This window comes from Apus apus, chromosome 14, assembly GCF_020740795.1.
Source record: "Apus apus isolate bApuApu2 chromosome 14, bApuApu2.pri.cur, whole genome shotgun sequence".
NCBI lineage: Eukaryota > Metazoa > Chordata > Aves > Apodiformes > Apodidae > Apus > Apus apus.
Window position 1 is genome coordinate 6,149,449 of NC_067295.1, and position 129,650 is coordinate 6,279,098.

Sequence of the window (129,650 nt, forward strand, 5' to 3'; positions counted from 1 at the left end):
AAAAGATAGGGTCTTTATGCAGTGTACAGTAGATACTTACATTTTTAACCACGTTTCTTTCTTCATCCAGGCATGCTTGGTATAAAGTTCTAAGCAGCAGCTCCATGTGCTGTGTTATGTGATCCTCTGCATGGAGCAATAATGTGTACAGGAGCTGGGATGCTTTGATTCTTGTGCTTTCAAGCCAGTCTGTCATATCATGGCAGAGACCTGGAAGAATTTTGGAGAGGTTTCTTGACACAAGTTCCCGACAACCCAGTCCTGGTCGAGTCACTAGAAGAGAGCAAACAAACAAAGACCAAAAAAAAGAAAAAAAAATAAATCAAAGAAAAAGTCAATGCACATTAAGCCACAGAATAATTTGAAGGCTCTGAGATAAGAGCTATGGGTGTCTGCTCAGCAAGCAACAAAATACTCCCAATGCTGCTGAGGAATTTAACTGCACAAGCTGCATTTCTTCAATATAAATTGCAGAATTTATAAAGCTCCCAGAAATTTATGTACTTACTGCTGGATGGTGATGTAGATTACATGTTTTAAAATGTTTACAAAATGGGAAGAGAACTTAAATGAATCTGGGACATTACCCACTTCAGAAAACACAGCTTAGTAATTTCCTTTTAATTTTTAAAGCAGCACAAATACCATTAGAAAAATAAACTGAAACACACAGAGACAAACCAAAATAAACACTTGTGCATGCAAACATTGTGGTATCACTGAGTTATATGTAATTTGGAGGGGGAAAAAAGGTAGAAGTTACAAATAATGCAGGGGATATGAACTGCAGTAAAACAGACAATGTCAATTGTGCTATTTTAAGGATAAGATTAAGCGTATCTAGCAAATTAAAAGTAGAAAGGGTCCTATGACTTCAACAAGTGCTCTGTAACAGATCAAGCCAACAAAATTGATACTATTTTTAAAATCACAGCTATATGTAAGCTCTTCCCTAAGGTCTTTTCAGGAAATGGGGCTCACACTGTTATGCCTCTTGAACCTCTGCCTGATTGCTGTATTAAATAACATACTTCAAAATGAAGTGAAAGATTATATAGAATTGGGGGAATCTTCTCTCCAGATTAAATTTAATTTGTAAAGCTTTTGTGGAAAGTGGGTTTTTGTTGGTGTTATCTTTTGTTTTTATACAAAACCCAAAAGTGTTACAAATACATATTCCCTACCTCAACAGAGCATGCAGATTTCCAGAGAACTAATAAATTTAACTTCCCCAACAAATACTTACTGCCCTGTATGGTAATAATCAAATTAACATCTTGCCTCATTTATAAATCACTGAGACTCAGAGACTCAGATATTGACCAATATCACAAGCAACTATCAATCCTCCACTTCTTCACTTAACACAAAGCTAGGACAGTGCTTTCCAATAAACTTTTAAAGTGACTTTTTCTACAGGAGAATTTTTTTTTCCTTTACATTGTACCTGCTTATACAGAAAAAATCTTGAAAGTTCTTCTCTAAGAACCAGTTTACTATGGCCATTCACAATGTCCACATACTGTTTTGAGAAAGAAACATTATTCATTATGAGGTGTCAAAAATACTGAATGTGTGAGAACATTTTTTATTTCTGGTACAAAGTTCTCCTGTAAATGCTTAGAAAGGAAATGACTGAGTTGTCTCCGAATATTTTCCTGCACTGGTCCACATAACTACAAAAGCTGAAAGGAAAACAGACTGAAGCAAATGGCCTGAAGAATACAAAAGGCTTATAGAAAGAACCTATGAAATACCTAGAGTAGGAAAAAGTAAATTCAAGCATCAGGATGTGAATTGCTGCTTCAATGAAGTAGAACATTTTGGATTATGAAAACTGACAAAGCGAATAGCAAAAGGTCAAATAAAGAAATCAACTTGAGACAGCAAATACAGACTGGCATTCTATTTGACCTGAGGCAGAATTTGTTTAAAGAATTTAGACCATTCTTTATCAGTAGTTCCTTCATTTCAGATGTTCAAATGCAGGCATTTATCCCTGTAGCTACTGCTGTCAAAGACTTCCCTGCTATAAACTGTCTGCACCTGTGTCCTAAGGCAACGGCTGCTGCTGCTCCATGGAAAGCTATTCAGTTGGTTGGATGACACCAGGTATGAGGTCTGACTCTACTCTTCCTCTGACCTGCAATATCTGTCATCCTGAGATCAAAGCACAGGGGGCTCATTTGTCACTTTCATTAGCTTGACAGTTGGACTAAGATAGTTAAGTAAAATGTACTATAACTTCACAGTTATAAAAAGATATTCTAGGACGTTGAATAGGTCAAAAGCAAGAGCAATGAAGTGTTAAAATTAATAATTATAATATTATAAAAAATACAGATGTGGAAGGGAAAAATGGGAGGATGACAGGCATAATAACAACTCATCAATGTATACTCTGTGATAAGACAGCACAAATTATTACTTGGAACTAAGGTATCCTAGTGTCACTGACAAAGTTTTGTATCTGTAAGGTAAAGTAGATGGTCACCCTTTTTTCTCATTTTTCTTTTGTTCCATAAAGCCTTACTATTATTAGGGCAAACAATCTGAAAGTAAAGATGAGCAGGAGGAAATTGTATCTTAAAGTCATCATCAACTTGGGACTCAAGTGTGAACACATGTCACATTAAAGCCTTCACTGCACGCCCCGACCACGCAGGATGCATGAAAATGCAGTTAAATGCAGGGCTGAAGTGTTGCCCAAATTTGGGAGCATATTTATAATGCTAAGAAGATTATTTCAGAAAGTTCACATCATGTAATTTATGAAGTAATTGATAGATGTCCCCTTCTAAAAGAACAGTCCACATAGGCACAAACCCCAACACAAACCTAGAGAAAAGCGAGCACAGTAACGGTATCAGCAACACAAATGGTAACAACTGTTTCAAGCACTGGCCCATAAAAGCCTCTGATGACCTTCAGTTTATTATGGTTATTACAAAGTAACAGACTGAAGCTCAGACACTCAACTCGACAGTTTATATACATAAAAAAATCTCTGACTGACTGCCAAAAAAAAAAAAAAGAATGTTTCTGCCACCACTAGTGGAAGTAAAAGCATTCTTTGCCATTGACAAACCCCTGAGGTTATATTATACATAAAATTAGGAAAAATACCAAATGGAAAGGTTAACAGATCGACTTGACTGTCTTCAAAGCTAAACAGTTCTGTCAAAACCAGTCACCATTATGAAGTGCTTCCCCTTTCATTCAAGCATTATGGAGTAAAGCAATGTTAAAAGAAGAAGAAAAAAAAAAAAGTAGTCTAATTTCAAAGGAGAAAGGACTCCGGAACCCACTGTCATGGAAAGGATTTTGCTGCTGGGTAGTCTGTGATGTGATTGTCAGGCAGGCACAAGTCAAGCATGAACCTGTTTTTTAACACCAAAGGAGTTTTTGTTCTGTTAAATATGAGTATAGATATCAATAAATGACCCATTTAAACCCTCCCTCCCAAACGCATATTTTTAAACATTAACTTTATGAACCTGAGACAGGAAACAAGCTCCAAGCTACTGCAAACATGTAGTTTTAAAGCTGTCCACAAATCCCACAGTACTAAAATAATCTACCTGTGCTGCGTATCTTGGGCTTTCATATGTAACAAAGCAAATGATTGTTTCTGTTCCCCTGTTCCCCATGTGTGCTGACAGATTTTAGTCAGCATCTCAGTGTCTCACAAAGAAGTCTGAAATAATTTCACTGTAAATTTCTCTTCCACACTAATTCTGTGGCTCATCAGTGCTGTGTCTAGTTCTCATTACTGAAGGACTCAGCTCACAGGTTCTTTCATCCTGCCTTCCTTCCTGTCATCTTATGCCCACTCTTCACCTGGCTGCTGGTTATTGACTTTCTGCTGCTTCTGCCCCACTACTTTATTTCAGCACAGCCATTTTCATTTTCTCTTTCTCCAAAGTGCATTTTGGCATTAATGAAAAAACTAAATGTAGTTACTTAACATTAAAAAAATAAAATAATATCATAGAATCATAAAGTGGTTTGCATTGGAAGGGAGCTTATAGATCATGTAGATCCAACCTCCCTGCATGGGCAGGGACACCTCCCACCAGATCAGGTTGCTCAGAGCCCCATCCAACCTGGACTTGAGCACTTCCAGGGATGAGGCTTCAATATAAATCACTTTATATACATATATTCTATATATTATCTGTTTAAATACATATACTACCCATATATGTTAACCAATACTACATCTTGTAACGAATATTACACACCCTCCTCTGCTGTCATTACTGCACTGCAGCTCTCAGAGATTATCCAGGAAGTAAAAACCACTTTCAATTTAACCCTTACCTCCTTTGGGATAATGAGATGGTGAAACACTAAAATCCATCTTATCCTTCAGTTCTTCTTCATTCTCCTTCTCCCACTGCAAGCCTATTTTTTCCCAGTAAGTCCAAGCCAGTTTCCTAGACATAAAATAAGGGGTTTATATCATTATGCCCCCAAAAGAAAATAGTTTTAAAATAAGACTTCAGGAGACTCTGACTTCTTAAATTCAGCTGGAAGGATGGGAATAATTCCTGCCACTTAACCTAGGCAGGTTAAATTGACAGTTTATGCTTCCTTTGTAGCCTATGGACAGAGGTCACCATTTCCAAAGGGGAATTTTGTCTCTGCCTACCTCTCTGACTTTGTGTCTCTCAAACTTGCTTAAAAGTAGGATAAAAGGACACTGTAAGATAAGTTACTGAAGATAATGCTATTGTTTTGATTTGATAAAGAAAAACAAAGTGGTTTTCTTGTTTTCCTCTAAGTGGTACATCTGTCAACACAGAAACATTTCCATGTACAACTACTGAGGGGAAAAAAAACAAAACAAAACACAAAAAAAAGAGTTCTGCTTACATATTCTCAGGAATTTCATCAGTAAAGCTGCCAAGTAACAAAGGGATCAATTTGTGAAAATAGGAGTATCTGTCCCGTAGGTGCAACAACCATTCTCCAATGACAGTTGTTACACTGTGGCGAACCTGCAGGGACACAGACTATTTTAAATCTGTCAGGAAAATACCAGGATAGTTAAAAGAAAAACCATTTGCTTTGCTCTGTAAGACTTGGTAAAACACATCAACAGTCTCAGAAGAAATGACAAGAACTCAGGACTTCCCCACTTGCAGCCAGCATCTGAAGCAAGAGACAAGGTATCATGCTCCCTCTGGTGTTCTCCCCCTGGCTGAGCTGGTGTTCGATTATTTGCTGCACAAAAGCACATCTGATAGGCAAGACAAGACACAGACCTAACTCAGTAAAACCCAAATTCTCATGGTTAATGTCTCTCTGAACATGTAAGAAAAGTACATTTCTTTGGCATTTGAAGCTTCCCAAAGGAAGCATAAGTTACATAATGTTCATATATCCACTTCAAAGTGAAAATATTTTAATTAAGTTGCACATTTTAAAATTACTGCCCCAGTTGCATCTCATGAAGGGACCAATACCATAAGTGTTTATTAAGCATCTGTAAAGGCCAGACAATCAAGTCCCAGAGAGACCTCACAGAAGAATTTAAGACAGAATTGAAGGCACCCATTAAAATACAAAGGTGCCTACAAACTTCATCAGCCTGCAGAATCAGACAGCAGGTGGATAGGTCACCAGTATTGGTTTTGGGTAGGTTACAATTGACAAAGCCTGTACCTGGCATATTTACATATCTCAACTGAATGAATGAAAGCTGAAAATCTGTAGGGGAAGGTGTGTTGGAACACCAAAAAAAACCCCACCCTGAAACAGATTAAAAATAAACCCAGGAATTTAAAAAAAAAAAAACAACAAAAAATACACACAAAAAAAAAGAGAAGAAAAACACACCTTGGGAATCTCATCAAATAATCTCTGTGCCAGATGAGACAGAACATCATCCACAGACTTTCCATTTCCAAACTGTATCACTGCTCCAGTAGCCTGAATTACATCCACACGAACTCTGTAGTGCTGGTGTGAAATTGTTTGCATTAAGGGTTTTATCAGAGACTCTGACTGCATATGGAAGTGCTCTGTTAGGGCAGAGAGACAGAAACTTCAAACACACCTTTCTCTAAGTGAGTGACAGATCTTCATAGAATCACAGGCTGGTTTGGGTTGGAAAGATCCTTTAAGATCATCTAGTTCCAGCCCCCCTGCATGGGCAGGGACACCTCCCACTGGACCAGGTTGCTCCAAGCCCCATCCAACCTGCCCTTCAACACTGCCAGGGATGGGGCAGCCACAGCTTCCCTGGGCAGCCTGGGCCAGGGTCTCACCACCCTCACAGGGAAGAATTCCCTCCTCGTGTCTAATCTAAATCTCCCCTCTTCCATTTTTAATCCATTACCCCTTGTCCTCTTGCTATAGATAGACCCTTATAAAATGTCCCTCCCGAGCTCTCCTGTAGGCACGTCAGGTACTGGAAGGCTGCTATGAGGTCTCCACCACGAGATCCTCCAAGGCTTGCAACACGCACCTCTGAGGGTACACGCACCTTCTCATCTCTCTTCCTCTTGTAACCACCCAGGGGTCCCTGCCTCAGCCCTGCCCCCCAGGAGCCCGCAGGCTCACTCGGTCCCACCGCTGCCCTCCTCTGCCCGTCCCTAGGCCCCACCTGGCATGGCCCGGGCGCAGGCCACGGCGCACCTGCAACTTTCACGCCTGATCTCGGCATAAGGGTCGAGGAGGGTGGCCTGGAGGATGCGGATAACGTCGGACAAGTAAGGGGTGAGGGAGGCCCCGCACCGCTGCAGCAGGAGGCCCAGCAGCTGGACGAGGCCGAGGCGCAGCTCCTCGCTGGGCTCGCAGCCCTGCGGCGGGCAGAGGCGCCGGGCCAGGGCCGGCAGCAGGACGGGCAGCGCCTCGGCGGGCCGGTCGCCGTGGCTGAGCCCGTGGCAGAGGAGCTGGAGGGCGAGCTCCCGGCATCGCTCCGCCGAGTCCCCCGCCAGGCAGCGAGTCAGCGGCCGCACCAGCTGCGCCCCGAAAACCTCCTGCACCGCGGCGGCCGAGAGCGGCCGCTCCTGCAGCTCGGCTCGGATGGCCTCCAGCGCCCGCAGCCGCCCTGCCCGGCTGCACTCGGGCTCCTGCAGGCAGCCCAGGGGCCGGCCCAAGGCCTGCGCCAGCTCGGCCGCCCCGCCTGCCGCCATGCTGTCGCCAAGGAAGTGCGGCGGCGTTGCTAAGGACGCGCGAGGCTTTTACGACGGCGGGACGCGCTTTACGGGCAGGCGGAGCCGTGCGGGGCTCCACGGGCCCCACGTGCGGCGGGAGCCCCGCGGGGTCTGCGGCGCTCTGGGGGGTCCCGGCCCCGCTGCAAACCCCGAGGAGGCGGGGTAGGGTAGCTGCCAGCAGGAGAGGGGCCCGTTATTCCTGTCACGCGGGGAAGAAGGGATGCAAAGGTCAAAGGAAGCCGCGGGGGGCCGCGCTGGGCTGCACGGCGCGGGATGCGGGTGTTACTGCCTGGAGACTTTCTCCTGTTACACCTTGTTTGCATCACTTTTCCCTTCTGTGGTTTGTTTTTGTTGTTTTTGTTCGTTTGTTTTTCTCCGAAGGGATCAGTGCTGCGGCGGCAGTAAGTCCCGGGTTAGCTGCTAGTTGCTGCTCACCCGTGCTTGGTTCACGTGCGATAGGTTGGGTTTGCACGGGACCTCCGTGGGCATCGCATCACATTGTGTGTGCTGCTCTGCTGGCTGTGCAACCAACACACATCCAGCCAAAAGGGTTGTCAGGGTCTTCGTCTTGAGTAATGACAGAATCACAGAGTGGTTTGGGTTGGAAGGGACCCTAAAGACCATCTAGATCCAACCCCCCTGTCAATGGGTAGGGACAGCTCCCAACAGACCAGGTTGCTCCAAGCCCCATCCAGCCTGGTCTTGAACACTTCCAGGGATGGGGCCTTCACAACTTCCCCAGGCAACCTGGGCCAGGGTCTCGCCACCCTCATAGAGATGTCTGCAGGAAAGGAGAGGAGGGGAAAGGAGGAGGGAAAGGAAGGGCAAGGAGAGGAAAGGAAGGGAAAAGAGGGGCAAGGAATGATGTGCCCAGCAGCCCCTAGGGATGCTCATCTCTTTCTGCTTGCTGGGGAGGAATTTTAAGTGACTTAGGGAATTACGTGTTTAAATACCTTGGCAGGTAACTGAGCCAAAGCACCTGTCATGTGCCCCATCCAGTAACCCTGCCAGCCCAGCAGTGCAGAGGGTTTGTTGCTCACTCAGCTCTGGGTTCAAAGAGTTGCAAACTGTCAGTGCTGGTGTGGCTGAGTGAGGATGAATGGGGACACAAGGCAGAAGCTGGGGATGAAGCAGAAGGAATTGTGTTGTGACTGCATGTTTAGTGCTCTGGGGCTGAGAGCTGCCTGTTTCTCCTGCTGTCCCCCAGGGTCAGTGACTTTATCACCTCTGCTTGCTAACATCCTTCCAGCCTCTCCAGGTACCAGATACCGGGTTTGTTTGGGTTGTTTTTCCCCCCCTGTCATATTGTCCAACTGATTATCATAACGACTCTTGTACAACTTGTGTCTTTTATGCGTGTGAAAGGTGCAATAGGTGTTTCCAGGAGATGCCTTGGAAACAGCACCTGCAGGTGGAGCAGCCCAGAGTCTTGTTCTACACAAGAGAAGGGACCATGGCCGGGTCAGTCTTCCCCAGACAGCTGAACTGGCCTCAGGGCAGCAGCAGCTTCTCACAGTTGGAATCCTACAGTAAGCTCTGTGAGACCTGCTTGTCCTGTCTGTGCCACCTGCCTCCAAAGCACAGGAACAGCCTCCCTCGTTCTGGAATCTGGTGAGGATGTGAGTGACATCATGTTACTGGTCATGTCAGGGTAGGTAACAGGCTCAGAGTCAGCAACAAAATTTGGAAGTACTGGATGGTAATTTCTTTAGTGGCTTTACAAAGTTCTGCCTCCACCCACAACGCCTGCAGTTTATAACCAAGCACTTACTGAATAAACTATTAATAATTAAAGATATTTATCCTTAATTATTATTGCCAGACACATAAGATGCATTGCTGACAACGTTGCCAGTTTTTTGACTAGCCAGGCATTAAAACAGGATGGGGATTTACATTGGCCTTCATTAATAAACTGCAGAAGTAACTCGAATTATCCTTTTTTTAACAGCCTTGTATTTGCCAGCAAGGAGTTTATTCTCTTGTTAGGCTGATCCTGGCTTGACTGTCAACCTTTGGGCTTCTTATTCACCTTTTGTCCTGCGGCGGCTGCGAGCATGAATTCCCTGGGAACAAGGGAAGTACTGGCACGCCTTGGAGTCTTCCTGACAGCGTGGCTCAGCAAAGCTGCTGGTTGAGTCCCAGCTGTGGCCACACTCCTCACGGGCATTGAAGAGAGATGCTCCTGGGTGTGGTGGCTTTATTTTAACTACACAAGTGATGGAGCTGGTGAGCCATCCTTCCCAGCCCTTCCAGAGCTGTGTGGAGCAACAAACCTGGTGGCTCACAGACCGGAGAAAAGAGCTGGGGCTGCTGTGCTCCTGCCTCCACTCGGCAGCCCGTCCTGTGTGACCAGCACGTCCCTCATGGTCAGGCCATTGTCCTCCGTGGCTGGCCCGTCCTTCACAGCCAGTCCACGCTTCATGGCCACTGTCCTTGGTGACCAGCCCTCCCTGCATGGTCAGGCAACCACCCTTCAGGAACGAGCCACCTTTCCGGGTCAGGCTGGCCCATTCCTCACGGCTGGCCCGCTGTCCTCGGTGGCCGGGCCATGGTCCCCGCCGTGCGGAGCGGGCCGGGCCGTGCGGGGCGGCCGGGCGGTGCGGGGCGGGCGGTGCGGGCCGGGCCGGGGCTGAGCCGCCTCTCCCGCGGAGGCGGCGGGAAGGCCGCGCCCGCCGGTGACTGACGGCGGCGGCACTTCCTGCGGGAGAGCGGTGCGGGAGCGGCGGGGTGCGGGTCCCCGCGGCCCCCGGCAGGCGGTTGGGCAGGGAGGGGAGGAGGAGGCGGCGGCTGCAGCGCAGATACCGGCAGGGGAGCCGCTTCCCCCGCCTCCACGGCCGGGGAAGGATTGCGGAGCCGCCGCCGCTCAAGCCGACTCCAGCTACCCAGGTATTTACCGGCCCGGTGCGGCCCCGCGCTCCCTGCGGCCGAGCCCAGCCGGACGCGGAGCCCGTCGCGGGGGCGGGGGGCAGGGACCGGCCGATCCTTCAGCCCGGGCCCGCGGGATGCGCTGCCGGGCTGGGGACGCTCTCCCGCCTCCCGGGGTCTGTCCCGGAGCCCGTTCCTCGCCGCCCTCCTCCCGGGGTTCCAGCGCTCCGGGAGGCCGGTGCAAAAGCTGCCCCCCCGGTTTTCGGTTTGTAGCGGAGCCGTCATGTGCTCGCTGCGGGGAACGGAGAGGGGCTGGAGGGGGTTTAACCCCCGGTCACCAAACTTCCCTTGGGCAGCTCTGCCCCCTTCTCCCCGTCTCCCCTGGGAGATGCTGAAATTTACCAGCTCCGTCAGTTGCAGAAAACCGGGTTTCTGGGGAGGGAGTCCTCAAGGGAATAGAAAAGCAAGGCTTTGTGGTGTCATGTAATAGCTGTCATTGAAACGCGTGGCCCTGCATGGTTAATTGCATCACTATTGGCAAAGGTTGGCTGCTGCCTAGGAGTTAAAATGCTCTTTTTGTGCTTGCTGCTATGTTGATGGTACAAAGATGACACGGTTCAGCATTTCCTGATACAGCCCCAGGACATTAAAATGTTCAGAATCGTTAGCTCTTGAGTAGGCAACAGACAAGACTGAAATGTCTTTGCTCCTCCAGATCTTTCTGATAAAGGATTTGGGAGCTGTCTCTTATCTCTTTCTCGCACCATTTTCTTACCTAGGTCTGTTTTCTGTTTACAAGCCTGAAGATGGCTGCTGCTTCTTCCTGCAGTGTGGAAGAAGATGAAAGCCTGAAGGGATGTGAACTCTATGTTCAGAAGCACAACATCCAACAGATTTTAAAAGAGTGCATTGTAAACCTTTGCATAGCAAAGCCAGACCGACCCATGAAGTTCCTCAGAGAACACTTTGAAAAATTAGAAAAGGTCAGTGATTTTCAGGTGACTTATAATTTTTCATTTTAAACTGAAAAGGATGGTTTAAAAACTTTCAAATAGTTTGGTATATTTTTTCTTTTAAATTATCAGGCTACAGGTGAAAACCAGGCTATCACAAAATCATATTAAAAGAAAAAACTCAAACCCTTTGTTCACTGGTGTCTACTATAATAACAGCTATTGGATAGAATTTTTTTGGGTGTATAACACCAAGATTATAATCTCTCATCAGGCTGCACTCCTTAAAAGTGAGCCTAAGTGTCAGGAACATACATTGTGTTAAGATACATAGTGTCCTGAACCCTCCTCTGTGGGAAGAACCTGCCTGCCAGAGCAAGAGAGGTTACTCTTGTTTATTTCCTGTGCCTGGTGAAACAAACAAAGTCAGTTTGTTACCTTGAAACTGAACAAAATCAGGGAACCAGCAACTTCTGAAAACCATTGAACAGTCTGCTGTTTGATTTTACTGCTCTTGCCTCTCTGCATTGCTTATCCCAGGATGCCCCACCAAGAGAGGCACTCAGAGAGACTTCATATCCTGTGACTGTCTTCAGAGACAGAAACATTTAAAACATGATCAGAAAAATTCTTGCTAAAGCCTATGGGTGTCTTTTGCAGGAACAGCATGTTGTGTGAGCACAGCTTTTCCCTGGGGATGGTATTTCTCCAGAAATAAATGGAACCACAAGTTTGCAAGTCGTTGGTTACACAAGTCCTCCCTCCGCCAGAGACTTTAGTCATATACTTAGTTTAAGAAGAGGATTATTGCCTATTTTTGAAGGAAACATCTAAGGTTGGTAGGCATAAGATATGAGTTTTATGTACTTTTTTTCCTTCTAGAGATGGAATTTCGTAAGGACAGAGCAATAAATAGTAATAATAACTAGTGAATAATACATAGAGTTGATATACTAAGGGTGATATAAGGATTTAATACTTATCTTTGTCTGCTTTTTAGATAAATGCCTGTATAGGTGGGTATATGCCAAATTTATGTAGCTTGAAAGATGCAAACATTGCATTTTAGTGGGAGCCCAGTAAGAATGCCCAGAAAATGAGGAAGGGGTGGACGTTACAGGGAGGTTTTAAATTGTATTGCCTGTTACTAAAAACCACAAAATCTCTAAGTTCTGCATATTCCAATCTCTGAGAACAAAGACCAAATTGAAGAGATCAAAATCTGTTGCATTTCCTTTGTTGTGTTATGAATTGTTATCCATCTTAATGTGTGCAATTCTGGACTTTCTGTTTAGAAGAATAAACATCATTTTTGAAAAAAAAAGAAAAAGATGTTAATATACACTGTATTATTTTAGAACATTCTTTGTAGCTAGTGGGATTACTTGTGCTGTTGTACTGGGGGAGTTTGGCTTTATTGATCTAAACAGAGCACACAGAATTGAGCCAGGAAGGCAGTTCCTACCCTTGAGAAATGATATATTCTTTCATGTAATCTCCTGTCCAGCAGAGATCAGAATCTGGAGCAAGATGTTGAGCTGATGGATATTGCTTGTCACAAAACGAAAGGAGATGATTTAGAAAAAAACACTCTCAGGGTATCCCATTCAGTGAGTATCATGCTCAGTATGGGAGGCACCAATCTTGCCACTGACTCTGAGAGCAGCCTGGGAGCTAAGCCTGCTGAGTCTAAAGGCTTTAGGATGCTGCCAGAGGTTTCCAGCATTGCAATTCTTGTTCCTACAGCAGTTTAACTGCCTTGCCCAACCACCTCTTGAGGACTTTCTTGAAATGATCTGCACTGTGGAGGATTTCCTGCAGTAGGATAATATTTTGACTTGGTCAGTTGCATAATAACAGTTGAAAGAAGGCTTGTAAACATAGACACTTAATTTCAATACATTTTAGCTTGTTTTTAGAAGACACTTGTCATATACAGGTACTCTGAAGAATCTTAATTTAGTTGTGAATGTAGCAATTGCCTGTTACAGATTTTTGTATGTGAGTGAGCAATACACAGATCTGTCATGTTTGCTATTTGCTACTTTATTTTTGGTCCTGTGGAGGAAGAAGAGTGAAAATCTTTGGGTTTAAGCACGATTTTCTAAACAAAGTAATGCATTTTTCCACCAAAGTGGGGTATTTTGGGATTATTTTCCAAACTCATTAAAACAGACAACATGTTCCACTGAAGAGAGCAGTACAATAACAGTGTAGCTGTCAAACAAATCATGTGGGCAGTTTAAGAAATGAAGTGTGGGATATTTTTCAAGTGGTTAAAAAAGTACCTTATGGAAAACTTGTAGAGCTTGATCCACATCAGTGCACTGGAGATACCTCAGAAATACAAAAGTTTATTTCATTTTGCTAATTCTTAATTGTATCTCATAAAATCAACTCAGAAAAGCAAGATTTATTGTCATATGCAAGATCAGACCGGATCATAAATGCTTTTCACCTTGCTTCTGGTGACATCAGAGAAAGGTCCATTGCCTTCAGCCTACATCTGTAGTGCTGCATGAAACAGGGCCAGGGACTAAACCCTGATCCCACAACACTGACAGGTCCCACATATAATTCTTAGGTCTAGCACGTCTAGGAGCAGGTTTGTTTTGGCAGGAGTCAGTGCGAGCAGCTCAGAACAGAGCCAGGGAATGAGCTAATAATTGAGGGATGTGGACTGTCTTGGGCAGTTCAGGTCTATGTCTGGGCCATTTTTTGATTTCACAGTATAGACATGGCCAGAGAGGGCTATAAAGTGAGAACATGAATAAATACTTGTGGATAAAGTGCTAGAGACTGAGGGTTGAAGTTTCATGCTGCAGGCGTCGCTTTCAGCTGGAGAAGTGCCGAGGTTAGAGAGAAACACCTGATGCCTTTTTAAGTCTGCAGCTTATTTGTATCAAATACAGTATTAAAAAACATAACTTGGAAAATAATTGTAGGAGAACTTTAATATTTTTCTGTTCACTTAATAACACTAGGGTCTGCTTGTCTTGAGATGCCAGTAATTGCTGGGAACCAGCCAGGTTTCTGATTTCTGAAGTTTGCAAGTCAGTTTTCATGTGCTGTGACCTACAAAGTTCAAGATGACATCTACTCTGGTCTCATTAACAGTTACTTCATAAAAATCCCTAACATTCCGTTGAGCACAGAAAAGAGCTGAAAACAGTTTAGATACCTGAGATTTAAAAAATAAAATAAAATAAAATAATATATATAAATGTAATGCTTTCTTTTGAATAACTTGTTTTACATTTCCTTGTGACTGTATAGAAGTTCTTGCTGGTGGATGGGGTGAAAAAACCTTTCTCTTAGGGGTATTAATTGGCTTTTTTGGAGTGATGTAATAGATGTTAGCTAAGAAACCGTGGCATTATTTTAACAGCTGTAATTAAGTCCTGTTTACTTGAGGACATAGCAGAGAAAACAAGGAACCCATCTTTTATGTCCTGTTCTTACCCTATGTGAAAAAGTTAATTACTAAGATGTTGCAGGCAAAGCCCTGTATTTTCAGCTATACTGAGACTGGTAGAAACTTTCATTAGTGTCAGACTGTTTAGTGCTGTGATTATATGATCAAAGGTGGAGTTGTCTTGGCTAGGCTAAGCTAGACTGTTGTTCAGCAGAAAAAAATTATAATGAGGAATAGAACTAATGAAGCAAACGGCACAAAAGAAGGGGAAGCAGCAGGAACCTGCAAGATATGTTCAGACATAACCAAGTACTTTGCTGAAGCCATTTTGCATGCAGTGTATTTGAGAGCAGTGGCTTTGCTGGCTGAGCCAGGTGGCCTTTGCTGATAACCTTCTGGACCTGAGCTCTCTCCTGATTCTTCCTCTTGCCCTGTGCACACAGAAGAACTAGTCTTGCACATCATACTGAACTGACTGTCTTGGATTGCTGTGGATTTATGGGCTCAGGTGATGCTGCATAGCTTAAGGTACCATCCAAAAAGAGAGTTTAAAAAAACCTGGACTCTATTGTCAGTAATTAATTAAAGGAAAATGAGATTATCTGCGAAGCTCCACCTGGTGACACTGGGCAGTATTGCACACTGACCTGCTCAGGAGAATCAAGGCATTTGGGTGACAGGTTTGCTGTAAACCAGCACTGGAAAGCAAACGTCTACTAAACTACAAATTCATTCACTGTTGGTAAAATACAGTTTATTTATTTGTCATAAAGAGTTTCAGAACCAAAGGTATTTGAGCATCAAAATTCGAGCATCAGGTTTTTCTTCTGCAACAGTTGTCTTTTCCAGTATTTACATTTTGTCACAACCAGTAATTTTTGAATTAATAATTTCTACCAGAACTTGGCCAAACGAATGAAATTCATTCTTATAAGTACAGGTGATTATACTAAGTATAACTCATTCCTCTAGGATAAGCTATGGGGAGGTTTTGGCTTGGAAGGAAAATCCTATGGAGGAGAAACTATTGAAATGATGCATTAACTAAGCAATTTGATAAAGACTAATGTGACAAATATTTCTGTATCTTCCAAAGTTTGCGAAGCAGTTGGGCAATATCTGCTTGGTGGTCAGAAATGATGCTAAAGCATTTGGGAACATGCCTGAGCTACCTGAAATGCTGAGAGCAACACAAAGCTGGGAAAACTGGGTGCCCTTACTGTATGACTGCAGTTCTGAGTAAGCTTGGGCAGCCTCTGTTCCCCCCTCTCCCTGTTCCAGTACTGGAGAGAAATGAGTGAAAATCAGCTCAGCTTGGGCCTCTTTGATTGGTGTAGTCAGTCACAGGCAGTGTTATGAGAGGTGACAATTTTCTTGGAACAGGTGAAGAAAAAGCTCAGTGGATTTTTAAGACCCCTCAGACAAGCTTTCCTAAGCACAGGAGGTTTAGGGAAAGGAGGAACATAAAGGGGAAAAGAGAAGAAAGAGAAAAAAAGCTTTTTCCTAAGAAATGCAATGGGTTATAAGTGAAGCTGTGCTCTTATGAGCTTTGTGCAGCACATGTTAGAGCATTGCTGAGCTCCCTGTTTACTTTGTGTGTCTACAGCTGTGAGTAGCTTCCCCAGTCTCAAACTAAAAAGTAACAAAAATGGAGCACAGTGATGGAAGGAGAAGGGAAGTCTGGGTGTCATCTTTGTGTCACACCTCAAGCTACCATGTTTTACATTCATCAGGGTACTTAATCCATGTTAATCTTGAAGCATTTAAGTGGCTTTAAAGCAACAGGCTCATACTTAGCTCTAAGCACATGAGTGAAATACCTGCCAAATCTGTGTAAATTTAAAAATGGTGCTGGGTCAGGCACTGTCTGATGGAAGATTTCACTAGGTCACAACAGACTTTGGGAAAGCTCTTGGTACTAAAGGACCTTTATAGGTAGGAACAGGGACATACACCTCTGTGCAGCCTTTTGTAGGCTCCCAAACAGAGCCCCTCATGCCTCCGTTTGCCAAGCCATTTTTGAAAAAGCATTTGCCCAGGCTTAAATCCTGTCTGTGTTGGAGTCTGTGTCTGCAGAACTGGCTGAGTACCTACCCTTCTGCTCATCTGCAGCTCAACAAATCCTGCAGTAATCTTTTGAGAGGCTGGTCAGGTTACATAGCACCTTGCCTTAGACAAGGTAAAAACTCCAGATTGAGAGATGTGAGCATTTTGAGGCTGCAATTCCTCCTCATTTCTCTGTGTTTTGCAGTCATTAGAGCATCGGGCAAGGTGCTCTGACAGCTACCAACCCTTTCCATGACAGCCAATTGCTTAGCCAAGGCAAGGCAGTAGCTTTTCTGGAAGGCACTAAATTATTCAAAATTATTTCCTTTTATTCTCTTTCAGTTGTTAGAGGTGACTTGAGGAGCAGAGGTAGTTAAGCCTTTTCTGTCTTCCCTCAGCAATGATCTTAAATGGAGGAGCATGCTGAATAGGAATGATAGCAAGGAGAAAGCCCATGTAAAAAATTACACCAATCAAGTCAGATTTTTTATATGAGGATGAATTTTGGTTTTGCTCTTGTTTTTCAGTTTTTGACTAGTTCCTCATTAATATTCTCCTACCTGCAGAAAAAGATGGTTCCTTTTTAAATACCTTTTTAATCCTGCATGAATTAATTTTAATTAGGCATGTAGGAGAGGGGTTGAGACTCTCTGACTGGACATCAGTAAGACTGGGTGGAGAACTGCAGTTTATGTTGAAGATTTAAGATTATTTGAGGTAGGACTCTTTTCAAATAAGAAAAGGACCTCAGATTTTGAAATGCTCTAGGCTGGGAAATTAATTGCTTTCCAGTGTGCTCTGCTGAGGGCTGTGCCTCCGTGGTTGCCTGCTTGGCAGCCTGTGTTGGAGCTGTACAGCTGACAAGCTGGAGCTGACAGCTTGGTAAGCTCAAGCTGTTGAGGCTCTGCAGCTCCCAGGAGCTCAGCCTGCCAGCTCCATCATCCCTGGGCAAGACACTAGGGAACTGAGAAAGTAAGCCATGGGAAAATCAAAATAAAACATATTAATAATTATTTTAGCTTGGATTTACTAGCGAGTCAGGAAGAAAAAGATACTTAATGAGTTGTGAGCCATCCCACTGAAGGATTAAGGGGGACTAATGAATTCTTGCCTGAGCATGCAATTCCAGTTGCTATCTAGCTTGAAAAACCTTGTACCAATGAAGGCACTCATAGCACATGGAAGTTGTCTTGGGTTTCAATAATGAAATGCATGTGGAGGGGAGTAGGATGAAAGAGAGATAAAAAAAGCTGATTGCATTTGTAAGGTGGGCAGCCTAGCACACATATTTTCCTATTTGTATGAAGGTCAAGATAGATTCATAGAAGAGAAATGAAAGGAGGAGAATTTTATTGGGGAGTAGAAAATGCAGAAATGTTGTAGAGACAATGTCCACTTTAAAATGACTGAGGGAAAATAAGATTTTGAAAAACCCACTTTGCTGTCAACAGCACATTTGATCTAAGGGCACTGGTACAGTCCAAATGTTAACTGGACCTGCACAGCAGAGACATGTAAAGGAGCAAAATAGAATAGCAGCATTTATGTTTCCCTCTTTGTTGACAATCTGAATTATCAATTATCTCTTTCTATCCTCTCCTCTGATGGTCCATTCCTGCCTGCCTGAGAATGGTGGTGTTTCCCTTGGTTTAAGGGTATGATGTATTAGAAGGCTGGAATAAAAAATAAATAAGCAGTTTTGCCATTACATATCTAGTGATTAAAAACTTCAGAGTGACTTAGGTGTTCTGGTTGTTGCTGAAAAATATGGCATAATATTTAGCATTGTAGTTCAAATTATATTTATTTAGTAGAAGTAGAGCTTTTCTGTGGGCATGTTTCTTCTTGTGCAAGGTATGTGTGCATACATTGTTATTTGGTTGGGTTTTAAAAATCAGAAGTGTTTGCTATGGTTCTCTTTGATTATATAAGCTTTGAAGTATTAAAAATATGTTCTGTGTTTTGTAACATAACCTCCCTTACTGTACTCTGAGGCATGTGTAAGAAAGTAGGGAAGAGGTGGTGATAAGTTGAGATACTGCAAGACACTGGAGGGGAAGACAAGAAGTGTTAATGTGTTGCAGGAGGTAAAAGGACACCAGGAAAGGGACCCAAGAGGGCAAGTGATGCAGTCAGAATGGCTGAAGAGTAGGTGGATTTTTGGCTGGAGAATTTTGCTTAGATTGGAAACTGGGCTTGAACTGAGATGCAGAGAGGCCACCGAGGCTGTAATAGTAGTAATGAAAGCAGCGGGTAACTATGGAGTGGAAGAATGTGTTAGTAGGAGGTGTGGATATTGAAGATATTTCTTAGTGGTGCTGTAGATGAAAAGGTGGCATTTCACTTCAGGAAGGCGGTGGAACAATAGTTGGGACTGTGTGAAAAGCCTCTGATTACAAGGCTGAATGATAAATACAGATAGTAGGGCTGGCCATTGGGGCAAAGGCAAGACTGGAAAGGAAATTAAGAACTCCCAAATTTCTCCTGCTTTCAATGGCATCAGTCAGTCTGTATTTCAAACAAAGAGGAGGGCTTTGCCTTTGGCCTTTATTAGTTGTTATAAATCATCATGTCAGCTTCCAGGAGTGAAGGGGTGGTGTTAGAAACCTTCCTATATTGCGAGCACCTCCTCTGGGTCAATTCCAGTGCAAAGAGGGATTAGTTACATGCACATGAACTATCCTGCACATTTTCTGTGGATAAGTAGAAAGCAGATTCCAGGTCTGTCAGTCAGCAAAGTTTATGAGTGCACTTGAGGAAAAAAAAAATAGGAAAAAAAAGAAAAAAAATCTAATTTAGAGTGTACTTTGTGTTCTTGCTTTTGAATATATTGAATAAATTGTAGGAGGCAGAGCAGAGAGAGTGAGCAATGATACAGAATGGATGGCTGGCTTTTAAATGTCTCCTTGGGATGTTGTTGAAAAGCTGCACAGTGCTGTGGAGCTTCCTTGGGTGCTGTCCTTGCTTCAGCTGAAACGTTTGAGTTTCCAGGTGGTGACAAAGCCTGAAAGGAGAGACCAGGAGAGGAACTACTGGAAGCAGATTTATTTTGGAAATGCTCTGTTGAAGCATGCGTGCTCTTCAGCAGTGGTCTGAAAGGAAGAGCAAACATAGAAACTGTCTCAGCATTGTGGCTGCTTCACTTGCAGTGTTTAAACTCTTTAAAAACTCATGGAAACATTAACTGGGGAAAGTGATGACCCCAAATGCTGAGCACAGCTTGCTAAATTCCTGTGGTTTATACCTCAGCCTCTTGTAACACGTATGTCTTAGCTGAAGGTGGGCATTCAAAAGAAAGATGGGTCACTGCAGTTGTATTTATTGGTTCTTTCTTTTAATTTAAGGCAACAATGGTATATTTTCTTTGCTTTCCAGTTTATTATCATTGAAGTCAGTAATGGTGTTCCAGGTGCACCATCCTTCTCCCCCAGAAATCCCAGGCAAGACTTTTGTTTACAGCTTTAGTTAGGTCACCTGGAGCAGGGTTTGAACAGACGTAGGATTAGATGATGTATATATGAAATAGGGAGTTATTGTCACAGGCACTGTTGGTTTGTAGGTTTGGGGTGTGTTCATATCTCAATGTATTGGACTGTGGCAGGGATGCTGGAGCCTTCAGGCAGTGGCACACATGCTGTCCCCTACTGCCATTTAAGATTCCCTAAATTATGTATGATGTCCACTGAGATGTGACACAGGACAGCTTGAGACTCATGTCTTCCTCAGCTGGCAGCTGAAAGCTGAGCCAGGTCACCCAAAATGGCATTGGAATGTGGATAACTGGATCAGTCCCTACACATCCTACAAGTCAGGAGCATCTCCACTGAAGCCAGTGCAGATACTGGTTTGAAGGGAGGAACAAGATGCTCGCTGGGACTTGCTCAAAATAAATTGCACTGTTCTGCAGTTGTCTTCCATGTGTTTTCTCATTTTAAGGTGGACATAATTGGCCAATATGATTGTGAATTATCTGTGCCATCCAAATAGAGAGTGAGATTGCTTGTTGTCATGACAACAAAAGATGGTGAGCTGTTTACTTGAAAGTGAGTTCTGCACGAGCATTCACATCAAGCTGTCTGAAGATCAGTGTTTGAAGGACTATTCTTCAGAGAGTCCATTCCTCCTTTAAAATATTGGCTGTATTTGTGCAGTTTTACCCCAGGATATATGGAAGATGGCTTTTTGAAAGCTTAACCCAGGACAGAGCATACTCTTTGATTTTCAAAAGGCTCCCTTTAGTTCAGTGATGGAAATCCTACCTAGACTACAAATAGCGGCGTATGGAACAGCCAACCAGCCAACTCTCTGCTGTTCATATAAAAGGAGTTTGTAGCGAAGAGACTTCCTTTTAAAATGAATCATATGGTAACTCACTTTTATAATCTTTTAATATCTTTTTGGCTTTGAAAGGTATTTGGGTTTAAGAGCATGCTTTGTGATATTCTTGTTATCTCACCGAGCTTTCTTTCGTGTGTACATCTGTGCTGAGGCAGAGGAGATATTATTTATTGGTTCCTTGGAAGTGCATTTTATGCAATGTGTACTGAAAGAGAAGTGTGCATTTGATATTCAAATGGGGCAAACTACTACTCATCTCCGTGAGTAAATCTCCTGTGTAGAAAAAGAACTGTATAAGTGCTGCATGCCATTCAGTAGTTACCTAACTGCCTTCTTGTAGTTACCTTTAAGTAAACCTCCAGCTGCTTACTGTCCAGAAAGGTCATTATCTTTCAGTCAAGCTTATGAAAAAGGTACATTTGTTTTGTGTTCATTTAATTTAAGCAGAGAACATCAACACTAGCAAAGAGATAGATAAGCTGCAATAGACAGTAATATTACTTCAAATTCTTCAGTCATAGGTTTGCTTTAGATGACTAGATATTAAATACAATGATAATATGTAGAACACATATTTGTATTTTAAATATCTGTGTTTCTACAAGTGCATAACTGTAGTTAAGGAAGCCAGAGGCAGTCAGAGAGGAGCAGGCAAAAAGTTGATGGGAATGCTTAAATAGGACTTGCAGTTCTTACACAGTAGTTTAATCTGAGTCATATTTTACATATCTAGTGCTGCTAGTTGAAATCTGAATTGGAAAAAAAGTTTCAACAAGGTTTTAATACATCTGAGGAAGTGTTTTTGTTTGGGCTTTTTGTTTGTTTGTTTGGGGTTTTGTGTGTGTTTTTTGTTTGTTTGTTTGGTTTTTTTTGTTACAGCACCTATCTCAGCTGTCTTATGGCCCAGGAGTTGCAGTGTTGTAAAGCCCTATTTAAAAAAAATACTGATCTCAGAAAGAACTTGGTGCTTTCTGAGACAGGCCAGGACCTTGAAAAGTTGCAATTTTTGCCAGCCCTCTGCATTTTAACTCTGTGCTTTTCTCTGAAATATTTCAGTAGTCTCTTAATCAAACCAAGAATGTGTGACTTGTTACTTTGAATAACGCAGCATGGGAAATAGTATTTAGTTACTTATTTCAAGTAGAAATAATATATCAAAGATTGATGTCAAATGCTCCTTCGGTTAATGAGAGGGCCAATGTTAGTGATGGTGAGGAAAGAAACTGGAATAAGACCAGAAAAGACAAGTGGCATGACTGGATTTGTCAGACTTTTGTAAACATCAATGGCAAAACATATATTCATCATCTGTTTTTCTTGCAAGCTTAAAAATTATGAAATTGTGCCAGTTTTCTGTTCCACTCTTTTCTGGTGTCATACCTGATGAGTTAACTATAACTCATTTCCTCTGTCAATGAGACCAACTGGCTGTGTTGGTAATCTGCCACATGTCTAGCTCTGGTGCTCCCAGATCCTCCCTCCTCCACCCACTCCATGTATTAGCTCTGAGTGGAAAGTCTCATTGGAAATTAACTGTGGAGGACAGAGCCCAGGTTCTGGCATGTCTGTCAGAGAAACACACACTGTTTTTTTGGGGTACACAGGGACCTCAGCATTACTGCATTTTCTTCTGGGTAGCTGCAACACCATTAATTTGAATCATCTCAAAAGTACTGGAGTTGTTCAGAGAGTTGTCTGATGGCAACTGGCTACTTGTAGGCTAACCTACTTGAAGCCAACCCTGAGATAGCCAGGGTGTGGGTTATGCCTGTGGCAACAGAGTAGAAGACAGCTAGTAAAATTACTGGACCACTGCTGCACAAGAAGACTTGCTTCGTCACTGTGGTCATATCTGCTCTTTGGTTTCCTGTATCAGACAAGCTCAGGACAAGACATGAGCTCCATCCCTTCTCCAGGTCCCCCTTGCCTCAGGCAGAGCCAGCAAAGACTAGAAGGAACCATGTAAGAAGGCTCTGAAGAGGCAGCAAGGGCAGGCTGGTGGGTTGTGAGCAGGACGTGACTTGACAAAATCTTTCTACTCTGACAGACTTTCTTGAAGGTTTTCTCTAGTGCCTCCTGCTCTTGTTACTATCTCTTCAGGGATTCCCCTTCATATTTTATTCTCCATTCCATGAATGTGAAATTTGGAGAATAACCTCCCTATTGGCCAGCTGGTGCTAGGCCAGCCATCATTTTTCATAGTCCTCTGGAGCCTGCCTGGGATCTTATTTGCTTGGAAGTAGTCCCATTGATTGTAAATCTGTTACATGGCAGAAATTTTGGAGTAGAGAGCATCTTTGTACCTTCTGGTGATAGTAACCTGCAAAGCAGAGCAAGATGAAGAAAACTGTTGATATATTGATGTGTGACTTCTGATATGTTCTCTGTACAAGAGACAAAGGTATATACAAGCCAAGTGAGAAAATAACAGCCGTGTTGGAGAGTAAGCAAAGGAAGGAGGCTTGTTCTTTTGCTTTCTCAGCCAAAAGAAGCTGCAGAGATACATCTGCAGTTTTTAATACATAGGTTTCCATTATGTGTAAGAAAGAATTGAGCAGGTCGAGTACTGGAGTGGTGATGCCTGTGCACACATCATAGTTAGTGTCAGTCTTTGTGCTGCTCACATGAGATGTTGGATGTTCTCTCAGCAGTGTGCATGTGTAAGCTGACAGGCATCCAAGTGTACACGTGAAGAGGTTGCTGGTAGTCATAAAGGAAGAGTGAACTGAGTCTATCCAGCAAGTCAGATACATGGGAAAGAGATGTTTCATTGTGTCTTTTTTGCCTTGCAGGAAGAATGCAAACAAATACTGGCTCGGCAGAAATCCAGTTCCCAGTCTGATTCTCATGACGATGAGATTTCTCCTCCTCCTCCCAACCCAGTGGTAAAAGCCCGACGCAGGAGAGGGGGGGTCAGTGCAGAAGTGTACACTGAGGAAGATGCTGTTTCTTATGTCAGAAAGGTAATGTGTTACTGTCTGTCTGATTCTGGGATGTACAGGACAACTGTTCATCATTTGGAATCCTGGGTCAGCCTGTAGGATGGTGTCCTCATGCCAACATATGCACAGCTTGATCACCTTCTTCACCCTCAAGTTCTTCTGCTGCGTCCTTGGCTAAGTAATTTCCCCATCCATGTGGCTTCCACATTCCCTGCTCTTTCTTTTTTGGGATGTGCTGCTAATCTGTTTCCCCTTCTAACAGGGTGGGTAATCTCAGCCATTTTCTGGATATTCGCAGTCTCCAGAAGCTTCTGAGTGTAGTCAGAACCTCAGAGTTTTAGAAAGCAGCCTTTTCTAGGGCTGCATTTCCTGCTTTTCAGCTTCTAGCTGAAGTTTTCTTCTGACCTAGGTAATTTAGGTTCCCTAAACCATTCAGGCTCGTGGTTCCTATGCTGAAACCCCATGGGTTTTTGGAAGTCTGTTGACCATGCTGTGGTGATTTTCTGTGACTATGGTCTTTGAAGAAATGCGAACCCCAAATGAAGTAATTTCAGCAGCAGGAGCACTAATTTGGGCTTCTCTTTTTTAAAATAGATTTTTCACAAAAATATCTAGCTATGTTGTACTCTTGATTTATCTTGATAACTTTGCAATTTTTTTTTAGTAAACTGGCCAAGGCTTTCAAAAGTTATTAAAAGGCAGACACTACAATAGTGTATGTAATGTTTGTTTAGGGAGTTGGACTAAAAATACATTTCATAAGGTTGACAGATGCTACTAATGGGCTTTTGTACGTGCCTGGAGTAGCTTTAACCAAAAGAGCTTTTTCTTTATGGGAATGTATTTTGTCAATCACTGTTTTTTGGCACAATACTTTTTTCCTTTGCAGTCAGATGTGCTTTTGTCAGTCACTGATGATGCAAGTTCACTGGCTGCTCTGGGGATTTCTGTCCCAAGAAGCAAAGAAACAGGAGAGCCTTTCGACCTAAAAACAAATATGGAGGAGTATTCTTGTGGAAGTTAAACAATGTTTGCAAGTATACAGTAAATTTTAACAGGACTGTGGTCAAGCTATTAATGCACTGTTAAACTGCACTGTTAAAAATTTGTGTGGTATTTTAAAAGCCACTTTCAAACACTTTTCTTTCTGTGCAGCTTGCAATATCCTCCTTAAAAACTTCCATGAAGAGATCACATTTGTCTCTGCTTAGTGTGGGCTCCATCTGACTCTTCTGAAAGTCAAAGGAAGTAATTCTTCCCACACCCCTGAGTAATTCTTTTATGTTCACAATGGAACCTGAAGTTAACTTTGCTTTCTTCCTCTTTCAACAGTGATGCCAATAAGCCCTGACAGTAGCATGCTTAGGCAAGAACCAGAAGAAGCAATACACTTCATATTCTGTGTGTTCTGTGAGTAGGGCTGTTAGGATTTTAAGTTCCTAGGAATTAACTGGGTTTAAATAATAGTAATAATAACAACAGCAACAACAGCAACAACATCTTAGGAGATGGTTTCTTGTCAGGCTACAGATACTGTAAGGAATATACAGGTAGCACTGGGAAAGTTTGTGTCAGTGCTTTGTCTTCTACCATCAGCAAATGAATCTGATGGTAAATCCCATGGATGTGTGTTTGTGAAAGAGATTTCTAGAATACAGAAATAAAGGGAGATACTGAAAGGACAAATTATGAAACTAATTTAAAAGTGTAAAAAAGCAAGGCAAGGGTTCTGTTAGACGATTGCAAACAGATGGAACTTTAGATAGTAGCCAGAAAGAACCACTGGCTTGAATTCAGGTGTTGGATTGAAACACATCTGGGTCATAAGCTAATTGAAGGGATCCTTTGAAGGGATGAGCTAGAGGATGAGTGCTGAGTTATGTCACTCGGGAGAAAATCAAAGGAGATTTAGCTTTATGATTTGAGCAAGCACATGGCATGGCTCCATTCTGAGGAGCACAAAGGAAGCTCTCTGGGGAGAGTTATTTCATTGCTTCATCTCTGAAACTAGAGAAAGCGGCATTTGTCAGCACATCTGACATAGCATATAGTTAACAACAGAACAAGGATCTAGCTGCAAAGAGGGTTATTGTGTTGAAGACAACATTCAATGGGTACCTGGAAGTGTAATGTAAGAAATAGTTGAGTAATTCTTCCCAACATTTGATTTTGGTCAGATGCCTGCTTACTGTGACACGTAAAGAGTCTCTGTCTGTGTTTTCTGTGTCCCTGTCCCAACAGACCCACATTGGTCTCTGCCGTGTGGCTTTCATTGCTGCACATTTAGATTGAGAAAGATACACTCTTCCATTATCAGCCAGAAAGGTTGGAATTAAATGTCTTAATTATTTGATTATCTACCTTTTTGGCTCATCAGGAGTAAGCTGAACAGCTGAACAGCTCTATTCTCAATAGAGCAAGGGTTCAGGACTGCAGTTCAGCCCAGAGTTTGTCTGATAGGGTAAAAACCATAAATAAGATACTGGTTAAATGCTTGTTTTATTTAACACTGGAGAATCTAAACTTTCAGGTAGATTAGATTACATTTCACTCTGATACAAATATGCAGTTTATACATATACACTTTTGAGGAGTCTAATGAGTGCAAGTGTCAATGTAAGTAATGTCTGAAGTCAGAGTTTTAACTTTGGATCTTCACAGTGAAGTATTTTTCCTTAAATTAATTCTTTAGGAGAACTTTGTGAGAAATGTTTCCCATTAAGGACACCTTTCTGATTGGATGGGTAGTATCTTGCCCTTCTAGGATGAGGAAAGGAAACTACCTACACATCAGCATACATAGTAACTTAAGTAGGATAAATATACTATTTCTGTCATAAGAAAATGTGAAAGATAAATGCCTGTTGTCAGACCTTTTTTGTACAGTAATTAAAACAGGCAAACATCTTCAGATTGGAATAAGGTTTATTTAACACCTGAAACTTTTGCTGGGCTTGATTCTGGGCTGTTACAGTGAAACTATTAATGAAAACCACATTACTAAAGTCAAAGAACATCTTTTACTAGTCATAACCGTGTCACAAATATCTTGTGCCTTTCATAATCACAAAGTCTCTGACTGGCAGGAGATGATGCTTGACAAGCAAAGAGGTGCAGTGTATTTACTAATATCTTGCCAAAATACTTATCAAAATGGAAAGCCTAATTTACCAAAGTCTCATAAAAATTTTCAATGAATATGAAAACACACTCCTAAATTTCAACACAAATTTTGAGTGACTTCAACACAACTTTTGCTGTCTCTCCAATCAAGAAATAAGAAAACCACTTCATTCTCAAATGCGAGTCCTTCTCGTTTGCCATGAAGCACAGGCTCAGGATTTTGACCCACGTGGGTCAAGCTCTCAGGAGCTTGGTTCCTTATACTACAACCATTACTGAAAAGTATGGGGTAATCAACACATTTTTACCTTTTACCTGAAGTAATGTTGCTCATTCCCTAGCTTTAAAAGTAGGTTTCTTCTGATACTGTCTGTGGGGGAAGAAGAATATGAAATATGTTTTCCTCAGCCCAAGAGATTTGAAGGGAGACTGCACAGCTGTCAGTACCTGCTAATGATAGTATTTTACGAGTCTCCTTCTTCCCCCCATCCCAGATCTTGTATTTTTTTTATAGTTGTCAGATTGAGAACAAACATTCTTATTCTCACATTATCAAAACTGTAATTTATTACTTTCTCAGTGGCTTTATATTATAGCCTAAGCCTGTCTCAGTGTTTGAAATGCAATGGTATCCATGATCCTGAATAGTGGAATCTTCAAGATCTATGAGGAAATACAACCAGGCATGTAATTACCCTTTGTTTTTTTCTCTACAGGTTATTCCAAAGGACTATAAAACTATGACTGCTCTGGCAAAGGCCATCTCCAAGAATGTGCTCTTTGCTCACCTCGATGACAATGAACGAAGGTATGAGGTGCTTTATGATTTAAAGGCATTTATAGCTTGACCTGAGGAGAAGAAATTATATTGAATTTTAACTCGGGGATCAAAGCTACTTTCACCGATGCATTCAAGTTGTACTAGATGTGCTTTCACACATGATCATGGTATTATGTCAGAGGGTAAAAACACAGGCCAAAAAAGGACAAGAACAGGTTAGAACGTGTTCAGACATATTTAACAGTTTCAAATCAGCTGTGCCTGATGAACTTTATTCAGGGTTTTTTAAGCAATTGGCTAAAGCAATCTCAGAAGCATTTGCAGTTTCTTCTAAGGACTCAGGTCAAGTGCTGGAAGAGTGGGAAAGAAAATGCATAATGTCTATAAAAAGGTAAAAGGGAATTACAGGTAAATGGTTTTGTTCTTTGAAAACCTGGCACAAACAAATTATGTATAAACACCTGAAGGAGACCATTGAGTTCTGTAGCAGCCATTGTGACTTTTAAAAAGTTGAAAATATCTTTCTACAACTGACTAGGAAGTCTTGTATTTAGAGAAGGCACAGCAGAGGCTAAACAGCTTGACTTCTAGTAATGTTTTTGATTTTAATATGCATGACAGTTTTGTAAAAAATCAAGGGAAACATGTCTGCAGTGAAGCCACGTGGAGCCTACACAAAACTGATTGGATTGCCATAGGAAACACCAGTTATTAATGGTCCCTCATTCTAATGGAAAGACATATCGAAGTGTGGGAAGGCTTGGTCTGGTTTTCATAATTATTGTCATTAATGACCCCAGTGGTGAAATAGAGTACAAGTTAAATTTTTAGATGGCATGAAGATTAGGAGGCAAGGCTAGAATTCAGGATTATGCTGACAGATTGACGAAGTGTTCTAGTGAAAGCAGGATGGTTTGTCACTGAGCCAGGTGCAGAGAGGTATACTTAGGCAGAAAGAACCCCTCTGTAATGATAAGAGAGTTTTGCAGTTTTGGTAGTTCCTTGAAAAAATATATGGAGCTTATTGTGAATCATGGTCTGAACTTCAGTCACTGATGTCAAGCTGTTTTGAAAGTACTAATGTTTTACTGTGCTAACTAAACAGGAGAACAGGCAGGACATCCCAATGTTGGAAATATTTCAGCTGGAGTGCAGTGTCCAGTTTGGGCACTGCACTTCAAGAATAAACAGTTGGAGGAAGTTCAGGGAAGAGTGGTGGGAATGATCACAGAGCTAGATAACATCACTTCTGAAGAAAGAATGGGATTGGTTGGCCTGCAGAAGGAAAGTCAGAGGCAGAGGGACACAATAACAGCTTATAATTGTGTATGAATAATGTTACATGAGAAATAAATTGACTGTGTGCCAAAGGGTAAAGAGTAACAGATTTAAAGTGCAGCAGGAGAGTCAAGTCAGATACTAGGAAGAGGTCTCTGACTGCTTGGGTAGGTTGTGGAGTCTCCACCACTTGAGACCATTAAGAACAGATTAGACCACAGTCTGCCAGGAGTGACGTAAGTAGTGTCAGTCCAGCCTTGCAGCAGATAGGCTAAGTGATGTTGTGAGGTCCTTGCCAACCCTGCTTTTCTGGGCTTGTGTGGTTAGGAAGGACAAAGACTTTGTCTGCACTGACGTTTTTAGCACTGGCAGAACATCAGCAGTGCAGTCCTTTGGTGGGGCTACTCAAACAATTTCAGTCAAAGCACGTTTCATGTGTGCAATTTTTGCTCCCTCTTGCAGGCATTTACACAGTTTAATTACTTTGCAATCCTAATTATTATGGTATTGCATTAGCATGCAGATGTCTGGAGTAATTAGTAGAGGATTAACTTTGTATATTTCTTCTAGCTTTTTCACCCACAGCAGAGAATTCTTGTACAGAACTGCTGTAAATCCCAATAATGCCATTGGCATGCTGAGGTGACAGGCACTGAAAGGATACATTTTCAGGCTGGAAAAGCAACATTTTGATAACATGCTCTCAAAGTAGGATGAGAGAATAAACTTGAAGGAAAAGTGATTTTTCTTGCACTGTGCTGACTGGACGTCATGGTCTCTCCTGTCTATTCCCAATGTCCCATTTACCTCTGTCAGCCAGACTGCTCTGCTATGGGTATGTGTTAGGAGTGAAGAGATGTGCAGATTCCCAAATGTGTACTGCAGATGGCTTGTAGGCTGTCTGCTTTTGCAGTCCTCAAACTACAGCTTGACCAGGCGTATACTATCTCTGCTGTCAAAAGATTGAGAAGCTTCTTGGTTTCTGGGCTGTGCACTGGACCGTGTTCAGCTGTGCACCATCTCCCTTGTCAGGGATGTGTCCAGGTGCCTCATTCAAGCCTCATGATGGGCACAGCAAACTATTGCTGACACTGGGGGGAAAAAAAGGACCTCACAGAAGGATGCATGAATTCTGCTTTTGCAGACAGGATTGCAATGAAAAAATAAATTGTTCTGTCTTTGCACTTCATGGAGCTCCCTCTTGACATCTTGCTGTTGCCCTTGTCTGGCTTCGTTTGTCAAGTGTGGAGAAGCCAGCAAGCTGGAATGTACTCTTGCCATCGCTTCCCGGTCGCATCTTGTTGATGCAGATATGTAATTCACTGACTTCCTTTGGCTTCTCTCCTCTTGGAAATGGTGGAAAGCTAAGTGAGGATATTTCATTTTCTGTGCTGCAGTGATGGTGTTGGTGTTTATTTTCCTCAGTGCTTCCTACACAGAAGACAGTCTCATTGTTTCATTTAATGTCATTGCTGACCATTCGGCAAGATGTAGGAGGTGTTCAGGTGGGGGAAGGATGGACTAGCAGGGTTTAATTCCTTATTTACAATGGATGACTCTTACGTTTTTCATTCTTCTCTAAAAAGATATTTATGTTCATCTGCTCTATTGCTGTGCAGTCCACGTGACTCGTGTTGCACTTGCTGCTTGGCAGCTGTGAGGGTCCTTATGTCTGACATACACCCTTATTTATAAAGGCAGTGTGTAGCATATTATATCTGTGTCAGATATTCCATAGGAATGATTAATTGCATGAGATGCCAAGCTGAAGTTAAGGTAAACAAGTATCTTTTTGCACTGGTGTCTGAAATAGTTTTGTTCAAGTCTTATTTTAGACAGCATCTTTTCATGTGACATGATTTAAAATGGGTTGCCATCTATCTCATGCATGCACACACAGAGTCTCTGGTGTAAAATTATATTGAAAAGTGCAATAAAAGGGAGACTGTGACTGCACCAGTACTAAAAGCAGCAGAGCTGGTTACCAGAAACTTTTGCCAAAATGTTCATTTCAAGAGTTGCTAATATTCTAAAGAACAGAGCAGCTCTGCAGCATGGTGTGGCAGTTCACCGTTTTCTCCTGAGACTTTTCCACCGACTGCAATGAGACCTTGATTAAACTCTGGAGTAGGGTCCTGGTTCTCTGAAAGCCAGTGGCAAAATGCCCATTATCCAAAGAGGAAATGTGCTTTTCACTGTAAGGGACCTGTTGTTCTCATTTGCAAAACCAGGAATTTGTGGTTTTTTAATTGTGTTTCCACACATGTGCACCTGATGTGTATTTTATGTGTGTCCTCCTTTGCCTAGAGCTGGTCTGTTCCGTGCTCACTGGCAGCAAAACCTCAGATTTACATGGATGAGTCACGTACTCACTAGCCCAAATTTTTTTGAATTTGTGAGAAACCAGCTGTTTTCTTCCTTGGTTGGGATGTGTGGCAAAGCCCTTTCACTTTGCTTCAGGCTTTGATGTGTTTACTCTGCAGTTAGTATGAACTTCATGCCTGGGTAGTTAAGCTTGGATTTCCATAGTGCTGTTGTATCATCCTGCAGGTCCCTAGGCACACGTGCTCTAACTTCTCTCTCCTCCTTTCCCCCACCCCACATCATGACAGATTGTCTGGCTTATGTTCACATGAGGGTTTTGCCCTTCATTTTGTGTTCCTTCCATGCTCCACTTTCTTCGTGTCTCCACTCAAAAAGTCTTGGAAGAGACTGCTCAAAGGGTTTTATTAGTTGGGCCATGGAGCATGTTAGTTAAGCTGAGATGTGACTGCAGCAAGATTTTCTGGAAATGCAGAGTTCATAGTGGTGTGCAAACATCATGCAGAAGCTGTAGAGATGGCCACCAAGAGGACAGTTTTCCCAGGCAGAGAGCTAGTTGTGATCACTGCAAGATCAGCAACTCTCGTCCTGGCTTTGTGCTCATCAAAGCCTTACCTATATATGCTCAGTCCTGCAAAACAGCTTCTCATGTGGCAGCTCTGACAGAGCTCTTTGCAGCATAGAAGAACTTGTGATACAGAAGAGAGTGCTGCACACCCAGCAAAGCTCAGGATTGCTCTGCAGGCTGCTCAAGGATGAACAGCCTTGAGAGAAAACACTGGTGGAGCTGGACCTACTGCCAGGTAAGAGGCATTCACCCTCTCTTTCATCATACTAGGGAAAAGTGAAATGGCAACATGAACTGGGAGAGATTTTTGGCATTATAAATTTATTTTTTTAATAGAGTTTGTTCTTAGCAATAGTTTGTCTTTAACTTCAGTTGAGGGCAGAAGCTATCTTGCTTCTCTGCTCTTCATCACACCTGTGATCCAAAGGGAAGTCCCAGCAACAAAAAAATAAATAATTAAATATAATCCTTACTTATGATGTTTGTACCTAATAGAAAGAACAAAAGATGAAATTACAGACTTTGCAGAAGTGCATATTTCAGAAAGTGCATCCATCTTTACAATGTCCCTCCAGAAGGCTGGTGGGGATTTACAACTAGTAACATTCAAGCGTTGTCTTAGGTTGAGTGGCTGAATAAGGGGGAGAAGTTCCTTGCTGATCTTCTCCCTCCTGGTTCCAATGTGAGCTTATGAGTTGGGTCCATTGTGAAGGCCCTTAAGAGTTTGCACAAACTTTCCTCCTTATTTTGGGCTGTGACTCTGGGAAGTTTTGCAGGTGGGAGCAACGAGCCAGGCAGGGTGTGTTGTGGTGCTGCCCTCTCTGCTGCTTGGCTTTTCTGCAGTCAGCAGGCAGGGAAGGATTTCTGTCTATGCAGAGACAGAATTACACCTGTAACTTGGCAGCATTTTTTTTCCTCTCCCACTCTTGGATTTCCAGCAGATTAACATCCTGTGAGGGTTCCTAGTTGTGAAATGGTGTATAAAGTCAAAATTCGTGACAAGGGGCTAGTCTGATTGTCCTAATCTCTTCTAAGCTGGCAGTGTAGCTAGCAAGAGTTTTTATTGGTTCAGGATGTAACTTATGGGTTAGAAGTACACCCCCTTGGCTTTGCCAAGATGTTGAACAGTAAAGGGAGGGGAAAAAAGGAAAAGATTGTTCATTTTTCTTTTGTGGATAAAAAAAAAGAAAAAAAAGATAAAAAAAGAAAAAAAAAGAAAAGAGGATAATTTCATCATTTCATTGACAGGATTTTTTCTCTCTACTGGATGGAGGCAGCCACTGAGAGGGGAGGGGGGCAGTGAGAAGGTTCAGAGGTGACCTGCTGTGGGAATGGAAGTTAGACCCAAAGCTGTTGATTGCCAAGGAGGAGAAAGAAATATAACAGAGGAATAACCAGTGGGTGAGAGAGCAGGACTGAGAGCAGCAGGAGTGTCAGTCTTGGTTGCAGGGTGTCACCAGTGCCTGTCTGCTCTGCTGTGACTCATGAACTACATCTGTCAGTCCTTGTTCAGAAGCTTGGTGGCCTCCTGAACACATAAAGAAGTGAAGTGGTTAAACACTCACCATATCTGTATGTAAATGCTATGTAAAATTTATATGTGAAAACTATGTAAAACTTGTTCATCAAGGAGTAAAGAGAGTAGATAAATATTTAACATGCATTGCCAGACTCCAATTTTGGCACTTTAGCTAATATCATAATTTTTACAAACATTTATTCTTTATTACTAGAGTATAGGCAGCTGCAATGCCTGCAACAGCTTTCAGAACACTGTTGTGTATTTTATTACTTGGATTAATACAATGGATTTGTTCGAACACTGTGCTGGTGTGAAACCACTTTGGAAACGAGTCAGGAAATTATATTTGATGCTTTTACTAAAATATTGAGTTCTAATAAAGGCACAAAAATTAGTAACAACAAATGAACTAACAAGTAGCCAAAACTGCTGTATTTATTCCAGCAACACACAGTGTTGCATTTACTCTTGTGTGTTGCCTGCATGGCAAAGGGATGAGAATAAAGGGCATTTTTTATTTTCTACACTTGTCAGGGCCAAGATGTAAATATGAAAATGGGCACTTGTACTGGCCAAGCAAGCCAACCCAGTTTTCTTCAAGCAAAAATTCTTACCCTTTCCACAGCATCCTCACAAACACCATGGAGAGCACATGCTACTGTGATAGGGGAGATAAAATTGGAGGCCAGTTGTGGTAGACATCATCATCTTGCTGCTAGCATTTCAGAAAAATGTTCTGCTACCTCCTTACAAGTGTGTTTTGAGTACCCTGTGTTCTGCAGCTCAGACAGTATTGTAAACCATGATTGGTGGCAAAGTGGGGTCTTAAAGGGACTTACTGGGCTGAATATATGCTACTTGAAAGATGTGAATGTCCAAATTAAGACTTAGAATTGAGACACAACAATGTTCTTAAGATGTATGAAGGGCTGCAACTGAGGGGAAATGAGTAATCATGGATTTATGTCCCCTGAAGACAAAACATCAGAATTAGGCTTAAATTGTACAAGATGGACATAAACTAGACACATGGCAATAATTTCCAGTGTTAAGGGTACTTAAATAGATTGTAAAATCTATAATTGCTAAGAAGAGGTTAGGCAAATGTCTTCAAACATAATTTAGTTTGTCTTCTGTTTGGATGGGAGAAGTCTCTTAGCTCTGTTTTTCTGATTCTTGGATCCTCAGCAGTGGGAAACTAATGTATTTTTTCTATATATATTTTTCTTTTCTCTTTTATCTACATGAAGGGTTATTGTTATTTCACACATCATCTGTTTGTTCAGTTAGATGAATCTTAATTCTCCCCATCTTCCTTTGCAGACCAGGCTCCTCAGACCACTAATAATTTTGGTTGTTCTCTCAAGGTTCTCCAGTTGGTCCACCACTTTCTTGTTTCTTTCTATTTTTTGCAGTAATACAACACTGATGACTCTTAATTAGCATGTGATCACTGAAATAATTGGATTCTTTCCTGCAGAAATGCTACCTTGGCAGTGAATCTTCACTATGCATTTAGGCTGTTGATTAATCCTACCCAAAAATATTTAGCTGTGGTGTCTTTACTGAAAGTGTGTCTATTTCCTCAGACAATTTATTCAGTTATTTAAATAGTTTTACATCATAATGTTGTTTTTTGAAGTGCTTGCAGCTCCTTTACAGCTAGATACTGTCTTCAGATTCAAAAAACACACTCTTCATCTAGGTCAACAATGACTTGGGTAATTTCTCAGTATAGGCATAACCTAATATGAGAAAAGTGGTTTTCCATAGCCAACAGATGAATTTTAGCTGTTGTCCTGTGGATCTCAAAATAGTTTTGAAACTTCTGATGATTAGTGAATTTCAAGGACATTATTATTGTTATAAGCTGTATTCACCTCTGCATAATGCCATGTTTTATGAAAGCACTGGCTGCAGGCCAGCTGGAAAGCCTCGTATCTGTGGAAGAAACCTAAGACGGCACCATTCAGGAGCAAGATTTTTTAGAAACAGGATGCCACAGCTATGACATATTCATTACACATCCTGTATTTTCCTTGCATTTGTAACTTAATGCTTTTGTTAAAAAACAAACACAGATCTGGCATCTGCCTCTGCTTTGTGTATGCCTACAGTGTGCAGAGCAGTGCAAGAGAACACCCCTTCCCGTGATGCTGTGTTTGTGTTTCTATATCTCCAGGAATCCGTGTTGTGCTAAACCCACATGGATGTTAAGGGGGCATTTTTACTCTGCCTGCTCTAGGCATCTGATTTAGCTGGTCCTCAAAATGTTAGGAGCCTTGGGGCATGGTTTCACCATTGATTGAAGCCAAATTCTGAGGTTGTACCAAAGGAGAAAGTAACACAGTGAGTCCCAAACCTTGGCTGCGTGATCCTATTGCTCTTGTGGCTGTCGTTAGCCAGATCAGCTCTCTGAAAAGTGACCCTCCCTCAGAGGGTTTGTTCTCAGTCAGGTCAGGTCCTTCCTCCTACCCTCCACCTGGCTGCAGAAATCCTTTGGCTAACCAAAGGGAGGAGAGGGTGGGGCAGGACATGTCCCCTTTTGGCAGCAGCTGGGGCCAAAATCGAAGTGACACCAAAACTGCACCTTAATTTCTCTTACTAGTCACTGGACAAAGTCAGAAGGTGGTAATAGATGACATGAATACTTCTGTAATGAGCAATTTTTTCTTGCCAAACATTGTTTCTTGCTCAAAATGTAGAGCTAAGCCCCTCTGAAGATGAGAGTTGAAAAGAATGAGAGAGAAATTGCACAATGAAGCATGGCAGAGTGGGGGGCAGAGGGTTCTCTTTGGTGAGTCAATAACATGGCTTCTTTGGGTTACATCAGGGTTTTTTCTGATCAGAGAGCTGGATGGGTTTCTTCCCCCTCCTTCTGGGGGTAGCAACAGAGAGGGGAGGGTGACAGCATCATCCCCATGCACTTTGTGCAGGGTGCACAGTGGGGTGGGCTGCATCCTGTGAAGGGTTTGCAGAGGTGGGAATGTCCCACCGGTCCTGGAACTCCAGGAGTTGGTCAGCAGACTGTGATAACTTGGGGGCAGCGGAGATGTTTATATACAAGTTATAGGTACCTGGAACAAATTTGGTACAGAAGAGACTGCTCCAAAACTTCCCTAGTTGGGAGATTTTTTTCTGATGATCAGTGGTATAAGATGATCAGCCTGTCCTTTGAATTCTACTTGTAAGCAATCAGGGAGAGGAAACTGATCAAACCAACCAAGTCATGCTAAACAAAGCTTTCCCTCTTTGGATAACGCCAATGTAATTTCCAGGTAAAATTCCTGGCAATCCAGTTTTATTTTGTGCCTTTTATGCTTTGTTCATGGCCTTGATTCAGCATGGTGTTTAAAAGAGCATGTATAACTGTGAGTTGTTCCATTGACTTGTTATGGATGTCAAAGGAACTATTCATGTATTTAAATGGAAGCACATTTGGTCCTGCTGAATTGGAGCTTGCCAATGAGGAATACTACTTAAACTAGAAAAAGTTATGGATTTTGGAAACAACAGTCATCTGGCAGCAAAGATGGAAATGAAACCAGGTAGAATTGCCCAGCCATTTGGAAAATAAAAGATCCAATTCTCCATGTAAGGATTAGCCATGAATTTAACACTGACTTTATTTTCCGACACATCCAGCTCATTTACCCAAGAATTATTGTCTTTAATTGCCATTATGGTGCCTGCAGGCAGCAGTCTTTAAATTAGTTATGCAAAGTTCTGCTCTCAGCAGTCATCAGGAGATGGTATCTGCTTTAGGATCAATCCATTTACAGCAGCCTGACAGTGTGCAGTCTGTGTGTTAGGGATGTACTTTTTATGATGTCAATTTTTGGCCTGGTAAATAGGTTATTCTCTTGAACATAACTAAAAGCACACACATTTGGGTTTTATGGATATTTTTATCTTGAGAAACAAATACTGTCAGTTCCTAGCTTTTTAGAGGTTGTGATTCACCCTCAGTGTTTTGTTAGACAGTTTATATTCTTCATCACAAATACTAGTGGCGCCATTCCTAATGGTAGTTATTTTTAAATCTGCATAAAGTAGTGGTTTACATATGGGCAGTATGTCACCCATGCTGAAAAACAGAGTTAAAGCAGAGAAGTAATTTCCATTAAAAAAAAGGAGCCTGAGACAAACAGTATTCATGCATGCTTATGAGAAAATCTTGAGTCTAAACTTATCTCTCTCTATATAAAATAGAAAAATTAAGACTACTGCTGGATTTAGCTGCCCTTGTAAAATCTTTCTACCACTGCATTATATATGACCACGCCTTTGTGTGCTTCTTTACACAACAATTAGCTGGCAGTGGCTCTGAAAATGCCTTCCTCAATGCTAAGGCTTTCCAGAATTAAACACAAAGATTGAATAAAGGAACATCTACTCTTCTCAGCAAGTCTTTGTCTTCTGCATCAGAGCAGCTGGAAATGTGTTGGGAGCAGTAATTTGTCTTTGTGCATGGAGGAACAAGGTTTTATTTCAACTAAAGCTCTTTAAAATTATGCTTCCTTCCCCCCTACCCCCAGAAGGGTTGTATGTAACACGTCAACTCCTACTCTAGAAAGTCTATAGTAGGTGACTGATTCTGCAACCTCAAATGGTGTTGAAAAGCCTACATGTCTTCAAGTGGGAGTATTATTGGTACCGGTACTGGAGGATCAACTGTATGATTAGTTGCTTATTTATGCATTTAGAAGAGGATGTTCAAAGAGCTTAAAGGAACTAGATATTCATGTTGATTGATATTTAGTGGGAAGTGAACACTTAACTCCTATGAGGTTCTCTTGAAAATCCCCATCTTATGTTCTGACTGCTTAGACCTGTGCATTTCCATTATGATATTACATCTGCTTAGTAACATGGGGTTTGGGAAGACAGAAATAAACCCACCTTCAAACAAAAAATAATCTGTAATTCTTCAAGGTTTAGTGGTGGGTTTTTTTTTCCTTGTAGAAAGAGAGGTTTCAGCTCAACAACCAGATGAAATTTCTCTGTCATTCCAGTGCACTTAGTAGAAATAACAAGTGTAAGTTATTTGAGTGTTAGGCTGCTAACTCTGTTTTAATGAAAAAAAAAAAAAAAAAATTCTGACAAACCCAAACAATGATTTAGTTCTTGTTTTACAAGTTCCTAACTAAAGACTTTGACCTGAAGCACTTTGCATCTTGTGAGGTAACAGCTGGTCTATCATTGTCTTCGGAAAAAAGTAACAGTTGCTAAGATTTCAAGAAACAAAGATGGTCTTTGAATCAACTGGAACAGCTGTAAGAGACTGACACACCATGCACTGTCAGCTGCTAAATTCAGATATTCAGACTGCCCGAAAGGGGATACTTTAACCCTTTGGCACCATCAGATTCCTTTTTTCTCTGTTTTTCTTTAAAACATAGATAGGCTTTTCAATTTCAGAAATTAAAAAAAAATCCTACAAAGCTACCTCTTTCTTCTTAGGGATTTTATTTTTTTTAATTTATTCAACTTCAGGTGTAGAAGCAATGCAAAGGCAGATGAAATTTGCTTTAGAAGAGTATAACATGCTCCTATTTGTGTGGTGCATTACATAGAAAACATAATAGTGTGCATTGAGAAAATAGCATCAGATGCTATATTAAGGCCCTGAGCATCTTCCCAGTTCTGTGTGTGGAGAGTGTATTTAGTTTAATGGAGCAGAATGAAGGTGACATTATTGTATGTAGAAGGGAAAGGTAAGTGCTGGCAATGGTTTCTTAAACACAGAAGCATGTGAGATCCAAAATCTGGTGTCTGATGTTGGGCACATTCAGACTGGAAAAGCTGAGTTTTTCTTTTTTAGAGTAATCAGGGAACTGATCCATAATTTAAATTAACTTGGGATGTGGCAGATTTTCCATTGCTCAAAGCCTTCAGATCAAGCTTGGCTCTCTGCTGTTACTAGTTCTTGCAGCACTTTCTGAAGTGCTCCAGAATATTGTAGGGTTTCTTTTTTAAAAAAAAGATGGCAAAATGTGATGACATGAAAATTTATTTCACTTGAATGAAGAGTCAGTAACCATCGACTGTGAACAAAATGCTTGTATGACTTTGGTAGGCCTGGAAGCCAAGCTGTCACAACTTGGAGCCTGGCTGATTTTTGGATGCCTGAAATAGGCACGTATTGGGACTCCTGCTAAACTGTTGGTTTAGTTCAGTTACAAAGGATGGGATGTTATTGAGGAGCCTCTGAGATTCTGTAGTAGATGGTATCAGGAAAGCTGTAGTTGCCTTAGCATCTGTTCCTCAGTTAACTCAATGCTGCACAGTGGGGCTGATCTTGCTGCTTATGGAGAAGGTGAAGCAACCAAGAAGTGGAACCCTGAGCCCTCTGCTTTGCTTCATGAAGATGCTGCTTGTCAGATGATGAGACTGGTGTCTCAGCACTGAACATTCTTTTTTCTTGCCCAAAGAGCCATGCTGGCTCAAGCTTGGGTATTTCCAAGCAGTGCATAGTGATGGCTTCTTATGAAAACACTTTTACTGATTACATATAACCAACTTCCTTGTGCTCTGCACTCCTAGGTCCTGATCCTGCACCATCTGAGGAACTGAAAGGCTGACAATTATTGTCATTGTTTGCAGAATCAAATTTAGTTTGTTCTTCTGTTTGTGGATGTAACTGTGCGAAAAAAGGAGACTTTTATCATGACCCCGGAGGATCTGAAAATTCTTTGTTATTGTGAATGAATATCCTAGAGTGATAAATAGAATGGTTTTCCAGATGTGATAATTGAGGTAAGCAGAAAAAATGTGTAATCTAGAGCCTTAATTCTCATTAATAGGAATGCACTTTACTGTCCTGATAGTCTATTTTATATTTACAGTTACAGGACCTATGTTAAGGCTAAACCTCCTGACAGCCCTGGCTCCCTTTTGCCATCATTAAGCCAAATTTCAGCTCAGATTTCCACATAGTTGTATTTTTCATGGGTCTTATAGCCTGTGAGATCTATTTGTCATAAAAAGTCAAGGAGAAACAAGAGAAACAAGCCAACATATTTTCTGAATTTAATTTTTACTTATTTTTTCTTTTTCTTTTTCTTTTCCTTTTTTTTTTTTTTTAATTCTTTATTTAAAAGATTTGTAAAGAAGACTTTGGAATGCTTGCTCTTCTTTTCTGTAACAGAGGCACTTCACTCTCTTATGAGGTGAATGGGAATTGCTTTTTAATAACCAGAAACAGACATTGGCCTTTCGACATCCTAATAATTCCTAGAACAGCCGACTGAACCTTCACCACCATAGGTTGAATTTCCTATGTTATAGCATTGTAACAGTGCCCTGATTCCAAGGGCAGTTTCATCACTGCAGTTGACCCATGTTCCTTGTACAGTTGCTTTCTGCAACGTGGTTACAACATCAATGTGGATTATTCTTTGCTTTTAGAAACTTGGTTTAAAATCATGATTTGCTGTAAGTTGTGTTTCATCCAAGTTTTCTTGCTGTTCCTCAATGTCATGTGTCATGTTTCCTCTCTCATTTGTTAAATCCTGTGCTTTGACTAGAACTTATTTCCAAGAATATGAAATTATTATTCTATTATTAGAACGCAGGGTTTGATTCCTCGACAGGTAGACAAGAGCTTTGCAGCATTTTGCAGGAACAGCCTTTCCTAGTCAAAACTGTCCTCAGCAATGTCAGTCCATTTACCCTGGTACTAAAACATCACTGAAATAATGCTGCTCAATTGCTTGGGCATCTGGGACCTGGAACTCTCCTTTCACACTCACCCACCCTCTGATACTGACAGTCACCTTCAGAGCAGGGGCTAGCACCACACACTTTTTGAATGTCTGATAATGTCTTCTTCATAGATTGCAATGTCTATCAGCTTTTCTTGGCTGTCATATACCATATTAATATAGGCTCTTGGTCATCTGACTCCTGGCATTTCTTGGTAGGAAGTAAATTTTCTGAGCAATCTGGTCTAGTGGGAGGCATCCCTGCCCATGCAGGGGGATTGGATCTACATGATCTTTGAGGTCCCTTCCAACCTGAACCATTCTATGATTCTATTCTATGATTCTATGAATTTCAAACCAGAAAGGCAATAAACCTACTAACTGGAGGTACCTTTGGGTCTTCCTGATGTTTCTGGGTGGTTTTTTTGTGGTGTTTTTTTGTTTGTTTCATTGGGTTTTGTTTGTTTGTTTGTTTGGACTTGTGAATGTTTTATTTCCTGTGCTCTTTGGGTCTGGGGCTTCCTCTTCTGGTTTAGGATTTTAGCCAAACTCAGAACTTGAGATCTGATGTTCACACTAGGATGCTCAGAGTGAGTTCTTTTTAATTACCTGGGCTATACATCATTATGTCTGAAAATTTACATCTTTTGCAGCAATTTCCTTTTAAAACAATTGCCTAATGAATACGGTTGTTGTGAATGTGAATGATGTGCATTTAGAAGAGTTTCATTTTCAAAGGATGCTTTCATGGAAAACAAGGTTAAATTGTGTGGGAACATTGAAGATTCTGCAAACACCTCTCATAGGTGGTTCCTTTCTTCCTTCCAGTACTTAGTGTTAGAAATCAGATTAGAGTTCAAGAGAGACAGGGAGGAAAACAGAGTTATATTGTCCTTAGGCTCCAGAGCCATGTTCTTAAAGCCCACAGGTGAAATGATGCACAATTTATGATAGAGCTGATCTCTGCTGACCTTCTCCACATGTCTTGTTTATCCACTTTATTTGTTGTGTGGGTTCGTTCTAGTGCCGTAGTGACACCCTCTGGCAATGGCAGGAGGGTTTCACTGCCTTGCATCAGGGTACCCTGTGCTTCCTCCCCTCTCACAGCTACTTTGGCTCCAGACAAAAGTCACACAAATGAAGTTAATTAATGTTGTCCATGAACGTGATGGCTGATTGGTACAAATTCAAATACTGTGTAATAAATGGTTGGGCAGCTTTTTTTTGTGAGCAGCTTGAAAAGTCTCCCTTTGGACTTAATCACTAAAGCACCCTTTTCTCTTCTGGAGTGCCACCTCTGAGCAAAGCCTTACAGATGCTTGTCTTGTTTTGATAAGCAATTCCCTGCATGTCTGGAGGCAAGCTGGCAGTGCAGAACTACCTGAGCAATCGAGTTAGGGCAAAGCAACTGCCTGGCTGCAGAGCATGAGGATCTGTGCTGGGCACCTCACCTGCCTGCTCAGCAGCCTGAATTAGCTCAGATGTGGAGGCTTGTGCTGCTGGGCTCCTTCCAGCCCTCAAGCAAAGTTGAAGGCTGTGTTGTTAGAAGAACCTTCATGTATAAACTGGGAATGGTGGTTCTGAGAGAAAAGCCTTAACAAGACTTATTGCTCTGTCCCGTAAGTGCTTATTGATCTGCTTGGGACAAATCCTCATCAGTCTCACAGCAGGGACAGAGCTGTCCTGGACTGGCACTGTGGACTCTGAATCAGATACTTTTAAGCCTCATGATGAAATCTGAAGGTCTGTCTCAGCTTCTGAAAGCAGCCATCGTTGTATCTGCCACCTGGGGTCACTGTGTTCAAGGTTATTAAAAAGGAGATGTATAAAGTAACAAAGAAAATACAAGCAGTAAAACCCAATACTTCCAAACCCAGGCCCCTGGGGGCTAACATTGAGATTGCCATAAATATACAAATTACTTGAAAATTTGATTGTGTGTGAAAAAACGAAGCCCTGTATTTCAGTGTGTAAACAGAAGTCTGCATTAGCAGGTCAGAGCTTTGTATAAAGCAAGAGATAATCTGCCACAAGAAAAAGTGTTATCTCTAGTAGACCATTCTTGCTGCTTTTTGTTTTATCTCTTCTACCTGTTGGTTCATACAGTGCATTGAAACTGAGATTAAAGATCTTTGTAACAGTGTAATTTTGTGGTTGAGAAATCTTGAGTGATCTTGGCACTGATCTTGTTTTACACTGGAATTACTGCATGTTTCTCAGTAGCTTTTCATACCATGTACACACATAAGATTATAGGTGAGTCTAAGAGATACTTTGAATCTGCACCCATCTTACAGAATTTCTTAAGTGTGCTGTCATTTAAATCTTTGTCTCAGCTAACCCCACATGATACATTGTGTACCTGCAGTACTTTTTAAAAGCACTTTAGCTGAATATTCAAGCTGGCTAGGCTTAAAGTTGTCAAAATATATATTTATATTAAAACTCCTCAGAATGCTGTGTGGATATAAGTCTTCCTGTGGAGGTGCTGCATCACAAGAGAGAAAAAGCTGGTCATGTGCTGGGGAAAGAGCATCTCCAGACAATGAAAATGCTACTTCAAACCCTGTTTATTGTCAGAGTGGCATCAGCAGCGTGTGTGCTGCTGGGGAGCTGGGCATCCCCACTGCTCCTTGAGGGCTGTCTCTAACATCAGCTTCAAAATTGCTGCCTAGTAGTCTGAAAGTCCAAGCTAAAGCAGTAAGGCACAGAAACCCTTTTCCCACTCTTCTGTTCACAGATAAAGACATGCAGGTCCCTAGATAACACGTTTCCACTGCTGTACCTGGCCACTGGGTGGCCTCCATGAGAGCTGAAGAAGATAATGTACCTCTATGAAGGGCATCTCTCTCTCTCTTTTTTTTTTTTTCTTCCCCTCAGCTAAATACTGCTGGAAATTCTAGACAACGGGGCTAGACAAGACGTTGCATGGAATTCAGGCTTTTCTTTAGTATGAAAAATTGGTAAATCACCATTTGGACCCATTTTTGTCATTATTAATAAGAAATTATATGTATAGTTTACTTCATGCTTTTGTTGAGATACCTGTGCATTTAATTAGTCAAGAAGTACTTAAGTTAAATGTATAGTGGGAGGAGAATAGGGTGGTGAGAACAATATTGCATATAGTAGTGTTTCTTTATAGCTCTTTGCAAGTGGAAATGATCCACTTTGCAGTACTGAGGGGTTATATGGTCAGAACTGCCTTACTCCTTTGCCTTTCAAGTGCTCCTTACATCACTGGCACCACCTCTAAATAAAATTATTTAGTATCTTTTGCAACTACATGATCTTTAAAGCATCTCTAAGGAACACATTTTAGTTCTATTTTAATCAGTATTCTCTGGAGTAATTAATTAATTATATCATCACGAGGTCAGAATCAGAACATTATGTTTTCATCTCTTAGAGTGAAATAGCTCCTCATACAGGGTAACATGCTGCTGTACACATAATTACTACTATATGAAGAATATAAATTAACATGTTAGTTTTGATGGGAATGTTGATGGGGTTGGAAAGGCATCATTAATATGCTCAATAGTGCAAAATAATACTTCCGATTTTAGCTTCCTTTGCCTTTCCTTTCAACCAGTTAAGCTAAAAATATGGCACAGCTGCTTCCCTTTTACACATAGGAGAGTGTGTGGAATGTAAAATAAGAGAGAACTGCAACCCTTTGAGTGAGAAAACACAAGGTTTGGTGCTGAGACACCAGTCTCATCATCTCATCATGAGAGCAGGGCCAAAGGGAGGGCTTGGTGGCACCAGTTGTTGCTGTAGGACCTGGAAGGTTTGGTCCCCCTGGCACTGCAAAGCAGCATGATGCAGGACAGTGCAGCAGGATAGCTTTTGTTACTGGCTGATTATGTTAAAGATAAATTGCTAACTCCACTTGGAGTTGCTAACTGCACTTTCCCCTTCTCTGTGGCCTAAGTTGTATTAAGCACTGTTGAACTTGAGCAGTCCCTCAATATCACATCATCTAGTCCTCACTTAACTGCTGCTAATGGATCAGAGAAAAGATTATGGCAGAAGTGGAAGATCCATATGGATGCAAATCAATACTTATTAATGACATCTAACTGTGTTAAGTCTTGGGAGAAAGGAGAATCCAGCTGTAGGACCTGATCTGTAGCTTGATAGAAAGTCTGTGTGGAGACCTGTAGCAAGGAAGAATGATAGTGAAAGGGAAGTGATGGAAAGCTTTGTGAAGTATATTGCTGTTGCTAATAGCTGACTCTTAAAAGGTGCTCTTTGCCTGTTGTGCTTTGGACTTTTCATTAAGAAGGATAAGTAACCATTATCTGTGTTGAACACTTTTGGGTATCCTTTGCTATTGGGGTTGATGAATAAAATTACAAAGTGAGTGTCTGATCCCAGAAGGGGATCTCTGCAAACAAGCTCTTCTAATCTGGGGGAGCTCAGTGGACATCAGTGGGAGCTGCTACAAGCAGGAGGATTAATTGATATTGAATAGATGGCCAAAGTAAAGGAGCCGTGGACTGGTAGCAAAAAAACATAAAATACTGTTAGGAGAGAATTAAGTTGTGCTGTTAGATAGCTCTTTTGTAAAACTAACTCAATCAGAAAGTCACTAATTAGTTTTTACAAATTCTGGGAGCGGTTTCAGCTTGGCTGTCTTTCATATTTACTGGAAGTGTCACTTAAATACAATATATTTCTAACCTGATTGAATTAATGTTTTCTTGTTACTGTGGTCTGCTTTTTCCTTTCCTGATTTTGGTTGATTTAATATGCAGGAGTAAAATATTGCATCAACACGACATTGCATAGATAACAAGTTTCAAAACCAGTGTATTTTCCTAACTGTCATTTTTTAAATTTTCTGGTTTCCCTTTCTGTTTTCTTAGTGTTTTTTAGTTCTTTGCTCCCTGATTCAGCCCCTTGGTGGTAAAGTGACCCAGATTTCCAGAGGCATGAAAAATCAGCATAATTAAAAGTCATCTATTAAAGCAAATTTATAACCATTTGCTTTTCTAAAATGTAAACGAGATATGAGACAAGACCATGTTTGCTATGTGTGTGGCTTGGCAATGCCATCTATTGCTCTTGGAGATTTGGTGACTGGTAGGATATTGCACTTATTTTTCTTGAAAATTTAGGGATTAACTAACAGGATGTCTTTAGTTCCTGACTTACATTATTGGCTATAACTTCTGGTCAACTTGAATTCTCTTCCTACCTCCGTTCTGGTGGTGTTTACAGTGATGTCACTCTGCTTTCCTCTCTTAAGTCCAGTTTTTTCCACTTCTCCTCCCCACCCTCGATGTGCAGCCTTACAACTCTTCCACTTTGCAATTTCTGATTTATTTCTGGCATCTGTTCAAGTTCAGGAAAAAAAACAAAAACGTAATTGTAGCCCCTGAGTCTCAGAAGGCAAAATAAATTCCTTTTTTGTCAACATTCATCAATTAAAATCTGCTATTACCAAATAAATAACATGACTATTCCAATTTCTGTTGATAATACCTTATACCATTCATTCCATAGATGTAACACTTTCACATGGCAGATGAGATGTTTCTATGAGACTTTATACATTTACAAGTACAGAAATGAAATCCATTGGCTGCACCCCAGTGACACACTCACTGTGTCTACACTCACACATTTACACATGTGCAAATAAGTTGCTTTGAAAGAGAAACTCATACATGAATATCTGATAAGATAGAGAACTGAAACCTTAATTTTGGGCTGATCTCTTGAGTTTTGGTTCAAGGGCAGATTCTGGAAAATGATCTGAGTTCCAATTCAGGCAACATCCCTTGAATGTGGTTTTCTGGCAATATTTTTGAGAACAGCTGATCTTGTCACATTTTTTCCATTTGGGTTAGAAACCTTCAGAGAGTAACCAAGATGCCACTGAATACTGCTGTTTGCTGCTCACTGAACACAAAATGCAAGCCATCTACATGGTGCCATAATTTTGGCATTCTTCTCTGGTGTATCTCCAAGCTCTCAATGATAGATAATGGCATTAAGAAGAGCAAGTGGAAGTTAACTGCAAAGCATTGCTTATTAGGTTTGAAGGACATATAATCACAGGGCATTCTAATTTCTTAAGACACTGATTAATATAACAGCTACAGAGAAAAAACTGGCAGTGAGTACGTTTCTAGGGAGTTTGCAGGATTGCTGGTTTATGCATTTTCTTTTACAGCCTACACAGTTGGAGATAATTCAGAATCTTACTGTTTAAGAGTAAGCCAAGTATCTACAATCTTGTGACCATATTTAGGGATGGATGAAATGTTTTGGTTAAAATAGCTCACACTCCCCTACACATGCCCATATTGCTGTCTGGTCTTCAGACATGAGAAAGGAAGAAACAGGGAGAGCTCAGAGACTCCACTTGCCTTTCTTTTAATTGATCAGCTGGTTGTTAATTATCTCACACTCTTTATTCCAGCACCCAAAGGTCTGCCTTCCCACTTGACCTGGTTGAATCACCCAGTGCCTTTACCAGTTACATTGTATTAATCAATGACTCTATTGAGGTTTAATCATCCCATTAGTTGAAGCTGGAGAAGCCCTGTGGCATGTGGCACTGGTTTGTTCTGCTATACCAAGTGGGATTGTCTCCTGGCAAAGTTGGAGGAATAGGGGAAAAGTCAGAAGATATGGGAGGGTTAGAAGTATTGGGAGCTTACACCTTTTTTCTTGCTGTCCCACTGGTAGTGACCTTTCCCAGTTACTGACATTCCCTGTCCATCCAATATGTTTGTTTGAATAAGGGCTCTCTGCACCTCTGGTGGGAATGTGCAAAGTATGGAGAGGGCTGGTGCAGCTTAAAAATAACATTTATTAGCAGATGGATTAAGGGCTAGAGAAGGATGTTTGGTGAAACAGTGAGAAAGGCAGTCCCATGCTGCATCTGTAATAATGGAATTCTTACAGTATTCTCAGACAATCTGTTCCCAGTATGTACCAGAACATGCAGGACATGCAACATTACCCATGGCTGTGCCAAGAGACCCAACTCCAGACATCTCCTGATAGTCAGTAATTCAGCACAACACATGCAGTTAGATGCATTCTTTGGCTGAAACTGAAAACCAAAGGGTGCTCCAGAACCTCCCAAAGCAGGCAAAATTAAGCAGGCTTCAGCTATATAGGAGGTGGATTCTGAAAGCTACCAGTGGCAAAATGGGAGATTGTTTTTGAAGAACAAGATGTCTCATTCCTGACCCCCTCACCTTCCGTGCGAGCCAGGGGGAGAGCACTGATGCCAATCCAATAGGCATGCTCAGCAGATGTCCAAGTCTCTGGTTTATGTCCAGTGATACTAAAGGTTGTTTATAAAGGCAAGACATTATTGTTTTGAGTGTTTGGCACTGCCTCTCATCTTTTAAAAAGTTGAGAGGAACAGATCTGATGAGGTTTCCAGCTATTTTGTCTCAGTTACTAGAGCAGGCTGTCAGAAATCAGTGTTTTCTGACAGTGATCCTGCACTTGTTTTACTCTGCATTGCCCTGCTAGGAAACATCTTTCCTTGTCCTCGGAATACAATCTGAAAGGCTTCTCTTGAATCATTGAGTTCAGCCATCTGATTCTGTAGCAAACCGAGTCATATGATCCCTCAGATAACCTAAATGAAGATATTTTCTCCAGTTTATTGGGCTACAGTTGCTGGAAAGCCGCTCCACAACACTACTGTTCCCATGGCAAGAGAGCATCTGATTTCAGACTAAATGTTTATATGTGTTGATTTTTCATGCCATTGTCCATTAGTTAAAATAACTGTTTTTCAGCTCCAATGTTCACCCTTACCCTTGCCTCTCATCTCTATGTGTTTATAAATTAAAGAGATATGTGTACTTGTTTTAACGCTGTAAATGATTCAAAGTCTGTTTTCTACAATACAGGCTCTCCATTACACTTATCACCCCTGAGTACTTTTTTCTACCTCTTTTTGAATCAAATGCATCTTGTTTCTTTGTTTCATTTGCACATGGCTGATCAGGATCATGCACAATATTGAAGTGAGATCATCTACAGAAGTGCTTTTTACCATGGCATTAACACTTCCTTGCCCACTTGGAAGAGACACAGTTCATACTGATACAGGGTGGTTTTGTTTTTTTTTTTCTCTTGGCCAAGGCTAAAAAGGGTAGCTCACAGTTATCCAGTGATTTAATATATTCAGATCAAAGTAGAAATTGTTCTTGTAACTTCAATGTGCATGGCCTTTCATGTTAGATTATTGAATTTCATTCCACCTTTATTGCCTCGGTCATCAAAACATCAGTTTTGTTCCTGTGATACTCTGTGCAAAACCTCTGAACACAGCATGTCCACTTCTTCAGACTGGGACTTGAAATATTCTTGCTAAAATTACCTCTGGGCTTGTTCTTCCACTTCCAATATCAGCTGTTGTTAATCTACCTTATTTTCTTAAACATATTAGGGTTCTTTTTCCTAATCATTTTAACCAGCTGTTTACCTCATACCACCAAACATGCTTCACTGACAAATAGATTGATTTATTTGTTCTACAATATCAGTTACCAAATCAAGGGGGAAAGCAGATACTGCAGCATGTCACATTTTCCAGCTACCTCTATGACTTTCACTATTCTTGCCTTCTAAAATAGCTTTTAAGGCTGGCATTGCTGAGGTTGGACTAATGGTGAATCTATAGCTGCATAGGTTACCATGGGATAACATCAATCTGTAGCCATCAAAGATGATGAACAAAGGGTCTTTCCTTTTAGTCTGTTCTGAGTTGATTAATCAAAGGTCAGACATTTGGGCTGTGATCCTGATTTCACATCAGGAAAAATACACCTTCCCGAGCCTATCGGAGTAAGAATTTCAGACTGGGATCTCTAACAGATTTTGTTTTCGACTTAGACAGGCTGGAGACTTGGGCGGGGAAAAACCTGATGAAGTTTAACAAGGGCAAGTGTAGAGTTTTGCATTTGGGGAAGAAAAACGCCATGCACCAGTACAGGTTGGGGGCTGACCTGCTGGAGAGCAGTGTAGGTGAAAGGGACCTGGGGGTCATGGTAGACAGGAGGATGACCATGAGTCAGCAGTGTGCCCTTGTGGCTAAGAAGGCCAATGGCATCCTGGGGTGTATTAGAAAGGGTGTGGTTAGTAGGTCAAGAGAGGTTCTCCTCCCCCTCTATTCTGCATTGGTGAGGCCACATCTGGAATATTGTGTCCAGTTCTGGGCCCCTCAGTTCAAGAAGGACAGGGAAGTGCTTGAAAGAGTCCAGCGCAGAGCCACAAGGATGATTAAGGGAGTGGAACATCTCCCTTATGAGGAAAGGCTGAGGGAGCTGGGTCTCTTTAGTTTGGAGAAAAGGAGACTGAGGGGGGACCTCATCAATGTTTACAAATATGTAAAGGGTGAGTGTCAAGGCGATGGAGTTAAGCTTTTTTCAGTGAAGACCAGTGATAGGACAAGGAGTAATGGATACAAGTTGGAGCATAGGAGGTTTAAGATGAATATCAGGAAAAATTTTTTTACTGTAAGAGTGACAGAGCACTGGAACAGGCTGCCCAGAGAGGTTGTGGAGTCTCCTTCGCTGGAGACATTCAAAACCCGCCTGGACGCCTTCCTGTGTGATGTACTCTAGGTGACCCTGCTCTGGCGGGGGGGTTGGACTAGATGATCTTTCGAGGTCCCTTCCAACCCCTAGGATTCTATGATTCTATGATTCTATGAACACTAACTAATAGACTATCTCCCCCTCAAAGTGCTAGTGATGTAGACAGTATTTTTAGAAATCTATATTTCTATTTTATAAAACAAACTCAAAGAGGTTCATGCTTCTCCCAGCAGGTCACTGAGTCACTACTTCTCTTAAAATCTCATCTAAAACTTTCCTCATTATTTCCTCATATATATTACCTTATAAAATGCTTCACCATATAAATGAGTTCACCATATAAAATATATATTGTATTGCATTTAGAATCCATAGTGGGAGCAAAAGAGCTTAAATTTTAAGGGGGAAAGTTTTGGCACCATTTCAAAGTGAAACTGACATTAAATGTAAATATTCTGAATATTGTAGTTGTTATCACTATTCACTGGTAGTCCCTTTTATGAGCATCCTCATGGGGCTGAATAGTTTGCAAGAAACAAAGTCTGCCAGTTCTGGACACAGCTTCTGCTCAAAGGAGACAGCAGTCCTTTTGCTGAGCATTTTAAAGTTGTGCTTATTAAATGAGTCTATTTTGGCATGATATTTTCCTGAACAGGACTATCCTGAAATTATCAGTTCTTCTGAAAACCCATAAATGTAGATTTTTGGCTTCTAATTTTGAAAATCTTGGCTATAAGTTTTATATAGCAGTTCTGTCTGTCGAGAGAACACTTAGCCTGACATATGGATTTAGAAGACAGAGTACAAAGGCATTTTGTCTTTTGCTTGTCAGTTTATTATCTTCCTTCCATGTTCCAATTTTTGCATAGTTGAAAATCACTTTTCCTTTCTTTCCAAGCTAAGAAATAAATCCTGTGTAAGAGTGCAGCCATTCTGCCATTCCTGGAATTACTAAGAATATTGATAATATTTAATGAAATACAAAGTGTTCATATTAATGGGACTTCAGAGGCTTCTAAAATATTTGGAGCAATAACACTTGAAGGATTGTTTCAGAGTACTCTCTATAGAGGTCAACTGTGACATGATCATTGAAACCTGTGGCTATTCTATAGCCTTAGGAAACCTGTGTAAAAATAAACGGCATCTCTTTGATAGCCCAAAACAGCCAGCAGGAAATAAGGGCAAAACTCTGCACCACCAAACACCAATGACATAGAGAGGCCATTAAAACAAATAATATAAATGAGCCTGAGACAACTATAAGACCTGCAAGGTGATTAATGCCTGTGGTGACAAGTTGGAGGCATAGGAGGAGATTAAAGATTAAGTTAAAGGTAAGAGTGCTAACAGGCCTTTTCCTGCCCAGTGCTTCTAATTGCTCTTCCTTCCTGCAAATCCAGTGGGCAGCAGTGCCTGTGCAGCACCACATTCCTCCCTGAGACTTGTCAGACTGGTAGATGAATGCAAGATTTTTTTTAGAGTACTTTGTTCTTTTTTTCTTTCTTTTTTTTTTTTTTTTCTTTTTTTTTTTTTTTTCTTTCTTTTGGTTGGCCACTGGGTGCATTGGAAAAAATCAGAAGTCCTGTGGAAGCTGTCCCTGTTGGATTTAGGCATTGTAACATAAGTACCTCTTGGTCCAAACCAGCCTCCAACTGCCCAAGCTGGTGCAGTTTGCAAAGGGGAGACCACCAGCAGGCATAGGAAAGGACTGCAAATTTCTCTCCCTTGGCTTTCCGAAACAATGGTTCAAAGAACAAGAAAAACCTAGAGCATCAAAAAAGCCCAGTCTCCTGAACCATTAAGGCTTAGCTGTAGTCTATCTACTGCCTTATTTGCAGAAGGTTTTAACACTTGACCTGAAAAATCAACAAAAGAATCACCATCTCCCATCTTAATAAATTAAGTTCTATCTTCTCTAATCACTTCCTACAAACACACAAAGTCATCTGTTTCCTTTTGGCTTAGATCTTGTATACTGTTTGGAGGAAGAAGGTCTACTTTTGTCAGCACTCCTGTTAAATTTATTTGCTTTTCTAGTTCAAGGAAAAAGCCTATAACTCTGAAAGTCATCCAATGCCTTAATTTATTTATTTTGCTCAGTGTGATTGATACGTCTTTGTTCTGAGCCCATACAGAACTGACCACAACTACAGCAAAAGTGCCTCTTGTTAAAACACTTCCAGAATATCCACATGTTCCCTTCCTGTGCTTGCCTTGCGTGGGAAGAAACTTGACCTTAGATGAAGGTGCACTGAATTCAGAAGTGCTCCCTGCCAGAAATCTTTCTGGCTGATAAGTCCAGAGCTTGACAATTACTCAGACTACTTTGCTGTATGTAACTCTACTTCTTAAGTTACAAGCACGAGTTCTCAAGCTAAGATGGAAAAAGGGCAGCTAATTTGCACTCAAGGTCTTGACTTCCCTTTGAGTTTTAGAAACCTTTCATCCAGCTCAGTGGGCAAACGGAGTCACCTGGAGAAGCAGAAATGTCACCCTTAGATATCATCAGTGCTGACATATGCAAATAGAGGTATCTAACACTGGTTCATAATTGTTCGTAGGTTCTTTCTAGCATAATTAAGAAAATATACTGTAAAAAATTATGTTGTTGGTCATTCGTCCAAATCATTTGTGTAAATATCTGTGGATATATTTGTATCTATGAATGTATATAACATATATATTTATTTATTTCATGTTTCGTAGGCCACCAAGATTTATTGTCCTTTGTAGTAAATATTGACCTTGGATTTATCTCAGTCAATGTTTACCTCTTAGGCCAATAAATCTTGAGGTTCACCTTAACAGAAGTCAATATCTGCTTAGTGTTCAGCTCCATCATTAACATGAATATTTTAGTGACCTTTGCATGTATTAGTCTATTTTTTAAAGTCAACTTAAAGTTACCAATCCTATGGCACATTGGCAGTTAATTTTTCAGACCTGTTTATTCTTTGAAGATTTTTTAATAACCTCTGATATTACTGCTGCAAAAAGTGTGGGCTACATTTTTTTGAGGGCAATCTCAGGAATGTGAGAGCATGTTGCTATTCCAAATGGAGAGGGAGGTGGCCCATAGTACCAGTGTATGTTTGTGCAGTTCATAGTGCATATTCCTACTACCAGGGTATAAGCATTGCTTTGATAGCTGGCTCTTTTCTGGTCTTTTTTCAAGACTTTCTTTGTACAAGCAAATCTTCCTGAAATCAAGTGTTTGCTTTTCTGTATCTGTCACTGAGTTTAGGGTTAGCAGGGACCTTTAGACCACCTAGTCCGACCTTTTTATCTCCTGCCATCTTTATCTCCTCTATTTAAGAAACACTTTTCACTGCCTTCCTCCTCTCCTCTCTTTTGACCCTTGCCAAGATGAAATTTCTCTGCACTGCTGTTATTCAAGTTTTCTTTTTAAATTGTATTTAATCTGGGCTGATACCATCTCAGTCTAGATTCAAACTGAAGTGTCCCAAATTCTGGAGTGTTGCTTTGTGAGTCACTCCAGGCTGTCACCCCTAAACATGCACAGACATTGCCCTTTCCTGCCTCTGAGCTGGATGTGGTGTGTACTTAGACATGAGCATTGCATCTAAATATTGTCTCAAGCCTTTCAGTCATGGATGGGGTCCTTCCTGATATCCTCCCCCTAAAAAGTGAGATACAAAGTGTGGCTTAAATGCCTATGACCTTCTTTCACCTCCTCCAGCCACAGTAGCATGGAAAGGAAGCGTATGAGGTGGGTCTAGAAGTCACAAAACCCTCTGTTTAAAATAAAACAGCCTGAAGGCAAGATTTTTACAGGATTCAGGACGGTTACTTAAGTCAGGCAGTGAGCTCAAAATTTTCCTTCTTCTTCTTATTGCATTACAAAGCATAAATATACTTCTGATTACAAGCCACTTCACCAGCACAGATAAGAGAGATGTTCTTCATCCCAGAATGTTCTCACTCCAAATCCCTGATTCTACCACCCCCTTTTCATTAAATTACTCCTTTTATTTCAAGTATAAGTGCTGACTGTTCACAGGGATAAAAGCTTGCAGGGTTAAACCCTTTGTGAGCCTATCAAAATGTACTGGGAACGTGGAGAGGTTTCTATTACTTTATAAAGAGGCTGTCTGGGTAAATGGTTTAAAAACGTTGTGCTATAGAGAGTTCTGATCCCTGTCACATGAAACAGCATAAATGTCAGGCTAGGGATTTATATGAATATTCCTTGAAGAGAAGCAAAGACAAGGAATTAGCTGTTCTCTTGTCCTATTTATTCCCTTTAATTGGATTTATTAAGTGGGCTTTAGTATAGAAATTTCTGCTTCATTTCTTTACTGTGTTTTGGAATTTTATATCAGCACTGATAAAGCCTGTTTGCCCTACATTAAAAATATATTTTAAGTGGTGGAGATACATTTTACAAACAGAAAAATCTCCCATTTTTAAAAACTATTTTTAAAACCTAAATCAGTTCTCAGTTTACAAGCAGAGTATTTTAAGATGCAAGTATTGGAGCAGTTCACAGCAGTGTGCCCAGCCAGGATTCAAGATTCCCAGCAATTATACCTGCTGATACATCAAGTCTTTGAGACAAGGAACTGTGAAGCATATTCTTTTCAGAGGGATTTGTGTGCTACAGGCCATATCATAGCTGGTTTACGCATGAGACCTGATAGAGCAAGCACAGCACTTGGCTGTTTTTTGGTGCATGCCTCTAAGTCACAGTGAAGAGCAGCTTACAGTTGTCAACATTTGATTCATAGAGTTGTGTAAATGGGCAAAAAATTCCTTTCTGTCATGCCAGAGGCCAAATTAAACAGAAATCTGTGAACGGGAGGGTTATTTAGTTGGGAGGAAGCAACATGACTCGTGTGATAATGTACTCCTGCAAGTTTCTTTTGTGATTTGTTTCAGGGCTGAGTTTGTCCCAGTTTATTTAATGGCATAAAATAGAATTCTTCCTGCTGAGAGATTGCTCAGAAATGGCACCGACATGAAGGCAAACAGAGAGTTAGCAAAGCCAAGCAAAATGTCTTTGAAGATTTGGACTAAGAGTGACCAAAATTGTCTGCGTTAATACTGATCCACCAGCCTGCCCAACAAATTCTTCATGTTCCCTTTCAGCCAGGCATTTAAAAAATGTACTGCAGATATGCAGGAAGGCACACACAACCCTGCTTTTTCCCCTCTCCCATCCTGGCAGTGCTAATGAAAGCCCAGCATAGCTGAGATTTCCAGATTTGCTATCGCCGTGCAAAGATAAAAGGAGACTCGTGCACATTACGTTGCAGAATTTAAGACTGGGCGCTCTGGATGTTTTTCATCTTTGCAGCAGAATGCAGAAGGGATGAGTGCCATGTTTTCTGGGCAGGTTTTTCAAACACAGCAAACTGCTGGGGAATTAGTGCTGTGAGGTTCGAAGTAGCAGGTGTTGCTGCCAGTGATATTGCTTGGTCTTCAAGACGTCTTTGATGTACATTCTAGTGGTTAGTGAAGATCTGGATGAAAATTATCAAGAAAGATGGAACAAAGTAATATAATTGAGTCTGAATTTATTTACATAGGTATGAGGAAAGTGTGCCCTTAGGTCTGTGTATGTGCATCTATAGATTTAAGCAGCTCTTCATGCTTAAAAAGCTCCCTTCTCTTCAGAGCCCTGCAAATACAGATCACTTAAGAAAAAAAGCATGTATCACCTGATCTAATCTGTCTTGATTTTCTCTTCCTTTGAATTAATGGAGAGTAAAAAATGAAGCTGCTTAATTGCGATAGTTCACTAAAAAGCTCCTACAAGAGAACTATTTATTGTCTAGGGAAATCTTATCTCCAGTTCGGTTTATTGTAAAAGATTCTATCTGAGAAACGCTGTGAATCAGAGATGAAGGGGAATAATGGTAAACTTAGGGAAAACATAAGGAAAACATGTGGGTGTATGAGTTTGCACATGTCTGTGAGCTATAATAGATATGCAAATAGAAAAGCAAGTGCTTGTGGACATGTGGTTTTGTGTCAGCTATGAATTTTATTCATCAGCTCTTTAACTCTAGATTTACACACTTTAAAAAAATCATTCTGACTCATTCTAGAGAACCTTTATCAGCTATTTTATAATGATTTCATTTACTGATCCAATTATAAACGCGATTGAATCCTATCCACTAACACAGGTTCAAATGTTTTTATTATACGCAGCTGTTTGATATCTCCAGGTGTGGGAGCACACAACAAGGATGGAAATTAATTAAGCGAGATGTGGGAGATGCTTGCAGCTGTATGTTTTGTGCTTGTCAGCCAGAGGAGACGCATGTCAAACACTGCCTGATCAGTTGCAGCACAGGTTCCTCTGACTCGCAGCCGACGCGCTGCTGAGTGACTTGGGAACCACAGCCCTGCAGGCTCCAGTAGCTTCCCAGCTTTTCCAGTGGCACGATGTATCCATACTTATATTGCCAGAAGTACCCTAGGAGTTTCCTGAAGTACAAAACTATTTTATGTGAACATGCTAAAAACCCCCTCTAAAGTGCATTTATAGTGAGCATTTTGTCCTTCTCTGTCGTCCTGTCATTCTTGAGCATTAGCATCTTTAGCATTCTGGCAGAATCCGGATTTTTATGTTAATGGCAAGGGTCACCAGGCATGGAAGGGAAAAGATTTTAACTTAATACCTGATAATTCTTATCTATTTTTGTGCTGATATAGTTGCCAGGCACATAGTGGCACTCAAGCCTTCTAGCTGTAGTCATAAAAATAGTGCATATGAGCCATGAGTGGATGATTTGAAGGAACAAACAGAATTATCAAATACATTTTAATTTTCCCTTTTCTCCAGAAAACTTAGAAGTGATTCTTGCAAAAAGTGAAAAAAAAAAGTAAAATCAAATCAAATGATGAGAAGAGATTAAAATTGTGTTTATGTCCAAGTTCTACAACCACAAGAGCTTGTTTGTAGATATGGACTGAGTAGAAAAATTGGGTGAATAGTTAGAATAAAACTTTCTCTGTCAATAGTTTGCTAATCATAGGGATGCAAGAAGACATAGTTTCATTTTCATGAAGTTATGTCCTCTACCTCAATATCAAAGGTAAAACAAAAGGTGCTATTACTGTTGTGAGGAAGGTATTTCCCTTCACTGCATAATACAAAAAGTAAGATAATCTACATAGTATGGTTTTGTTCATATTTACTTATGTAGCTGTAAAATACATTTTATCATAGTTTATTATTTAAAATAACATCCTGTATTGCTATACAGGGATATCCCTAGGGATATATGTCCTGTGTTCCTGTGTTGAGAAACACCTCCATCATCTACTCTGAGAGATTGCATTTATAACCCAAACCTCAGGGAGCTCTTTAAATCTCAGCATATATATTATTATCTTTTCAAAGATAGTAGTAACCATGAAACTGGGACACAGTGGTTAGCTGTGAGTATCAGTGCCATTTACCAAGGGCTTCTTTAGCTGTATCACCTGGTTACTAAAGTTGGGATGAGGAGTCGTGTATAGTGACTCTCTGGCTTCATTGGGATAGTCCAGAAGAGGGAGCTTGAAATTAAAGAGTGCAGAGATTTAGAAGTACTAGAAGGAAAAAATTGTTCAAATATGCGAAATTTGTTATGGTCACTCTTTATCAGTGGTGGAATTTGCTTCATATTTATAACAGAGATTTGTTTTGGGGATGATAATTATTCTGGTGGTGATGTGTTTCTGTTCTACCAGGAGCAATTTTCTTTCAGTTATTAGGTTAAAAGACTTATTTTTTTTCAGCATGGCATTTGCTATTGCTTCTCCAGAATGTTTGAGAAAATGATAAGTAATTAATGATGTGGAAAATGTAAATCATAAATGTTTATCTGTAACTTAAAGGGCCATCATTCTCCTCAGTCAGCTCAGATACACTGACCTCATTTTGGTGGCACCAGTGATGAATTTGTCCCGCTTTGGCTGAGGTTCTTGGTTTGTTGTTCTGCTGAGTGTTTCCCCAGGTCACTTCTGCAATGCCAACGCATGCAAATAATGCCTTTGACTTCATTGCAGTGTCCTTCTGTGCTTCTAATAATAACATATTTGCAGCTTCCTGATCATATATAACCTCCATAAATGTCTCTATCTTTACCTTAGAGTCCAGCACCTGCTGGCTAAAGAAAGAGTTCCTGTTCTCTGTCCTATATGTACTCAAACAGAAAGAAGCCTGTGCAGTCTAGTATGTGTGCTTCTCTTATCTGTGTATATATACATCTTCTTGTACTTTGTAACCAAGTAGAAAGTGTATTGACTCAAGTTCCTGTTATTTTTTTCCTTGTTTGTTTTTCTTTCGGCCTATAAATTTTTTCCCCATCTTGAATTTTAGTTCCAAGATCAAACTCTCTTCATCTCTGCTCACAAACAGAAAACAAGCAAGCAAGCATGATTAAGTTTCATTGGAATGTAATTTTCAACAACAATGTCTTATTTTGATTTTAACCTTTTACCAAGAAGCCTAATTCTGAGGTAACAGTGAAAAGCAGATCCTCTGAAGATGTCACAGTAGGACATTTAGATTACTTTTTAAACTTTAAAAAGCATTTTACGTGGAAAATTACATCAGCCAGTTTCCACAAGAAAATTCAGTTTATTCAACTGGGTTTTACCTTTTTTTTTTTTTTTTTTTTCCTTCCTAAAAAAATCCCCACCAATTTATCCAATTTCTAATCAAGGCCTCCTGGTGTGCATAAACTTTGTTGATGAGCAGAGATATTAGTGCTGTGAAGTGGGGATACAGCCTTGCTGCAATTCTTCATGCATACTGTGCAGATCTTTCTCCATCAGTACATGGGGAGCATATTTTCCATGCATTATGCATGGGATTTCCTCCAGCTGGCCTCCTGACTCATGCTCCCCTGCCTCCCTGGTGTCTATGGCTGAGCACAGGACCACCTCATCTCTCCCACTGGGAGAAGCTCGGTGCCAAACCCTGGGCTCCTGGCGGGTGGAAGGTGCTTCCAGATATCCCTACTAGGACCTCCTGCTCAAAGCAGGTCTGGTCAGAGTTGGCTGCACTAACCAAGAGCCTTGCCCACTTGAGTTTTGAAACAACCCCCTTCCCTGGGCCTCTCTTCCAGTGTTTGACCACCCTCATAGTTGTTTTATTTATTTTTTTAAATATCAGGTGGGATTTTCCTCTGTTCCCATTTGTGCCTGTTGCCTTAACACCCTTCTGCTGTGCAGCTCTAAGATTCTGGCTCAGTCTTCTCATTAAACACTTGTAGACAGCAATAAGATCCTCCTGATCTTCTTTTTAAAAGTACTAATTAACACAGTTCTCCAGCCATCTCTCCACTTTCTGGATGCTTCAGGCCTTGGACCATTTTGAAGGCCAAAAAGTATTGGCTCCAGTTTGTCAATGTCTTTCTTTTATGGGGGAGTCCAAGACTCAATATGGTACTCCAGGGGCTGAACAGAGGGAAATAATCAATTCTTTCAACCTGCTGGCTACACTCCTGTAGGTACAGCCTAGTCTGCAGTTGTCCTTGAACTACAAATTATGAAAGTGTATGGAACTGGTCTGTGGTGAGAGACTCTGGAGAACTGCCCTGTATGCAGCTTGGCCCCTTTTTAGAGGGCCACCTTCTTATTGCAGTTGGCCATGGCAGATTGTTTTCCAGATGAGGGTCTCTGCACATGCTCTTTCTCTTTGAAAGCTCTTGTTAACATGTTGAAGATGATGTGAACCATTGACATGTAGATGTATAGAGTCTGTGAAATGAGTTGGGACTCTGCTCATAAAATTTCACTTGGTTCATTCAGTGTAATTAGCAAGGAACCTATGAAAATACTTCATAAAAGAGTAAAAATGGAAATACTTCACAGAAATAGAAGACAACCATTTTTTTTTACTTCTTTCTGTTTCACATGCCTGTTAGTTATGTGAATTGTGACAATAAATGTCATGGAATTAGACATGGACTTTAATTTTGACTTGCCATTCAGAATGTCTTCTCATGTCCAATTTCAAAGACTTATATGGTCATTACAATAATTAATATATGTCTCAATTGTAATAATACCTAAACACTGGCCATTATACTGAAGTTATTCAGTATTCTCAATTGTTAATAGCTTTGTATGCTACTGTAATTCATTTCTTGCTGTCCTAACAGGACAAAAACCCAAACAGAAGTAGATGGGTAATGTTCTCATTAAGGCTTCAGCACTGATTCTCCCTCTTAAGTACATGCCTGTGACACCACATGTTCGATTGTAAGCTCCAGGCTGTTAGTTTTAAACACCTCTGAAAAGGAATCTTTTCTTTCACCTGCGTGCATTGCTTTTATTCTCAATAGTCAGTAAATAATAGCAATTGTTTCTTGGTAGTTTAAGTGCTGTACATCAGCAATGACATGCAGCCTTCCTAGGAACAAAGATCATGGATCAAAGCCTTACAGTTACATATAGCACAGACCCTTGCATTTTATTCAGTGGTGAAGCACTGCATTTATTCCATCATTACATAGATGCTACTGAAGCCAGTCATCTGGTTTAAATTCACCCTTATGGAGCAGGAGAAGCAGTTGTTAGAACAATTGCTAGAAAGTTGTTATCTTTTCAGGAAATGAATCATACGAAAATATTAGACATACATGAGAAGAGACCCCCCCCCCCCCTCCACTTCACAGATCTTAAAATAGGACCCAGATATAACAGCTATAGCTAAGAAAGGCAGAGTTACTATCAATTATGTTTTTTAAACTGTAAAGGTATGTCAGTAGGAGAGGTTTAAAACACTGGCATCCTCCTGCTAGGGCAGTCTCACTCCTAGAAAATGTGGCTTGCCTTTGTTGAATTGTGCCAGAGCTGCAACATATCTTTTAAAGCTACCCTCAACAATACAGGGCTTGCTTTGTTTTGCTAGAGAGATAGCAGCAGAAGAAAAAAACTCTCTATAAAACACACATTGAAGGCTTTCTGAGTCTGTCTGCACAACAAAATTGTTCTGATTGAACTCTGACAAATTATAACCGACGGGTATAACGAGGATTTTCCATTTTTGCCTAACACGTATACATTTTGTCTCTTCCATTTTTCCTTTCCTGCAATGCATTCAGCACAGCAAGGGCTGGAAAGAAATCTGATTGTGAAACTGATAAATTGTCTTACATAGTTTCCCTATTTTGGCCATTGCCATGGTCTGGTTTTGAAAGTGCTTGGATTCCTCCTTCTCTCGCTTTGTTTTAACAAGCTTCTTCTCAGTTGCCCATCCCCAGTGCTCTGTTACCTACAGGGCACTTATTTTTTTTTTGTCTGTCTCATATTCTGCATCAACTCCAAGCAGCCTCAGTGTAAAAGCAGATGATTTAATTTATTTTTATCACTCACTTTTTCTCATGAGAAAGAGAACCCCTTGACCCTGCCCTCTCTACTGGCTTCATCTTTGCACAATCATTTGTGTCTTGGCAAATGAGGTCTATTAAAATGCTACTGAATTAAATCAGCAAAGTGTTTAATCACATTTACTTTGCAATCACCGTGACAGACCCTTTGTTGGTCTAAATAGCTGCAGCCACATTGATTGGAGTGGGGTTTTCCTTCTTTGCATGAAAAGGAACCTGGACAGGTGGGCAGAAGCCATTGCAGCTGACAGACAGCAGAGGAGCATCCCCTGCAATTTAAGGTCTGACTGCAGTTGTTTGCAATTCTGTACACTCAGAGAAGACACTTTATGTGTTAAAACTTGTTGCAAGCCTTTGATATCTTTGACCTTTTAGAAAAAAAGTCTTTTAAATGTTGATATTCCCTAAGAAGACAGCTGGTATTTTTTTATCGAATAGATAGAGATTTCATGTCTAAATGCATTTCTAGGTTTCACTTTGTTGGACTGGTTAACTGCTCTCTGGAGGTTCCATGCTGCTTGCAACCTTTTCTAAAGAAGTTGCAAAGAATAAAACATACAGAATTCCTCCTGGAAAACATTAATAATGTCCTGCTAGTGTCTCCCTTTGGAACCAAATGTGGATATTCAGGTGCATGTAGTCCCAGCTGCAACTACACTTCCAAGCCAAAAAGTGGCCTTGATCCCTTCTGGTTGGAGCAAATGTGTGACTCCAAGTGCCATGAGTAACCAGATACGGATCCACTGGAAGTAGACAGGGAAGCTGTGGAAAAAATTGCAGAGCCTGTTATGAGTTTTGGCTCTGGAAAGGGTGAGAAAGAGCCCTCCAAGTACTGCTGCTGACCTGGGGATGTGCTGGGTGCTGTTGTTCATCTCTCATGGTTGCAGTTTCTTGGAACAGCAGCTGAAAGAGAGGAACTAGTGCCCTATTTTCTTCTTCCACCACCTGAATAAGTCATCTGGAAGTGGTGTAAATGATACTTTTTCAACAAAAAAAAAAAGGAAAAAGTTCTCCTTTACAGCACAATCATAAAAATCCTAGCAAAAAAAATCAGGCCCTCTCTCTATCAGCTGGCATGCGCAGAGACAACAGTTAAATGGCTGGTGCAGGGGCAGAAGACAGAGGCTTCTGTGTTCTTGGTGCTGCAGCTCAGACAGAAGATGAAATCGTGGTAGTTCAGCACTGAGTGAAGACTTAACTACTGATTTTCTGGCTTTCTGTTTACACTGGAATAGCTTGTCCTTGGAAAAAAAAATGGGTTGTTAGGAATCTGTATGTGTGTGTCTGGCCCTAATTATTTAACAAAACCTTCAAACCCAAGAAATACAGCTATCTGCTTTTACAGAGCTGTAGAAGAACATGGCTGCAATCTTTGCCTGATGGTGAGATGTTGCAGCACTGTATTTGCAAGGGATTTTTTTACTGTAAGGGTCAGAAGGTGATTTTGAATGACTCAATAACTGATGCATGGTAGAGGAAAAAAACAACAGGCCATATTTTTGGCCAAGGCCATATTATTTGCCTTTAGTGAGTGCCACTTCTTAACTCATTCAGTATTTAAAGATTTGCTTGTTTTATCTGACCCAGGGCACATGGCTGAAGCTGAATATGGAGCATCAGACCTTTACTGGGGATGTGGAAAATGTGCCTGCTTCTTTTAGCTTCAGATTTTGGCTTGGGTCAGGAACAAATTTTTCAAATTTTCAAAGTATTTTGGCATGTTGATCCTTGGGACATTCTTGTGTTTGTTTCAGACACTGTGAATAAAGGCAATAAGAAAATATTCAAAATGGAATCTACATTAATCTGAATTAAATCAAAAGCCAGATTTCATACAGGGACATTAAGCATTTAGTACTGTAGGAGATGATAATTTCCAGAAGGGCAGTTTTCTGTGGTGATGTTCTGAATGTCCTAGTTTTGGCCTGTCAGACTTGTAGATTGAGAAAATTTGAGGCTGCCTGCTGATCTGTATCATCTGAGATCTGAGTCTATTGGATGAATCTCAAACTGAGCATCCACAAGCAGAAACACACTGACTCATTAATCACTTTGAGAGATCTTGGCCTGTATCAATTAAGAACAATAGTTCCCTAGAAGAAAAGAATCATAATGATGTGTTTCCAGTGACAGTCATGATATTATTGGTCACTTGTATTTATTTATCAAATATATGCCCTTGTTTCATTTTCAAACTGGCACCCCCATGGCTTTGTGTATCTCGTGTCTCTGTGTATTTATATGTAGTTCAGGTTGATGTTTGATGACAGGTCTTCAAAAGTCTCTTTCAAAATCCAAGAGTTAATTTAATAAGATGAAGACTTTGCTGAAACACATAATGTATGTGATGTTAGAATACTTACACTAATATTTTGCTAGGCTGTAAATATTAGTGTAAAGCTGCTGTTGCTGCTAATAGACTTTGGGTTCATTACACTGTCAGCTCAGAGTTTTAATCTGTGAGTTTTAAAGAAATTTCTTTTATAAAACTGAAAGGTGGTGTAGAAATGAGATGTGGAACATTTTGGAGAATGGTGCACTGCTATACATAATTTATTGGGCACTTTTTGTGCCCAATTAAGAAAAAAAAGTTTCCAAGTTTGTTCAAACAGTCATATTTTAGTTTGGTTATTGGTAGTCACAGTACTGTGCCTGGTTTTGGATGTATCATGTTGAAGACTCTCTGCCCCATGGAGTGCCTTTTGCCCAAGCAACTCTTCTGCAGGCTGCAGGACTGTTCTTCAAGCTCACTCAGGTGCCAAGGCACAACCAAGGGGAAACCAAGGGAGGCAAATGAACCTCTGCTATACACAATTACCATGTCCCAGAGCCACTGAGCAGAAGCCACTTGCCCCATGGACATAAAGTCTCTCAGAGGCCATTCTTGCTGGCACTGCCCATGGTGGTACTTCCCCCATCCCATCTGAACCTCGACTCCCATTCTTTTTAGGCTGAAGGTACTGAGGGTTGGCACAGGGACCAGCTCCACATCCTGCACCAAACAGATGCTTGTTTTCTGCCAACAGAGAAGTCCCTTGAACTGGAGAAATGCATACATTTTTCAGAATAATTTATTATAGGTCCTTGTATTAGTGCTCAGAATGAGGTGAGAAAGAGGTTTCTCCTTTAGAGCCTCTGAGCAGGCTTTCGACCAGGAGTTATTTACTGAATATGAGCAGAAATAGCACAGGATGGGCCTGATGAAACAACAAGATATATGGTAAAATCGATCATTTTATTACAGGTCATGGGCTAAGCATCCCTTGCAGGTCCTGCAGAGCAGCAGGAGGTTCTTGGTTTGAAATCCCCCATCCTTCTACAAGTGATGCTGACGCAGACCTGTGATTCTGAGCAAAAACTTTCTGGCTGCTGAAGAGGAAAGACATGACCAATTTGAACTTAGAAGTGAAACATTTCCTAGAATTAAGTCTGAATAAATTCTGGAACTGTTGAACAGGAAATAAGCTAATAATGGGATTTTACAATATGCATTTCCCATATAAGGCATTGAAATGTAGCATCTGGCTATTTTGATGAAAATTTTAGGTTTCTTCACTGTTTGCACTCTTTTATGACTATGAGGACTTTGCTCCATTCCAGGCTGAATTGTTTTTCTCACCACTGTCATCAGAGGACCTTGGATGGACCATTCCTAGACTGGACCAGGGAAAAGACTAGTTAACAATTCCTCCTTGCTGCCTTTTGTTTGTGTCGGGGAGCTATTTCCGTTAGCCCTTGAGGCTGATGCATAGGAAGGGGAAGAGAGGTGGGGAGCGCCCGTTTTGGTGCTGCTCATGCTTCTGAAAATAAGTTCCCCAAAACCTGATGTGGGGAAAGGAAGCCCTGGCTCCAGGGAGCCTGCTGTCTCCCTCAATAAACAAAGGACTGGATTCGGGCAAGTTGCCCAAAGTGTTGGTGCAGGGTGCGTTCCCGTCCTCACTGCTCTGCCTGGCCTTTTAAGGCAGTGGGACAGTCTGCTGGAGACACAGTAAGGTGTGTCATGCAGCCCTGATTAACGAGCATGAGGCTCTTCTGCAGCTTCCCTTTTTCTGCAGCATTGGTCAAATTCCCTTCTCCCAAGTAACTCCAGATTTTCAGAGTTTGGCCTCTTCTGCACTAGGAGTGCAATCTCTTGCCAGCTGTTATGCTACATTAATTCAGAGCCACCTACCTCTCCAAATGTGCTCTGTGTTGTGGAACAGGTTTTGCTTGTAAATGTGAGGCCAGATGTTCAGAGGAGGAGAGCTCCCGTTTAGGCATCTTGCAATTACTGCTGGGACACATCCTGATTGCAGCAGAAAATCTGAAATCTGTCTGCTTAGACAGTAAAATACTGGAGCTGGCTAGTTTGTGCAGTGCTATAAGAAGTGGCTTATATGCATATAATTCAGGAGTTCTTTCAAAATAGCATGCACTGAATCACAGCCTCACTTAGTTTTAAACCACAGCTTGTGCCAAACTAGTTATTTTGATCTCTTGCCAAGTAGGAACTAATTTTCCAGTTAAAACTAACATTTTCCTTTTCCTTTTTTTCTGAAAAATCTCTTAATGAAGGCTAAATTAAACCACAAAGGTAGGTCTACTGGCTAGATAAGAAATAGGTCTGATTCATTAATAAATGTCTCTTCTTTTCTAGTGACATATTCGATGCCATGTTCCCCGTCACACACATTGCAGGAGAAACAGTCATACAACAGGGTAATTCTTCCCCTTGTTTGTTTGGTTTTTTTTTTCCTTTTATGTTTGCAGAGATTGTACAATTCATTTGATATTTAATGGGAAGAATAACCATATTCCTATAGCACCTAAGTGTGCAGCTACATCATAAGTTCACAGATGCAGGTCTTTTGCTACAAGTTACAGAGGTCTACAAAACCACACTGGTAGATCTCCAGGGTTTCAAAGTGCTACAGTTAAATGTAGGTGAATATCACTGCAAATTAAAATATTCATTCCTTAACTGAAGATAGTCAGAAAGCAAAGCACAACTCAGAATCCATAAGGCTGGCACAGGCTAGCTGAGGGCAATTAGAGATGGAAAATATTTTCTTGGTTGTTGGGAATATTCAACACCTCATTGTGCTGTATCATAGTTATCACACTCGGCAACTTACTTGTGTAGCATGTTGTGGAGGACTTCATTGCCCTCAGGCTATATTAAAGCCTCTTGTGTGTTTACACTGAATGAAGCGTAGAATCAATCAAAGGAGATAAGTTAATGCAATTGAAAGATATTAACAGGAAGAAATCATAGCGATATTTTTATTTATGAAGGCAAGTAGGCAAGGATGTTTCAGAAAATGAATCTCTCTGTGAGTAATCTGGTGCACAAACCTGTGCAAATATGTACAGGATTAAATCTGGAAACAGGAAGTCATTGAATAGTTTAGCAGACCTTCAGGAAACAATCACCTTTTGTATTTTGCTTCCAGGTGATGAAGGAGACAACTTTTATGTGATTGACCAAGGCGAGGTGGACGTAAGTACACACTTACAGTATAATATTTATTTTTAATCTACATAATAACATTACATGCTCTGGCACAGAGCTTGATCCAGCCACGTGCTGTGGTTCTGTCTCCTTTTTCTTGCAACAGATTTCACAGGATTGGTCTCATTCCCTTGCTTTTGTTGTGCTAAGTCATTCGCGAGTAATTTAATAATTGGCATGTTTTACGTCCTAGCTTTTTTGTCCATTCCAAGCAGGAAAATATGGTATCAAAACCAAGCAGATGACATTATCTGCAGAACCCTAACCACACCTGGAGGTGTGCAGTCTTTGGCAGAGCAGGCCACCATGCTGGAATGCACCCGAGGGTTCAGATCAACCATAAGGAAAATATTTTCTTTAATCAGTTAGCTTAGCTCATGTGTTGGTTTTTGGGTTTTTGTTGTTGTTTGTTTGGTTTTTTTTTTACCCAAATTGAGATACAGCCTGAGGCAGTAAGTTTCATCTTAGAAACCTTAATTTGCTTTTAAAATTAGGTCCAAATATACGAACAATGCAGCATATTAATAAAGCAGGGATTATTATAAGTGTAAAGTGATCTGTTAGACCACAAAATGGTTACAGGAGTATGCAGTGGTTTAATCAGCAAGTCTTTGAAAAGAAGCTTCTTTCTGAACTGCCTTCCAAATAATAATCTATAATCTCTTATAGTTTTTAACCCCTATAAAACCTATCCTTTTGCAGTTTTGAAGCAAGTTCCTCTTTTGACTGAATTTTCTCCACACACCTTACATATCCCCAGCTGTCAGACAGGACGGGCTGGCTCATTAGCCATGTTGCTCTTTGGATGCCCAGATGAGTTTTGTTTGGCATATTTAAAGAAGAAAGTGATTTATTTTCAATCTGGGCAGGAGACATACAGTTATTTTAGTGAAAGTTATTTCTTTTTTAGCAGTCTGCTTGTGTCAGGAGACCATCTAATTGGTATTGTTGGGAACTGAGAAACCTCACATGTTGCCTCTGCCTCTGGAAGTTGCTCCTCAGGAAATCCGTCTGACTCACTGTTCCTATCAGACATACCTCTCCTTAGCAAACATTGCCACATCCACGGGGCCAGAAAATAAAAGAGAGGTATTTATAGAACAGCTCTAAAAGTCAGTTTTAAAATAATTGGTTAGGGCCTGATTCTAAGCTTAATGAGTTCACTGGCTTTGAATCAGACCCACAAAAACAGGCAAATGCACCTATTGAAGTTATAGATTAATCCTCTTTAAAAATGATTTGTCCTTGCTCAAAACCTTTAGGGAAGTTTTCTTCAGCATCTGGCTCAGGGACAGTAGGGGACCAAATGGCAGGAGAAAACTGTCAGCAAAATCCTTGCAAATATTTGCAAAAAAGATAATCTTCAATATGTACACACTCTGACAAAGCAGTGACAAAATGGGGAAAATAAATGTCCAGTGCCAAGCCAGCTTTTTGTCTGCTTGTGAAGCCACTGCACGAGGTTGGTTGTGGATTTCCTGTTACTGTTGGTTGCCACTAATGGCCAAGTGGGTCCTGGCTCTGCAAGTGTTGAGGACTTGTTTAGAGCAGCAGTTGCTGTATTCTCTGTCAGGTAAGATGGCATCTTAGTTTCCTTGACAGCTGTATCCTGACATCTACTCAGAAACTGCATCTTGTTACTTGTATATCAGAGATTCTTCTTGTTTTTGTGGCAAGTTGAAATTAAAAAATAATCTTGAACATAAATGATCCAAGAAGGGACATGTGCCCAGATAATTTTTTAATTAATCATTTTTTGAGCTTATGAAAGTATAATCTTATATTTCCCAGGGCAATCTGGAGACCTGTGAGGCTTCCGAGGTAGGATTTGGGGTAAAATTTGAAAAACTACCTGAGTGACTAAATGGCCTGAATGCCACCGCCATGAATTACATGTAAGCTCTTAAGCTGGAGAGATGCTTTTGAAAATTTTATCCTAGACCCCTGATTTGACAAGCCAAGCACCAATCCTCCTTTAAGCACATGAGCAATTCTATTGACTCCAGTGGGACTCACTGCTTTAAAGCTAAAAGAAGAGCATAGTGCACAGCTGTATTTTGCACTGCTAGACTTGAAGGCAGAAGTTTTATTTGTATTCTAAGTAGTTTGCAGTCCTCCAGTCACTTAGGTATGATATAGGACATAAATTTGTCCTGCCTGGTCTGTGAGACTTGCAACAGCAGATTTTCTAAGGAATTAATTAAATAACTGGGTTTATTTGGGTAGACTGCAACTTCAATTTCACGAGCATTCACAACCCCTACTCCTCTAATTGCCAAGATCAGCTATAGCTTCTAGGACAGTTCAAAAAGGACAGATCTACAACCATGTCATCCTGACACTTCTTAGACAGGCTTATGGGCAGTTTTCTGACATGACCTGTGAGGTAAATACACCCTGAGAATATGTAAGAGATTTGATTTGGATGGAGCTTATTTCAGGGTCAACCAAAGCTTCTGGCCCCCTGAGTCTTGCAAAACTCTTCTGTGACCAACTCTCATGCTGTCCCCTTCATCCTGCTTCACCTAATCACTGCTCTCCCCATCTCCTGAGCTGGGTGCTCTCTCTTCCTAAGTCGTCCCCGTATCTTCAGCCAAAACACACTGAATTCCTTTGCAAGATACTGAGGAAGGTGCAAGAAACATCTGCTCATCTGGGAGCAGGTTGCAACTATGCCCTGGTAGCTACAGAAGTCACTTGCATTAACTGCCTTTGCTGGGAGGCTGCAGGGAGGAGATCCCATTTCCACCCCCCAGAAGAAAGTCTGTACCAGGACACAGAGCCTGGTACAGGAGCAGGTTACCTTGCAATGGAACCTGCCTCTGTGCAAGGTAGCAGCTCCCAGACCCCATGGGTCTGCACTGTCACACCATAACAGTGCTCCTCAGAAAGTATTCTTCCACTTTCTGGGCAGCAGTGCTAAAATACTTACTGTCTGAAGAAAATCCAGACCACTAATAAGTGAGCTGTAGTTCATTTAAGCCTTGCCAGAGAGTTTTTTGGCATGTTTCCACCCTTCTACATGAAAAAAAAAAGTGACTTGGAGAGTAGACAATTAACCCCGAGACTTAAAGCTTCAAGCCATTTTCTGCTGGTGTTGGCATATGCATGGAGGCTTTAACCCCTGGCCAGGCTGTTTGCCTTCAGCATTTCCCTGACCTGCACACAAGTGGCAGCTTTACCAGGACTGCTGGATTCCAGGAGCAATTTATTCTGAGAACATCATGACTGGTAAGCACCCAGGTTTTGCCATACAAGTGCAAAGATACGTGTAATGGAGGTCACAGCTGCCATCATAAAATTGCCATCGCCTGGGAGAAGGTGAAGGTAAAAGTAAAAAAATTATAAACTATCAACTGTTCAACCAAACCCAAACAGAACCAACTAACAAACCAACCTACAACAAACGAACAAAACCAATGTGTGACATTTTGAGTTTTAAAAACACACAAATTTAAAAGTAATTTGCTGTTAGAGTTTTGCAATAGGCAAAGGAGCAAGTAAGGCAAGGAGTAAGGAAGAGCGTTCTAATGTTTTCCCTTAAAAGTAATCAGTCAAACTGGAGGCACAATAAAATATTTTTAAATATAAAAATGTTTCCTCAATACTTACACTTTCTTAGGGTATAAATAAATGTTAGCATACAATAAATTGCCCCCATATTTCCTTCTTGGTAGTTCTATGAACAGCCAAAGAAGACTTTCTGAAATCCCCAAAGAAGACCCTTCCATGGGCGAGCATGCTCAACATGGACTGTGGGCTCAGGCAGAAGGGCACAAATTTTCATACATAAAACAAAGGTTTTTAGAAATCAGAAAAAAGACAGTCTTGGAGAACTTGGGGTTTTCTTCTCGTGCAGTGTATGCCACAAAGCAGGGGCACTTTGGCCAAAGCTGGCATTGGCAATTATAGTGTTACCAGTTGCAGTCTTAGCACTTCAGGGTTGAGGAGCATGGCTAACTCATGACCTGGTGCTGCAGATGGATACATCAGGTAGATGATGGCACCAGGTTTGAAGTTTTAGAGGTCAGTTGTCTACCAGAAGCTTTTCTGCTCAGACAAATGTGAACGTATGCCCAAAAAGTCGCTGGCAGAGCTTAAATTATAGTTTCCAGTAAAGATGTTGAAAGTACCTGTTAAAGTATGTGTCTTGCAAAAATCTCTAATCCATATTTCTAAATATAAAAATGACTTCCTGTTTATTATTTTTAATCTTATAACCTCACATTTTTTTTACTTTAAAAAGCACTGTGAACTACCCTTTTAAGGCAGATATATTTTTTTTAGACTCAACAACTTCCTATTCTATTTAATGTCACAGCAACTTTCTTTACAGTAATTCTCAGGTTTTCTTCTTGTAAAACAACAGCAGCCAAACTATGCTATGGTCAAAATCAAAATGAAAACTTCTCAGTGGTTTTTCTTAGCTTCTGTATTTACTATATAAAGTTATATCTGGAGCTATAAATGAATATTGTGGAAAACAATATTATTTATTTTTTTATTAAAGTAAGTGAAATCTTCTTAAAGCCCTTTTATAGATACATGAATTGTCTATATATATATTTATATATATGATTTGTGTATACAAAGATGAAAATGATGTGGTGGCTCATGTAAGAATACTGTTGGATTTTAAAACTAGTGATATTTTATGGTTAGATGCCATAGGCTGCTTTTTGTTTGATTTCTTCCATCATTAACGTTCTTCCTAATTTCAGAAGGATGCCTTCTGAAATTTGAAACAGAAAATTTTCAAGTTTGGAGTTTTCAGCTTAAATTTTTTTTGGGTTCTCAAGGCAGTCTCCAAATTAGTATATTTATGCACATTCATACTACAAGTAGAGCACTGGCTTTATTTGAGAAAACTACCTCCATTTAAATACTCCTTATGTTTCAGACTGCTTATTTTCCCTAGAATAAATGAACCTCATCTTCAATTTTGGATAACAAATATTAAGGCTAGACATGATACAAAGCACCAATCATTACAAACAGATTTGAGGGAAAGGATTTAAGATCTAAAAGCTGCAATGTCTGGAACAAATTAGATAGTCTGTTAGTGCCTATGTACTTCTCAGCTCATGAAGAAAGGAACTGTTGATGTTCACAGGAGATTTTTCATGTTTACCTCCTTAAAAAGTAATGAAATTAACCAAGTTGTGTGATTTTGAAGTCCACAAAAATTGCAGTGCTCATACTGTGTGATGAGAAACAATATGTGGAAATGGGGATCTGCAGTTCTATGTTCCTCTTCAGCTGCATGAAGGAAGAGGGTTTCAGCTACTGAGGAGCTGTAATTGGCAGGTCAAGGAACAATTAGGAATAATGCATTTATGTACCCACCACTTTGGTGAGAGTTCATTAGTGTCTAAAACTGCCTGAGTAAAAACTTTAGCCCAGCATTTTTTAGGATAAAGAAGGAGATCATCTGAGCTGCTGCCATAAAACTTTGGCTTTCATAATCCGTTCTGAGTTTAAAATAGCTTTACTTCCCACACCTTATAAACAGAGACACTTTCTACTTCTTTTTTTTTTTAATGTATTTTAAAGGGATTCATAGTGGAGCTGAACTCTCTGTGAATAAAGGCATAAAGGCACTTTAACTTCATTATGAAGCCGAAGTTGATTGTTGACTTAGGCCTTTGCAGAAAATTAAGTGCAAAGGTTTTCCTCCTAGAAAACAATGGTTATTCTCAAGTTGTTTTCTCTTTTGCAGCTTGATATTGGAAATGGCATTTCCATGAATGGAGTTCAGCAGTGCTGCTGGTACTGCCCCTTTTCACTGAGACCTGAGAGTTCTCTTGCTCAGCTGAACTGTTCCGCAGCCTCATCCATCTCCTACTGAACCAGCATTTCACTGACCTCAGTAGGAGCTGGATCAGATCTTAATTGAATATTGGGAAGATAAACTGGGATTGATTCCAGCTGTAGTTTGTAATACACCTTTTCATCATAATCTGAAGATAGAAGTAAAATTATTAGGGACAGTTTGTTGAATTTTGACCTCAGTTCATTTATTTTGGTCACCACCTTTTCTCATGCTCAGCTTGAACACAGTTCTGATTCTATTTTTTAAAACCTGTTACCCAGCAATTGGTATATATATTATGGTCTTTTCCTTTGCCATATTCTTCTGCTTAAGATGAGAATACCTGCATATTTTCTTCATACTATATTTCTTCACAAAGCTTCCAAACAAATTCAGTTCCTTCTGGCTGATTTCTGCTGTTATTGGTCTGGAACAGACTGGGATATGTTCTGCACTGGGTATACACACACAGTTTTTCCTACCCTCTAAACTCACAGGCACATTAACAGAATGAAAAGGGTTTATTGTGTAGGTTTATAGCAGCAAGCTGCAGAATACGCAATCCATACCAGCCTTTGAATACACTGTTATGTCCCATGAGCTGTGTTGTCCATGAATAGTGAGGAAAAGGCAGCCAGGGAAACCACCTGCACGAGCCTTCCTTATTCCAGCGAAGGTTTTACACAGCACTCAAGTGTAGGAGTTCTTATCAAATGGGACATCATCCAGGAAAATTACTGTGATAGTGGTATCGATCCATGCCTTGTTTTGAGAGAATTTGTTCTCTAAATAGGCTGTGGGCCAAATAGTGCTTCCTAAGTTCTGTACAGCTGAAGTTGGAAGGTGAAGGGTAATTCTACACATGGCTTCTCCAGTCCAAAGCACTTAGTAGCCTTCACTAAGGGAGAAAGAGATCTCAGTAGTTATATTTAAATAGCTGTTGGAGGCACTAGGCCTAGGGAAGAAAAAAATGTTCCTTTTCAAGAGATGTTTCCCTGTTTTGACTGTTTTTTGTTTCATGGCCATGGTGCTTTTCAGCAAACCTCATTACACGTATCAACAAATCTCCCTCCCTTCAAGTTTGACAGTGTTAATAAAAAGCCAAAGTTGTGACAGTTCTGCTTGTTGGCTGTCTGAGCCTTGAACACAAGAGGAAAAACATGATGCCAGTTAACCATGGGAGCTGAAACTCACAGAGTAAATACAGCCATTGTACTGAAGCAAGACGACTTGAAATTCTGTCCACAAAGCAGGTTGTTGCCCTCTTTGGGCAACAACTGCAGAAACTGTGAGGCTCTTGTTTTCTTTCCGTGTCCCCAGCATTGACAATTAGAAAGGAAATTACTAATAGCTTTTTAGGTAACTGGCAGTTGGAGCAAGACTGCAACTAAGTCCCCAGACCGATTTTTCTTCTTGTTTTTTCTTGTGCTGTGGTAGGTTTATGTCAATGGGGAGTGGGTCACCAGCATCGGAGAAGGAGGCAGCTTTGGGGAGCTGGCATTGATCTATGGAACACCCCGGGCTGCCACTGTCAAGGCCAAGACAGATCTCAAGCTCTGGGGCATCGACAGAGACAGCTACAGACGCATTTTAATGGTGAGTTTCTGGAGAAGGTCTTGTTAATGGAGTTGACATTCTTTACTTTCTTTTGTAGCACCAGTACTTCTGTTCATTGGTCAGAGTGCAGTGATGATAGCAGGCTGCACACTCTGTGTTTCTACACAAAAGAGAGAGGACATGACAAGAACACTAAGTAACTAAATTAAGTGAATTGAAGGAAAAGGGGACAGGATTCAGCAGAAAGACGCCGAGTCAGAAATGTGATTCAATAACTTTATGCATAACTATTATACATGAATGAAAACCTCAGGAGGCCTCCATCACCCACTGAAGCTCTGCAACTCTTCTCCTTATCATGAACCTGAAAATGTCTTTCAGCACCACCCCTTGCCTCTGAGGTCTTTGTCTGAACTTGTATTATAGTCTTTAAGGCAGGCAATGCAAGGTAAATCCAGCTCTGCTGAAAAAAAAGAAGCTCAGTTGAAGCGTGCCCTCCATCCTCATTAGCCAGCAGCCAGCCACACATATCACAGGCTGGTAGCTGCAGAGTCCCTCCTAATGATTCGTTGCTCTGCTCCTTTCAAACTCCCTCATCTCTGCAGTGATGCTCAACAGACCTCCTGGGTACCTGATATGTGTGCTGGCTTATGGATTTGCTGTTGGTTCTTGAGTGGTGAGTTTATAACGGAAACTTTGTCAGATAATTAACTTTAGCAATGTCATAACTTTTTTTATGAGTTTTTTTCTTATGTCCATGTGCATATCTTCCTTCTCCAAAAAATATTCCTTGCTCTTTGATGATTAACAGACATAACTCTATGTAAAGCTTCTTTCTCAATAGGACTTGTCTCTAAAAACTGCATTGTTTCATTCTTATCTGAAGGAAATGACACTATGCTCTCAGAATAATGAAGGAGTGTTCATTTTGAGATCATCTATATTTCCAGTGGATGTCATGGATAACAGAAAAATTAGCAAAAGGATTGAGTAGATTTTACAGTTAAATGATTAGTTCTTAAGCAACAGAGTGTAAGAGAGATCTTTAATTACACTGTGTGATGACTGTTGGATGTCTGTATGAAGCATTGCTGGTTTCCACTCTGTATTTCATGGGCTGAGTTCTGTTTTGCATAAATGAACATTACACTGACATCCAGAAGAGTACATCTGATGGAAATTTACTCTGTTCCAAAATATTCAGCCTGATTGCTCCAAGACAATATAGAGGAATAATGACACGAAATGTACTGTCTTCTCTCTTGTGAATAACAGGATGAATAGTTTTTGAACGCTTCACCATGTGGGGAAGCAGGCAGCAGTAATTAGCACCTTTCTGGAAGGTATTTCTAAAACACAGAGCAGGAGAATTTCCTAATCAATTTAAGAAGGACACTCTATTTGTCCCATGTCCTACATGGAAGCAATGGAAGGGTGACTGGGATAACTGGTGCAATGAACCTGCATGCTGCAAGGAAGAATTCAAGGTATAACAGAGAAAGGAAGTTGGAGGAAAATAAATGTCAGGATGAGCACATATTCCTCGGCGTTTTAAGCACAGCTTTTTACAGCTACCTGCAAGCTTGCTATGAACAAACTGAAGGGACAGATTCCCAGGCCTTGTAGCCTAGAGGTGATTTCAGTTTTAGCAACAATGAATGCTAAAATTCATGCTAAAAATAATGGTACTTAACACCATCCAACCCTGAGAGATTTCAGGTTTGGTCATGTGTCCATTACCATCTGATAGCAGTCTTCAGAAGATGAATATTTGAAGTAGCAACAGGATTTTACTGAAAGGATTTAAAATCCTAAGTGGAAAAGACTGTAGTTTTAATGCTGCCTTTACCCATACACACAACTTTAATACTATAGATTTACTTCTGTTTGATTCTAGTATAGTGCTACGTGCTTTTCAAATTAATTTACATATTATCTGAACCAGTGACTGCTGTGCCTTACCTAACTCAGTTTCTGCTGTTGATGAGACCTTTAGCTGAACAAGCAGGTGTTTGCTCTCCCTCTCTCTCTTTTTGTGTTGTTTTGTTGGGTTTTTTTACAGTTGAAGCCATTAAAAATTGGTCTGTTGCATTACATTAGATACCTGGGCAGTGTAATTGTAGTATTCCCAACACTTAGAAAGGAAATATTTCAGATAGTGTGGTGAATTAATTGCTGCAGGTACAGAAAATGTCCAATTTTAAGTGCTAGCCATGGTAAATGCAATTTTCCCATCCAGACTACATGAATTCTGTCATCTTTTCATTTATTTCTAGGTGCAGCATGGATAATTTCTTTGCTGTGGGTGAAATGAGACACCTGTCTGTGTGCATTCGTCTGAGGGCAGGTTACAGTGGCTCTCTGCACATTTCCTCAAGCCTAAGAATTAATTACATCATGTTTCAGTGGCTGCATTTCATACTTGAAGCTAACTCCACCATTATGTGGCTGGTTTTGCTGTACTCAGTTTCAAGATGTAGTAGTAGCTGCCTTTCAAGTCCCAGAAACATGGTTTCTTGCCTTCTAGACTCTAACCTTATGTTTCTAGAAAGCTGCTGGATATTTTGGATGTAGAAATGCTTCTGCCTTTAAATAAGGGGTAGCAATGTTTAGGATATCTTTTGAAATATGGCATTTTAAGTTGGTTTTAAAACTCGAGAGTTAGCAAGTTTTCTTTTATTTTCTGTTTGAAAATACTTTTGTCCAAGGGATCAATGACCTTTTTCTCCCAAAGATTTGTTTTTCTTTAGTAGTCAGATAAAGCCTTTCCATAACCCTAGATGGTTTTTGCTTTCATCTGCATTCCCTCCCAGTCACGACCAGCCCCATGTTTTCTCAGTCTGGTGTCGAAATTTTATTCAAGTTGTAAATATTTATTTGCAAGTCATGCCTTCAGATCCACACTTGCCAAAAAGATTTTATCCTGTCATGAGACACTTGGCTCCCTCCTCATTTCTCCTTGCAGCTCTCTTTTGGTTTGTTGCTTTGCATTTTGTAATTTCTCGTTTTTATTTCTTAGTGCCATTTTCCCCAATTACGTGTCTCATTGATCCTGACTGGTTTATGGTATGAATAAAATGCATCTCAGGAGGTTTGGAAATTTAGGTTTTCCTTTTTTTTTAAGATGGACAAAGTCTAATGCAAAAAATTTCTGCAGGCTTTTAGTTACACTTGTCAGCCATTTATTATTTAGCCTGTCTCAAAAGAGGTTTGTTAAAACAGATATATTTCTTTCTGTTTAATTATCTCAGCTTAGGTATCCTGATGGCTTGAAGGTCACATTCAAGTATGTTTTAGCAGCTGTGATGATTATAAATGTCGGGATAGTTCTTTTAGTTAGGATTTGCAGTGAAATTGGTTGGCTTTCACTTCAGACCTTGATGAAGTATTATACCATGAAATTCACTGTACTAGATGGGATACAAAAAACACTTCAACATGTTCCCCCCTCAGTGCACTCACAAATTGTCATCTGTCCATTTGTGTGTTTAAAAAAAAATTCCGTGCTGAGTTGCATACTTTTCACTCTGTTGCAGATTTTTTAATGTATACATTCTCTGTGTGTGCACACCCAAGCACACACACACATATTTATGTATATATTCTGTATTTATTTACTTACATTCTTCTGGGATAGATGCAAAGGAATTTTTCACCAGAGGATTCTCATGTAATTCAGCTGCTGAAATGTTGCTACTCTGTCCTTTGCAATTGGGATTCAAGAGCATCACAGAGTGGGGAACATCCCAGGGTAGTACAATATTTGTATTCTAAATATAGCAAATACCACAAATACCAGAGAAGCAAATGTCTGTATCCCAACATCAGATTGATCCCCCAGACAATTCAGTTCCCAGACTGAGGAAATTTGCAGTATTAATTTATTGTAATTTCTTCTTTAAGAAGGCTTGATTCAGGATAACTTCACTATCCTCTAGTTCCCATGGTTCAAGATACCTGGCTCTGAGAGCAGAGCTACTGGGACACTATATGTTTAGCCTAGCTGACAAACCTTGGTTGCAGAAAGTGAGTTGTAATATGGGGATGTAAGTCATGACAAATCCAGGTTAGTCAGTAATGCCTCACTTTGTTTATGCTGTTTTATGGTTTTTTTCACAGCTTTGAACCTGTTTTCAGGTGCCTTTTTCCACTCAGACAGAGTAAGTCAGCAGCACTTCTTGTTTCTGTAAAATGTAGGTTGCATGGTGGCCAAAACAGAAAGCGAATCCGAAGCCTGCAATCTGTCCAACATCTGTGCAGTGTAGCACTGGGGTCTTGCAGGCTGTTTGGTTGTCATGGGCAGCAGGCTCACTGACTCTTTCATGCTGTAAGAATGTACAACCAAAGCATCATTCAATATCAGCATTATGCAGGGATTAAATGGTGCTGGAGTAGTCCAGAAGGCCATTCTAGCACCTCCTGTCAGTGTAACTCTTTTGTTTGAAACTTGAGCCATGCTTGGCCTTTTGGTAGCCATTAGTTTGGCTTCTTACTGAAGGTGGGGATTTCTAGGAAGGACCTGATCAAGTCCAGCCAGCCCATCTGTACACCCAAAAATATGGAGTAAGCAAGAAGACTTGAAGAGTGCGGGAGCGACAAAGCAAAGAGACAAGCAGAGGCTGAGAAGGACAGAGACCAGACTGGAGTAGTGGGAAGAAAAACTGGAAGAAAACAGGGAAAATGAAGAAGGGGCAGATGAAAAAGAGATTCAACAGTCTTATTCAACAAGACCTGTTATAAACTCTGGGGCATTCATTTTTCCCACCCTCTGTATTGCTTAAGCTAAGCCTAGGGCTTGCTACATTTTTAAGTGGTCCTAAAACTGGCTTTGAGCTCTTTTCTGGGTGGATTTTGCAAAATGCAAGTGATTTTCTTTCCCCTTAGGACTGTTTCTGGGAGGAGCACTGCAGCTCAGAATATTAACGAGTCTTTGTAATTAGTGGGAACCACTGTCTTTAAGAAGATGAACTTGTGCATGACAGCTCAGAACTGGGGAGAAAGTGAACAAAGGAAAGGAGGGAGAGGGAGAAACAGCGACTATTGAAAGAAGATATTAATAGGTTAGCAAAAGCAGAATTAATAAAGACTTTTTAAAACATGCCATCAAGAACTCTGCCAGTGCAGAATTATTCACATACATTTACTATTGTTTTTATCTTGTTCAAGCAGTAAGATTTCTACTGCTTCTCTTGGGAAGCTTTTCTGCAAGAGATTAATTCCTAAGTTGGGAAAACTTTTTTGATATTCATCTTAAATTAGATTTTCTTAATTTTTTCCTATTACTTTGAGTTATGTCAAGTTATACTGTACTAAATTGCCCTCTCTGTCATGTATCTGTAGATTATTATCACTCTCTACTTAAAGCCTTTGTAGCAATGCATGCTAGCTATGAGTATGACATACCTATGATCCCAGCCTTGGAACTGACCAATAGAGGCTGAATTTGTTTCCCTCCTTCCCTACCAGCTGTCCCCAAGTGTTTTAGCAGTTCTTCGGGCTCTGTTTGGTTTGGGAGCACTTTCCTGGAGAAGAGGTACCCAGGCAGAGTGTAGCAAGGCACCGTCACATCCGAGCCATGGAGATAGAGCCTCTAAACTTCATTCCTGGATGATGTCTTTGAATATACAGACCAAAATAGCCTTGGCTATATTCTTGTTGTAGTCTGATGTTGCAAACCAGGTCTCCCCTACTGTCTGTAAATCTCTGTCAGCTTTACAGCTTTCCAGTCTTCTTCCGTTTGTCAAACATCTGTGCTTTGGATTTTTTCCTCACATATCTGAGCTGTATTTTCCAAACAGAAGCTCATTCTATTATTTTCTATTCCCATTTATAATGTCTCTAGGTCCTTTCTTGTTATTTTCCTGTCTTGGCAAGCTTTCATAGTATCTCCTAGTCTGCAGATATCGTTACGGTCGGATTTGTTGCTGCTTCTAGGAGATCCATGAAAATATTGTATAAGAACTGACTTAGCATGTGTCCCAAGGAGGGTACTGCTTGACACTGCTGCAGAAACCCCTTGAAGGGGAATAGAGGAAGCTATGATGGTGTTCATACTATTTGGTTAAAGTGACTACACAAAATAAAACAAGTATAAAAAAGGTATCAGGAGACAGAGGTGATTAGGCTGATGAAGGAAGGTGGGAAATAGGCATGTTCTCTCTCTGTTTCAGGGGGAGAAAAAGATGCTTAACATCAATGGAAATCAGCACATGCTTTGATTTTTGTAACAATTCTACTGCTGGGTTGTTTTTAGCTTATGTTAGAGTAGTGTTATCCCAAAATCTCTTCCCCTCACTCTGCTTGTGAAAGCTTGAGCAGGAAAACACATTCAAGTGAAAACAATGCGCATGAGGGTGAGCCAAGCTTCTCCTTTCTGGAGAAGCTCAACCTCTGGTCCTTCCCTAGGTCCTGTTCTCCTTTACCTTTGTGGTATTGTTCTGAGACGTGGGATAGTTAAGACAGTGAAGCTAATGCATAAGTGAAGTCCAAATGAGGTTTGAAATACTATCACAACAAAAAAAAAAAAAAAATTGTACTAGCACACTTAATTCTTTCCACTTCATTTTTGCTTTTGCACTTGTCTTCCTAGTGAAGTCTGTACCCCTGCCCTGGCTTTGTTTAGCCAAGATGTAACACACCGGTTTTCCTGTAGGAAGTGATGGCTGCTGCTCTTGGGGCTGGGCAGGATGCCTGCAATCCTCACCTTCCTGGGCCTTGTCTGCATCTCTAAATACTCAAAGCTGTGGTCAAGAGTCACTCATGGCTACTGATTACTGCTTCTTAAAATTCATCTGTGTCTGCAAGTCATTTAAAAAGCATTTTCCACATCTGTCCCTGGGTGCCCCAGCCCATCTAACTAAACCACCAATCTGGTTTTCCACAGCTGTCAATTTTGCTAGTCTCTTTTCCACTGGATTGCAGGGAGGGAAGCAACAACTGCGCAGTGTCCAGTTTTCCATTCTTTGTCTCGCAGCGAGCTGTCAGGCTCTGGCGAGGTTTGCACAGCCTCCTCCGTTTGAAGTTCGGGGTGTTTTTTTTTTTCTTTCTGGCACTTCAAATGCTCTCAAAGGCCCCTGAAGTTGAGAACCAGGTTTGTCAGACAGAGAGGTCAGACGAGGGTTACCGATGCTATCGCTGAGAGGAGAGCTGTCATCACCGGACTCGAAAATTATAGAGGGGGTGTTTTCCTTTTTCTTTGTCTATCCCCACTTTCTGCTTCTGCATCCAGCACTGACCAGGGCTCACTTGGAGAAGGAGGAATAGAGAAGTGGCTTTTTCTATGGCAGACGTGACATCTGGTTATGTCTTTCCTGTCCAGCCTATAAGTCAATGCCATCTTTATTTTCCCTTCCTGCAGAATATGAGTCTATCATCTTTTTGCTGTACTCCTGCCTTGTAGATTTGGCTAGCAGGCATCAGGCAGCCTTTGGCATCCACTGGGAATCTACCCAGGCAGAAATGATGTGGGCTGTCATATAACAGTGTGGAATAAACTGCAAGGTACCAAGGAAGACCCTGGAGCTCCACAATGGTCCCTGGGACGGTTTTCTTTATAAGTAATTTGTGTCACTGCTGGAGCAGTTAAGGATAAATTAATTATTTTTGCATTGGTAAAATTGCACTGTATTTTTTCCTACCTGAACCACCTTAAAGAAATGTGTGCTGGAATGGCTACTTCCAGTTTCTGACTATGGTGATCAAACACTATGAAAGCAGAATTTCTCTCAGTAATTTATCACACAATAAAATCTTACTAGAGTGGGAACCAGTCTGCTGGTGGCTGCAAATATACTGACAGCTTGTCTGCTCAAAAAAGATTAAATCTTTTAAGAATAATAATATGAATATGTTGCTTAGCAGTAATAACACATGTAACACCACTCAGAATATAAACCAGGCTTACAGATAAATGCTCCTGACATTAAAGAGGTTTTAACCTACAAGAATGGGACCCATGAGGGGGACATTTAAAGTTTTATCCTACTTTGTAAATTCTGTTCTAGCAGGGCCTGATTGGTAACAAAATATATATTGAATTAGTGAAATGGTTAATTGATGAAGGCAGTGTCCCTGTGAATAATGGCTACAATTCATCCACAGTGTCCAGTAAAGCCAGTGAAGTCAATGAAATTGCACCAAGATTGAATTTGATTCTTTTTGTCTTTGCTTATCAGCAAGTCAACTTGCCCAGACATTTTATGGGGAAACATTTGCCTTAGGCTGTTTATACTGGCTGTGCTTAAAGTTTGGAAGGGAAGGGAAGAAAAAAAAGAGCAGCAGTAGGAAGAATCACAAGAATCACAAAAATACTTTGTGTGATGTTGTACCTCCTTTTTCTCTCTCCTTTAATAACAGGGCAGCACGCTGAGAAAGCGGAAGATGTATGAAGAGTTCCTGAGCAAGGTCTCCATTTTGGGTCAGTTGCCCTTTGGACTTCCTCTGTTATATGTGTTGGTGGAATTAATTTTGGTCTTTGATGGCACGATGAAAGCAAGGTGGTCAAACAGAAGGTCTCACAGTTGCATTGTTTCTGAAGGAAAAAGCGTAAAGGGCCCTTTTTAGGATTTTTTTTTCTCATTCTTTATATACACAGAATGTGTTTGAAGGGCAAATCTTTCCTTAAATATGGAAGCAGGCATGCAGCCTTTTGGTAGGTAGGTAGCCTTTTGGTAGCTGCTGTTGCAGCAGAGATCATAAGGATAGAGGAGAAAGCAGTGCAGATAAAAATTTGCCATAAAGTCTGGTTACATCCTTCCAGGTGACAGGTGAGAAGCTTTTTCCTGTGAGAACACTGTATTTATCTGCACTAACCTCACTAATCTCACAAATCAAAATGGACTGATTTTTTTTTTTTTCCTTGGGTAGTTTACAGCCCCTGTCTCACATTCTTAAAACATCTGTTTAGCTTCTTGTCCTTGGATTTTGTTTCCCTTTGATTAATGTGATAGCCACGAAATTTGGGCATGTTCTTGATGGCCTTCAGTAGGAAAAATAACAAACCCATAATGCCTGACCAATCAATCACCATTAGGAGAACAAAAGCTTCTAATAAGGAGGACAGTGTTAGACAGTACAATGAAATGTTGGTGCTGTAGAAGAAACATCATGTTTCTGCTGGGGTTATTTTGAAAAAAAAAAAAAAAAAAAAAGAAAAAGTTCAGGATTAATTTGCTATATAATTAAAGTATTTATATTTCTACTTAAGCAATTTCCTCTCTTTGTTTATGGTATTCATCTACCATTTGAGCTTAAGTACCTGAAATATGAGAGCGTCTCAGTGAAAATGTACTTGAACTTCTGAGAGGTGCAGTGCATGAAATTTTCAATTACATTTGTATGCTTAAAGTAAGGCCAAGTATGTTGTTCACTTATTAATGAAGTCTTCATCATTTAAATGCCTTTTGTTATGCTTAATTTAAATCTTCCTAATTTAAGGGCACAAATTATAGCAAATTACAATGAGTATTTAAAGAAAAAAGGATCTCTGCACCTGCACTAATGAGGAGCAATTACAACAATGAGACATCTCAAAACAATTTCAGAGTAGAAAGGTTATCCAAAGATGTGCTTCCTTAAACATGTGGTTTGCCATGTAATTATAACCTAGGTTGTTACAGTTTTCCAATCTCATTTCTGTCTCTTTCCAACGAAGAAGGACTTCATTTGAACCTTTTTTTGAGTACCAGGCAAAATAACTCACCATTTCAGGAGCACTGAGAATTTAGGTGAAATGTGTGAGGATCTATTTCATGTGTCTAAAAAGTGGATGGCAGCTGGGAAGCAGAAATGTATTTTAGAAATCTCAGCACAGCACTGAGAAGTCAACTGCACTGTGTGCCTTAGGGGGGTCAGAACTTGGTGATTTCATGGTAGAAAAGCCTCTGCCTGAGCTTATTTATATTTTTTTCAAGGCTTGCATAGTGTCTGTATCCAGCCATATACCCGGAAGGGGAATTTTATTGTTTTTAGTCTAAGGATTTTTCAGATTATCAATAGCTGTTTATATTGTACTGAGCAAGATGTGAGAAATATAACTATTTCCATTTTTTTCTTTTTCTGGGGTGTAATTAAATAGAAAGCCATGAATTGATACATACCATTTAGAAACTGCAAAAAAAAAAAGTGTATGGTCTACTTTGTTTGATGCTTGACTTTAACTCTGCAACTAAAACTTCAGGAGTTCTATCATGTACAATTTCCTATATGATGCTCTGTTTGCAAAAGCCATTACCCACTGCATTTGTAGCGGTACAATTCCCTTAGACAAAAGAGACACTTCGTGACTACAGCTGGAATTAGCTTTGAATTTTTCATAAAGCCAACTGAAGAAGTTTCAAGAGACTCTTTTCATTGTTAATTACTGAGTTATTTTTTTCTTTTTTTTTTTTCTTTTTTTTAAAATGAAAAAGCCTACTCTAGTCTGTACGAAGGAGTTTTATGCTTATTTTTAGTCCAACAGAGCACTTTTTGAGTGTTGCATTGACAGTATGGGCTTGGTCTTTGATATTAGTGCTTCTGCAGCAAAGGCCACAAAGACACCATAAAACCATGAGGGTGTATGTGTGTCAGGCAGCTCAAAACCTGTCTTTGGTGCATTGATCACTTGGATTTGGTTTTGTTACCAGACTGTGTGTGTGCTTCCAAGCTGTGCCAAAAGGCTTTTAAACTATTTCACCTTCCAACAATACCTCTAAGCAATATTTTGAACAAAATGGGAGAGCTAGGATCTGAGAGAACAGCATAGATGTAATCCTGGTGTCAGGAGATGCGTCTTGACTTACAGTAGTTCAATAATTCATAATAAGTGCTCTAGTACATGAATTTTAAGCCCATCATTTTAAGGCAGTGAAGGTTATATCATTGTATTATCTGTTTCTTTCAAGAACTTTTACACCTCTTGCCTCTTTCAGTCAAATCTGATAAAGTAAAAAAGTTCAAGTATAATTCATTGCTTGTGATCCTCACGAAAATGGGTGGAGGAGAGAGACAGAGGCTGGCAACCCTTCTCCCCTGAGGGCAGGATGGGTAAAAGTCAGCCCTTAGCAAAGGTGGGAGAGAGGGAGAGAGGGAGGAGAAAGGCAGCAAGACAGTGAGCAGCCCTGGTTGAGCTTCTCTGCAGGCTGTCTTTTCAGTGCAGGTATGACAAGGGATTTGTGGCAGCTGCAGGTGGGTGATAAGGACACCAAGGCACAGGAAACAGGCTGTGTTAGCTTCATTACTCATAAAACAGACCAGTCATTTTTTCTTACTGAAGTTTACTTTGAAGTTTTATAAGTTTTCCCCCTCAGTGGGGGAATGAAAAGAAAAACACTTTGTAAACCATCCTGCTGGCAAGTGAATCAGAGGTGACATTTCAAGCATCCATACTGAAGTCTGGTCCCACTGCCACCCATGCTGCCAGGGTCTTGCCCTTGGCTTCAGTGGTGTGTGAGGTCTCGCCCACAGGCAAGAGTCATCTTTTGAACGGGCACTTTGGCATGGCTTATCTAGCAGGCTGTGGGTAGCAGGCTGGGAGCAACTCTGAGAAAAAAACAGCAGGACTTGTTGTGACATCTGCTGTAGGATGTGGTAAAAGCATCTCAGTGCTCCTGAATAGCTGATATCTCCAAACAGCTCCCAGGCTGCTCCAATCCATGGCAGCATCAGGATAGCCTAGATCAGATCACAGGCACTGGGAACTGGAGCCAACTTCTCCTGTCCAACTTTTAAGATTATTATCTGGTTGATTACTAAAGTCTAAGACACAATGAATAAATACATTCGTGTTTCCCAACTGGATGTTCGTGCAAAGTGCCTGGATGAAAGAAATGTTTCTCTTAGAACAGAACCAGGCATAGCAGAGCTGTCAGTTTAGATATGAACCTTCAGCCAAAGTTAAGAGTCTTTTTATAATAAAGCTTTATGATCTTCAATATTTTAGAGTCCCTGGACAAATGGGAGCGGCTGACAGTGGCTGATGCACTGGAACCTGTCCAGTTTGAAGATGGAGAAAAAATTGTGGTGCAGGGAGAGCCTGGTGATGATTTCTTCATTATTACAGAGGTAAGACTGACATCCTGATAAGCTCTGTCATTTCCTGGTAAAGATCAAGACTTTGCATTAAAAGACATTTGGGTTCAGTTCAATCTCTTACATCAGCATGAATATGAACTAGCTCCACTAGGAGCTCAAACCAGGAGAATTACTGAAAATTCAAATTATTTCAGAGAGTAGTTCCATGGAAGTGTCTTGTGTGGGATGATCCTTAGTTTCCAGTACACTGAAGAGGCAGAGGAATTTTGAGGTGTGTCTATTGTCTTTCCGGTTTGAAGGTTTGTTTTCTACATGAGATTTTTCTTGTTTAAATCACCAGTACTTGAACCCAACTGGCCAGCCATTGTTCCCAAAGGGGCTTAAGGGGAAAATCACAAACGAACATCTGTAAACTGAAGCAGGAGACCTGATCTGAAAATGGACCATTTGTTCTTTGTTTTGCCCTAAACTCAGTCCAAAGGCTGAGCCATTTTCTTGTTTACTCTCACACAGGCAGACAGATCTGTCAGGCAGCTGAAAATGCTGACATCTTTTGGGGAGATTATCTGACACTTCAGTTTCACCATCTCACTTCTGCAAACTGATGCTGACAGGGTATTTCCACCCTCCCTGACATAAATATTTGGATCCTTGGTATCTCATACAAATACACAGGCACTCTGATATAACAAGTTATAAGAAGGTATTAGAGAGACTTAGAATAACAAGACAGCATTAGGATATGTTTATATAAGTATTGAACAGGAGCTTTTCAGTACCAGTTGTGAATGTTCATATGCAAACATATAGTCTGGGAATGACCGACATATGGCTGTGTGGTGACAGCTCAACTGCATATGCCAGGCCAGATGTTACATGACCAGCTATGATGCAGTGGTGGCACAGCAGCTAGGAGGTAATCTGAATCCCTCACTGGGAGAAGCTCCTCCAGATGGATATAAAGAAGCTGGTGTCATTGTGTTGTGTTGGGATACAGATGTACGTGCACAGAATGCACCTCTGGCTCCATCAGGCTTCTGTGTTGTGATGTGATATAGGAGGAAAGAGACCCTGTTCTGCTCAGGTGATAAAGGGCTTGTACAGTGCCCATTCCAGATGGTTTAGAAGCCAACAGGTTTTTCTTTGCTCATTCCTTATCTGTAGATTTTTTGACAGATGCCTCTACCCAAGGCAGCCAGAATTTTGTTCATAATCAGTATCTGACACTTAAAATTCCATCCTTCTTTCCTCTTGAGTGTTGGAAATATCTATTTGATTTATGAGCATAGTTTTTCTTCTGATGCCTACAAAATTATCAGTGCAAATAACTGCACCTATATATCACACAGTGAGACACTTAAGGAACTTTAAATATGTGATGAGCAGTGCTCCTTCAAAACAAATGTCAGAATAAAAGAGACTAGATATTAGGTTAGGGATTTTTTTTTTAATCTTAACAAGGCATTTATTATATCATAAAATGTAGCAAATATAGCTTCTTTTTTTCAGATACATGGAATTTTCATTCCTACTAGTGTTACTAGTGCTATATTAGTCCTTGCAGCAGCACGAGACTGGGAAAACCTAATTTTCTTAGCCATCAAATCCCATGTGGAAAATTGGCAGCTTGCTTAAGAAGTACCAAGGGCCTTAATTTTCCCCCTCTTGATGGAACAGCTGTTAAGACTTGAGTGGGTAGAAAAGTATTAACACTGCATACTGCATAATCATAAAGTATCTGCTCACCTCACCCTTCCTACTATAAATCTAACATAGTTTCTCGCTTTGGAAATAGCCTATATTTTTCTACATTAAAGAATTAGCTTCCAGTATCAGCTTTCTTGTGCTGCAGTAGTATTTCTGCCTGCTCATGCATAGTTTAAGCTTTGTATTTTAAACCTGACTTCACAGGAGTTTACATCTTTGATGTTAAACTTTTCTGCAGGAGAATTGATGTGAGCTGCCAGGAACACGTTATTCTGCAAACTGGTCGAAAGTAGTTTTGGCTGGTCTGTTGTCACAATATGTTGAAAAGTCATTATCTTCTTTCGTAGGTTTTTTGATGTTTATGGCCATATAATCCAAAACACTAGAAATGCAGCCAATTTGTCTGGCTGCTGTAAAAGCAGAAGGTATTTCATATATCACCAGAATGCACAGTGTGTCCAGTAGTGCAAAGCTAAGCTTTGCCATGCAATTTTTGGGAAGGATACTCATTTATTATAAACCACAGTCATCTATGGCATGCCTTACACAAATCAGTTACCAATTTACAGAGATTTGGTGCACCAGCATCCCAGACACTGGTTCCAAGTGGGATCTTGTGTCTCCTAACATAAAAACAACTCTACAACACCATGGACACATGGATTTGAACTTGTTACCACAGTTTTTTATGAACTTTTAAGTATATTGGTCCTGCAGAAGGACACAGCCTGTGAATCCTGTGAACCTTCAGGATTTGCAGACTGAAGTGCAACCCTTTTGAAAGGGAGACTTTCAGTCTTGGTGATGATCAGAACAGCAATTCCTGCTTTAAACCAGGAATATTATCCAGATTAATGTGGACAAGTATATTTAGTCTCCTCTTTCTGTTAAGCAAGCACATTCACCTTCTCTCTTTTTTTCTTAGTATAATCTTTTTTTCCAGGGCTTTCTCTCCACCATCCAGAGTGCTCACACTCCAGAGTTGCACAGGCTCTAGTAGGGTGCAGGGTCCTTGAGGTGCAGACTGTATGCATGAAACTGCTCAGTGCCCCATGAAAAGCAAGGCTGCAGCAGGACCTCAGCCAAATTATTAGAATAACAGAAAATGTACACAGGGAAGTGTCACAGGAAACCAGGGCTTTTTAAGGTCACTGCTCACAAAGCTGTTTATGGTTCATTTTTGTTAAAAAGTCTAATGAGAAAAGTATTACCCTGAGATTCCAGGTCAGCTACAGTTTATCTGCCATCCTAAATCTTCACAGGCACCACTAAGTTGTTTACTTGCAGTAGGCTGGGTGCTTTTCCATTGAAATCTCAAGCAGCCTTCAACACGATTTAGTTTTACTATTTCAAGGCTGTGATTTTTTCCAGAGATAGAATTATTTTAATGTTTATACCATATTCCTTAATTTGAAGATAGGATCAGAAATGCATGTCTGCTTGCAAAAGCAAAGCAACCGCTTCTGTGAGATTGATTTACTGCACTTGAAACTGGTAATTAAAGAAAAAAAGGAAAAGAAAAAGAGAAGCAGCCCTGCAGTTCCTGTATTTTCAAATATTTCCAGGTTTTATTTTCCCACTATGGTTTTCACACAACAAACTCAGGCTTTCCCAGACCAGACAGATGTGGAATGTATCTGCTGGATTCCAAGGTCATGGAATTATCCCATATGAGATTCCTGGCACAGAGGTGAAAAACTTTAAGCACCATGAAACAATTGTTGCCATAAAGAATTATATTTTGGCAAGCGTAAATCATAACAGATGTACAGTTTCTAACAAATAAATTTGCAGTTGCATTGTACACTGCCACACTGTGTACCCAGCAGCAGGGAGGATTTATTCATCAGCCTTCAGATAACACAAATATTTTTAGCTAGCATTTTAAAGTGGTAGCTTGCAAAGGCATGTGAACTTTGTGGATTTATATATCCCAGCAAATGTTCAGTCCCTTTAAATGAAATGCCCGTTGAAGGGAGGCTGATTTTATTCCTCACTCGTGCTTTGCCACTGAGCTCAGCTCAAACAGTAGTTGAAACTAGTGTAGTAGTGCTCTGAAACTGGAAAGCAATGAGGCTTTTGCTGTTGTCTAGGTTACTGAGAAAGGTAGTGACAATAGTATTAAAAATAGCGGTTATGATCATGTACCACTCTCTGAAGTTCAGTTTCCAACTTGGCTGGGTGGCACAGCACCTCCAAGTCCCTAATGCAGCTGCCAAAAATGCAGGGACCTGCAGCCATGAAGTGCCCTGCTGGGTTTTCCAGCTCCCACTCCTCCCCATGTCAGATCATTTGGATCTACTTGTCATGACCAAGCACTGTGTAGGGCACATGGATATTGTCACGGGACTCCACTGACTGTGTTCAGGGAGCCTTTTAATCTCAGCTGCACACTGAGAGCTTGCTGAACTGCTGCCATATGGCTCCAATACTCCATAAAGTTTGACATGGCTGAAGAAAAATGTGTGCACAGACACAAACGTCCTCAGGTGTAGGAGGAGAGAACAGCAAAAGGTTTATAATAGTGCCACACTGCGCCCCAAGAGCACAGCTTGTAAATGTCCCTTAAACATGCCCTCTATAGTCCGTCATCTTGGAAGACAGTTTGATTTAAGTGGTGCAGAAAGCAAAGAAAAAAAACTGCATGAGAATCAAAACATTTCCAATTAACGGTTGGTCAAGTTGCCCAGCAATAGCATGCAGCAGCCTAAAAATAAAAGACTTAAAAATAGAAGATAATTCACAGGAGAAAATTCAAGGAGAAATGGACCCCATGTGTCAAGTGGTTTCACATTAGGTTTTTGCTTTTCACTTTAAAAACTTGTATATTTAATTGTAGATAAGTGCTAAGTTACAGGGGGTAGTTGCATACTCCTCTGCAACTCCTTTGTGAAGAACAATTAAAAACAGCTGAGAATTTGTCTGCTTTGCTGTTATCCTGCTGGATAGAGAGGGGGCAGAGTGAGGGCATCTGATTATCAGTCTCACCTGTATGATCAGTCCAGTCTGTGGGCAGAATGTTACCCTCCCTGTTTCCCTATCTGTGCAATAATCCTAGTGACACTTCATAAAGGTGAGCAAAAGCTTATTGGGAAAAGGCACAAAGTATCTGTCAGTACAGAAACCAGGCAAGGGGAACAGCAAAATTGGCAAGTAAGGGAAACATTTTCATTGATAGTGGGAAATCCTTTGAGTATTAGTGCACAGAGCTGCCCAAATGATAAAAATAAATGAAATTAGTTGGTAATGGTTATTAGTTTGGCTGATTACACTGAAAACAGTCCTGTAATCCTCGGGGGCTGCTGGCTTTCATGCTGCTGTTGGCATTTCAAGTCAGGGCCACAAACTGGTTCCAGTCTGGGCAGGATCTGCTGCAAGTTCTTGCTGAGAGTGTTCTTGAGATAGTGTCTTGTAGGTGAAATCAGTGTTTCCAGCCCCGCTGACACTCTTGGCATGCTATGGAGCGTCTCTGCACACATGCAGTTCAAAGCCTTGTTAGGTGGAACAGTGTTTGTAAACTCTTCCTGCCATGGTAACGTGCACCAACAGAGGAAGATCCTTGGATGAAGTGGGAAGGGCACTCCATTCTTCACAGAACTGGGCCTTTTCGTAGGAAAAGTCGACTTGAGTCTTAAATTGCACAACAAGCACCTGAAGATTTATGATTTAAAAGCTCCTTAAGAGGGAAAAGAAAAGAAGAAAAATAATAGCCCAATTGTTTCCTGCTCTAAATTGTTGCTCTTTGACTTTCTAACCCAAGAAAGACCCCTTTGGCACCTACCCCTGCGACAGGCAGGAGAACTACAAAGTAAACTTTTTCCGTATGGTTAATGAAGTCACTGCCTTAGGCACACTCTGCTATCACACCTGATAATCTCTTTAAAAACACAGTGTGATTAATTATTAATTAGGAAGATGAATGTTGTCTAGAAAAGGAGTTTCAAAGGCTACAATGTGAACTGCTTAGTGTTACCAGGATTTTGTTGATACCAAAAAATGTTTGTCAAAGGCAGTCTGCAGGGACTCCTAGTATGCCCAATAAACAAAATAAACCGAATAAACAGAGCCAGCACTCACGGGGGGCTCTGTACTTTGCTTGGTTTTAGCTGCAGAGGCATTGCTTCCCACAGAGCTATGTGGGAACACATTCCAAGGAATGCACAGGAAAGGTGCATTCAATATTCTTGGTGTCACCTTGTTGTGTTGGAACAATTGTGTTTCCATTGGCCCTGCTTCAAAGTTCAGCTGTGTTCAGGATGGCATCTTTAACGGCCAGCTGACAACAAAGATTGAAAGTTAGGTGTGTGACTGGCTCCCTTCCTGACTAGAGATCAGGGTGAAGTACTTTCAGGTTAGTCCAGCTCTTGCTAAACTCAGTTTAACTTTAACTTCTGTGGGCAGTGAATTAGATAGCATGGACATGCAATACCCACAGACATGCAGTATCCACAGATGTGCAATCCTGTCTCTCCTGCATCAGAGAGGGACAATGCTTCATATAAAGCAACTGGCTGCTCCCCTTCTTCTTTCCACCAGCCATGGAGGGCCTGTCAGTGACTGCAGGTTTTGGCGCATCCTTCCAACTCTTTCTCTAGCCTCACTAGAGGCCAGTGCCAGTGCCAGTGCAATCAATGTCACCGGTGGTAAATTCTGCAAAATCTGAAACCTCAAAAGTGATGCACGATGGAGCATTTTCTTAATAATTTTGTGAAACTTCAGATTAGCCAATATTTCTAGTCTATTTTAGAACTTTGCAGATTTTGTTCCTAGTTTGTGGCAGAAACCAGGACAACTGTATGTAAATTCTGTGAGTTGCTATGAACCTAGAGACTGGAGAATAATGTATAATAGTTTAAAAATGCACAGTTAAAAAAATGCTGTCAAACCCAGTCATGACTCAATCTTGAGTCCACAATCAGAATTAAGTCCTCTTGCATCATCCTTCTCCAAGGCCATTCAGATCAGCTAGCTTTTATATTTTGAAAACAAAGTTTTTTTATAAAGAACTCTCCTGGGTAGGAAAACAAAGTACAAGTGATGTTCCCAGTCAATAGCTCATTACTGAAAAAAAATTCTGACCTGGATTGGCACATCCATGTAGTATGAATTTTAAGAATTGTAATAACTGTAATATGTTAACATTTTAACCAGCTGATTTCATTTTAGGAGGTACTTATCTGTCTTACATTAACATCTCATGAACTTTGTGGGGTTTATCTTCACTACCCCTATGTGATGAGGTGTGTGAAGCAACCTCAATTTTGCATTTTGTGCACAGGCACAAGAATAAAGATAGTTCTTCATTCCTGCTGAAGACAATCAATGGGAATTAGATGCCTTGAAAGTCTGGACCTTTATGATTTCACTCACAGAAGGTAGAGAAGCAGTGTTAGCCCTATGGACAGAATCTCAAGCTGTGATATCAATGTGACTATCCTTTTTCCTTTATGATAAATGTCACCACCCAAAAATGAGGGGTGTTACTGTCTGCTGCAGGTTATGTGCAAGTCACTTGCATTTTGTATTGCTGACCAAAATTTATTTATTTTTCCCCTTGGTTTTGTATAAAATTCTTTCATAAATCAAAGTCTGGCAAATAATAAAAATCTGAGATTATGAGCTGACTAAAGGAATACTTGCAGTGTCTTTGGCTAGACAGTTCAAAGGATTTGTCTTCTTTTGGAAAGTAGCCCTAGAACTGCTGATCCTTTGCTGTAACATAAAAGCTGTCCCAGGAATTATGCCATCAGCTGTCCCAAAGGGCTAAAATGGCAGCTGAGGAGTGATATGCTTCTGGTCTTCCAGGACATTGTGATTGAGAACATTGCTTATGCCAGCATCATGAGGAACAGGCAGGACTTGCTATGTTGCTCTGTGTCCCTGTAATGTTGGTAAACTTAGGTCTTGAAGCAGAACCACCAGGAGGATGCAGTGTAGCTATTCTCAAAGGCTTAAAAGTAGTTTTCATAACCTCTCTTTTGCACATTCTTTACCCAGTGCAAAATGATGTGTATGAATGTTTCCCCAATTTACTTTTGACATGACAACTTGTGTAGGAGTCTTCAGTCTCTTTCAGCTGTAATTTAAAACATCTGATTTGTGAACCCATGAAATTGAAGATTTTGCTGGAAATACAGACACACCCTGGCCTCTTACCACTGTAGGGTACGTGGAAAACTGGGAGATCATTTGATGTGCAGAGAAGGGAAACCCAAAGTTAGTAATTGTCAATTTCATTCTTAATATATACATGCTCCATTTGAATTCTCATAAAAATCAGAATGCTAGATTTTCTCAATGTTCAAAAACAGCCTGTGACTTCTTACTTAGCCAATACTTGCTTTAAGGTATGATTGCTGCTTTGACTTTTCTCTTTGACTAAAGAGAGTCCAGTAGTGTCTTCCTACCATGGAAGTGCAGAAAAGCAGCAGGGGTTCCCAGGCAATGAAACACCTCTCCATGTGAGGAGGGAGAACAGCACAGGCTGTTTACTCCTCAAGATTTTCAGGGGATTGTCAGGATCCTTATTAGCTTTTTTGGCATTGAAATCCAAACTCACAATCCTGATTGAAAGCTCACAAGCCCTGATTCAAAGCACTTGGACAATGTGACCAAGAACTTTATGGCCTTACTGGGATGGCTCTTGTATCTCCTTTGCAAAAACCCTATAGAGATTACTGTGGATTTTCTGAAAAAGTGGACCCTTCAGGGCTCACCCATTAGCTGTGCAGTTTGGATTTTGTGGAGCATACAAGCCTCTCTGTAGTGTGCTCTGCGAAAAAGCAACTTTGAGTGCATTTTTTCCTCTGATTTTCAGAACTTAGTCCTTGAATACACAAGATTCATCAACTAAAAGAACTTAAAGAGAGCTTTCCAGGGAGGATCTTCCTGATCTCCGTGATAAATTTCCTTTTCTCCTTCCCCCAGTTTGCTCCAAGTTTTCTTTCTTGCTAAGAAGCTGTTGTCCTAGCTGGCTACAGCTGCTTGCCCAGCCCTGGTAACAGTATTAGTTCTGAGACTTCAGTGACGGTGTCTGTCTCAGCCTTTTGCTTGGTCTGGTTACTTTAGCATCTACAGAATGTTTTCACAAAGAAGCAGATGGTGGTAGGAGTAATTGGGCCGTAAAACAACATTAACAGCTAAAAACGATTTTCACCAGAAAGGCTTTTGTGGGCAGGGTGAGGGAGGATCAGCACTGTTTTCTTGTTTTCTCTCCCATACATTCAACCCTGCCCCTGCTGTAGGTGGTAGAGCTCTGCACTGTCTGCTTCCAGGAGATGAGCCCTGTTAGGTCAGTCACAAATATGAACAGTTGATGAATAACCCATTATAGAGTCACTTTTATGTTGACTCAGTGGACATTTCCTGGCTTCAGAGAGAGTGAAGATAATGGCTAGCTTTGTAGAAAGAAAGAATCTCTAAAATGCAACTTTTTTTTTTTCCCTATGTGACTTTTATTGCTTTGTACGCTGACAGGTCGGAGGGAGGAAAACAGTGCCTTGTTGCCAATAATCCACAGCACTTGGCACAGAAGGTCTTTAAAATCTGGCACCGGGATGAATATTAATTCAGTTGTTTTCCCACAGCAGCTACTGATTAGTCAAGGCCAAGTATTACTAAGACGATTCATTAAAACTCAGTATTTGAGCCCACCTTTACTGAGTGGATCTGCTTTTTGTCACCCCTGCAGCAGGTGGGCTCAATGTGCAATAAAAGGGGCAACTAAAATCCTGGAACATAGGAAAGATAAAAATACAGAGGAACCCCAAAGGCCGGGCTGTGGTGCAACTGCCTCCCAGCTTTCTGGGCATGGAGCCAGGCAAGGAGGATCACACCCCTGGCAAGGGTCTCCTCTCACGGCTCAGAGCTGGTGTCCTCACCCCTCTGCCACCATCCCCTCAACTCCCAGGCTTCCCAGTGTCAATTGGCAAGGAGTGAAGCGTGGGGCTATTGTGGCACTGAGGCTGGGGAGCACAGAGGCCACCGTGGTGTTCCTCAATCTGATGATGGGGGATGAATATGCCTGTTGATGAAGTCTTGAGTCCCCCAACACATGGCTACAGCTCCATTGGCCACCTGCATGATCTAGCCTGAGGTTAGCTCTGCTGCTCTATCTCAAGGGCAACATTTTGAAGGCCAAAAACTATAAAACATAATGTTGTGATTCTGAGAAACCTTTTGACTGAAAAGGCTTAAAGAAAAAAAAAAAAACAGTTTTTTATTCTTTGTGCAAAACCTGCTTTGTTTCACCTAGATATTGCAGGGCTCTCCATGCCTGAAGCAAACTGCAGTTGGTGCAGTGGCTTCTGCTTCTTCTGGCTTTTCACTCTCTTCACTGGTCTCTCTCTGCCTGAATCTTGTCTTCTTCCATCTAATAACACTTATTTTACTTCAATGGGAATACATTAGGCACAGCACAGGTTTAATGCAGACTGTATCAAAGAAAGACTGAAGGGGAAGATTGTCTGAGATCCTGCAGTAGGAGGATGAACAAAACAGTTGAAAAGGTCTTCCTGTGTCAAATATCTATGATTTTAAGTACTAAACGATCAAGGCAGAGGCGTTTCCTGGTGATTAATGATGGGCTGGGTGTAGTCATGTCTGGGCCTTAACCCTGGCCTCTTGTATATCCCTAGGAAATGCCCTGTGGCTCAGCTGTTTCTGCTGTTTTAAGCTGTACTTGGTTTATGATTTATTGTAATTTTTAGAAGTGCCTTTATGTTTGTGGCTATTTTAGTGACTGTAGACAGCTTTGTTCCCCCCTCTGTGGTCTGGAAGTTGTTTCTAAACTAATATAAATGTGCCTAGGTAGCAGAAGTGGTGGAAGTTTAGACATACATACAGTAGTCTTGTGCAGGTGTGATATAGCTGGTAGACACAGTGACCTGCAGATTGTTTTCTGTGGAGCTCATGTAGAGGATCCATGCCAGCTGAGTAGTGATGTTTGCTTTCTTGGCTAGATTGTCGTGTCCATGAGTGTTGTTCAGAATTATGGCAAATAAGAATATGATGCGTTAAGTTTATAATGTTGTAATAATGTAATGCACTGACAATCATACCCATTGCAAAGGCACTTTCTGTAGCTGCTTTCTCCGAGAAGATTTTATGGGTACCACCCTGTACCCATTATTGCTCTTATGTTGCCTTGTGATGTCATTTGACATTGCACTATCAATCCTAAAGATGCCTTCTGAAAATCTGCTGAAATCAGTGGCAGTCAAGATTTCCAGACTCATGGCCCAATTAAAAAAGTTGAATGCATAAACCACTGAATATTTGTTTTCTAAAGCTGTGAGTAGCTCAGGGGTTTATCTTGAGCATTGTCTAGTCTCTGCTCTGTAATCTGCAGTGAACCCCAATGGATGCAGAAAAGAACTCACTTGTTGGAGGTAAGCAAACCAACCAACCACCACTTGTTCAGTCAGTGCAAACCTGGGGCTGCCCCTGCAGCCCTTACCCACTCACACTCATTGCAGCAGGCACAAATGGTAGTCAGAAAAGTACAGTTTGCCCAGCTGGACCAGATGTGTTTTAGGTTTCACATCAAACAACCAAACTGAATTAAATGATAATTTTTTAAAGTGGAGGGTGAAACATGCTAACAGGTCTTAGCAGGTCTTACACTTTCACCAGGCACTCACTATTCCCAGTAGTTTTGTAGCATTGGGAGCTCTAGCTTTGGACTCTCCTTAATATAAGCTAATGATTTGGAGATGCTCTGTGAATTGTTTAATTGCATGCATGAACCAGTCAACAGGCAGGTGTGAGTAAAGAAGGTGTTGCTTATAATGGTTGTAACTATGACAGTGTAAGAATGTTGTCCAGCCAGTGTTTGTAGATAGGTGACCAGTGTTTTTTATTGGATATATTGGCAATATTGGATATATAGGCAATATTGGATATATAGGTAATATCGGGTATATAGACAACTTCACAAAGGCATGTGTTCCCAAAAGCTCTTCTTCCTTTTCTAGGTATGCTAGTTGGTCTAATAAAAGATATTACTTCCACAAACCTTGCCTGCAATTAAATAAAATACTCCCAGAATCATACTGTGCAAAAGATCTTTTAAGTCCTTTCAGACCTGCTATAGCTTCTATTAAAAGCAACAGGAGTCTTTACATCCAGTCCTGACTGCTTCCCTGTGTAAGCAGGAACATTCTACACCACTTCACAGCCTCTTCCTTCATTTGTGGACTGTGGAGTGAGGGGAAACTCATCTTTTGAATGTGTGAATTACGGAGTGTGTGGATTAAGAAAGTGAGAAAGAGCAAAGATATGTTCATAATAGCAGTTGATAGAGTTAATAGCAAGAGCAGATGGATCTGCCTGACCTTTCCCATCTCTAATTCTATAGATTGCCCTGCTCTCTTCTACTGGATGGTGAAGAGGAAAACAAAATATCCTATAAAAACTTTCTAAGCTAAAACCTAGGATAATAATGTAACATTTTGAAGGCACAGGGAAAAAACCCAAATGACTCTCTTCCATGCTTTTCTTAAAAAAGCAGTAAGTAAAAGAGCACGACATAAACATGAAAATAGCAATAGTAGTGTCCTGCTTATGCAAATCAATATTATTTTCTTTTTAAAGTAGATATTATTTTGTATATTTAGTATTTCAAAAGGACATAGATGTTGACTTTGCATACAGTCATGGTAGAGTAAATATTTTTCAATTTTCATAATTATAAATATGTCATTATCCATGGAGCCTCACTCTATTTTTTTCTGATTGCTGTATCTTTAAAATGGGAGGTTAGACAAGCAAAACCAAAACATCAACAAGATTGACTTTTAAACCAAAAAGTTTTGAAAACAGTGCTGAATTTCCCTTCCCACCCAGTGGTGAAGGACCATACTGCACACCCCGTCCTCCCCAGAGGCAACATGGACACATCACTATCCACTACATTTTGCCTTGTGGTGCTTGGAAATTATTCCATCTGATCTGCTGAGCTGGAATAGAGGAAAAAAATACAGGATTTTGATTTTTAGCATCATGAACACTTGCCTTTTGTAGCCAGGGTACTTAAGCCAACTGCTGGCTATAGAAGTCATACTTAAATAGGAAACTAGGGCTCCAGAAGCAATCAGTGCATATAAATACATGCAGGACAAGGCCTGGGAATCCCAGTGTTGCTGCAGATGGGTCACTGTCTTTAGGCTGTAGGTTGTCACATTCATCCATATGGTCTGATAGTTTAAAAGTAGAACATCTATCAAAATCTCATTACTTTTGAGAGGATGGGAGCTCATGGATTGTAAACCTTAATTTATTTTTTATATCTTAAATTATGGTGCTGCATCTGAGCCATAAATTTTTTTAAAAACCAAACTGCTGATGCATTTGAAAGAGTTGAATAAATAGTGTCAGCACCACCACAGAGCAGTGGTAGGAGTGAGCAGGTGTGTGGGGTGAAGGTGGCAGAGAGGTGGTGGTGGCACATTGCTTTTGGAACTGCTACTCTTGTTGTTTTTGCAATAAGATGCCTGTATTTACTTGGAGGAGAGGAGAGAAGGTTAATGATATCAGTTCCTGGGAATACAGGCACTCCCCATTGACTGAAAGGGAATATTCCTGGATCCACCAAAGATCATAATTTCACTCCCAAGTGTCTGCCAGCAGCAAGACATGCCTGTCTGCCTTCAGTTTAATACCATTGCAAAGTGCTGATTTATTAAATGATGTCTTTGAGCTCGTGCTCTGTAGGTTTTACTTGATGGTATAGGAGGCTGAAATGGCTCTCAGGGTACAAGACAGAATTTTAAATTGAGCAGCACTAAATAGCCTGATCCTGTAAATCTAGGATCGTCACGTTATTTCAGAGGGACTGATCTTGCAAAGTTTTGTGTGTCATTTAAGGGGAAATCTTTCCCACTGAGACCAAAGGCTTTTGGGAATAAGAGTGATAAGCCCCTTGAATCCTTGCTAGATAATGCCCATGTCATCCAGGACAGAGCTCAAAAGTTTTATTCAGTTGTATCTTTCATAGGAGGTAGGGTTTGCTAAACCACAAGAAGGACAGAAAGCTGAAAAATGTCACCAGAAAGATTGGACAAGTAAAACAAATTGCAGCCCTGAAACCTACAATGGGAGCAAGAGTAGGGGTCAGCACCAAATTCACTTAGCATGACAACTTCATTAAGTATATGGGTAATAAATGACTATTTCAGTACTATTTTATTTTGTATTATTTTATTTCTCTATTATTTTTGCCCTGGTTACACTGACTGTGTCCAAATGGACTCTTCCACAATACAGTTAGAACAGCATTGTTTCCAGAGATAAGATATGTGAAGATAGATAGATAGATAGATAGATAGATAGATAGATAGATAGATAGATAGATAGATAATTATAAATACATCTTTGTTTCATGGTGTGGACAGTCTTCTCGTGAAGGTCATTTGGACAATGCTCCAGGATGTACTTGTGGAGCTGGTGACTTCTGCAACAAGAGGCCAAGCTGTGTAATCAGATCTTACATCTGGGTGCTCCTGTCAGGGTTTCAGGAAACTTCTTTTGCTCCATGATAAACCTGTTCTCACTGGGCAATGGGAAAAGCCTATGTGACTGTTAAAACAAGAGTGGAAAAATGTGTATCTGGAATATGCATTGCTCTATCCTGCCAAGCCAAGTGTTTATTGTGGAGGCCAGACACATCTGTCCTCCTCCAACAGATATCATGGTGTTTCTTGGATGAAAAAGGCCGACTGTAGTGGAACAGTGGAAGAAATTGCTTCAGAAGACTGACTTATTGAAGTCCTATATCATATGAATCCTGTCAGAAAAACATTAGCCACAATGAAAGCTGTCAGTTGGGGAGATGAAAGCAATATTGCTTGATATTGTGATCACCTTTATGGCAGCACACTCAAGGTGGGCAGTGGGGAATTGAGTCCTTCATTTGTTTGACCTGAGCGGTCAATAGTATTACTTTGGGGATTTTTTATTTGTTTGTTTTATGTAATAAAACATCTGTAATAAAAGATGTTTTAAAAAATAGTTTTGGGAAAGAGACTAGAGACATGGATTGCAGACAGTTATTTGGGTCAAAGGGTTAGGTTTTTGCCAGGCTCCAGATGGGGACGGAGAGGAGGACAGGAGCTGGAAGGGATTCTGAAGCTGAATCCATCAACGCTGCACACCAAGAAGAACAACATCAGTGTAGTGAGCTGCACCTGACCTGAAGTTTGGCAGTTTGAAGGAAGTTTGAAGGAGACAGTTCCATGCAGGCATTACTCCCTGTATGGGGTATTTCCAGGAACGCTGCTCATGAATGTGTTGTTTGTTCTGAAAACTTGCAGTAAGTGTGAATAGCAAAACTCATCACAGTATCTTTGCATTTTCATGCCCTTGCAGATTTACTGGAAGATCTTGGAAAACAGCAGCTTTGGCGGAACAGTTTAGTTATATCAAGGATAAGGAATTCTTGCTGGAAACTTGACAAGCACCAAATCACTTTCTTACATCCCAGTCCTTTCAGTTACTTCTGTGGATAGCCTTACACTTGCTATGGACAGTTTTATGTGCATGGAACATTTTAGTGGTAGATAAAACCCCAAACAAACCCCACAAAAGACTGAAACCGACCATTCCCTGTATGTTTGGCTTATTTTTTAACAGCTTTGCCCAGTTCAGGTACCTTTGCTCATGGTTCTGCACCTTCTGCTATCAGCTGTCTGGCATATGAAGAGTGCAAGCATTGAAGTGAGAAGAGTTTTGTGATTGTTTTCAAATGGATCTGAATTTACAGCCCTGCTGTTTCTCCAGTATTTTTGTAATACTGATACTGCATTTAGCAGATGGGGTGAAGGGTAAATTCTTGTGACCAATGTAACGTGTTGCCAGTCTGATATCTAGGGATTTATATTAAGCACAGGTTACTGCTAATGGGCAAAATGAGAAATTATAACTTTTAATGAGCCAGATTAATTCAATGTATCTCCATATGTATAAGAACCATCAGATGCTTAGCATATATCAAACAATACATGCACAGTATTTGATTTTTTGCTTCTGGTTCCTGGCATCAGCAGAAATAAAATTAACCATTCCATTTATGTTGCATGTAAAGGTTACATTATAAGATAACCTAGAACAATTTGTAAAGTATATGGGCTTAAAAATAACCCTGTTATGAAATAGGACATGATGCAACACAGCAGCGTTACAGCAGCTGAGTTGTGCTTGCTCAGAAGGAAGCAAATTATGTTAGTTTGCTACTTAGCAGAGGATATTCCACCACTCTTGGTCATTCCTGGGCCCCTAAGTCCTAGAAAAGTGAAAGCCAGACCTGAAGCAGCCTTACATTGCTGTTCAGATTTGCAATTCCATGATGATGTTTGGGATACTATAGGGTGTATTTAAACACAGTGGAAAGGTGAAGGGCCAGTCCTGCGGAGTGCTGAGTGCCTCCAACTGCATTGAAGCCAAGGTGATGCAGGATGCTCAGTGTCTCCTCTTGCCCACCACCATAACCACACAAGCTTATTTTGGTGGAAGGAAGATGCAGGATGTTTGCAGCCAGTGAAGTAAAGCCAGAGGGAGGTTTATGCTCCAGGCTGGGGTGTTCCTGCAGCCCCTCGCAGGCACTGCCAGCACCAGTGAGCCCAGTAATGGAACACTTGGGTGTTGGACTGCAGAGGGAGGGCTGTGATCTTTTCCAATAACTGGCATCAACCTTCCACGCATAGGCCACATTACTGTCTCCTCCCTTTCCCTGTCTGGGCTGGGGCAGGATCAGCCCTCACGTGTTACTTACGTAAACCTTTAAAAAAGTCAAACCATCTTTCCAACTGCACTGTCAAAAAATGGCTCTCTAGTCTATTTTAAAATCTTGGCTTTTAAAAATCTGTTTAATTTCAGTTAAAATCAAAATATGTTAACATTTTTCCTTTCCCTATGGATTTGGCTTAGGCTAAGAAGATAATTTCATGTGCTACTGCATTTTTTTTTTTCCAGAAAAGCAGATGCCTTCTCTGTTCCTCTACAAAAGCTTTATGCCACGATAATTTAAGATTTCCTCCAGGTTAGAATATTTCTGCATGTAAAACCTCTTTGAAGGTTTAAATAGACTTTAGCTGAGTTTTGACATGTATTAGCACGTGTCAAGTGCAGCAGTTATTAAGGATAGTGGAGACAAAACACATTCCATCTCTCTAGCAACTGACTCGCAGGTGTCCAGAGCACTAAAGGCTACAAGTGGCAGTCACTAAAAAAGATGTATATCACCATTTGTTGCAGTAAGCCTGCAAAATTCTCTTTACCAACCATTTCAGCAATACACCCAGTGAATGGTCAGGTGAGGAATAAACTCTAGTTGCTGTTTTACAAAATCATGTGCCAAGATTCTGACTGGGGAAACTGCCTTTTTATTCCTTTTGATATAAATCTCTTCTGTGTCTCTTGTAAGGTTTTGCATCCACCCAGAACATATTTTAAAATTCTATTTAAGCATATTTTTGCACAGCATGATGTGTATTAGTTAAATAAGGGTTACTGAGTTCTGTCCTGTTCCTTTTCTCTTCTGTGTGAGCTGGAACTGTCTGCATCCAAAAAATTCTTAACAGAGGAATTGTTTGTCATATATATGTTTTATTCTTACATTTCTTTCATTCATATGTCAGGAATCGATGTCATCTCTCCCTTAGCAGAACTAAAAAAGTGTGACATGCAAAAGGAAATACTCAGGTCTTGGTGCTTTTTAAAGCATCACAGGGTTAAACAAAGCCAACTAACTTTCCTCACATCTCTTCCCAGGGCACAGCTTCTGTCCTGCAGCGCAGGTCTGACAACGAGGAGTACGTTGAAGTTGGAAGACTTGGTCCATCAGATTATTTTGGTAAGAAAATTCAACTTAAGTATGGTTCAGAAAGACAGGCATGTGGAGCTGTATCAAGTAGTTGTTGTCTTAATGATCATTCTACTCTTTTAAATGTGAGAGGTTATGCGTAGGTCAGCCACTGCTTTCAGCAAAATTGAGAGCTTTCAGTGAAGCTGAAACAGTTCCTTGGTTTACACCAGTGTAGCCAACAGGAGACAGATCCAAAACCAGCAAAACAGTCTGAAAGCATTTGTTTTCAAAGGCATTTTACACGTATGCATTATGCATGTGTAATGCATTTGTACTGTCAACAGAATTATACAAAGTGTCTATCAAGAGCCCCGTAAAGGGAGATGTTCTACAACCAAAGCACCTGGATGGTGGCTAGAAAATGCACCCTCCAAAAAAGAGGCACAGGGTTTGTGACAGCAGATTTATCCCTGTTTCAGGTGAGATAGCCTTACTGCTCAATCGGCCCCGGGCTGCCACCGTGGTGGCACGTGGACCCCTGAAGTGTGTGAAGCTGGATCGGCCCCGCTTTGAACGAGTGCTGGGTCCTTGCTCTGAAATCCTCAAGAGAAACATTCAGAGATACAACAGTTTCATTTCCATCAGCGTCTAAAATGATCCTTCTGGAAAGCTGCCTTCGTGTGACCTTGTGCACTTAAATTTGCTCTGTGCAGCTCTGTAGCTTCATGAGGAAAAAATAAAAGATGTGCATCTTATGGGTATTTTTTTCTGTTTATGTCACGTACTGAATGTCAGTTTAAATCTCATATACCATGTAAGTAGGAAGACAACTGCTTGGATAAGACTAGCTTTGGGGAAGATTAGGCTCTCGGCTTGCAGGCAAGATTTTTACCTCTTGTTGGATCATATAGGTTAAAACTGTGTTTTTAACTATTTAAAATTAACATGAATTTGTATTTCCCTTATGATCTTTGAAGCTGGTCTTATTCCTCTTTTGTCAAGCTTCTTTGATCAAGCAATGTCCCTCTGCCTGTCACTTTTAAAAGCCTTTTCACTGGTTGTGGACTGGAGGTTTCTGAAATCCCACAGGGTGAGTGGCAGTCACATAGTTTAAGAGGGAAGGTTTTGATCATTCCAAAACACCAGGGAAAAGTAGAGCTTTTTAGTCATTCTGTATAGATACAGGAGCCATACTCCTCTGTATTACAAGCCCTTTCAGGTCTGCTTCGTGGGATATGCTAACTCAAACAGCCAGCTCCAGTGTTCTGGGTGAAGAGGTCAAGGGACAATGTGTTTTAAGAATTCAGATGGAGCCTTTAGGGCCTAACTTATTTGTTCTCAGCTTTTTTTTTTTTTTTTTTTTGTTAGTAAGGATTTGCATTACATCCCTTAGAAATCCAACAGGAACTTCACTGCTGAATTAAGTGGGCTTTGAAAGATACTGACCTGCAGCAGAGTGTCCCTCAGCCACTTCTCTGAATACTATATGAAATGTGGAAGAGATGGTGCAAGATGTATATCAGGGGCAACAACACCAGGTTGTTTTTAGTAAGGTCCACTTAATAAAATTCATATGCCTTTCTTCTGTGCAGCCTCACTGGCAGCTGTAACTGCCCTGCCTAAGCATGGGTCTTCTCCTGACTGGAGCTTTTTGCAGATCCAGACCTTGCTCTGCTGTGCAGCCCTCAAGGATGGGAGCATTTAGATTATTCTTTGGGAAGCTTTTCCTTTGGAGGAAAACTTCTCTTTGCTAATAGCAGCAAAGGTCTGCATCTCAGCTACCCACTTTTTTTTTTTTTTTTTTTTTTTTTTTTTTTTTGTGGCAAAATTCTGTTTCTTCTTTATGATGACATTCTTCTGGGGAAGTCCAAACTTTCCACGCCTTGGACATGCCAGAGGTTACACAATGAAATAAGGCAGCAGTCTCCTTTTTGAGACTAGAGATATTAGGGAAGAACATGGTTAAAATTACTCCTACTGACATGTAATGTGCTTTATTCTTTGAAACTAACAAAAACTGTCTTGGGACTTTCCTATTGACTCCTGCTAAGAGGGCCCAGTACTCCAGTAGCTGCCCACAGTGGGTTTTGCAGAGTTGACTGCTTCTCCACTTCAGAATCCTCTCATCACTTCAAGGTGCTTACTTTATTTTGGCAGATTTCCAGTGGTCCTGTCAGTGTATTGTCGTTGCTACTATTTATTATGGTTCTGTTATGCTTCTTGCATGTGTTATTAAATATGACCATTCACGTTTTTCAACCTTGCAGTTTTTATCACATATGTTTATAGAGGCAAAACCCCCATTATGTAGAGAGAGAAATGTATATGTGTTTGCAAAACTGATTTGCTTCACCGTTTTTGTATTCTCTTGTGCCATTTTTTTAAATATATTTTTTAAAGGTTACTGGTCACTCATGTATGTTCTTTTACCTATTTGCATTTCTGTTGTATTGGTAAAAATTTGTGATATGATATGCAAGACAGACATTTGTTGTTAAACACCAAGTATTAGCCTCACTGTTTAGAAGTTACCCAAGCGCACACACACAACACACACAGATTCTTTGCTTTAAATCTTTACAGCTTATGGAAAATACATTTGGATTATGGTTCTGTTATAAGCAATCTCAAGAGAAGTGTAACCATTTAATACCAGGTTTCCTCTGCTTTGAGTGGAACAAAATGATCCACCATGACATTTTAAAGATCATTGTAATATTTGCAGTGGATGATGGGACGGGATTATGGTATGAATAAAATTCTTCTACATTATATGCAGCTATTGTGGGTTTATTAATAATGGAAGTCTGAATGAATAGAAGTCATGTTCTAGTTAAAATCTGCATATCATAAAATGCTTGCACTGTACTGAAAATAATCAGATGCAAAGGGACAAAAAATAGACCAAGAATCCCAGTGCTATATATAGTAATGGAAACCAAACTGGTTTTCTGGAGGATTAGCATGAAGGAAAAAAAGTATTGTGTTTAAATGTAACCATATATGTCTCTATAAAGAAGTAGGGGTTCAAGGTGTGTCTTGGAATTTCATGCTGTTGTTTAGATGCCAGTAAAGGAGGACATTTAAGAGCATGTGGAATGTGAGACCAGCTGACTTGCTGGTTGTGGGCACCCTGTGTAGAGTCTCAAAACCTGTAGGACTGCTGATGAGGCTGGTGTGCAGCCAGTGGGGAGACCTAGGGAAGAAGACTCAAATACCAGTGCTCTTCTTTTTTCCCCCCATGGCCCTGCCCACACTGGGGAACTATCCCAATTGTTCCTTCCAACTTCTGGCCATGCATGGATTTTTAGAAGAGCAGCTGCCCTGGGAGTGAAGTGCAAAGCCATTTTTGGCACCAGAGATGTACTGTGCTGCTGCCATGGCTCGTGCTCCTGCTATGGGCTGGCCAAGGACAACTACACTGAGGACAATATTCTCAGAGAAGGCAGAGCCTCCAAAGGAACCATCTGTGTCTCCTGCATCAGGATGAATGCATGAGTTGAAGGACTGGAGAGTATTGCTTCTGGGTGAGGAAAAGATGTTTAGCATGTTGTTAGTGCGACACTACCTAGGGTATCCACCAGAGCTCTGGATGGCCACATAAGTAGGTATGCTGTGGTCCAAGCTTGGCTTTGAAGCCAAGAGCCATCATCCCAGGGCTAGTGGACTCATTCTGTGTAGATTCTCTGTGGCGGCCCCCAAACAGGAATCTTGGGTGGCTCCCGGCATCCAAGGGCTGTCCAGCTTTCCATTTTTGGAGTGTGTTATTTTTCCCCCTTTTGCTATGATTCAGGCAGGGAGGACTCATCTTTCCAGAGAATTACTCACATTATGTAGTAATCAAAGTTGACCACTCTCTCTGAGACTCTTCCAGAAGGACATTACCAGCCCACACTCCCCAGAAAAGAGCATCTCACCACTCCTCATTGTCATTCTTTTTTCAGTTGGTTTTAATTGTGTTGCAGCCATCTCAGGACTCCTAAGACAAAAGAAAAAACAGAAAATACTTTTTTTTTTTTTTTTTTTTTTTTTTTTTTTTTTTTTATAGAAACTGATTGTACCTCCAGGTTTTTTGCAAGGCCCTTGTGGCTGACCAGGCTTTAGTGGGTGTACGGGATTACTGCAAACTCTCTTAGGCAGTTCTGCTGCTTTGTGGCAATGGGTGCTGAAGTTGTGGAGTCATACGAGTCATTTGAACTCTGAATCCTTGATGCTCAAGTGAGCACAGGCTGCCACCATGTTACCTGTTCAGCTGCTGGTGGAAAACAAGAGCTGTGGCAGAGGATCAAACAATCCCAGTGCATGCTGACTTCATTGTTGGCTGCTGGTTTGGTTTTCTTGCAGTAAGTGGTCTTTGGAAGTGGAGTCACCACACAAAGGGTGACATTTCTTCTGTTGTGAAGGTTGCGGGAGATGTGTGTGTCACATTCAGTTCTGAAGTCTTCAGTGGTGCATAAACCCTCTCACAGATGTGTTTATGGAAGAGATTGTGTTTGTTCTTTGCACACATTTCTGTGTAGCAGCCAAAAGAGAGAATATGAACTTGTGCAGAGGCAAAACCACGATGATCTTCAAGAGAACCAGAGATCATGTTGCCATCACCCCTTGTTCTATCACAACAGGCCCTGCAAGAGTTTGTCCCCTTCTTTCTTATACACCCCTTTCAGATATTGACCAGCTGCAATAAGGTCTCCCTGGAGCCTTCTCTTCTCCAAGCTGAACAACTCCAACTCTCTCAGCCTTTCCTCACAGCAGAGGTGTTCCATCCCTATGATCATTTTTGTGGGTCTCCTCTGGACCTGCTCCAACAGGCCCATGTCTTTCCTGTGCTGAGGACTCCAGAGCTGGACACAGTATGGCAGGTGGGGTCTTGCTTGGTATTTCAAAGACCAAACTCACCATTTAGAGACAGAATTATCTTCTCTTACACTCCCAGGCATGTTTTTTTAATTTGTTTCTAATGATTTGGCAGCTCTAACTGGAGCTCACTCTTGCCTTCTTCAAATGCACACAACTGCTCGGAAACTCTTAAGAGTGTTTCCGCAGCCAGAGTCACTTCTGTAGGTCCCTGTTCCCTCTAGAGAAGAACATATTTGGATATGAACCTATGTGTAGCCTTGAAAATCTGATGTTACTGGAATGCATTGGCTTCGATGCTTCTCCTCCAAGGGTTTCTCCATGGCTCTTTGCTGCTCGGAAGAGTTTTATCTGGGATGCAGCACTTGCACAACAAGCTGGCCTTTTCTCTGAAGGAGCCGCCTGGCCAAAGGAGCTGGCATCTGCAGCCATCTGGTATTTTTGCAAAGGCTGAGGGTGGTTTTTGTGCTTGATCAGGCTCCAATACCAGAGTGATTCTTCTGATGTCTAAAAATCTGGATTCAGCTTTTAGAAAAGAGGCTGCAGCTTGCCTGGGAAAGTAGAGCATGAAAGTCTCTTTGGGCATACTCTGACTCCTGAGACCAAAGTGCATGGGTAACTGTTTGTCTCTGACTGCTCCAGCCCCTTCCCAGCCATGTTTTAATCCTTGTTTTCAAGTCAATATCTGCAAAAGTACTGTGGAGAGTCCCCGCTGCCCAGACAAGCTGCAGCACATGTCCCATCCTCTTGTGCTCAGGCAATTTTAAGTGTGCAGAGTTCTCTTTAAAAAAAGTCATCAGCTCTCGTGGAGGAAAAAAATAATCATTTTACCCAAGAAGACTGCTCCTATTCCAGTATAAACTGTCTCCAAACATGGAACAGCAACGTGCCATGTTACTGCATGGGCCAGCAGTGCTGAATGAATTGGCAGATGCTGCTCTGCTGCCTGAGCCCTGGTAGCTGGCCTGCTCCTCTCTCCCCGCAGCTTCGGTTCGAAGCTGAAAGAATTGATGTGCCAAAAACGTGACCCTCACCCAAGGCCCGGGGGGCTAAATCAAGCCTTGTGCTGCCAGACCTCACCAGGTGGGTTCACCAGTCCCTTGGTGGGTGCTCACAGCCTCCTCTCTTTGTGAGAACTGGCAGTTGGAGACAGGATGTATAGACTGATGATGAGGTAGGGATTTTCTCACTTCTGAAAGTGAGTGCTGGCGCTCTGGATCTTCATACTGCTGGCTCTAGGGAAATCAAGCCTTTCTGGGAAGTGGCTACTCCCTATCCTCTTTATACAGAAAATGTATTGTTATTATTTGAAAGCACTTTTGTACTGCCCTTAGACTACAAGCATGGTGATTGTTCCATTAGAAGACATCATGGTGCATAGCAGTGAAATACAATGTACAGTACCATGCAGTATGTATTTTCCAGATAAACTGGGAAAATAGTGAAATGGATCTGCAAAGTGGGGGTACAATAGCTGCTTTGCATTCCTCCACATGTGTGGAATTTGTATGCCCTACAGAGTGACTCTGTTCCATTCCCATGTGTTTACGATGATTGGATGATTAGTTGTGTTTCCAACTGGTTTCATTTTCTTGGTTGTATTTGTGGGACTTCACATCAGACGCGGCAATGAATTGGTGCTGGTGAAACCCTCCCACCATTTATTTCCACTACAGCAGTGAGACGGAACAGACTTAACAGCTGAAAAATCGAAGAGATTATTTCTCCTTCTCATCCAGAGGCAGCTCAAGCAATTTGCCAGACAGGAAAAGCTGGCTGTGTTTGCTGACTCCAGGTTACTTGATGGAGACTTTCCAGCCTGGAGGTGCATCTCCTCTGCACCCACCCTGCCCAGAGGGCTGAACGTGACACAGAAGTACTGAGCAGGGAGATGTGTCACTGGTCACAGTTTATCATGTGTCACAATGACTGAGAGGATTGCTGCCCAACAAGAATCTCCATCCCTTAGTGCCAGCTGCTGCAGAGATGGAAAATCCCCAGTCTTGGTCCTGCAATCGGGAGGAAGGAGTCATGTCCCTGTGCATGGCTCCTGTGGCTCTTGGCAAGGCTGAAGGTATCTGGGAAAGCAATAGAGCTGCTTCCCAGCCTTGCAGGACTGTATGTGGCTGTTAAAAGCCACTGGTAGCATCATGAGCTCTGCTCCCACTGACACAGATGCTCAGGTGTACCCAGCACATGCCACCATGGGCCACATCCCCCTGAGATGGCAGGATGGTTTATGTCTTTGACATGTATCCAGTAAAACATCACATCCTCTCCTGCTGCCTTGCATCTCTGGCTCCTCGGCTGGGATTTAGCTTTTGGAGAGACACAGAATTAGCCAAGGAAGGCTTTTTAAATCTTGGATTTGCAAGGGACACGAGAAGGGGGAGATTCTGATTGGACACAAGAGGTAAATTTTTCACCATGAGGACAGTCAAACATTGGAATAGTCTCCAAAGGGAAGAGGTAGATTCCCCCACATTGGACAGTTTTAAGTCTCAGCCTGACAGGGTGCTGAACCATCTCATATAAACTATAGTAGTATCAAGAAAGGTTGGACCAGATGATCCTTGAGGTCCCTCCCAACCTGGCATTCTATGATTCTATGATTCTATGAAATGGCTGGAGGTCCCTGAGGAACACAACAAAGGCATCCTTGTGTGAGCAGGGAGATGCAGCAGAACCTGTGTCCGGATGAAAGCTGCCCTATCCAAATAGCCATAAACAAACCCGCCTCCTCTGCTACAGAAAAGCTGTTGTGCCAGGAGCATATTAAATTGTATATGCTTTTTCTCAAGGCAAAAGAATTGCAGCAGTGACGGCAGCTGTGCGTGCTGGAGCTGAGCCACTGTGTTCAACTAATGAAGGCCTCGCTGAGGACGGGGTGGGGGAAGGACTGTGGATGAATGTATTATTCAGAGGGACCCACACTGAAATAATCTACCAGCACTGGGGAAATGTGGTAGGGAAAAAAAATTAACAAGTGATTGCCCCGGCATGGCAGGCTGATACATTTGCAGCACAAGCGATGGGCTGAATCCCGTCCCCAGCTGGGATCTGCAGTCCTGCGGGTGTTGCTGTTTACAGGATAAGGCAAGATGTGTTTTTCCTTCCCTGGGTTTCCCTGGGGAGGTTCTCAGCCTGAAGCACCAGGAGCGGAGCTGCAGCTACTGCATGGACCCAGGCAGAGGAGCAGGTTGGTGGCCATGAGGTGCCCAGCCTGCCCAGAGAGGGGATTTAAACCAAGGGCCAGCAAGGAGCAGGGAGAGGTGGGAAACCCCGTCCTCCGTGGTGCTGGGCTGCTGATGGCTATCTGCTTGGTCCCAGGTGTGGCGGGTAAATGGGAAATAAAGTGGCCTCATACCCACAGAGAAGGTTGTTTTAGCTCATTTCTTCCCTAGCAGGGATGGTCCCTGCCAGGCTCCTGCTGATGTCCTGGAGGGACAGGGTGTAGAGGGCTTGGGACTCACCCACGCTGCAGCCAGGGCCACCTCTGCATGAGTGTCTCCCCACCAAAGATAGAGGCCTGAAGGGATATGTCTCTGCCCTGTGCAACCTCCAAATGTTGGAGTGTTGTGAACAGCTACAAAATGGGCTTTTATCACCATCCTTGGTTGGAGGAGGGTCTCTCAGGCTGCTGCCCGTGATTTGCACTTAACTCCCTGGGAAGTCCAAGCCTAAGCCTTGCAGCCCCTGCACAGAGGAGACACACAAGACCCATGGGAACCCAGATCAGCCACAGGCCTTCTGTGAAGTATGGTGAGTATCAAAATATTCTTCCATCTTGAGCTGCAGTTCCCTTGTGAGTGAAGTTTACTTGTGGATAAAGAATACAGGGTAATCTCCCATTCCTCCCAAAATTTAGAAACATTGAGAAAACTAGCAGGATGTTTTCTTTATTAACTCAAGACCATGTTAGGGTAGAGACACCTCAGGTGGATCTTCCTTAGGAGGGAGCAAAATAGAATAAATTCAGAAAGGATGACTTCTGTGCAAACACCTTGCAGGTGCCTCATCAGAGATCAATTTATCCCCAGGTGATGCAGTTCAAATGTTGCAGTGAGGAAATGGGATAGAAGAGCCTGACACCAACCTCAGCTTCAGTTCAGTCACTGTAGCTGCCCCATTCTCCAAAGCAGAAGAGGAAATTTTTGGCTCTCCTGCAATGTGAGCAGTGTTCTGATGGCCCACAGGGTAAACCTCCTTTTGTGCTTGAATCTGTTCCTATCTGCAGTCACTGAGCACACAGGGCTAACATGATCCAGTGAAAGAAAACCCATTTCAGTTGCTTTTTAAGCAGATTACAGCAGATTAGCTGACTAATCTATATGGAATCCTCTCTCCAACAATTTCAAACTGTAAACAAATCCAGCCACTTTTGTATCAAGTATAAATATTTACTGTGGATTATGCAAAGATTAACTTCAAATGATATTTGCAACAATGGTTTATTTTGTGACTTGCTACCTTCAGTAATGTAAAACCTATCTGGAAAAAATATACCTTTCACAAAACATGAATTGAAGGCTCATCAGCTACCAGAGCAGGTACTCAAACAGAAACTGAATACATTGTTCCTAACAGAGGATGTAAACTAAGAATAAAAACTACTGGTGCAGAATAAAAAAGCCTGGGATCATCATAACATAACTCTACAAAAATCTGATTTAGTATCTGACACCTCACTGCTACTAAAATTTGGCTCTTTAGCTGCAGAAAAAAATTGTGCATGGTTTGCAAGCAAAAGGCGTTTGATGGAAGTTGTTTATTATCCTGAGATAATTGGATGGGTGGTCAGTGTGACTGACCCTGGCTCTGCTTGCTGTCCAGGTGGCTCATAAGAAAGGAGGTAAACTTTATAATAAAGCAGTTCATCTTCCTCAGGATCCAGGGTTTTCATTTTATCTCCAGGCATATGGAGAAAACTAAGCCCCCAGACCAAAGCTTCAGAGGCTACTGCTGGCCCAGTGAGAGCCCTGCAAGCCCAGTGATGCATGGTGTGAAGACTCCTGTGTTGGATTCCTGAATTTAAAATGTCACAGGGAAGGTGAGGGGTGGGAATTGCTGTTGGTATCAGACAGCTTGGCAGAGGAGGGGACTAAACGGCTGAAGGTTTAACATTTCTTGCTATGCCACATCTCTGGAGCTGAGGCCCAGGGAGGGCACTGGCTGGCAGGGGGAGAAGGGGCTTGAAGAACAGTAGGTGCCTGGAGCAAAGAGCATCCTTCCAAAAAAAGCAACAGCCCAGAGCCCACTACTGAGGGACCAAACACAAAGGTCAGCCCAGGCCTGTGTTTGACAGCATGTTGTGCTGCAAATGGGATGTTTCAGGGGCAGCCAGGACCAGCCCTCCCAGGCTGTGCCTGTGGCTCTCCAGGCTGTGCCCACTCCAGTGCTGCTGCTCAGCAAAGTCAGCCTTGGTGCAGCCTTTGGATGGGACATGGGGAGTGTTGTGTCTAGCAGGCCAGTAGAAGAATGCTCAGTTTATAAGATAATGGCTTTTTAGGAAGCCAGAAAAAGTTAAACAGCCTTCCCAGATGGAAGATAGTCCCTTTCCATTCTTTGTTTAATTAGGGCAGCTTCATACTGCTATAAAGAGGTGATCTGCTTAATATAAAAGATTTCTGAGTCTTTTCCAAAGTCTTTGCAAATGAGTATCTGAGAACCAGCTTCTGATGTGGTTTATGCTCTTTTTGATAGATTTAGGTTATGGGAATGTTGGTTGCAGAGGCAGTGAGTGATTCATGCTGAAACCATCCGGGTGCCACCTGATACACACTGTCCACTCGAAGGTAGGGGAGCTGCTGCCTGTGTTGTGTTAGTGCCTGCAGTTTAGGCTGCTCAGTGGTAAGTTATAATTGCAGAAAAATTACTCCAGCAGAGAAGAAGAAAGAGCAGTGTTTGGCAGGACAGAAGTAATCCTTACCAAAGCAACATTTCCATTGCAGGCTGGGGGCTTACAGCAATGCCTTGAGACCTCAAATCACTGTGTCTGGTGTAAGGAGAGGTACAATCATGTCAGACAAAGGTCTTCTCCCTGGAGAGTCTCTGGCTGCTGCCCCAGAACACTGAGTGACACAGACAGGAGCTGATTGCTCAGCGCTTCCTGCCCACCTTGGAGCTGTCTTGAAAAACATCTTTCACCTGCTGACTGCAGTTTTGTCTCAGTAGTACTTGCAGGATCAAGCCTTTGAGCAGACAGGAGAAAGAAGCAGGGGTAGAAATAGCATTCTCTACTACATATTTTTGCCCCTATAGTCAAGCATTTTGAAATCCTGTCTCCATCTGAAGAACATCAAAGAAAGTAAAGGGGCAGAGGGTGGTTTCTGAAAAATCTCAAAGGGGAGCTGCTCTTCAGGGAAGAATTGCATTCCTCCAGCTTTGATGTGCCCTGGAGCCCATGCCCCACCAGGTTACCCTTTGTTGCTTCACAGGCTGCTGGCTGAAAAATCACTTGGAGATGAAGCTTAGCACCACAACAGGAGAGTGGACACTGAGCATGAAAAACTGGGTAAACAAAGCCATGGGGTGCAATGTTGGGCAGCAATGAAGTGGTTGTTATAATCCAGCTGCCTTGCAGCACATCTCTGTGCTGGCTCCTGTCACAATGGCAGGGGAGGTGGGAAGTAGGGATATTCTTCATCAAAACTCACAGATTCCCATTGGACTTTGATAACTTCTCCAGGACTTGCAAAGCAAGGCCATGAGCCAAGAGCTTTGCAGCATCACATACCTTTGTTGTCATGTCATAAGCAAAAGACTCCAAGATACTAGTTTTGTTTGCAAGTTTTCCTCCTCTATTGCTAATGTTTCAACTATACATAAATCCAGAATGAAAGTTTGTATCTTCTTATATATCCAGTTTGTAGTCAAACTATAGGGGGTTCCTTGACCATTTGCTCTGAGTTTATTAATGTTAAAATAAATCCAGAGTCAAAAGGGATCCCTGGCATGTGCAGACAGTAAAAAAGTCCTCAAAATGGTGTAGGAGGCTGCTGAGCTCACTGAGCCCTTTGGGTGAAGCTGGAGTACCAGGACCATGCTAGATGGCCTCGCAGTGTGTCTGTAAGTGGCTGTGTCTGTGCCCAGTGAAGCCAACCCTCTCTGCCTCCTGTTTTGCAGCATTTTGCTGGCTGTGTGTCCGTGGGGTTAGTTCATAAACCCCATCTCACCCATAGCCATTTCCCCACACAGAGTATCTCTGACTGGGAGTGAAAACAGCTGCAGCAGGAGGCACCCATATCTTTTCCCATTCAGCATCCCTGTCCTATCACAAGCTGGTGGCCTTGGAGCTCCAGATAACTGGGCACCAAAGGAAACCTCCCCGGGCTGGCCAAACACTGGCCAAAGAGTCACAGCAGCAGCTCCTGCCCGAGATAACACCGCGTTCTTTCAAGAGTTATTGCCCTTATCCCCATTTACTGCCAGCCTGAATGTTTCAATAAACTTTTCTCTGTTTTGGCATTCCCCTGATGAGCAGTGTTATTTTGTTGCTTCTGTTTCAGCAGGGACAGACTGGGCCTTGTTTTCCAAACATGACACATACACACTGAAAAGCAAGCGGCCAGCAGCAAAGCATATTTGGTCTGCCTTGGTGGCTTGAAAGGTTATTATCTGACCTCTCTCTCATCACCTTAGCCCCATAAATCTAGCAAAGAGGTCATTCTTAGCTCTTTAGAAACATGTCCTGTTTCCTCTGCAATGGACTCATGATTTCATTGCTGACCTTACCAATTAATTCCCAGTAATTCATTCGTTCTAAGTTTTTTAGAAGTAAAACTGCACCCCAGCTTGACTCCCTTGAGATAAATTCAGCCTTGGGACAACTTCGTCCATAGCTAGGGGTTGCCTCAGCATGGGCTTTAGCCCATGGTTCCTGCTTTTTTTGTTCTGGAACATCTCAAATTGCTTATTTGCACTGGGTGGTTGTTTTCAAGATCTCACATAGCTTCAAGTCTTCCTCTCTGATGCTGCACACACTGATAACAAGCCATGTTAGCTAATCTCCCATCAAGATTCATAACATCAGAAGAAAAAACTGGGAGAAAAAATGTTCATCACAGTTTGTTCTGCAATACAAAAGGTCGTTCTGGCTGAATAGTTTGTCAGGCCATTGCCATTTGGTGTGAAAGTTGCAGGGAAAATGCGAGCTTCTCCTCTGCAACAATACAAATATTTCATTTCTCTATAACTACCTATTGTTCCCTGCACTAGAGCACAAAGCAAGATGCAAACACAGAAGGTAATTTTTTTTCCAAAAGTGCTCATGAAAAGCTCTGCGTGTGTCTCCAGCAGCCCTCCTTGTGACCCCAAGTTATCAGCTATCCTCTGAAAGCCCTCCAGATAGTCTCTGGACCAGCACGGCACCCCCAGCTCTCCAGCTCCCACAGGCAGATTTCCACAGGGCATGACCAGGGTGGTGTTAACTGGGGGAGGATTGTCAGTGTCTGGAGTCCACACAGCAATGTACAAAATTAGATTGTTAAAGGGAAGAAAGGCAGAAATACAAACTGATAAGAATTCTCCTTACGTTGCTGCCAAATACAATCCTTTGGCATTAGCAGATTAACCTAAAAAAAAAAGAAAAAAGAAAAAAAAAAATTCCTGGCCTCTGGATTTTCATCTGTGCCACATCCCACCCACCATTACAGATGAGGTTGTCTGCAGACCTGGACATCTGTGTGAAGTGACAGGACTGGGGTGTGTCCTTAGCAGGGGATGCCTCTGTCACATGGGGCCTCAAAAAAAACCCATCACCTTTCCACCAAGCAGGGTGTGATGGAGACAGGGTGCTGGAGTGGGAATGGAGGAACCTGAGCTCTGGTTTCAGCCCAAGCAGCAGGTGGGGAAAGAAACTATATTGGGGGTTGGACTAAATGGCCATTAGAAGTCCCTTCCAACCCAATACAGCCTATGATTCTATCAAATAGTCCACCCGAGGCAGAAGGCTGCTGCATGGCTCTCATGGCTACGCAGGGCAGCAAGTGCTCCATGTGTAAAGCCACACACTGCCCATTAACTAACATGGGTGAGGGCATCTCTGTGGGTTCACAGGCAAGACCTGTCAGTCCACCAGCCAACAGACACCCCTGAAAACAGCCCCATGACAACCTCTAGGAGTCAAAATGCTTCATTTTATCAACATGAAAAGAATTACATGCCAAACCTCAGTTCCCAGGGACATACGATTAAAGGAGTGGATTTTGGCAAAAGGATGGAAATTGATCAAATCCACACGTTTACACCCAGCAGTGTGGTCAGCTGGGTGTCAAGCAGGTAAGGGGAGGGCTGCCTGTGGAACAGGGCTCGCCTGGAGCTGCTGCTAAACTCATTTTTTAATGCAGCATTTTTTATTATTTCCTATTCACTTGATACACCACCAAAATAGATCCAGTTCTCCCCTGTTTTAGCCTCTGCTAAAAACCTCAGACCACATCTTCTCCTATAACAAAAAGTATGTGGAATTGGCTAAAAAAGAAACATTCCTGTTCTCACAACAATTTAAAAAAAAAAAAAAAAAGAAAAGAAAAAAAAAGGAGAAAAAAAATCCACTCCTTTCCTAAAGAAAAGCTAGCACTTATAAGACTTTATAAAACTGCTTCTGTCGAGAAGACTTCTGATTCAGATCAGCTTCGTCCCTTTAACCATTGCTGTGCCAAGCTCCACTGTGAATTATTAATCATCCCAAAATAGCTGCTGAAAATAGAGGCGAAAGGGGAGGCTTAATAACAGTAACGCCTATGACATGATTTATTTTGATCTTACTGCAAGTCTTTAAGGAAATCTTTAAGAACTTGCGGCAGGACGAGGGAATTATAAAGCTGTAGGGATGCAAGCATAGACACAAGCTTGAGAGCTTCTGGCCCTCTGTGGGGGTGAAGGCAGGACCTTCATGAGACTCAGAGAGTAACTGTGAAAGGGAGAAGGAGAGAGAGAGGGGAGTCAAGCAACGAGCTGAACTTGCAAATGTTTCTGGCATGAAATCACGAGGGCAAATGCAAAGCTATCCGCCCACCAGCACATGTGTGGAGCTGCCACTCTACAGGGACAATCCTATATATATATTTATATAAAAGGCAGTGAAGGAGCCTGCAAGGGGCTTTCAAGGGCTCTTCACTGTGGAGGAGAAGACCTGTGGGTCCTGCTGCCCTGGGCACACAGCACTGCGCAAGGGCAGATGCTGAAATATGGGTCTTGGGATGGAAGCTGGATAGAAGAGCATTATTGCAGCAGTGTGATGACCCTGGCCAGGCACCCAGCCCCTCATGAGCCAGGACAAGTCCTGGGGGTGGGGACAGCTTGGGGGTGCTTCATGCCCAGCCCTGGGGTGACCCTGTCACCAGCAGTGCCAGAGGGAGAAGTGCCCAACAGTCTCTGCCTCCAGGTTGTGGGGGAGTGTTGGGAAAACGGCACCCGAGCAGAGCTGCTGGGAGAGAGAAGGACATTTTGCTGTGAAGGGGATTTTTCTTCTTCTTAGATATTTTTGTTTTTCAAGCTGTGTTTCTTTGAGAGGCTTTGTGGACAGTGTGGGTAGAGCCAAGTGGAAGGAATTTAAAGGGAGAAGCCAGTTCAGGGTCACAGCCTGATAGGCGAATATAAGCCAAACAGTTGTTGATGGTAGAAAGCAGATCCCCAGAGCCAACAAGGGGCCACTGAGGTGCAGAGTGGGCCCTTCCATGGGGCAGGGGGAGCAGCTGCATCCCACAGCCAGGAGCACCAAGGGATGTAGGCGGCTTAGATAGCCAACACGAGGATGAAGGCAGTAAATGACCTGCATGGGGATGCGAGGTGAGGCAGAGACCCAAACAGCAAGCCTGACTTGGATGGTTTGGTTTTGGCCCTCAAGCTGGGGAGGGTGTTGAGGGGCAGCTTTCCAGGAGGGGCAAGGGGGACCTGGGAGAGAGCAGCTGAGCAAACATAGGCTGAGGAGGGAGAAGGTTCAGGCCAAGAAACTTTGCAAGGAAAAAGAGTAATTTGCTCTGTTGTCTTCACAGACAGTGAAGACTTTACCAGTAAGGGGCCTGATACCCTGTCAGACTATTATGGCTTAATAAATGCAATACGCAAGGCTAGATTGCTTGTCTCCTGCTCCATGTGCAATAACCTTAGTGCCATTTTACTGTCACCTCTTCTCTGGCACCTGCTGCATTCTAATTCACACACAGCTGGGTTAGAAAATAACCATCATCAAGAAGGAAGACTACGTCACAAGAAATTGTAGCTTAGTTTAGTGTAGCTTTTGGCTCCTGTGTGCATGGCCAGATATTGTTGTTGCAGTTTTTATCCAAGGGACACTCCAGACACAAACTTATTACTTGCTTCTTACTTTCTGTTGATACTTTGGCAAAGTGTCCCTCATCTCCAAGAAGTCTTTCATTAGGTTCACATGGGATCAAAGTCAGACCTCTGGGACTGCAGAGTCTTCATGAGACCTAGCAACAAGGCTATTTTAAAGATGGTTTGAAAGGTAATCTGGGAAAGAAGGAAATGTCTTTCCTGCAGAAGCCAGCCAGAGGGGCAGCGCTGCAATTGGAATTTCCCCTGCCACAGACCATGCATGGGTACTGCTAGTTCCACTAGGACCATATGACCCTTGTGCAGCAGGTTACATTTTACTCTGGTTTGGGGATGACCACCACACACCTCTTCAGGCCTCGCAGGTGGTGTTTTATGGGGGAGGTTTTTCTGGCATACATACACTGGAAATTGGACTGAGACCACGAAGTCCACTCTGGACCAGAGCTGCATTTTGAAGCAGTTGATGTGGAAGCTAAAGACTACATCACTGGTTCCCAGTCTCTTGAGCCATCTGGCTCCTTATCAGTATTTTATCTTTCTCAAGTGCTGAGAATGCTGAGGCCCCATTCTGGTGTTTCAAATTAAATTGACAGCCAATTTGGATTATGCAACCATGAAGCAAAGAAACACAACATGCAATGCAGGAAGTCCTTCCCAGCAAAAGGTTTCTAATGACATTTATGGGAGTAGGTGGCTCAGGGGCTTCAGGGGAAATTCCAGAGGGATGGGAAAGTGGCAGTGATACAGCAAAACCCTGTGAAGGGTGGGACCAGGGGCACATGTTGAACCACCAGAGAAGATGTGGTTATGAGATCAGAGAGATGGCCTGGGGAAGGTCAGCAGACATGTGTGGAAACCCAGTGGGCAGCTAGCAGTGTGATGCTGAGAGGAGCATGAGATAAGAAGGGTGTGGTAAGGCAAACTCCAAAAGACTAAATGCTTACTTAATGCCAGGAAAAGAAGCAGGTCCATCTTAATGACATCAAGAGAACACTCCACACTCTGTGTTAGTCATGCTGGGCTGAATCTGGGCTGTGCTTGACCCTGCCTCTCCATCCCTCAGAAAGCCAGGGTTGAGTAAGACCACACATCACACCGTACACCTCCAGAGGGAAGTGATTAAGCCATGAATAAGAGATCCACCAGCTGTTGTGCTTTGTGTATGTGCATATACCATGGAAGCACTGCAAAAAGCTAAACCTTAGGCCAAGAGAGCCTGGGACCAAAGGTGAGACCTCCATGAAGGACTATGACAACAACTACAAAACTAAAAGCATGAGCAATGGGAACAGACACCATGCTAGCATGGATGTTTGAATCTGGCAATTTAATTTTAAACAAAGGTGGGTAGAAGAATATTTTTCAAATCCTTCTCATTTAGCAATGCTCCTAACTCCCATTTCAGTAGTAGCTGAACACACACCTCTTTGATGCCCTGCAGAACATCTACTTAATGTCATCATCAGCCCTACAAAGACAAGGGGGTTTTGGTAGAAGCCTATGAAAGCTGGCTTCAGATTCAGCCCTTCCTTGTTTCTGGATGGCTTTCTTGTCTGGCCACAGAATATTTTTCAAGTCATTGATAACTACAGTAGAAGACTAATCTCCAAAGGCTTCTACCACTGACTTCTCTAAAAGCAGGATTTTACACTGGGCATGGCTAAGGGCATATATTTTTCCCAGAGGGTCTGGACTTGGACACAAACCCACCAGTTAGGCTTGCTGTCTGCAGAGTAGAAGTGGACCAGGAACTCAAATAGCATCAGCCCCTGATCTGGCCTTTTTCATTTCCATAGCAGCCACTAAGAACACCCAAATGTGAAATGGTGGCATCCCCAAGCAGCAGCCCTCATAGCACTACCCCTGGACTCCAGACACACCCTGGCTGGAGGATCATACCTTTGCTCCAGGGCTGCCAGGGGGTGTTGGAGCAGTTTGGGCTGGCTGGCTGCAACTTGCATCTTCTCTGTCATCCCCATAAACTGAAATGAGACAGGAAAGCTGTGGCAAAAGAAGGAAAAAACAAAGAGATGGAGGGGATCTGGAAACCACAAACTGGGGAAAGGATGGGCAGGAACAAGGAAAAAAAAAAGCAGCAAAAAGACGAAAGCAAGAAAAAGTCAAAGTGAAGGACCAGGAGTAATAAACCCCGTGATACAAACAGAAGCAGTTTAACAGTTGTATGCTTTGTGGCTGGGCTGTTGCCCATGGTATTTAACTTCACAAACTAACCCAGCCATTATGCACCGAGCGATTGTTAATGCAGCAGATGCAGCCAGACACCCGTAGGAGTGTGTTAATATAAGGCCTGATGTAAAAAACACCTGCTAGTTTGGCAGGGTGTCTCAGGAAAGATACATGTGGCTCATGTGATTGTGCAGTATTTTCAAAGGTACCTGTTGCTTTCTCACCACACCATGTGTAATTCCCATTTCCCTTTAACAGGAGCTTCACACAATGACTGTGTAACAGATGCTGGACTGAAGTTAGATGGAGCTGGTCCCATTTACACCAGCAGAGAAGCTGACGTCTTAAATGTTTGGGGGGGTTTTGTTTGTTTGTTTGGTGTGGTTTTGAGGGTTTTTTTTGTTACTTTTTGTTGTTGTTGGTTTTTTCCCCATCTGAAATATCTAGTGGAAAGAAATTCTCCACAATATCTAGGCTCCAAGGCCGTCTTGTTTACAATGGCTTAAGCTTTTATAACCCTGAAGGAATTGCACTGATGCTACAAAGTTACACAGAGAACAGGCACTTTTGGAGGATTGTAACAATGTGGCTGCTTTACCCTAATCCCCGATGCAACAACCACTGAAACCAGGCGTGTAATTACTGAAGAACTAGAGGGGTTAGCACACTCTCCAGGCATAAAATGCTCCTACAAACCAAGGACCAGTCTGGGAGGGGGTAGCTGGGCTGCAGTACGTGACCAGGCTGCTTCCAGGAGCATCCTAGGGATGGAGGGCTCTGACTGATGTAGAGTGTAAACAGCTGCAGTAATTTTAGTCGTTCTCTGCAGCCACCTCTCTGGGCTCTCCATGGGAGGTTCAGACAGCAGAGGTGACCGAATGGGTCGGGGTGCCTAGGCCTCAGCTGTCCCAGCCCAAAGCCTGGGGGATGCACAGAGAGGGCAGATGGGGAACTGGAGCAGCTGCACCGTGGACACTGATGCCTCCACCATGAACTGGGGAGGCACCAAAGTCCAATGGAGGGAACACCAATGGCCTGTCCCAGCAAAACTAATCACAACTTATTTGCCAGGACCCTCAGCAAACACATCTCCTCTTTGCTTCCTCATTGCTCCATGGGATTTCTTTCCTGGGGTTTGCCAACTTTTGTCTCTCTCCTTGCCCAGCCATCCTTACTGAAGCTCTAAGTGTCTCCCACCTCCCAGGTCTCTGCCAGATGCATGCACAGGACAAAGCCTCCAGCCCAGCCAGCCAGCCATGGGAGCAGGCAGTGGGCAGCCAGAGCTACAGCCCAACCCTCACAGCTAGCTGAGACACTAAGCAGGGATGCAGACAAAGCTGCTCTTTTATGCCCTGTCTCCTGGCTTTCTTCTTGCCATTTTAAACCTCTTCTGCTCACCTTTCTCTTTTCCGATTTTCTTCTAGCCCAAAATAACTGCAGCAACACAACCCACTGCCTTGCATTTTGTTCTCAGTCTCGCAGTCGCCACTTTATTTTGCCTTTTCCCAGTTTCATGAAAGAACGCAGTCGCACGAATAACAGGATTATTTATCATCCTCTCCCTCCCCTTCCAGGATGACTTGCTGTTTATGGAAAGCACTCGAGTGCAGTAGAGATCCTGCTACAGTTAAACAGACAATGCTTAAAGGGCCATTGCCTGTGCTCTGGTTTAACATTGTATTTCTCCCTGGTTTCCAAGAGAGAAGGAGTTCTGCATCCACACTGATGGATACAGCATCAGCAATCACTGCTGAAAGGTAAACAAATGCTACATGCAATAGGATGGAGAAGATGGTTCTGCACTGCACTTTTTGCAAGAACCAGGAAATGCACTTCTGGTGTAAACATGTGTCCATATTCCCTTTCTAGCCCAGCTATCATGGGCAATAACATGCTTCTGGGGAACACAGGGTGGTGGCTAGCCGGTGACAGACCAAGCTGAGACATCTCCATGTGACACAGCCAAATGATGTGACTGCTGTGTGCTTCTGGGAGGTCTGTTGGACCTGGAATGTAGCACGACAATGCTCACACTTGTCCTGAGATGGTGGATAGCTGAGAGAAAAGTGGAAGTGGTGTGGAAGTGGTTTGGAAGTGGTTGCTCTCAGCTTTTCACCTACAACTTGCCCACAATCACATGGCAGGTTCACTCCATAGCTTCACTACTTCCTCTCTGCAGTTCTGATCAGTGATGTGCCTTGCAGTTATAGAGGAGTTTAATCACTCTTTAGCAAGAAATTGCATAAGCACAAAGTACTGAGAATAAGTAGCTGGAAAGCACTGAATTCCCTGGGAGTTTCTGTTGAGGAACAGATGCAACAATGTGGGTCTGGCCACCAGCAGACCTGTGCACAACAGTGTGCCTTGGAAGGACGGAAGTGCTCAGAGAGGATTAGCTGGGGGGGACCTTGTTAGCCTGGGCTCCACGAAGCCCTATGGAGAGATCCTGCACTGGACTGGGACTTCATGCATGGCCCTTTGAACTATGTGCAATCACTGAGACCATGTGAGGACCAGGCTGCTGTGTTCCTAGATGTAAGAAAATGTATAGAAAACTGTACAAAACTCTACAGTGGATTTTCTGCTAATAAAATAAAATAAAATAAAATAAAATAAAATAAAATAAAATAAAATCCCCACCAAGCCAATCTTTGTATTTGCTTTTCTCCTTCTCTTGTATGAACTGGGTTTCTGTGGCAAAAAGGGTCAAAAAAATCAACTAGGAAACTTCACAGTCAGTACAAATATCTGCAGATCAAAATAAATTAGCAATTCCATCACAGCAGCCTTCATGTCTTCTTTGTCCTTTGGGTACTGCTGGATCCTGCAGTCTCTGGTGTGTACAGAGCTGAAAATCTATGTATGATTCTCATGAGTTTTTATTGTAAGGGAGGGAATCTCACAGGACAAATGCGTAATGTTGTAAGAGCAACAAGGTTGCATGGATACAAGAACACAAACGGGGCAGCTTTCACTTGGAGAATACAAACTCTTCAGAAGAACAACTATCTCACAGTATTTGGATGAAGCTTAATAAGATGGACTGCTCCAAGCTAGGCCTCTACAGGCTTCCAAACTACAAACAATGAAGAATAATATCACAATTTTATGGTACTTAGAATGGCTGAGTTACATCCTGGATGGTCTCCACAGAATCTCTGTGACTGGCTTTGATTTGAGTCAGAAGAGAAGAGCTTTACACCCACTTTGCTGAGGAGACATGAGCACACAGGGCCCCAGCGCCTGAGCCCTGCCTGTGGTGCCTTCATTTACAATGTGTAACAGTGTACCTTAAGCTGGGCTGATACTTTTACAGGTTTTCAGCTTGAACAAATTATTACTGACAAAACACAGCCCATTTCTAATAACTTTATCCACCACACAGGGATATCCCACACTCGCAGCAGCTCCCTTGTTCCATAGGGGTGGGGAGCAGGGAGCAACTTCATATACCCACTAAAATAGCGGCCTGTGCTGGTATGCAAGTGCCCTAGTTTAATGCCTAAACATGGTATCTTGCTACCCAGGCTGGCAGGGCTGCCAGTTTGTACTCCAGCCCTGAAGGTGAACTGTGTGACACTCAGCAGTGGCTCCTGCAGCAGGGAAGGTCAAACAGCCCCTCGCTTTCAGCTGTGCTGCTGAACCTCCTGGGTGAGGAGCAGCTGGGCAGGGAGGAGAGAGGAGCACATTAGCAAGAGTATTACTAACCATCTTTGCTATGAAGCCAAACCATTTATCTGGGAAGAACTGGGTCTAACTCCCACTGAAGTCAGAGGTGTAGTTTTTGGGGGACCCCTCTGCACCCATAGAAGAACAAAGCATCTCCTGAAATATCATGGCTATAAGTGTCAAATCATGGAGGTGGTGTGGGCCATGGCCACCCTCTCTGCTCAGGGGAACTGACATCATGAAACCTATCCAAGCCCCTTCTGATCATTCTGCTTAGCTGAAACCTCATAGCAGAAATGCATCTTATGACTATTTAAGAAAATTATCAACCATGAAAGCATCTGGAAAGCTGCACCAACAGAGGTTTCAAAGAAAACAAAGCTCAGCCAGAAGGACAGAGCTAGTGGAAGGATCCAAAAGGAAGAGCTGGGAAAGAAGGAAATAATGTTTGTAGGTGTACCAGCTGGAATAATAACTGCCTTGCTTGTTCTCCTTGCAGCTTTCCTTGTTGCTCTTCATGGGCCAAGTCTCAGGGAAGGGAACGGGTCACCTGCCATCAGTGCTCTCTGTATTTGTAATCTGTTGCCTGTGCTTCACCTGTGACAGCTTTGTGCCTGCTTCTGTGGACAGGCAGCAACTGAGCAGCAGAGGGGAAAGCTGACCTTCCTCCACCATGGGCACCCGTTCCTCTGAAACTACAAGCCAAAGAAATGTTCCAACCCAGAGAGAAACTGCCCAAAGTGGGGAATATTCCTGTCTAGCTTTCTGGATTTTATGTTCTGACCTTTTACCATTTCTATTATACTATGTGGCACCAACACTGAATTATGTGGGTCCAGATTGCTCATAATATTTCTTATGGTGCCTTTCTGGAGCCTGGACACTCTTGGCTCTTGGTCCATTTTCAGCTGTGCTGCCAGAATGTATCCCTCAGAGCACACCAAACCACTCTGGCCAGTCCCAAACAGCCACTACAATAAAAGCAGACCACCCTTCCAAAAGAAACAACACCCAAATTCATTCTGTTTTGTTAATTTTAACATCATTATCAATGAGGCAAAATCCCCACTAAAATCAAGTCTGAAAAAGACTCAGACTGGTTCCCAAGACTCCTTCAGCTGCAGAGAAATTATTCCTCTTGCAACCTCATGGTTTGTCAGGAGGGCCAAGCAAGCATCAACATTTCAGCACAACCTCTGTTTGAAGCCAGCCCTGTGCCCTCCAGGGCTCCAGCCGCCTCCCAAGTCCAGCAGCTCCTGTCTTGCTGCCCGCCCCTGGACAGCGCTTCTCCGGCGACCTTCCTGTGGCCAGGCTGCTCTGGCGCACCACAGCCATGGCACGCTTCTCTGAAACATGAGGTTGTCCCAGTACATGGCCTGACCTGTGTTTCTAACAACGGAGCCAGTACTAGTTTAAATGAGCTTTGTAGCTGGTGCTGGAAGCCTGATTTGGGGCACCCTGGCTTCCGCCTGCAGAAAAAACTGGTGCCACTGAGGGAGTTTCATTTTGTGTCACGGAGCTCCCACTTCCCTTCCCCGATGCCAAGTGCTGTGCAAACCCTGGAAATCCTCCCTCTCAACACCTTGTCATAGTATTATTCTATTACAATTCCTGACATTTGAGGGGCCTCTAACAATACGTGCTTAAATTAGACAAGCAATACCTTCCTCATTGCTCTCAGATAAATGAAAAAGCACAAAACCTAATTTTCTGGTGCTCTGTTCTTTGCACTCATTTTCTTTCAGACCTGTAAGGACAATCCTGTCACTCTTCCAACATGTGTGGCTTGTAGGTATTACACAAAAGATGGCATTTCATGTTTGCTGCACACATGTTTAATAGACTTGTAGACTGGAGGAAGGTGTCATGCTGAAGTAAAGATGCACTTGTAGGGTGTTTTTCCTGCAGACATATCTTTGCATGCTTGTAAGGACTTAACACAAATGCATTTTTAGATCAAACAACAGACAAGGTGAATGTGTTTTGTAAGCAGACAGACAACCAAAGTACGAAGTTGTTTGCAGAATCTGTGCGAATTTTGTTTATGTTCCCTGGTCTTTGGTCTCTTCTGGGATCATGCATATTTTGCATTATTATCAAATATTTGCAATGATCCATACAAACAGCCTAATGTTAAAAGCTACTCCAAGTGTAACTCGACCCAGAGGAAAGATGCTAATCTGAGCTCCACAATGACAGATTTAAAAAAGATGCTGCTGCAATATGTTTCTTATAAAATGAGGAAAATGTCAGGAAAATCAAAACTTCATAATTATTTTTTTTACCAATAGATAAAGTAAGAGTCATCTCTATGTTGCCTTTCATAGTGGAATACTACTTGAAAGAGCTACAAATACCCAGCACTTCTGATTCCAGACACACTAGCCAAGGAAGGAAGGAAGGAGAGGAGTAAATGCTCAGCAAGCCGGTACTGTCAGAATATATTTCACTGTTTGGTAATTATTTTTTTTATTACTATGACAACAGAGACCATAAGAATTGTTCCTTTAATCCCAGCAAATGATAAGTGCAGATGAGACTTTTTTTTTTTTTGGTAAGTAAAGTCATCACTTTTTACTTCTGTGGTGTCAACCCCCGAGGAGAAAAGTGATGGCAACTTCCAGAATGACCTGCCCTGCTCTGCCTCCTGTTTGCCCTGCTGCTTGTCAGCACAGCCTGTGTGGATGGTCTGCTGCAGTGTGGCATTTGGATAATTATTTTTTTTTAATCTCAGGAGGCATTTGAGAATGGCTCCACACTGGCTCAGCATTTTCTGTCTTGGAAAAAAAAAGAAAAGAAAAGAAAAAAAAAAAGCAGCATTCTCCTTTTTAAAGTGTTTCCAAATCTTTTACATTTCTTTTCCTTTTCTCTCTTTTCAACCCCCACCTTCCTTCCCTCCCCCCCCCTTGTGGTCCTGGAGACCACCCTGTAAGTCTACATGACATCATGAGAGAGAATTAAACGTACTTGAAAGGCCACTTCTGTTTTGGTGGGAACTTCTATGCAATTGCAAAGTGCCCATTAAAGCACAGGTTGTTTCCTAGAAGCATGTCCAAGCCAGTAGCGTGCAAACCCCTTCAGGGCTTCTAGAAAGCATTCGCTTTTGAAATGCTGAAGGAAATTCAGAGATGAAAGGATAAGTCTCCCTGGCTGTGCATTTACAGTCTATTGTCTTCCATGAAGGATAGTATCACTCCTCAGTTGTGTTATTGCAGTTAATCCACTTAAATGCTATTGGATTTTCAGATGAGTTGAATTCTTTGCATCTGCTATTAAGATGCTTTGT

The 129,650-nt window shown here is 41.7% G+C and overlaps 2 protein-coding genes across 2 annotated transcripts in view; one reads left to right on the forward strand and one right to left on the reverse strand.

Annotated features, from left to right (window-relative positions):
- DNAAF5 (dynein axonemal assembly factor 5) overlaps positions 1-7,145 on the reverse strand; it is a 26,626-nt gene extending 19,481 nt beyond the window's left edge. The window contains exons 1-5 of the mRNA XM_051632441.1: positions 6,614-7,145; positions 5,845-6,029; positions 4,879-5,003; positions 4,324-4,439; positions 41-273 (exon numbers count right to left, since the gene is read on the reverse strand). Coding sequence (XP_051488401.1) covers positions 41-273; positions 4,324-4,439; positions 4,879-5,003; positions 5,845-6,029; positions 6,614-7,145 — 1,191 coding nt within the window. The remainder of the gene's footprint in view (positions 1-40; positions 274-4,323; positions 4,440-4,878; positions 5,004-5,844; positions 6,030-6,613) is intronic.
- A 2,767-nt stretch (positions 7,146-9,912) lies between these two features.
- On the forward strand, positions 9,913-107,122 carry PRKAR1B (protein kinase cAMP-dependent type I regulatory subunit beta). Its single transcript, XM_051632451.1, has 11 exons — positions 9,913-10,055; positions 10,814-11,017; positions 23,579-23,749; positions 27,568-27,659; positions 66,609-66,670; positions 67,405-67,451; positions 74,713-74,871; positions 83,188-83,248; positions 86,753-86,874; positions 104,317-104,398; positions 104,830-107,122. The coding sequence occupies exons 2-11, from the start codon at positions 10,841-10,843 to the stop codon at positions 105,000-105,002; spliced, it is 1,146 nt and encodes a 381-aa protein (XP_051488411.1). The 5' UTR covers positions 9,913-10,055; positions 10,814-10,840; the 3' UTR covers positions 105,003-107,122.
- Positions 107,123-129,650: the final 22,528 nt, after the last annotated feature.

Coding starts and splice junctions, on each gene's coding strand:
- PRKAR1B (XM_051632451.1), top strand. CDS start 10,841: ATGGCTGCTGCTTCTTCCTGCAGTGTGGAAGAAGATGAAAGCCTGAAG. Junction 27,660..66,608: donor CTCGATGACAATGAACGAAG/GTATGAGGTGCT, acceptor CTTCTTTTCTAG/TGACATATTCGATGCCATGT. Junction 74,872..83,187: donor GCTACAGACGCATTTTAATG/GTGAGTTTCTGG, acceptor CTTTAATAACAG/GGCAGCACGCTGAGAAAGCG.